Here is a 144,179-nt window from a genome sequence, read left to right on the forward strand (position 1 = left end):
TGGCAAAGCCTGTTTTAAATTTATTTTCCTACCCTGGAATTCCTACAGAGAGAGGAAACAGAATAGCAGAAGCATTTGTCCCTGATTTATGCTCTAAGCCGCGCTCCCTGGTGCAGCAGCTTCTAGATACATGTGGGTCCTTAGCGCTGGAAATCTGCTGGGCACCTGTGGTGTAAAGAACACTTGGGTGAACACTTGGTGTTGAAACAAAAAGAAATATAAAATAGCTAATTAAGAAGTTTACATAAATTATACCCTGAAATGCCAAAATTTTGGATCTATTGGGTTAAATCAAAAGTATTACTGCAATTCACTTTTCCTCCTGATTTTTTGTAAAGTGGCTCCTAAAATATTTAAAATACATGTGGAACCTCCCTGGTGGCCCAGTGGTTAAAACTCTATGCTTCCAAGGCAGGGGGCTCAGGTTTGATCCTTGGTTGGGGAACTAAAATCCCACATGCTGTGAGGTTCAGCCAATTAAAAAAAACAAACAAACACATGACTCACCTCACAGTTCAGCCAGACCATTCTGCCCTCCCCGCATTCCTCAGTAGTTCAAAATGCGTTCCTTTTCACATAATGGATTTGTAGGAAGCATGCTTTTCTTCCTACTTATATGAATAAAGTATAAACTTCATAAAGTCAGGGTGGGGGAGGAAGTCTTCAAAATACAAAACTAAATGTCTTCCTTTCTGAATGGTGTGTATATTATTTTACAAAGAAAAACATCAACACAGGGACTTCACTATGGTCCAGGGTTTATGGCTCCAAGCATCCACTGCAGAGGGCACAGGTTCCATCCCTTGTTGGGGAACTAAGATCCTACCGGCCATGTAGTGCAGCCAAAGAAAAAAAAAAAGAAGTAAAAATATTCACACACACACACACACACACACAAAGTAAAAGAAGACATCAGGGCAAATGACCAGAACATTCCAAAGTCCTGTGACCCATGTAGGCACGTGATGGCAGCTTACCCCACAAGAGATCGATGAATCTTTTTTCAGAACATTTATTTATTTACTTGACTGTGCCGGGTCTTAGTTGCAGCATGCAACTAACGAAACTCTCAGTTGCAGCACGTGGTTTCTAGTTCCCTGACCAGAGATCAAACCTGGGACCCATGCATTGGGAACTCAGTCCCTCCATGAGCCCAAGGTATGAAAACGTTTGCAGTCCCAAACATGACCTGCAGGTGGCAGTACTTCACTGGTGGTGGGGGAGTTAAAGGAGACTTGCCCAGCATGGGGGGAGCATTCTGATTTGGTTTTTAAGGAGTGACAGGTCAGATGAACAAAAGCTTAGGGGACAGGCCAGCACCTGTGTGTTCAGATCTCTGCCCTGTTGGCCTAAACGTCAATGGTATATTAGTGCCTGGATTCACTCTACCTGCCACACCAGACACACGCAGTGTGGGGAAGGCTGTCAGCTGCAGAGCTGTGAGCCTCTTTTCATCTGGACAAATCAAGCTTTCCCACGTGACACCCTTCCCCTGAATTGTCCACACACCTGGAAGCCATGCCTTTGGGAAAGGTGACTTTGGTTGTATTTGCATGTTCAGCAGACAGAATAGCATGGACATATTTGCAGCACGCAAGCCATATCACTGATACTGTCCAGAGAGACCCTTCTCAGCGTGACTACTCCTAGGGATAAAGGAAAGTTTGCAGGTCACCGTGTCTCCATCTCATACCTCATATAGATTCTATAGACCAGTGTGGTGTCCTTAACTTCTTTTTTAAAAATAATCTGAAGATAAAACTTGTGTTATCTTCTCCCCTGGACAGTGAGCAGGGCCTGTGTCTCTGATGAGATTACATTATAGGGCAAAGATGAAGGGATCTTGCAGGTGTAAAGAAGGTCCCTAATCATCTGGCTTTGAGTTAATCTCAAGGAAGATTATCCTAGGTGGGCCTGACCTAATAAGGTGAGTCCTTTAAAAATATGTCTGGAGATCAGAGACTGATGAAGTACCAACCAGAGATTCAAAGGGACCACAGAAGTTCCTCTGCTGATTTTGAAGAAGCCAACTACCCTGCTGGGAGAAGACCACAGCGCAGGGGATGGTAAGACACCTCCAGGAGCTAAGGATGACCTCAGTCCTGTAACTAAAGAGTAGAATTCTGCCAAGCAACCGCTGAGCTTGGAGGAATACCCTAGCTTTCAGATGAGACTGCAGCCCTGGCCAACAACTTGAGTTCAGCCTGGTAAAAGTCTGAGCAGAAGGTGAAGTTAACCATGCCCAGAAACTGTGTGATAACTAACGGGTATGGTTTTCAGCCTCTAACTTTGTGGTAATATGTCACACAGCCATTTAAAACTAATATGGGAAATACTGGACCTGTTGCAGAAATATCTGTTGCTAATAGGACCAACAGGGCTCTGTTTTCGGCTGTCCATGAAAATGCCAACCAAGCCACATCCAAATGTCAGAACAGACATTTTTTAAAATTTGATTCCCCGACAGTCGGGTACTCAAAACTTTACCTCCAGTTCTCCTGCTTAAAGCCTCTTAAGTGTCTGGGCTCCATATGCTGAGTGGGAGTGTGAATTGTGTGAGGAAAGATGTCAGCCCTCAGCTTGTGAGCTTCAGACAGCCCCCATTCATGTCCCCATGCCTGGAGAAGAGAAGTGACCATTCGCTGGAGAAGGAGTTAAATTCTGGTGGACGTGGAGAAGTCTGAAACAGCGGGAATAACCTATTGCAAAAGTGGAGACAATTTATATTAACAAAAGCTTCACACCATCTTTTTAGATATTTTATTATTATAAGCAGGGAAAAGACATAGAGCTATATGTTGTTGAGTCACTAAGTCATGTCCAACTCTTTGCGACCCCATGGACTGCAGAATACGAGGTTTCCCTGTCCTTCACTATCTCCCAAAGTTTGCTCAGAATCATGTCCACTGGGTCGAGAACCCCATGAACAGAGCTGTATGCTGGAATGCTATTAAGACACGATTGAAAATCCTAAGTCATAATTTTAGAAACCTATAGCATCTCACTTCAAAGCTAATACCTCTGAAATGACTAGACATTGTTTTCAAGGATGTTCAAAAAATACAAAGCCCCTCCTTTATTTTAGACACTTGGGGAATCAGACTTCTGCTGGCCTGGGTCACTGACTTTCTCTAGGGGATGTAGAACCCCATTTGACAGCACCTTCCCCTACCACATATGAAATGTGTTCTGCCTACAGGGCTCTTCTATGACCTCACTTGCTTCCTTTGTCTTCTAAAATGGTTGTGACTTGTGACTCAGAATAATGTCTTCTGCCACCTCTGTGCTTGCTGGTTGCTATAATCTTTCTCATCCCCATAAAACTTTTTTTAAGTCTTCTAACCTCTCTGAAGTTCCCTACACAAACCACAAAGAATTATGTCTTCCCACGGTGTTTCTTAATTTCTGGCCTTAGCAACCTAGATCCTGAAATCCCCACGGACTTGTATTTACCTCTTTCTCCAAGTAAACAGTATGACTCGGAGGCGAGCGTGGCAGACGTATTACTCATCCAGGAGAGGATGTGTTGCACTGGACTCAGAACGTTATTCTGGGCTGAGACTACCTCTGTAGTTTGTATCCACTGCTCACTGGTGGATGCTCTAACCTCACCCCCTCTGGAGCATCAGTACGGACTCCACTGCAGGAAACGGACTTATCAGAGGGTCCCTTCATGCAGGAAGGCTTGGCCCGGTGGAACCGGCTTTATACACTGAGATTTCAGGGATGTGGGAAAGTAGTGGACACTTTCCCGGTGAAGTAGGCGCCACATCCCACTTTGTGCCAACACCAGAGTTCCCGTTCTTCCTTCCCTCGGAAATCTGCTGCCCAGAGCCTTGACATCATTGCTGACTGAAAACCGGTGACCCCAGGGCCAAGAGTGGCTCCTGCTGTAATTAACAGATTCACAGACCACTCTTTTTTACAATGCTGAATTCTGTTGCTTATTTCAGGGTGTTCTTGGCAAAGATCAGTGACTGAACAACGTCTCTTGCAGTTGAGCAGAAAATCAGCATGTACTGTACTTCTCCAGTGTTTGTACGGCTTTTCTGGAAATGTGGATCCAGCACTGTGACTTGAAAGGGGGGAGGTACATGCATGCCTTGAGCGTGTGTGTTTGTGCATGTGTGTGCACACACGTGTGTGTGTGTGCACTTCGGGGATGAGGGAACAGGCCTCCGTTAATTAATGTGGGCAGAGAACCAGACCCCCATCCTGGGGAGCCCCACTGGAGGTTCCTGTCATTACAGAGGTCCCCTTCACAAAGTTCTGGACAACAAATCCCAGAGGATCCCTAAGAAATGGGTGGAAGGTCAGTGTTTCTTATAGTTTTGTGATTTCGAACAGGAGAACCACAGCCTTCTGAATGCAATGCTTTCTCTGGCTAATCACATCAATACTGTCTAACCCTGTCTCAGCTCTCATGGATAGAACCCCAGAAACCAAATCACTAAAGCCATTCTTTTCCTGATGTCTAAATCGAATTCAGCTGATCATCCAACCTAACCTCTGACTCTCGTCTTCTCAGTACCAGCTTCTGCCCAAAGTTGATCATTCCCTGGAGAATTCTGAGCTTTATAATCATTTCCTTCAGGGACTTTAAATAATGAACTCTTCAATTGGGATAATGATGTGGCAATTTGCTGGCAAATGTGGGCGTAGATATGTATGTCACTTGTGAGTATGTAGAAAAAGGGGGAAAAAAAGAGTTCATTTCCTTGAAATGTGATTGGGACTTCTGTCTGTCCTATCTCCCCCTTCTCATAAAGAAAAGAGAGACAGAGGTAGAATTTAAAATTAAAAATAAAAGGAAGTTATTTTAAACAGTAAAATTATTAAAAAAAAAACTCTTTCAAATCTCAATGGATAAATGGTACTTGAATCTCAGCCTGTTTGGTCCGTTCTTCCTGATGGTTGGACCTGTTAGATCTGCCCTTATGAAGACCACATTGCTTATATTTTCAGAGAAGTCCCACATCTTTTATTCTATTTCATGATGGCCCTAGGATCAGACTTTGATTTGGAATATTTGGTTGCTGTAGCTACAGCACATGGTAAACTTTGCTATGGATATGATTTCAATAAATATTTATATTATATTTTTATGAAATGCACACACACAGGTGAAACATACACGCACATAGTTCACAAACAATCTCCACCATCTGTTCATCAAGGTAAAGTGTCATTAGGAGCACAGACCAGCCAGCTGGAGAGCTTTTTCCAGAAGATTTCTAAGTAGTTAGAATAAATACCAATTAGACAGTAGAAAACTCCGAATGTATATTGGTCTGGGAACTTAGGAACTGAAAGAATTAACACAGAGAGAGCTATACAGCACATCCAGGGCCTCTAAATCCAAAGTAACTACAAAAATAATAATATACAATGCTGTAAGATCATTAAAATCTTTTCTAGCATGCACAGAAAAGTACCTGGTTAAAGCTGTTAAATATAATTCATGACAGTTGGGAGGGTCTGTTTTCAGTGCAATATATCACATTTGGAAATGAATGGATAGACAAATATATATATATTTTTGCTTACAAAAAGTGGAACAAACCAAAACCTAAGACTGTTCTGCTAAACTATTAATAATAAAAATGCAATCAGCAATTGGGATCTGGGATCTAATCATCTAATCATACTTCCTCTGTCCATTCACTCCTCTTAACTCCAACCATAACACACAGTAACACATATGTATGTGTTTAGCATCAGGAGAGTCATGTCTTCTGTGAAATTCTTGGAAATATCATCATTCACTTAAAAGCATCTTGATGATATAATTTCCTCCCTATTTTTTCATTGCCTTTTTTCTTTTTCTTTTTTGGTCTCTCTTAGCTAAGAAACACCAGAGAAATATTGAACTTTATCCATGGCTAATTTTCAGTTTTCATTTTGGAGTCATTTTTTAATTTTCAGTATTGGTGGTGAAATCTGAGTGGTGAAAGTATTGGGTCATTAACATAGGAATCTTAACATGTGGTCCTTATGTTAGTCTTCTCTATATTTTTTTCCTCATTTCCTCCATCCCTCTCTTCTTTCTTTCTTTCTCTCTTCCATCCTTCCTCCCTAGAATTCATTGAAGAGTTTCCTAAGTCCTGGCCTTTTACTTATTATTTTAATCAAAGCTTATCTCTGGGCCCAGGGTGTGAAAAGGAAAAATGTCCCTGAAATTCTATTTTACAATATAGACAGAGAAGTTGGCTTGAGTTTCACTTAAATACTATACACATTTGGTATCACACAAGAGACAGGGGTGGGGCAGCAACATAAATGCAACCATTTCCTTTGGTCTGTCTTTACAAAAGAAAGCCTCTTCCCTCATGAAAAAGTCTCTTCAGCATCTGCTCCCAGAGGCCTGCGGAAAAAACATGTTACCCATGGCTTGGAAAGGATCTCTTTTTCAGAGCACATCCACTGTTTCCCAAGAGGTCCCATGGGCTGGATTTTCCTGTCATTAGTTGAGCAATGAATAAGCACTGGATGTGTTTTCCAGGGATGAGCTGGTTGTTTCGGGGGTGGAAACATTGTATGTTCCTGAAAAACAGAACAGCAGCTTAGCTGAAGGTCACGTCTTCATGATCACTGGGGTGTGAATCTCTGCTGATCGCCCAGGGGGCGCTCTACTCCAGGGGCCAGGCAAGCCATGCCTGGAAATGAACCCAAGCCTGCCCTCCTCCCCAGACCCAGAAGTCCTGGAGAACAAACCAAGCTGTTCTCAAGCATGCATGGCAGCCGATAAGACAGGCACTAACTACTTCACATCACACCAGCAGCCAGATTGCTACAGAAGACAGGGAGATCTTGACCCGGGCGGCCCTCCGCATGCTGCCTCATGCAACAGCCTGGGGGCATCCATAGGAAGGAACATCCCTGGTCCCCTTGGGTTGCTGTGACCTGGGGAAGCTCTCAGGAGGGGTCTGAGCCGGGGAAAGGGAGGAAAGTAAAGAAAGGAGGAAATTGCGGGGGAAGAAGAGGCAAGACCAGGAAAGCAGCAGGAGTCAGGGGATGACAACAGAAGTGCTGAGGGTGAGGGTAGCAGGGAGAACGGCCCTGGGGCAACTGCATAGACTGATGCCAGCGTGGGGCGGGGACACAGCAGGGGGGCAGTGGGGGCTGCGTGTTGGGCAGGGGAAGTGACACAGTGCCCACCCTACCATCAGATGGGTGGACTGCCATGGCTAACGCTTCCGTCATTGCCTGGGGGAGCCCTTGGGGCTGCTGACAACATAAACCAAAGTTACGGTGATTATGGAGCCCTCAAGTAGGCCACCTTGGATCAGCATGAATGAGCCTGAAAGGCTGAGTGGCCACGGCCCGGATTCTCAGGCCCTAGGACCTTGGGGTCTGGGCCCCAGCTCTTGATCTGACTGGTTCAGAAACAGGGAACACACGTCACTGGCCTTACACAGTGTGTAACTCAGATTCTGTGGACTCATTTCATAGAGTTTTCACTGTTCTCACTTTAATGCAAATGCTACACACCATCCAGGGCTTCCCAGGTGGCACGAATGGCAAAGAACCTGCCTGCCAATGCAGGAGACATAAGAGACGCCAGTTTGATTCCTGGGTCAGGAAGATCCCTTGGGGAGGAAATGGCAACCCACTCCAGCATTCTTGCCTGGAGAATCCCATGGACGGAGGAGCCTGGTGGGCTGCAGTCCATGCCGTCCCAAAGAGTCGGACACAATTAAGCGACTTAGCACGCACAAACACGATCCAGGGATAGTGCTGGCCAAGAGGAAAAGTTCTGATATATCCTGGATCTCGGATGATTTCACAACAGCTCCAACCAAAAGGGAAGTTCCTGAAGTTTCATGAGTAATACATCAAGCTGAAGCCCCAAATGCCAAGTTCTCCTGAACTTTAATAACTAATAGGCATTCCCAAAATTCACCAGAGAGCCATAGCCTGGAAGGCTTTTGACACATTTCATACATTTCTTCATTTGTGAGATCTGTTCAGTTTGGAGGAGCTAGAAGGAATTCTAGTGCCTGTTTCCCTGGCAGGAGGTGAGGGGTTGGGGGAACAAGGGACAGGGGTTTCAGCTTGCCAGAACAGCTGAGACCCACTGCCCAAAGTCATTCACATCCTTCATCTGAGATCTAAAAGGAGAAAATGTTCATCGCACACGCCCCTAATAGAATAGCTAACTTGGGTGATCTCTCATACGTATGCAAGGTTTTAAAAATGCCCGTGTGTAAAACAAGAATACTCCAAAAATAGAAAAAGGAAAAAAAAAAAAGAAATGAAACTCACAGCACGGGATGCTAGGGTAGGATTCTCTAAATATATTCTTCCTGCACCATAACCCAGAGCTATGACCTACCTATTCTTATATAACATGAATAGAAGTTTGTGTTTGACCAGGACAGCAATTAACATTCAGTTCCCATTTTTATGGTGGGTATGGTTTTGATGGAGAGTTCTCTGCAGGCTGAAGGCAGCTGCCTTCTGTACCAACATCCTGGTAGTTTGGCAAAATATAAGCAGGTATTTAACCTCTGCCCCAAATAAGGCCATTGTGGGTCAGTGTTATGAAGTGGACAGTTGGACACTAGGGGTGAGATTTCCCCCCAGGGCAAATGCGTTTAGGTCAACCCAGGAAAGATCTAGAGGACACTACGTACCTGTTTTACCAAACAAATTGTTAAATCTTCTTGATATCGGAGAGCTCATAGAAAATACAGGTGTAGATGAACCTATGGATGTTGACTAGAGAAGAAAAGAATTAAAAGTAAACATGTTAGTCCAAGGTCCTGTTTGAATCTGCAGAATGATTTGTTTGCTGCCCTCTTGTGGTCACTGCCTGCATCTTTCATCTCACCTAAGGAGAGGGCCTGGATGAACCTGAACTTCTATTTCAGACAAATTAAGCAGGAAAGCCTATATTGGTGGCTCAGACCACCAGATTCACTAAGAATCTGCCTGCAATGCAGGAGACCTGGCTTCAATCCCTGGGTCAAGAAGATCCCCTGGATAAAGGAATGGCAACCCCCTCCAGTTGTCTTGCCTGAAGAATTCCATGGACAGAGGGGCCTGGTGGGCTTAAGTCCTTGGGTGGCAAAGAGTTGGACATGATTGAGTGAATAACACTTTCACTTTAAGCAGGAAAGCCACCTTTTGAAACACTGGAATCTTGTCATAGGTATTAGGCTTCCAAATACATATTTTACTGTTTGATAAGGTTTATTATCTTCTGACATGTGAAAACAAATATTTTCCAAGAAGAACTACACAGAATTCATCATTATTCTCAAATTGTGTTCTTAAGGCTCATAAATGGCCTTGAGTTTCCCCAGGAGATTGCTTCTCATTGAGATTTGGTCTTAACTTCCAGTTGATACTATCTGTGCTATTGGCCCCTATAATCCCTATTTTAAGATGTGGGGACAGCATCTTAATGCCAGTTCATTGCTGTGGTTTTGATTAAAAGGCAGAATCAGGTACAAAGCAAGTACGGTGGAATAATCTATAATTATTCCACTACACTACAATTGGTAGTGGAGAGAGAGGGGTTTTTCAAAGTCTCTACGAAGAAACTATTTACCTTTGAGTGTTGTGAAGACCATTTTGACCGTGAATACTTATTCAGCAAGGCTTCCTGCACCTGCAGAGTTTAAAAGAAGCCATTGTCAAATGCTGAAAAGGATATGGAGAGAAGGGAAGCCTTCTATACTGTTGGTGGGAATGTAAAGTGGTAATAGCCACTGTGGGGACCAGTGTGGAGGGCCCTTAAAAAACTAAACTAAGAACAGAGCCACCATGTGACCCTGCAACCCCAGTCCTGGGCATATACCCAGAGAGCAATATGGTCCAAAAGGGTACATGCACCCCAATGCTCATTGCAGCACTGTTTACAATAGCCAAGATGTGGAAGCAACCTAAATGTCCGTTGACAGAGGAATGGATAAAGAAGATGTGGTACATATATACAATGGAGTATTACTCAGCCGTTAAAAATAATAATGCCATTTCCAGCAACATGAATGGAACTAGAGATTGTTATACTGAGTGAAGTAAGTCAGAGAAGGAGAAGTATTGTGTGACATCTCTTGTATGTGGAATCTAAAGAGAAATGATGAAATGAACTGATTCACAAAATAGAAACAGACTCACAGATTTAAAAAATGAACTTATGGTTGTCAGGAGGGGAGAGTGGGGGGAAGGGATAGTTAGGAAGTTTGGGATCAACATGGATACACTGCTGTGTTTAAAATGGATAACTGAAAGGTCCTACTCTACAGCACAGGGAACTCTGCTCAATGTTACGTGGCAGCCTGGATGGGAGGGGAGTTTGAGGGAGAAGGGATACATGCATATGGATGGCTGAGTCCCTTCATTGTTCCCCTGAAACCATCACAACATTGTTAATCAGCTCTATTCCAATATAAAATGAAAAGGTTAAAAAAAAAGAGGCCATTGTCAGCCTAATATGTCATGGCTCTTTAGACTTTTCTAGGAGCATGACTATCATCGTTCTTACCTTCTGATCCCAGAGGCATCCAAAGAGTAAAATGAATAATCCCTGAAAAAAAATCAGAAAGAAGTGCATTTAAATCATATTATTTACTAATCATATTCTTGTCTAGCAAAATAGGAAGTATTGTTCACGTAGCATAGGATTTGCAAGCTACTTCATTCTACGGCTGCATTTATGGTCAAGTAGATGACAATCATGTAGCAGGTCCACACCAAGGGACCTTCAATGTTACAATGTTATGAGGATATTTTCAATTTTCCTATTTCCACCCAATTGTAAGCTGGAGGTCCTGCTGGCTATGTTATTAAACATGCCTCTTATGTCTACAGCAGTCCTCACAGTTGTAATGTGGACATAGGGCATGAGGTAGAAAAATCAGTCCCTCCTAGACAAGACATCATTAGACATGAACCTTAGAGTTTGGAGTAGCAGGATTTGCATGGTCTTGGCATGAGCATCTAGGATGATGTCTCAGCATCACCCCAAGACGCCCTGCCTTCTCACCAGCGCATGGGAGCCTAGGGTTACCATTCATCTATTGGATGAATCACAATCAAGCATCCCTTCCTTGTGCTCCAAAGGCTTGTTGTCTGTACCTCTGCTAAAGCCCTCCTAACAATGTGACTTGTATTATAATTCGTTTTGCACTACTGGAGAGCAAAGGGAACGTATTTTTCATTTTCATATAATGAAAGTGAAGTCACTCAGTCGTATCCCAACTCTTTGCGACCCCATAAACTGTAGCCTACCAGGCTCCTCTACCCATGGGATTGTTCCAGCAAGAATATTGGAGTGGGTTGCCATTTCCTTTGTGGGGGATCTTCCCGACCCAGGGATTGCACTGCAGGCAGACTCTTTACCATCTGAGCCACCAAGGAAGCCCATTCATATAATGAATGGAGCAGAATTCTTCCAGCCTTCAGCAAATGTTACCTGAGCACCTTCTATGTGGTACCGAGCATTTACTTCATTTGTCAAATGGTTACCTAGCTCCTAGCCTGTTCCAAGGTCTTTGCTGGAACTAGGGATATACTGATAAGAAAGACAGGTGCTTCCACCTCACCAAGGCAGAGCTCATTTAATGCTTGTGAAAATCAACTGGAGAGGCTGTTTGGTTTAACGGTGGTATTTGCATTTAGGATATAATAGACAGCATCAAGATAACATTGGATAAATATCAGAATCCAGTGTAGGGAAGGGACTTTCCTCCTATTTGCATCATCAAGGCATTTAGCAGGGAGGCACATAAGCAACTAAATTATAAAGCATGTGATAAGAGGTATGAGGTTCCATGGGAGCAGAGGAATGTGCCTTTTCTCTTTCATTGAGTTCTTGTCATTACTGTTCTTTAGGGCCAGGGCCTCCCCTGAACTCAAACCCTTCCCCATTCCTACCCTTATTTGTGTTTCTATCATTACAGATCCTCGCTGAGAGCGCTGCCCTGCAGAACATACCTGGAAGGCATTGAGGAGGGTAAACACAATGTGGAACACAGCATTGCTCCCCTGGAACACGGTGGCCAGACCGAAACCCCAGGTGAGCCCCAAGAGTGGCGTGAGGACCCCAATGCTCTTGGTGATCTGGATCAGGCTGCTCTTCTCCTGCTTGCTCGGCTTGTCCCCGATGGAGGGCCTCAGGATCTTGGTGACGACCACGACCGTGATGGTCATGTTCACCACCACGATGACCAGGGCCGGGATGACGAAGGCCAGCAGGGCCTTGGTGTCCTCCCAGTTGAGCCAGCACGCGTTCTTCCTGGTGTAGACCTCCCGGGGCTGGGTGGCCCCCACCGTGATGACAGAGATGAGCAGCGGGCAGCCGTACCCCAGGGAAAAGGCGATCGTCTTCTGAATGGACTTGCTCGTGTCGTGCAGGATGAAAACCAGGCGGTAGAAGAGCATGAGGCCCAGGGTCAGCATCCAGAAGAAGACGCTGAGGTAGAAGAAGTGGACGAAGAAGGTGGCGGCCACACAGGCCGTCTCGTTGAGTGGGAAGCGATGGTCGTGGATGGCAGCGGCCACGATGAACCAGACGTCGGCCACCAGGAGGGAAGCGGTGATGTTGACGATGCAGATGTGGCGCATGGAGGAGGTCCGGTTCTTGGTCACCGACTTCCACACCACGGCCTCCACGACGAGGCAGGCTGCTAAGCTCAAGATGGAAAAGCACAGCCCAATGTAGGAAATGATATCCAGCAGGATTTTCAGGAGAGAATCGGGGTCTGGGGAGTCGGGTGACATGAGGATGGAGAAGGAGGTGAGGTGCTCACAGCTGCAGGTCACGCTGTCCTCGGTGACTGCTTTCACATAGCACCCGCTGCTGTCCCACCCCCCGGTGTGGTTGGCGAGGTCGAAGTTCCAGAACACACACTGCGGTATCCCGCCCGAAGGGTGGTTGTTTTTGAAAGTCATCAGAATCCTGAATGGCGTGGTTATGCTGCGACTGACGGTGGTGGTCATCACCAAGCTGTTGGCAAAATTCTCTCCCGGAACATCCTGGTCGAGGATGGTTTTGAGAGTTGGGAAAGCCACGGTGACGACAAATGAATCTGGCTGCAGGTGTTCCAGCTGGCATCCATTGATGGTCACGTTGCCCCAGAGGTCAGAGTCTAAGAAGACAAAGCTCTGCCTGTAGGATTGGAGGTGGCCGGGTTTTATGACCATGCTCTTCATCTGCACATTAGGTTGGGAGATGGTGCTGTCTTCTGCCCGTAAAACTCGGGAAAATCTTTCCACTGAATCCAATAGCTGTGAGCTATAATTGGTTTTTTGTTGCTGTGACATCTTCCAGGTATTCAAGGCAGACTTGCCAAGGATGACGTTGACCGTGGAGAGGACGTGCTGTAATTGACAAGGCATGGGATCAAACCAACTGAATGTTTTCAATCATAAAAGAGAGAGAGAAAAGAACATCTCCTTGGAAACTGGGTAAGTGGGTACATGCTTGCGTGCATGCTCATTTGCTAAGTCATCTCAGACTCTTTTGCAACCTCATGCACTGCAGGCCACCAGGCTCCTCTGTCCATGGGATTTCCCAGACAAGAGTACTGGAGTGGGTTGCCATTTCCTCCTCCAGAGGGTCTTTCCGACCCAGGGATGGAATCCAAGTCTTCGGTGTCTCCTGCATTGGCAGGTGGATTCTTTACCACTGAGTCACCTGGGAAGCTCTAAGTGGGTACAGAGAAGAAGAAAAGAGAAGGGGGATGTGCAGCATCACAGGTTGTAGGGGACAATGATCCACCTTCTTATGGGGAGAAAGCAGAGGATGGACCCCACCCCAACTTCAAGATTTTGTGAAATGTTTAGAAGTCATGACAGAACCACCCCTACAACTCACTAAGGTCAACTCAGCAGGCTGGCAGAGATATTTATTAATTGTTTTATGTTTTATTTTATTTGAAATCTCAAGCCTGTAAAGGCTTTTGAGTGGGCGGTATTTCACCAGCAAGGGTGAAGGAGTCTCCGAAGACCCTCTCAAATGCTGAGCACCAAATAAGAGTGTTGTTAAAGGCACCTTTCTTCTTTGCTCAACAGTTTGATTCCCTCTCCCATAAACTTGGAATTTTCATTTGTGGCTTAACTCCATGGAGAGAAGTGGCTTCTCTCTGCCCTTCTTTGCCTTGTTCTGTTCTCTGAAATGATGAGCCTTGGAGTTAGTTGAACAGTGGCCTCCAAGATGACTTGTCCTAATTCCCAAACTCTGTGAATGTGACCTGATTTGGAGAAAGAGTCTTTGTAGATGCTATTAAGGATCTTGAGAGAAAAATCACCCTGGATTACCTGGTCAGGCCCTAAATCCAGTGACAAGTATCCTTAAAAGAGACAGATGAGGAGGAGATAAATGGAGAAAATGAGTCATATGAGGACAAAGTTGGAGGCTGGAATGAGGCAGCACAAGTCAGAGAATGCCTGGATCTACTAGAAACTGGAAAGTGAACATGTTAGTCATTCAGTCTTGCCTGACTCTGTACAGCCCCATGGACTGTCGCCTGCCAGGCTCCTCTGTCCATGGGATTCTCCAGACAAGAATACCAGAGTGGGTAGTCATTCCCTTCTCCAGGGATCTTCCTGACCCAGGGATTGGACCTGGGTCTCCTGCATTGACAGGCTGATTTTTTTTTTTCCATCTGAGCTACCAGGGAAGCCCCCTAGAAGCTAGAAGAGGTGATCAAAGATCCTTCCCTAGAGCCTTCAGAGGAAACGTGGTCCCCAGATACCTTGATTTCAGACTTCTAGCCTCAAGGAGTGTGAGAGAGGAAATTTCCTCATTGTAAGCCACCCAGTTTATGGCAACTTGTTAGAACAGCCCTCAGAGATCTGTATAAGCTCCTTGGACTCTTGTAACCCAAGCTGCTTGCCGGTTGCCTCTGGTTGGGTTTGTCGAGTAAGAAACACCAGCAGGAGGTGAGATGATGAGAGAAGAAAGAAGCCGAGATCTATTTTTCCTGCATCCTCATTTCTACTCTCAGCATATCTTTGGTATGGTTATGTCCTTCCAATGCTATAGCTCCTGCTCAGTGATCCCTCCTCCAAGGTTATGGGTGCACTATTTCCTCTCCTTTTCCTGTTAATCCTCAAGGCAGTAAAGGTTTCTAAATGCTTCTGGTTTCTGGTGGCCTCACACTTTTAAAAAAATTCCTAGTTTTACCTCTGTAAGTATCCCTTTGCTAAAGTATCTTCATTTGAACTTTGGTGAGCGAATTCTCTTTCCTCTTAGAACACTAATTGCTGGAGAAAAAGGAACCTTCTTACACTGTTGGTGGGAATGTAGATTGATATAGCAAGAACGGAAAATAGAATGGAGGTTCCTTCAAACACTAAAAATAGAACTATCATATGATCCAGCATTTCCACTCCTGGACATATACCCAGACAAAACCATCATTCAAAAAGATACATACACCTCAGTGTTAATTGCAACACTATTTACAATAGCCAAGACATGGAAGCAACTTAAATGTCCATCAACAGAGGAACTGATAAAGAACATGTGGTGCATATATACAATGGAATATTACTCAGCCATGAAAAGGAATGGAGTTGTGTCATTTGAAGAGATGTGGATGGATCTAGAGACTGTCACACAGTGAAGAAAATCAGAAAGAGAAACAAATATTGTACATTGATGCATATATGTGGAATCCAGAAAAATGGTGTAGATAATCTTATTTTCAAAGCAAAAATAGAGACACAGATATAGGGAATAAACATATGGCTACCAAGGGGTCAACGGGGAGTGGGATGGATTGGGAGATTGAGACTAATGTACACACACTATTACATAGAAAATAGATGGCTCGTTAGAACCTACGTACTGCCCAGGGAGCTCTACCAGCTCTCTGCGGTAACAGAAGGGGGAAGAGTGAAATCGAAAGTTGCTCAGTCCTGTCCGACTCTTTGTGACCCCACGGACTTCTCCAGGCCAGAATACTGGAGTGGGCAGCCTTTCCCTTCTCCAGGGGATCTTCCCAACCCCGGGATCGAACCAGGTCTCTCACAATGCAGGTGGATTCTTTCCCAGCTGAGCCATAAGGGAAGCCCCAACTGAAGTGGGAAGGAAATCCAAAAAAGAGGGGATATATATATATACATATGGCTGATTCAATCTGCTGTATAGCGGAAATGAACACAATGTTGTAAAGCAACTATACTTCAATAAAAAAAATAATAAAGAACACTGATTACTTCAACGGTTATGTTTAATGAGAAATTATTGAGAATCTCACGTCGTACATATTCTGTAAACCTTTCATTCCTAGTTTTCTTAGAAAGCAGATAAGAATTCATTCTCTTTTAATGAAGAAACTAATGAGATTCTTTAAAGAAATCATCTTAAGATCCCAAGATATACACGCACATGCTAAAAACCAGGGCTGGCAAGGCACTGCTTAGGAAAAGAGAGAAGAATTTGCAGTGGAGAGATTATGTTTCTTGACCACAGGGGCTGAAGGATGAAGAGATGAGACCCCAGACTCCTGTAAGATGAACAAACTCACCGTCATCATTTCTGAATTCACTTGGGTTGGAACTGTTGAGAACAGGTCCAGGATGTTAATAATAGCTCCCAGGGTCCCAGAAAATGAGCCGGCTTCAAGTTTCACCTGCTTTGTGCTAATGGAAAGATTCCCTAGGTAGGACGGGAGCTTCTCATCCTGGGTGGGGCTCTTAACCAAAGCCTAGGAACAAAAAAGCCAACACAATCAGACAAGACACACAAAAAAATGCAACTCATCTATTGTAACTCATGGAATTTTAAGACTCTTGAATTCTCAATGATGTAGGTGTGAGAGGTGAAAGTATTTATTTTGATGAAATGAAACATACTTCCTTACCACATGGCACTCACTTCTACTCTAGGTAAGAGAGGTCAGCTAGCCCCTTCTAGGGCTATAGATGACTTGTAAGGATAAAGGAACTCTCAGACCTGTAGAAGCATAAAGCCCAATATTTTTTTTCCTATTGATGAACCTTACTTTAAAAAAAATTAATTTATTTTTTTTTGGCTGTGCTGGATCTTTGTTGCAATGTGGGATCTTAGCTCCCCCGACCAGGGTTCGAACCCGTGTCCTCTGCATTGGAAGGAGAATTCTTAACCACTGAACCACCAGGAAGTCCATAAATCTTACTTTTTATTTTGGTTTCTTTGTTAAAAGATTATAACTTTTAGCTTGATGTAAAAATTCTTCAAAGGAGAGCAGTTAGAGGGGATGGCTTCACCAGCATGACTTTCATCATTGAGCTAACGGAAACCAAGGTGAAGGTTCACAACTGGTCCTAGGGCAGAACACTGTGTTGCCTCTCTATTGGTATTCAAGCAAAACGTTAAGCATTTCTAGGGTTGCATCTTCTTCGGAAATAAATAAGCGTAGCTTTGAGAGCAACACAATGCAGCTCAAAGTCCACTTTCCTAGGTGCTGAGAAATAGGTTCAGCTGAACACAGCTCCCCACCAAGAGTTCAGAGTCAAGGGTTTAAGGATCACCTTGGCCAGCTGGAGCAGAGCGTTTATTGGGGCAGAGATGCAGTCATTTCTCTTGATCTGCCACCGGGAGCCCACGCATCTGTAAGTTATGATCCCTCCAATAGGGCTCTCATGGCTTCTGGTAATGTTCGAGAACCGGCAAAGCTTCTGGATGACTTTCCCAGGCTCCCCAACACCTAGGATAGGATCCTGGCAAGTGATGCTCTCCCCTGCATTGGAAACATGGACATAAAAGGTACAGCTGAAAAGAGGAGAAAAGATAGCTGAAACAGGAACAGGCTTAGGCGGCATTTTGATATTTGAACTCATCTTCTTATTTACTTTCAGTGGCCTTTTCCAAGTTTCCACACAGATCTGATTCTAATTTGCACTGGCTTTTCTTTTAGGCCTCATTCCCACCTCTGATCTCTAGGAAATTTCTCTGCTGCCTGTAAAATCTAAGCCATGAAAATGACAAGAGTTTAATGTGTACTCATCCAGAGAAAGGATCTGCAGGTGACCGTAGGTGTTAGGGATGCATGGGATCTTCATGCATGGGATTCTCAACTCTGATGCCTAAGAATCACCACAGGAGCCTCGGAAATACCAATGTCTGGAAATACCAAGTAGATCAGAACCTCTCAGGCTGAAATTCAGGCTTTAACGATTTTTAAAGCATCCTTGTGATTCCTGGGTGCAGCCAAGGATAAGAGGCACCATCTTAATCTAAAGCTATAATTAGCAGTAGGAATTCTAGGCACCCATGACCTGAATATTCTAGACAATATTTATAAGCATTTATTCCTTCTGATTTCCCTTAAGATGACTTCCCTTTTCCTCTACCTAAGACCAGACTTCATTGGAAAATGGCATTTTTTGCAGAATCTCCATCTCCAGAGAACTTGGACTCTCTCAAGAGCAGAATCACCTCCCCCACTATCTTTTAGCATTTATTGAGTTCTCAGCCACTGTAGAAAAATCTTAAAATACCTAAGTAATTTTCTATTAGGAAAAGGCTGAGGAATCAGCAAGAAGAACAAAGAGGAACAAAGAAGAACAAAGAGGAGAACAAAGGTAAGTGAATAAAACATGATGGCACCTGGGCTAAGATGGGAGGACAGAGGAAAAGTGACCTTGGCTGCCCTCTGGAAAAGGTGTGCTTGGTGGGGGGGGGGGGGTGGTCAAGGGACGGTGACTCAGAGATACAGGGAGCTCTTAATTGCTTCCTACTTTGGTGTCTGGGTCTCAGATACCAAGACCTGTAAGAAGGACCAAAAATCCCTCAATAAACTCAAATAGGCTTGGTAACAGAGCCATAGATCCTTCAGACATCATGGGGTCTTGTACAGAGATGATTTCTGGGGCAAGGGGATTGCTTATGATGTAGGCCCAGGAGTATCTTTTTACCTTGAAAAATAGTATATGAGGTGGTATTGGCTGAGCGATGACAAAGGATGGGAAAGACAGTTTCTGATTCTTTTTATATATATTTGAATTTTTCATTATTTTTAAGATACTTTGACATGGGACATTTAAAAAAGTCTTCAATTTGTTACAGCGTTGACTCTGTCTTATATTTTGGATTTCTGACCCCAAGGCATGTGGGATCCTAGCTCCCCAGCCAGGGATGGAACCCACACCCCCTGCATTGGAAGGTGAAGTCTTAACCATTGGACTGCCAGAGAAGTCCCTCCGATTCTTTTTATGTAGCTCTGGGAAACAGTGCTTGTGGGGGCATATAGTAGACTAGATATTTGAACTTTGCTGAAAGTCTATAATTTTGCTGAAAGTTCAAAGTGGCCTCAGCCCCACACGAACACTGTCCACTCTTAACTGGTGAGGACAGGGCTTCAACTCCCAGAATCAATGGGTATATGGCTTTATCTACCAAGATGTCTTAATCAATTTCTTCCCACCTAATTGCTACCAGAGTTAATCAGGTAGCCTCTTCTAGCCACCCACAACCATCTCTAGTTCAGAACTTACCATATTATATGTGATGACATTTTAAAATCACATGTATCTCTCTCCTAGATGTGAGGCCAAGAAACATAGCTTATTTCTTTTTAATCCCCCATGCTTACCTCAAGGCTTGCCACATGAAAGTGATTAACACACATTTATTGATGGATGAATGAGGAAGTGAATCAATAAATGAATCTCTGCTCATGACCTTAACATTATTTTAAAAAGTTAAAAGTGCTCTCACCAGGAACCAGGTGAAGCTTCATAGACGGGCTCTGGACTGAATTATTAGCGGCGTTGGTAAAGTGACAAAACACATCCACATTTTCTGGACAGGAAACTGAGTCTGCCATGAAATGGTGTTTGTAGCACACTTGCTTTTCATTAACTTCTTTTACTAAAATAAAATCAAAGAACAAAGTCACAACATAAGTATTCAAAGCACAGATTTTGTTAAAATCATCCAACGTGGATAAACTTGTTCAAGCTCTTTCCAAGATCATGTGCCACATCCATCATTTATGTGGTTCTCAAAATGCCACTAGCCTAGAAGTAACCAAACCCACACTGGCATGCATACTGGCCAAAACCTTACCTCCACCATTCATGGCTCCAAGTCTATGCCCACCCAGTTTCGGACAATCAGAATGCTTTCTCAGCATCCTTCTATCTACTGAAATACCATCATGCTCTGTGCCTTTATCCTGTCATTGGTTCAGAGGTCACCAAAGGAGAAGACGGTGTCAGAGGAGGAGATGGTTGGCTGGACAGCATCACCTATGCAATATGAACTTGGGCAGATTTTAGGAGATGGTGAGGGACAGGGAGGCCTGGCATGCTGCAGCATATGGGGTCACAAAGAATCGGACATGACTGGGCGGCTGAACAACAACAACAACTCCTACCAGACCCCGAGGTTTTAGCGAGTAGATACCTGGTCACATTTATCTTTGCATCTCCTAGCACCTAGCTCAGTATTTGGAACATAGAAAATACTGAAGGCGTGCGTGTTTGCCACAGAATGTAGAAATGCTAAAATATTTCAGTACCCAGGTTGATTTCATATCCCCCTGCCATGCAGCCTTCTCTGCATTGTCTAGTCTTTATGGGATTCCCCACTTTTCTGAACTTCCATTGTCCTTTCGATCTGTTAATGCTCATTTTTGGGTATTTAATATTCTACATATTGCCTTTTATGACATATGCTTTTCTAGATATTAATCTACATGCCCCACTTCTTTGATCTACTTTTCATTGCCTCCTACGGTGTTCTGTATTAAGCAGGAAGTCCCCAAAAACCATTTTTGAAAGTATGAATGACCTCCTAAATCCATGATGGTGATGGTGATGGTGTCAGTGAGTTAAGATTTGGGGTTGTGAAGTCATATTTGGTTGACCTTTATTTGAATGAATCCTGAGGAATTTGGGTGGAAGGTACATTCTACCAGACAGGACTTGAATTTTTTTTTTTTTGGTCAGGTACCATTGAGTGCAACCAATGGACCCTCTTAAGTTAATTATTCCTCAGCTTGGAGTTCCCAAACCTGGGCAGGAGAGTCATAATTCTCAGGGGAAATTTTTGCCCTTTGTCAGCAATGAGGCCAAGTTCTTAACTCTGGCAGATGAATTTTGTTTTTTTCCTAGATTCTTCTTCTTTTACTAAGCACGTCATCATCTGAGGGCCCTGACGTTGTGCTGGTGGGTGGGGTGCCTTAGTTACTGCCTTGGGATCAAGGCCTTCTCTCTCATATACTTCAGAGCTTTCAAATTCAAATTCAAGATTCTGGGTTTCTGATTTTGGCAAATGCCTTCAGGGCATCCCAGCATTAGCAAAAACATTTCCTCTAATTCTTCTTGATTGTTTCTGTTACTCTTTTAGCTGCTCATTTGTGCATTTACAGGATTCTTGTGGTACTTTGATTACATGCTAACTCCTGGCATAGAGGGAAGGATGATCAGCATGTCTAGTCTACTATATGGAACATGTAGAAGGCTCATGACAGTAACTTAATATGATCTGCAACAGTCATCACTAAAATCAATGGGTTCCACTCTCACCGACTCTCAAGATTTTGTCACAAACCACTTGCTCAGATGGTAAAGAATCTGCCTAAAATGCAGGAGACCCAGGTTCGATCCCTGCATCAGGAAGATCTCCTGCAGAAGGGAAAGGGTACCCACTCCTGTATTCTTGCCTGGAGAATTATATGAACAGAGGAGCCTGGTGGGCTACTGTCCACGGAGTCTCAAAGAGTCAGACACAACTGATCTATTACCACTTTCACTTTTCAATGAGCCACTGGCCCCATGGCAAACTAGAAGGCAGTAAAGCCTCATGGAATTCCTCTGTTATATTCTGTCTGATGGAATCCTTATGTCTCTTTATTCTTATTTTAAGAGTAAATTTGTAGACTCCATATATATGGAATCGTATGTCCTAACAATTCAGCAGTGGGCATCTTACCAGCAGGAAAGGACGAGGAACCCACTTGAAAAATGACCTTGTAGTCTGCATCTTCCTCAATGCAGCATCTGATGTGATGGGAGCTTCGGCATGGTACTGCAGCTTCCACAGGATCAACCATGATGTTGGACTCTAGAGGCAGCGGGTACACGGTGACATCTTTGGCCACGACCCTGTACAAACTCTTGTATCGAAATACACAGTGATAGGTTCCTGAGTGGAAGGAAGCCAAGATGAGATGGAACAAATGTCATCACTCCAGAAAGGCATTAGCTGAACCTCAAAAACATCATGCTGAGTGACAGAAGCCAGGCACAAAAGGCCACATACTGTGTGATACCAGTTCTATGAAATGTCTACAGTAGACAAATATACAGGAACAGAAAATAGAGTAGTGGTTGCCTAGGGCTGGGGGTTTGGGAAAAATGAGGTGGCTTGTAAAGCATATGGAATTTTTCTTGGCGGGGGTGAGGGAGAGGGATGAAAATGTTCTCAAATGACTACGGTAAAGTTTGCACAACTCCAGTATACTAAAAGCCACTGAACTGTATCCTTTGAAAGAATCAATTCTGCGTGATCAATAGTGACCACGTGCGTGATCAATCCAGAATCAATAGTGCGTGAATTTTATCTAATAAAGCCATTGCAAAATAAAAAAAACAAAACAAAAACAGGAAGGCATTGGCTGAGAAAGTTAAGAAGAGAATTGGGTTTCCTTGTCAAGCTGGGACAAGCGCACAGCCACCCCTCCGAGGCCCTAGAAGAGAAAACGCTCCATCGAGTCCCCCCCTGGGCTCTCTATGCATTTGAACCCATCCTCATAGAAATATTCACTTACTTTTGAATACAATGTGGTGGCTTATCCAGAGTCAAATAGCCTGTTGGAGTGGGATCGAGTTTCAAATCAGGTTCCCAAGATCTCCTCCAAGGGCTCTTTCTTTAACTAGGAGGGAAAAACTGAGGATTCTGGTCTGTGCTGGGTTGGAGAGTTCTTGAAGAAAGTTGTCAGTGAGATGGAGCTGGAGCCCTGGGGTCTTGTGACACCCATCTCTAAGGGAGTAGATGCCTCCAGTTCTGGCACATCATGGAGCCACTAAGAAGTGCAGAGGGAAGGAGGAAGGAGGGAGAGGTGGATTGTGAACTCTTGGGAGAGCTTGACCTATGGACTCTGGGATTAGATGTCTGATGCGTATCTAGAAAAGTCTGAAGATGAGAATGGGCCGACTCAACTTTGCATGAGTGAAAAGAGAAGGCTTCAGCAGGAGTGGCCTGCACACCCAGTGCTTGGTGAAGCAGAGTGGACTGTGCACAGGGCTTGGGTTGGCCTTCATGAAAGCCAGCTTCTCCACTGGACTTCACACCAGAGCCCATCAGGGGATGAGCCGCCGCTGGGTCAGCTGCCGTGGGAACAGCCGGAAGTTTATAACAGCATCTACGGTTAAGTAGGACCTTTCAATGTTGGTGACATTCCTTCTCTTTGCCCTAACTTTGTGGGAGTCAGAGCAGCTGCTGGGCAGAGAAAAAACAAGTAGAAAAAGACCAGAGAGAAAATGCCTTCCGATTCCCATTGGGAGGGAGGGAAACTTTACATGGAATAGAAAAGTGTAGACAATGTTGATGAGAACAGATGATTTTTAGAACCTGAGTGGGACTGTTTAATAGTTCAATATAACTAGGATAGCTCTGGATCCTCCTAAGTTATTGTCTGATAGTCAGAAAGGGCTATTGGGCAGAGCAAGTATGAGCTCAGCTTAGGAGAAAAATTTTTCCATTCCTGATGATGTCCACCAAGTCCAGCCAGACAAGAAGCAGTTACTTCTACAGTGTTGCCTAGGCCTTCCTCATAGGAAAAAATCAAGATGACCTGGAATTCGTAGGATCTGGACTGATCAAGCCTATAATTCATGAAAAGCTTTAGAACAAAGTAGTTAATAATTGGCCTCTGGGGGTGGTTCAGTATTTAATTCTCCACGTTTAGTTCAATCCCTGGTCAGGGAACTAAGATCCCACAAGCATGGCCAAAAAAAAAAAATCCAAAACTGTTGGCCTGGAGCCAGACAGTCACCTTTTCACTTTGGCTCTGCCATTCACCAGCTGCAAAACCTCAGGCGTTTTCTTACCCTCACTGGGCCCCAGTGTCCTCATCTGTGAAATGGAGATGATAATGACACTCCCCTCTAGGTTTATTGTTTTAAATTAATTCATGTACTTAAGTACTTAGCACAGTGTCTACCACACAGCAGAAGCTCAAGAAATGTCAGTTATATTGAAGGGATCCTACCAAATTGCTTTTTCTTTCAAAAATTTGCATTTTCTCTCAACTTAAACAGTACCTAGGGATAAGTAGAAAACAAAAATGTTTTTCTTTCCTCTTTTGGAACCAGGCATATAAAACCTTTAGGAAGAATTTTTATACCTCAATTGGGTGAAACAAGAGTCTGGTAAAATTACTTTAAAAAACAATCCTCTTAGGAGTTTGGAATTATATGTATACCACTAATGCATAAAATAGATGAATAACAAGGACCTACTGTATAGCACAGGGAACTATACTCAATATCTTAATAATGGGAAAGAATCTAAAAAAGAACATATAGATGTATATATATATAACTGAATCACTTCATATAAAAAACTGAATCACATACATATATAAAAACTGAATTGCTTTATATATAAAATTGAATCACATATATAGATGATTATATGTGATTACATGGGAATTATATTTATCACATATACATGATATCTTCACAAATGTGTGTGTGTGTGTGTGTATATCTAAACATATAAAACTGAATCAGTTTGCCATACACTTGAAACTAAACACAACATTGTAAATTAACTATCATTAAATTAAAACAAAAAATCTTCTTAAGGGCAAAGCACGGGCTCTAGAATCAAAGAGACCAGTTTTAATTCTTGCTCTAAAACTTAAGTTGTAGAAACTTAGGCACATTTATTATCCTCTCTGAACCTCACTTTCCGCATCTGTAAAATGGGAATAGTGACATCTTCCCCCAAAGGGCTGTTGTATTGAGTGATGACATATGACATGTAGAGTGGCTGGCACAGGCATGGCTTGAGTCGGGCCCTGCATGGATGGTAATGATTCCAGTGTATTTCTAGGGGTCCTAGAACCAGGGTCCAGGGTATCTGGGCTTTCACTCACCATTCCACTCCCTGGTTGAGGTCTTGACTGTCAGCACCGACTCTGCTCTGTCCGGGTACCTCCTCGTGGTATAAAACCTTTTGTATATTTTAGTTCCAGCAGAAGTGTTCCAGTACATCTCATCATAGTTACTCATATCGCTGATGCACTTTATAAAAAAGCTTTGTCCCTCAGAAACAGAAATTAGGTCCGGGGTTATGTTTAGCTTGGCTAAAAGAATGCAAACAAAACAGACAAAAGAAAACCAACAACAAGTATAATGTTTAGTCTTTCTGGTGACATCCACATAGAGTGAAATTTCACATGGAGACAGAAAACATGAGCGGTCCTGACTCTACTGGGGTCAACGCGGCACTGGTACCTTGCTGCTCCGGGGCTTTACTTGTTTCTAGGCTGTTCTTGGTGGTGCTCTGAACTGTACTCATTTCCATCAGAAGCCTTTGGGATTCTTGCACGTCCCCTTTGTGGCTGGAATTATCTCCTAATGATCAGCAGGGCAGAAGGTTGCAAACTTAGAGTGTTGCCTTAACCCAAACTCCCCTCCAACCTCTTCCAGGCACCTCAAGGGAGACTCAATGGCTCAGTTCCTACGACCGTATCATTTTCTACTCTTTCAAAATAACTTTAAAAAAATATTATCGTGTATTTTAATTTCTCTCTTTTGTATCTCTTCTCCATAAAAATGTGAGCTCCTTAAGAGCAGGACCCTCTCATGGGTGTCTTTGTTCACATCCCCAGCATCAGCACCGGGTCCAGTACCCAGTCGGTGCTTACCAAGCAGATGAGTGTTTTCTGGAATGACTTGTGAAGCAAAGGGATCACAGCATTTACCCTGCCCAAATAATTATATCTGGGCTGAGAAGTAGAGGCACCCAAATTGTTCAGAAGTGGGGACTGATGATTTATCTAAATTGTTTTTGTATGATGGGTGCAAAAACATGTTTGCCTGCCCATTTTTTTTGCAGGGAATGCAGCAAAATTTTAAGTGTCTGATATGGGGTGAAGTTAGAATGCTTTAAGATATAAGCAGTAGAAATGATACTTTTAAGAGTCCTAGAATTAATTGAAACATTAAAAAAAAAAAAAAAACACTTGTTACAACTGTAAGATAACCATGAAATACCAGACTCCTAAAGCTTTCTGCTGCATTCTCTCTGAAAAAGATGAAAGAGGAGAGAAAAGGGGGGATGAAGGATGGTGGGGAGTGAGCCAAGCTATTGAAATTCAAGGGAGGGAGAATGGGATTATGGGAGAAAAAGTAGGAGATTGGGGCATTATTCTTGTGAAGCCAAAGTCACTCAGTCGACTCAGTCCATGGGATTCCTTCCTTATTCAGTGACTAACCTGAGTGTGAAACCTACTTCAGCTTTTTGCCTTCTCAGTAAAACGTAGGCAGTTCCTTCCCTGCAACCACCTCTTCCTACTCTTACCCTTCCTTGTAAGGAACTCATGTGAATTTAAACAGCAGAGATGAAAATCGCATTGTGTGATTTACCCCAACCACCCTCTCATTACCAGGGAAGGTCCAGCTTCACTGCTTGTGGATGTTCCCAGTTCATTGGCAGCCCCTGATTTGAGGGGGCAAGCCCCAAAATACCAGTGAAAGAGTCCTTACCCGCAGAGATGAAGGTCACTTCTATGTCCTTTCTGCCTCTGGCTCCGTGGGCACTGATGAACTCACACGTGTAGACCACTGTCGTTCCAGACGCCCTGCTTGGACACTGAGTCCCATTGGCCACGAGGGTGTATCTGCTGCAGCCACTGTCTGTGTCTGTTTCAGCGGTTCCTGCAACAACATAAGAGGTTCTTTACTGTCACAGTTATCTGACTCTCTGATTTGGTAGCAAAGAAGCCAAATCGGGGGCTTCCCTGGTGGCTCAGTGGTAAAGAGTCTGCCTGCCAATATAGGAGACATGGGTTTGATCCCTGATCTTGGAAGATCCCACATGAAGCTTTCGCACCGCAACTAGAGAGTAATCCCCACTTGCCGCAACTAGGGAAAAGCCTGAGCAGCAGTGAAGACCGCACACAGCCAAAAATAAATAAATAAAGTTATTAAAAAAAAAACAAAAACACAAGAAGCCAAATCAGCTAAAATGACTCCTTATTTACATCCAGTTTTCTCTTTGAATGGAGAGGCAGGATGGTATAATGGTTAGTCCTGCCACTTCAAGATCCAGGTGGCCTGGCTGCAGTTTCCAAACTGTATTATTATTATTTTTTTGTATTTTTTTTTTAATGTGGATTGTTTTTTTCCTTTTTTAAGACCACCAGGGAAGTCCCCAGCACTCTACTACCTACCAGCAGGGTGTTGTTGGCAAAGTCACTAAGCCACACTCTACCTCAGTTTCTCCAGATGTAAAATGGGGATATGTAACAGCTATGACCAAGGATTGTAGTCAGGTAAAAGGAGTTAATGTGTAAACACTTAGGACAGTGCCTGGCTGGGGCCAGCCCCTAACCAAAACCACGATGGTTGCCGGAGTGTGAAAAACTAAAAAAGAGAAGTCGCCCTTGAATATGATTTCAATTGGAAGGGGGAAACATGCTAGATTATTCTGACTATTTTTATTATTAAAAGGAGGAAGAAACAGGACTCGGGCCTCTGATACTCGTCTCACTTGAGACCTGTTTTCGTAACTGATTCCTTCCTATTAGTCATATGTTTTAGTGGAAGCTTTACCTTCCCGTTTTCTTTGGTTACCAGCAGTTCACCCTTCAGAAAGCTGCTCCTCCCTGTCTTCCTTTCCGTTCCCAAGACGCTTTCCCTCCCACGCCATCTCACTTCCTGCCTGTGTCTCTATGATGCCCTCTTGGCCACCTTTTTCTGCTTCTGTTCCTTCACGCTCTCCCTTCCATCCTTGCCTTTTGCCATGCACTCTGAAGACATTCCTCAAACACTGACAATCTTCCAAAAGTTAAAGAAAAGAAAAAGACCCTTCTGATGAACTCTAACATAAGTGCATCTTCTTTAGCCTTAGCTGGAGGATCAATGATACTAAAATATTCTGATTAAAAAAGAACCAGCTTTTCTCCCCAGTCCCCAAAATGGTGATTCAGAACACCAAACTGATCTCCCACCTTGGGTATATTATTAATACCTCCTGGTTCATAGGTACAAATGTCCTTTCATCTCCAAGGCTCATGCATCCCCTTATTTTTGAAAAACCTACTTCCTCCACTTCCTCCAGGACCTCTCACTCCATCCCTCTCCCTTGACTGCAGAACAATGGAAGGTACTGAATGCAGACTGTAAGTTGGCACTCTGTTTTCCAGGATAGAGGTGGTAGGCAGTTACAGGTTTGTTGCTCAAGATTAAATAATATCCAATGGAGAATTCCCAGGACATTGAGGATAAGGGAAGACATGGTGCTCAAAGCTATCAGCATTATCAGGAAGCAGTTATTGTGGCAGATTCAATATATTCAAGTCTGCTTTAAATGTTGACATTTATTATCTCTTTTCTCTCAAAAGTCTCACAAAATGGGTACCATTGTCTCTATTTAAAAGATGAAAATCTGGGAGCTCCTTAGCAATCTATTGGTTAGGATTTAGTACTTTCACTGTCCCTGCTGAGTTTAATCTCTAAGATTCCACAAGCACTGAAATACCCAAATACCCCAGAAAGCCCAACCTGTTTGAAAAAGACCACCCTCATCTTCTTAAAGTTGGAAATTCTGACACTATGGATTACTTCCTTTCCATCTTATCCCTTGCCAGAAGTGCTTTGAAAATCCAGTGCAACCATTTCTGAGATGAGGCGATGCGTTCAGGTCCAACACATTGGGGTGAATTATTTAGCTAGATTGCTTTCTCCTGATCTAGAAAAATGGCTGCTAAGAGAACTTGTGGAATTTGGAGAAAGATGGCCCCAGCGAAGGGAGGGCAAGGGAGAAGGAAAGAGGACAGGTGTTGAGAGAGCAGAGGTTAAATTCATCAGAGAACCCGCTGTGCGGGTCCCCAGGCGGCCAGCCGGTGGCAGGAAATCCATTGTTCTGTTGTTGGTTGAGCCTGCCCGGGGCATTAGGAATGTCTGTAGCTGGGATGGCCTCAGAGAGGTCCCTGAGCATCTGCACTGTAGACTTCCTGGTTCCTTTGCCAGAGGGCCAGGCTTTTCACCACTCACAGTTGAAAGCGTCTAAGTCAGAGCCACGGGAACTGTGCGAGGTCTTTCTCCCATCTGGCAGTTCCTTCAGGATGTCTACACCTCCTCTTCCTTACCAATCAGGAAAGTGGCTAAATGGACCATATGTCAACTTGTTCAACAGTTACCAGATGCCTTTCCCATTCTGCAGAGTACTTTAAGGTGGAAACAAATGTGCTTTGCAAACTAGATGTGCTCAGAAAACATTACATATCAATTGGTCCTTATTTTATTTATGATTTAATATTGTCTGACAGGAAACGGTTTATAAAAGTTCCACCACACTGATGGATTTCATGGCTAAAGCTACAGTTGCTTTAATGATTTTTTTTTACTTGAAAGATGAGCACATAATACTGTCATTTCTTAAGAAAAGAATTGCCTATGTGAGGTTTCTAGGCAGAGAACAGTCTTCTGTTTCACAGTACAATATCTGCCGGATCAGCTCATGCCAAGTCTGACTCACCAGGCATGTGTGATATAGTTTGGCCAAGACAAAGACTATGAAGCAAGGTGAATGATTTTCTTTTTCTATTGTGACATCCTCGGATAAGTCATTGAATTTGAACCTCAATTTCCTTATTTGAAAATGGAAGGCAAAAAAAAAAATGCCTGCTTTAAACTTGGGGTCAAATTTAAATGTGATTAAAGTGATAACAATATATGCATACTTAATACTGGTTCATATTGTACAGAAGAAATCAACACAACATTGTAAAGCAACTGTCCTCCAATTAAAATAAATAAAACATTTTTTCAAGTGATAACAAGTTTTTTAAAAATTGGTTAATCATAAATTATTACACAAAAAAGAGCACTATTGCTATTTTAATTTCTTCTAATATTATTATTCATCAGTATAACTTAAAAGGTGGGGAATTTCAAGCGTGATCTCAGATAACCAACAGGATCAGAAATTGACATTGGTTGAGAGACAAACAGGTTGATAGAGAAAGATATAGAACCAAAGGCAGAGAGTCAGATAATGAGTGGGAAGGACAGACACCAGGAGAGACTCAGGAATTCGACTCTCCACGTCAGACTTCAAAGCAAAACCCATGACCTCATCTTTGTCTCTTTGTTGAAGAGGGAAAGGAAAGGGAAGTGGGGACAAGATTTTCTGCAGGGAAGATGCCATAAACCTATGTCATCCCATCACTCCTTGAATCTTCTCTGCCAGAATCTTGTTTATAACCCAAGCGTGACACTTATGGACTTCCCCAATGGCTCAGCAGGTAAAGAATCCACTCGCTATCCAAGGAGCCACAGGAGACTCGGGTTCAATCCCTGGACTGGGAAGATCGTTAGAGGAGAAGATGGCAAAAGTAGTAATATTCCCAGCAGGAATACTACTCCAGTATTCCTGCTGGCTACAGTGCATGGGGTCACAAGGAGTTGGCCAAGACTGAGCACAGAACACACATGACACTTATGTGTACGTATTTTGGGCATTTTGTTCTAGCATGACTTAGCTGGAGCTGGCATCAAACCTAGTACTTTTTCCACAGTCTGAGGTCTAGAAAAAACGAGCTACCCACACTTGCTGTTTTACCCACCACATCTCCATTTTTACTTGGCCCAAAGGCAAGAAACCTATTTGCCAAAGGGTTTTTAACAGGCTCACCTGGGATGCTTATACTCCCTTCCTGCTTCCATTCAATTTGACTCCAATTCACGTTCACCTCGCTGCAGCAACTCAAAGATACAGGATTGTTGTCACACATCACCTCCGTGGCTTCGCTTGCCAGTATTTGGATGGGTATAACTTCCACTTTTCTTCTGGATGCATATTCAAAAATATCTAATGTCAGTTTGCAAATGTATTCACCTGTAGCGAATACACAAAAAGACATGGATGATTACTATACATATGTCTAGTTCCCTAGAAGAATGATGGCCTCATCTCATGTGTCATGGTGGTACTTCATGAGAAACCATTTTCAAAAGCATGTGAGACTTGGTGTAAGCAACCCCAAAGGAATATTCAGGAGGTATAGAAGGTTTAGGGAGACATTTCTGATGCCACAAGGTGAGGAGCAGAGAGAAGTTCTAAGGAAAAGCAGAAATCTGAGTCCTTGCTGGTAAGAAAAAAAAGTGTGGGGATGCTTCAGAGGTACAAAGGGAAGATGGGACAAACTTGGAGATTTAGAAAATCATGGATCATTTTGGCATCCTATTCAACTCTGTGGCAAAGTGAGAGTCAACAAATACTTGATAGAATCCATGTGTCTGCAGTCTAGTTTCTCATTCAGAGAAAATGGGATGCCTCTGTTGACATCTGGATTGCAGTGATGCTATTAAATTTTGGAATGTCAGGTGTAAGAGTTATGCTTCTGTGGTTTCTGGGGAGGAACAGGTGGGAGGGATTACAACAGAGAAGAAGAAAACTTGGGGAGAGCAGTGATGAACATGTTCACTATCTTGATTATGGTGATAGTTGCACACGTGTACACACATGCCAAAACTTATTAAACTATATGTACACAATTATACACATAAGTCATAATTTAAATGATAAATGTAAGCATATTAAGTTTACATATGCACAGTTTATTCTATGTCAATTCTACCTCAACAAAGCTCTTCTCACATTTTTAAAAAACGTTAAAAAAAAAGAAAAGAAACCTTCTTTTTGTCTTAGGTTCCAGCTCATAAGCTTCGGTAAATGTGGAAAATTATATTTGTCTCCCCAGGCTAAATTTGCTTGGCTCGTTCACCAAGGGATTAATTTTCAGTTGTGAAAATTTGAGCTTCTTTTTGAAGAGGAAAAGGCCATCTACAGACACTACCACGGTTTGATTCTTTCTTAGCCCTGCATTCCTTTCCTCGCCCCAGCTGCTGAATGGCAACCTACCCGTGTAAGCCTGAGTGATGTTGTGGATGATAAGGCGGGACACAGAGGTCATGTTGTTGAGCACGGAGGTGTAGATGGAGACTTCAGTGTTGTTCTGCATGTCGACGTCCATTTCCACGTGCGTCCAGGACACGTTGGTGGAAAAAACTTCATTCTCACACATCAGGGTTACTGTATCTCCTTCAAAGATGATTTCTGGTGTGATGGAGAATTTCGTTTCATCTGGAAACCCAAACAAAAGCCATTAGGATCCCAAAGCAAATGAATGGAATTAATGCTACTCCCCAATGCTACCACCACTGGTCTTCTCAAGATGTCTCTGTGGCGATGAATGATGCGATGGGTTCCCCGCACTCCTTCCCTGGATAGCTGGGACCTGAGGGCCCGGAGTGACCGAGCCAGCTATTAGGGACACAGTTTCTAGCTTGGGATCTTTGCACACTTGAGAGCTGTCAATGATGCTAATGGGGATACTGAATCTATTTTCAGTGTTTCAAATCGTCTGTCACAGATACAAAGAACAGACAACTTGGCAACTTGTGGTTGCCAAGTGGAAGGAGGATAGGGGAGGGATGGATTGGGAGGTTGGGATTAGCAGATACAAACTATTATGTATAGGTTGGATAAACAGCAAGGTTTTATCGTATAGCACAGGGAACTATGTTCAAAATCCTTAGACAAACCACAGAAAAGAAGGATATGACAAAGAAAGTACAAATATAAATATAGATAACTGAACCACTTTGCTGTACAGTGGAAATTAACACAACATTGTAAATCAACTATACTTCAATAAAATTTATAAAGTAAAAATGCAAAAAAAAAGTTCTAATAGTCTGGTAGAAAATTGCACATTTGCTTATGAAAAAGTCATACCAACTAACCTAAACATCAAGTTTCTTTGCCCCTGATTTGAGAAATATCAACTGTTTGTTACTGATAATTGATACCTCATGCTGACTGAAAGCTCTGTCTTGTGCCTTTGATAAATTAAAAGTGGGAAAACCAATTAATTTTTTACAATAACTCATGCTTGGGAAATAAGACATTTTTTTAAAGACCTAACACATATGGGCCTATAAAAGTGGCAGTTTATAGACACACAGATCTGAATTTGAATTCCGGTTCTGAGCCAGGCATAGCTGTGTGGTGCTGGGGAGCTTGCTGAGTATCTCTGAACCTTGGCTTCCTTGTCTGGAAGATAGGATGAGTGACAGCTAACTTGGGAGGTGACTTGGAGGGATAGTAGCTATTCTTACTGGTTTCACAGTAAACTTCTCAAGAGATGTGGCATTAAGTCATCCTCACAGACAGAAATAAAAACACAGTACTCGCTATTTTGGGGCTTTTATGGCTCTCCTTTGCTTATATAACATACAGGTTTTCCCTCTAAGCTGAGCTTTGTTATTCATGAATTCCATGTATTGAGAAAATCTAAGGAGCTGAGAAAGAAGGGTCTGGGAGGCATCTTTTGGATGGTTCTTTATGCTCAGGCCACACCCTGTTCTTACTGTAAAGTCAAAGTGAAAGTCAGTCAGTCGTGTCCGACTCTTTGCGACCCCATGGACTATACAGTCCATGGAATTCTCCAGGCCAGAATACTGGAGTGGGTAGCCTTTCCCTTCTCCAGGGGATCTTCCCAACCCAGAGATCGAACCCAGGTCTCCTGTATTGCAGGCAGATTCTTAACCAGCTGAGCCACAAGGGAAGCCAGTTCGTATTGTAAACATGGGCCTAAAATACCATAGAATTAACTTGGGGTGCTATGATGTTCAAAATATCCAGATATCTAAATATCTCTTGCCTAATTTTTCAGGCTCCTGAATAAAATAAGATTTCAGAAAATCACATTCAACTATTCATAAGCAAAGCCACCTGTGAATATTTCATGAGGTGACCTGAGGCATGCAAAATGATGTTACTTACCATGTGACCTTGAGCAAGTCATTTACCCTAAGGGTGATTTGCTCTCACAATCTGCCCCACCCTCTCCTTCCCAAATGATAGGATGTCTAAAAATATTAGCAGTGATTGTAAAGAGATAGAATATGGACCCATTGTAAGGATGGTCTAACTCCTGAGAAGAGGTGCTTTTAGCTGTGCCCCTTCAGAGCCCTCCCCATGGTGGACTGTGATGTTCCAAAGAGGAGTCCCCTAAAGGCATGAACCATGGGCCTGATTTACGCAGAACAGCTGCCAGTCATCGCTTGCTCACCACATCTCTGCTGAGTTGGCTCCCCTTGCTTTCCCCCAGGCCACAGTAGATGCACCCCCCTAATTACACAACAGAGCCCAACTCTATACCCCATTTGGAAAATGAGGGAGAGCATCTAAAATGCCAGGACTCTTACCACTGCTATATGTGATCCAAAGCAGTGGTTCAAATCACCTGGAGGGCTTGCCAAAATACAGATTGGCCCAGCTTGGTCTGGGGTAACCCCCAGAATTTGCTTTTCTAACAAGTTTCCAGATGGTGCGGATGCTGCTGGAGGGGCCACAATTTGAGAACTACGGCTCTAAAGTAACAATGCACCCCTGGTCAATATCAGGGCATCTCATGAATACCCCCCTCTCCACCATCACAATGTTAGTTCTACTTCTGGGGAGGTTTGGGGTCTGTCAACCCTGAATTTTCATTGGAGGACTGATGCTAAAGCTGAAGCTCCAATACTTTGGCCACCTGATGCGAAAAGTCAACTCATTGGAAAAGATCTTGATGCTGGGAAAGACTGAGGGCAGAAGGAGAAGTGGGAGACAGAGGATGTGATGGTTGGATGGTATCACTGACTCAATGGACATGAGTTTGCGCAAGCTCCGGGAGACAGTGAAGGATGGGAAAGCCTGGTGTGCTGTAGTCCATGGGGTCACAAAGAGTCAGACACGACTGAGTGATAGCAGCAACTATCATCACAATGTTAGTTCTCTTTTTTGAATGTTTTGAGTCTGTCAATTAAAAAAAAAAATCAGTAAACCCAGATGGCTCTGTGGCCCCTTCCTTGTAAAATCTCTCCCTCCTGGGACCCTCCACATCCACCGCCACCCAAAGGGGGTGCCAAAGTGGCCGAAGGTGGTGAGAAGGCACAAAACCTGTATGCCAGGAACTGGAGAGTTTCTCTCCACAGAGGAAGTCATCATGCGACTTCTCAGGTTTATGCATCATGATAAATACTGTTACCGTATCTAAGTAGATGGTACATATAGGAAGAATGCAGCAATAGTCTACTTACTGCTATAAGTAACCTGAAAGGAATTGCTCTCCATCTTGTAGGTCTGATTGAGGTTCTGTGTGACTTTCTCGTTCGCTTTATACATTAACGCAGGTGATGCTGTTGTTGTTGTTGCGATTTCATACGTCACAACCACACTTCCAGGCCTGGATGGAGACCATTCAGTTCAGTGAAAGCAGTAAGTGACCTGGAAGAGTCTAGATCCTTATGGTTTGTTTGCATAAAAAAGCAAAATGGCAGGAAGAGCCTGGGGACCTTTTACTTTGAGGGTTCACTTGAAATCCACTTATTTCTAAGCTCTAGTTGAAAGCCTGAGGCAGGGTTCAAACACTCAAATGTCTGCAGACAGGTAACAGAAATGGCCAGGATAGCCAGATGGGGTGGAGTGAATTGAATCCCACAAGTGGTCAAGGGTATTAACTACAAGGTGGAGACTGTTGCCACATAGCCAGACTGACCCAGGGTTACCAGCTATGCTGAATATCCAGTGAAGTCAAAATCCTCAATGTTTCTGGAAACATTCTTAATTTTGTAAACGGTAAGTGGCTTTTTGAAACACTGGGCAAACATACTCAGGGCTGTCAGGGCACCTAACTCCACAGTGAGGCATTACACGGTGTTGTACAACATTATAGCCATAGCTAACTGGCTAATTTTCTAAAGTAAAAGCTTATTTGGGACTTTCCTGGTGTTCAGTGGCTAAGACTCCTTGCTCCCAATGCAGGGGGCCTGGGTTTGATCCCTGGTCAGGGAACCAGATCCCACATGCTGCAACTAAAGTTTTCATGTGCCACAACAAAGACCTGGCACAGTCAAGTAAATAAATGCTAAAAAAATGATAAAATAAGGGTGCTATTGCATGACATTATTTCACTTTTGTATTTCTGACCCTCTAGATACCACATCTTTGTTTGCAAAATTCATGCATGCATAGAATGAATACAGATCTTTTTCTCACCTTCCCTCTAGATAGGTACATCTCTAAGGAGTGAACTACTATTCTCAGTATTTCCTTCCCCTTCAAGCCCTGGCAATCTGGCATTGTCTTCACCTCTATCAAACTGTTCCCGTTGGGCATCCCAGACAGTGCTCCTCTAACAGGCTTTTGCTTTTTCACTAACTTTTTGGTACCAGCCATTGGATGCGTGCGTGTGTGCTAAGTCGCTTCAGTCGTGTCCGACTCTTTGCGACCCTGTGGATGGTAACCTGCCAGGCTCCTTTGTCCATGGGATGCTCCAGGTGAGAATACTGGAGTGGGTTGCCAAGCTCTCCTCCAGAGGATTTTTGCACTGAGGGATCAAACCCATGTCCCCTGCGGCTCCTGCCTTGCAGGCGGATTCTTTACCACTGAGCCACCAGGGAAGCCCGCCATTGGAGAAAATTACCGAATTATAGCATTCTTACCTGAACCCTGTCACTGTCACCAACTTGAAGCCTGGTAAAATACTGTAACCCTTCCAGAACTGGAAAATAAAGCAAGATAAGTACCATTAATCAAGGTCCACTGACAGATATGTCAAATGATTTGAAACAGGGTAAAAAGTGTGTATTTCTTATCATGTGTGCATGCTCAGTCACTTCTGATGTGTCCAGGTAAGCATACTGGAGTGGGTTGCCATGCCCTCCTTCAGGAGAGCTTCCCAACCCAGGGATTGAACATGCGTCTCCTGTGTCTAATGCATTGAAGGTGGATTTTTTTACCCACTGAACCATCAGGGAAGCTCGTATTTCTTATCACCTTGGGTAAAATGCTCTCTGTATATTTTGTTAAGTGACCGAATAAGTGCTAGCTTTTCAGATCTTTGGAGAAGTAATTCCTATTTACCTGGGTCATTCTGGGTTCTCCAGGAAGCAAACATCAGAGTAAATGTGCAAAAAATTGACTTAGGGAGGCTTCCCTGGTGGCTCAGTAGTAATACACCTGCCAGTGCAGGAGACATGGATTCAATCCCTGGTCTGGGAAGATCCCACATGCCTCAGGGAAACCAAGCCCGAGACCCACAACTACTGAGCTCACATGCTGCAACTACTGAAGCCGTTTGCCCTAGAGTCTGTGCTCTGCAACAAGAGAAGTCACTGCAATTAGAAGCCCACGCATCACAGGGAAGAGCAGCCCCACTCACTGAATCGAGAGAAAGCTCATGCAGCAATGAAGATCTGGCACAGCCACAAACAAATTAAATTAAAATAAATGACTTAGGGAAATGCCTAGAGGAAAACAATGAGGAGGCATCAGGGAAGGTGGACAGAGCCATCAGACCCGAGTGAAACTGAACAGGAGGGGAGGTTAGATGAAATCATCTAGACTGAGCCTAGAAGTACGGTATAGCCTCCAAAGGAGTCCGGCGTGTGTCAGACAGACCTGCCCTGCTCACTCACTAGTAGTGGGCACCAGTTGGGATCCACAGTCAATTTACACTTCCTGCAGTTGGAAATATACGAGGTGTCTTCTTGTGACCAATACACTGCCTGATTCCTCACTAAACATATCACAGCTTTGGTTAAGCCAATGTGGTTTTTACTGATGTTTTTAACTCCACTGAATTCCAACTCCGCAGGAGATTCAATCTGAATCAAGTTACATTTACAGGGTAGATTGCACCTGCAAAGTGCTGTGTTAGGGAGCTGGAAGGGCAGGATCAAACAATTAATATGTTAGTGTCTTTTTTCCTCAAAAGTATACAATGTCGTGTGATATGTGTAGTGTGACTTGTGTGCACGAGGAGGATTCTCACGCTGTGCAGAACTATGACATGCCTGATATGCAAATCAGATATCCAAGAACTCTCCTGTATCAGCATTGCATGATGGCACCGATAAAAAATATTAACCCCTACTTGACTGGGGTAAGCGGGAGGTTGCTCCTGGTTTGAAGCAGGCGGTTGGCTGCCTGGAGAGTTAAGGGGAGTCATTACATCAGTCTACCTATAGCAATTTGACCACACCAGTTGAGAAGCTCTATTCCAAATGAATTGATTCAACCAGTTTTTAGGTTTAGATGAATTAATCCAATGTAAAGCACTTAGAATAGTGTCTGGCACACATATTACATTGAGGGAATACCCTATATCTTTACATGAGCAGATTTTCATATGCATACATAGTTTTACATATTCTTTTCTATTATGGTTGATCACAGGATACTGAATATAGTTCCCTATGCTACCCAGTGGGACCTTGTTTGTCATCCATTCTATGTATAATCGTTTACGTCTGCTGACCCCAAACTCCCAATCCTTTCCTCCACTCCCCCTTGATAGCCAGTCTGTGCTCTGGATCTGTGAGTCTGTTTCTGGTATGTGGAATCTGAAGTATGACACAGATGAACCTATCTACATGAGTAAATTTAAATCTGCCTTAAATGTGAATGCTTAAGGACCTCTAGTATCAAGTGGTGTAGAATCCTCTATGTCAGACTTAACAGGTCTGCACAAAAGATGTTAGGGATTTCATCAGTGTGGTGTGTAAAGATGAATAGAAATGCACCATCTGATATTTCTAGACAAAAGTTTTGGAACTTTGAACAGGTTTTAGTGAGTTAATGCCACCAAATTTTATCTGAATCAATTCTATTCTGGGAATAATTTCCACCTATATGTCAAGATGATGTCAAAGATGGTAGATCAAGATGATGTCAAGGTCAAGATGGTGTAAAAATGGTCAAGATGATACTAAAAGTCAAGATGAAGCCAAAGAGGTCAAGATGATGTCAAAGGTTAAGATAATGTCATGGGTCAAGATAATGTCATGGGTCAAGATGATATCAGGTGAAGATGTCAAAGCATCCTCTGAACACAGTATGATTTGAGCAGTTCTTAAATCATCATCCCAGAGGTATAGAAATAATTTCAACATAAGCTTCATGAATTCTGACAGATTCAAGCAAACAACCCACTGTAAACGCAATAGATTTAGCTCAGCTCAGAGTTTGTTGGTGAAGAGACTCCTGGGACCACAACCCACCGCTGTTTCCAGGTCAGTCTTGTAGGACTTATAGAGGGCAGAGGAAGAGTTCCTGAGGTCTTCTTGAAAGCCCACATTGAGTCTGACTGACACTCTCAGGATAATATCTGTGGAGAACACAGGGTCATATTTTTAAAATCCCATGTTAGCACTGAGTACACACAGGACAGAGAAACATTTTCTTGAGTTGATATCAAATGGGCACTAACAAACATTCAATGAGCAGTTACTTACCTCCCCGGAGCTGGCAAAAAGGTCCCTTGGGAGGCAGTCCCTTAAGGCAACTGCAGTGATGCCCTGCAGAGGAACCATCATGTCCCTGACAAGTGAGATTGTGGAGGCAACTTTCCTGAGGCCACTCATAGCCTGTCTCACAGGAGCACCAGATTTCATTTCCAGTAGGTCTGCAGACTGTCATCAACCAGAACAGTGAGGAGAGAAAGATGTAATTTATAGATTACAAGTACTTAGGCTTGTAGGAAATCCTAATTCCACTCCATATTGCCCTTCTGGGAAGTTCACTGACTCTGCATGAGGTTCTCGTAATTCCCATACATATCACCTTTTGTGAGGCATAGCCATCTAAAAGAGGGCGATGTCAACTATCCCAGCCACTGCCTACAATGATAAGATGGTAAACAGATTCTCAGACTTTGAGCATATGGCAGCCAACCTCTAAGATGGCCCCAGCCATCCCTGCTTCTGGGTACCCACACCCTTTTTATAGATTCCTGCTAGCTCAATGGTAAAGAATCCGCCTGCCAATGCAGGAGACACAGCTTCAACCCCTGAGTTGGGAAGATCCCCTGGAGAAGGAAATGGTTACCCACTCTAGTATTCTTGACTAAGAAATCTTATGGACAGAGGAACCTGGGGAGCTATAGTCCATGAGGTTGCAAAAGAGTTGGACATGACTTGGTGGTCAAATGGCAACAATAACTCATATTATGCTAGGATTGTTCTGGGTAACCAATAGAATACAGCAGAAGTGGTGCTATATCACTTCTGAGGTTGGGTTATAAAAGACAGTGTGGCTTCCCTCTTGGTTACAAGTGCTTTCTCTCTCTCTCTCCTTCTGATCACCTGGTCTGGGGGAAGTCAGCTGCACTGATGAGGACATGTCACAGAGAGACCCACATGATTAGGAATTGAGGTCTCCAGCCAATAGCTATGCAGAAGCTGAGGATTCACCAGCAACCACACACGTGAGCGTGGAAGCGGGTTTTCCAGCCCCAGTTGGGCCTTCAGATGACTGCAACTTGGGCTAATGGCTTGACTACAGCCTCACAAGAGACCCTGAGTCAGAGCCATCCAGCTAAGCTCTTTCTGGATTTCCGGCCTTCAGAAACTGTGTAGCATGATAAATGTTTGTTGCTTTTATTTGTTTGTTTGTTTTGGCTTCGCCATGTGGCTTATGGGATCTTAGGTTCCCAATCAGGGATCAAATCCAGGCTCTTGGCAGTGAAACTGCAGAGTCCCTAACCACTGGACTGCCAGGGAATCCTGAGTTTGTTGTTTTAAGATGCTAAGTTTCGGGGAAGCAATAGATAACAAATATAGAGTATACTTCTAAACTTGTGCCTTTTGTATTCAAGACAGATGTGAACAGCCCAAGCAAACTCTAATCCCATTGAAAACTGACATTGAAAAATGCCCTGAAGACTTTGAAGTTATATCTAAAACTGGACTAATGCCATATTCCTGGGAATTCTGCAGGCGGGCATCTAGGCAAAGGTCCACAGGATGACTTCCCAAAGCAAAGCCGTCAAAGAACTGTTGCTGAAATAGGAGGGACAGCCAAGTCCCTTGGAATCCTTGGACATTGTTGCCATCCTGTGCGCCAGCAGTAGGACAGGGTGAAGTGGAAACAGGGAAGTCGAGGCTGCTAGTGAGTATAGCGGATACTGGTAATTCGAAGGAAACCAACAAGACCTTCTTGGTCAAAAATCTCTCTCTTACTGACCTGAAATCCCACTGCTAAAGCCCTCTTGGTTGTTTTATTTTGTTGGTGCTGTTTTCATTTGCTTGTTTTTGAGACAGATGTGGGGGTGGGATTTGAATAACTTTGGACTCCCAGGGGAAAGATGAATATGCCTTAAGAGGATGGCAAAAGTGACCATCCCAGACCACCTACCACATTCCAGGTATTGTTTCGTGTTTGACACACATTGTCTAGCCTTAAAAATACTCAGTTTTGTGTACTAGGATTTAAAATGCCTTTCAGATAACTGATAAGAACCTACTGAATAGCACAAGGAACTCTATTCAATACTGTCATGATCTATATGGGAGAACAATCTAAAAATGAATAAATATATGTGAATATATCACTGATTCACTTTGCTATATGGTGGAAACTAACACAATATTGCAAATCAACCATACTTCAATAAAAAATTAATTAAAAATACCTTTCTTGGAAGGATCATAACATAAGCTGTTGGAAGAGTGGAAAGGGGAGACATAGAAGAGGGGGTTGGAGGAAATTTGGGGTGCTAAGATATGAATATCGTGGTCAGTAAGTCTCCTCACCCACCCATCCCATCACCTCCTCTCTGAGGTTCACTCTTCCCAGGCTGCTCCCCTCCACACCCCGCATTCCCCTCTAACAGTAAGCAGCCCAGAGTAGCTTCTTCTGATGAGCTCAGTCCTCCTCTTTCAAGCAATAGGCCTTTTACTCACCTGTTGACACCTTGATGCTCAAAATGTTAGTAGCTAGGTCAGTGTCATTCCCTTGAATTGGAAAACTGAGGTTGTTCAAGTAAGCTTTAATAGGCTCCAGGAAGGAGGCATTTTCAAAACTGATCTCAACATCGACGGTGAACTCTTGAGCTGCAGGACTGCTTATGGCAACTGGAATGAAAGCAAACAAAGGCTGTGAGCACTTACCATGTGGGGAGGAGAGAGGACGTGATGGACATTTTAGAACTTAAAGCCAGTGACACTTAGGAGTTTAAGACGAGCACATACACACTGCTATATATAAAGTAGATAACCAACAAGGACCCTACCATACAGCACGGGGAAATCTACTCAGTACTCTGTAATAACATAGGGGGAAAGAATCTGAGAAAGAATGGATATATGTGTATGTATAACTGAATCACTCTGTTGTACACCTGAAATTAACACAACACTGAAGATCAACTATACTCCAGTATAAAATAAAACGTTTTTAAAAAGCCAATGATGGAGACACATGGATGTCTGACACATCACCCTTTCAGAATTTCTAATAAACATTTTTATTTTATGTTTCTTTACTGAGAAAGAGAAGTTTGTTTACTGATCACCACCAAGCCCTCCCTTCGTGGGCTTCCTCTCTATGAATTTGCTATTTAGAGGAGAAAGGAAATACTATCTGGTATCAGCACCATGGTCTCCAGACATCTGAGAACTTCACAGACCAAGATGAGGACTTGTCCTCCTCTCCATTCTCATCCTCCCCCTTGATGTCCAAGGCTGTGTGAGAACAGATTCTAATGAGACAAGAATAGAAGCAGGGAGACCCAGCAGGGGGACTTGGCAACTGTCTAGACAATCAAAGCCAGGGTCCTGACTCACCAGAATGAGTCAGTACATTCCTGACTCCGTTCAATGGTCATGCACATGTTTTGAGAGCCCAAGGGTGCACGGTTTGAAGACCTATGGAAAAAGCCATCTAGTTAATCCCCTTTGTTCTTAGCCTGTGCACACAGTGTGGACTCTTGGTTCTCACTCTGTATCTCCCATGTCCAGAACATGATAGACACTCAAAAAGCAAAATTGGCAAATTGGAAAGTAAAATAAAAGAGACCTATAGCAATTCATTGTATTTCCAAATTGTCTCCAAATTGGTTGCTTGGATGGCATTCTGCATGTGTCTGCTTCCCACACCAGGCAAGCCAGACAATAGATTTATTGGAAGGTTCCTGCATAGTTTCCGCTATTACCTCACATCTGGACCAAAGTTTGTAAGCTTCTTAAGGGCAGAAACTTCTTCTTTCACTTCTCATGGCCTTACCCACTCCAGCTGGCATGGAGCCAGCATGAAATAAATTCATGTCCAGTAGATTCTTGTTAAACCTGTGATTTCTGAGTTGAGTCTCAGATTCACCTTTATATCATAGACAGAATCTTTGGCTCACTCTTGGATGAAGTACATAATTGAAGCCTTGGGCTTGGTTAGCAGCTAATGCAGAACCTTTAGAGAATAGGAGAATCTTTTTACACAGATGCCTTGAGAAGACAAGTTGTGGCTTATTTTATTTTGCTGGTCAAGTAAGGAAAAGATTAATGAATCTTTGTAAAATTTTTCCTTTTAAAATAAAAGTAAAATCTGCAAAAATGTAAAATCTGGAAGTATGATAATATCACATATATGACAATATATATACTTAAAATGATAATATATGATATATAAAATGATAATACATAAATATATATGAAGTTATATATAAATCTAAAAGTTTGACATTAAAATTCTGTATCTGTTTTCTAAAAGGGCAAAGAATTTCTCTCATAATAATGCAAGATTTGTTTTAAATATTCCAAGGATTATTTATGTGCAAACCTAAAATGAAATACATTTACTATGGGAAACTCCAACTGATAAACGATTATTGCAGACAATGGTAGTATTTGCCCACTTAGAGGTGTAAACTCTGTTTTTTTCTAGGAGTTTGGTTTTACTTATCAGCCTTGTTGAGAATTATTTCATTTTGGCATTCATCAACTTTCTGTAATTAACTTAAACCTTTAAAAATGTTTGTGTACATTTTCTTAAAACTACAAATGCCTCTTAAGCTATGTTCCCTCCATATAAACATGTATTTACAAGTAGAACACAGTGACTTTTAAAACCTAGAATGGAATCTCAGTCTGTCATGATTCTATGGCATATCTTGAAATTTCCTGTTTTCTTTCTGATTTGCAAATGATTCTGTGATGAAAAGCAAGCTTCCTGGAAGGACTGTTAGTCTTCTTCTGAGCGATCCTAATCTGTATGTTGTCTGCTAGGAACATTTGCAGTGGTGGCTGCATGATATTTTCAAAGTCTGTTTGAGAGCACATTCTTTTTCCTAAAAGGTAATTCGGCAATGTTTATACCTTTCAGAGGATTCAGAAGTTCCAGGATCCTCTTTGGTGTGGTCCGTCTACTCCCCTCCCATGAATGAATGTAAACAGGATTTCCTGGACACTAGCTGCTTTTGTGATAAGTGAGGTCAGTAACAATCCCACATCACCCACTTCATCATCTGCATCTTTGCCTCCCAGGGTCTGATCCCAGCGTGATTTCAGTGCCTGCCTGAAGGCAATTAGTATCATCCATCCCTGAGCCCACCTTTCTCTACATGCTTGGAGAAAAAGCATGTGCCTGAAAAGCACATGGTAATTCCTGAATGTCATCATACCCCACGGAAACCTAGGTAGTTTTTCTGCTGAAACCCTACAAGGAGCTGAGCCAAAAGCCTAAAATACTACTAAGAGGGGACTTTCCTGATGGTCAAGCGGTTAAGAATCCGCCTTGCAATGCAGGGGATGTGGGTTCGATTCCTGGTCTGGGAACTAAGATCCCACATGCCACAGAGTAACCAAGCCTGTGCCCCAGCTAGAGAGTCTGTGTGCCACCAGGAAAGATCCTACATGACTCAAGAAGATCCCATGTGCCACAACGAAGCTTCGATGCAGTCAAACAAATAAATATTTAAATACATAAATATAAAAATAAATGAATAATAAAATAGTTCTCTGAAAGTATATTCCAATGAGGACTGGTCCTGTGACTTTAGTGAGTTCTAGTTGATGGCATTTGTGCCAGTTTTCTTTTTTGCCTTGCTGAGCAGCGTGTAGGCTCTTAGTTCCCTGAGCAGGGATTGAACCCCTGCCCCCTGCAGTGGGAGCACGATGTTTTAACCACTGGGCTGCCAGGGATGGCCATGTGCAAGTAATCACTAAAGCACCAGCCTCTGTGACCCTCTTCTCCTCATCCATATTTTATGTTCTTGACAACTTCTAAGGGAGTACGTCAAGGCTGTATATTGTCACCCTTTTTATTTAAATTATATGCAGAGTACATCCTGAGAAATGCTGGGCTGGAAGAAGCACAAGTTGGAATCAAGATTGCCGGGATAAATATCAATAACCTCAGATAAGCAGATGACACCACCCTTATGGCAGAAAGTGAAGAGGAACTAAAAAGCCTCTTGATGAAAGTGAAAGAGGAGAGTGAAAAAGTTGGCTTAAAGCTCAACATTCAGATCATGGCATCTGGTCCCATCACTTCATGGGAAATAGATGGGGAAACAGTGGAAATAGTGCTGACTATTTTTTTGGGCTCCAAAATCACTGCAGATGGTGATTGCAGCCATGAAATTAAAAGACTCTTACTCCTTGGAAGGAAAGTTATGGCCAACCTAGACAGCATACTAAAAAGCAGAGACGTTACTTTGCCAACAAAGGTTCGTCTAGTCAAGGCTATGGTTTTTCCAGTGGTCATGTATGGATGTGAGAGTTGGACTGTGAAGAAAGCTGAGTGCCAAAGAATTGATGCTTTTGAACTGTGGTGTTGGAGAAGACTCTTGAGAATCCCTTGGACTGCAAGGAGATCCAGCCAGTCCATCCTAAAGGAGATCAGTCCTGGGTGTTCATTGGAAGGACTGATGCTGAAGCTGAAACTCCAATACTTTGGCCACCTCATGCGAAGAGTTGACTCATTGGAAAAGACCCTGATGCTGGGAGGGATTGGGGGCAGGAGGAGAAGGGGACGACAGAGGATGAGATGGCTGGATGGCACCACCGATTTGATGGACATAAGTTTGAGTAAACTCTGGGAGTTGGTGATGGACAGGGAGGCCTGGTATGCTGCGATTCGTGGGGTCGCAAAGAGTCGGACATGACTGAGCAACTGAACTGAACTGTACTGAACGGAGTTTCAGAATAACCCTCAGCCTGAGCAGCAATTCTCCAGAGACTGATAAGGATGGGGAACATTTAATAGAGAAATGTCTTCTTGAAAACGGTCAGTCCTTCAAAACAGGCTCAGGAACTCAGGTATAGTAACTCAGAAAGCTGTGTGCAGGCAGGTCCTTGAGAATCATCTATCCCAGTGGTCCCCACCCTCTGGCTGATGATCACCACAGATAGGGAATTCTACATACAAATACTTTGGGGCCTCAACCCAGATGAGTGAAGGTAGAATCTTTATCAGGTAGGTCCAGAAATCTGTAGTGTGGGCTGAAGAAGATGCCCTTGCTGATTTGGGTCTTTTCTCCCCATCCAGAGTATCATGGTGCTATAGGCAAAGAGAACACGGAAATACCACTGAGCCTCCAGTCCCTATAACACCCTGGGGAGAGTATCTGAATTTAAGGGACAAAGTCCAGATGCTCAGGATCAGTCAGGATGACCTGCAGAGGGTGGGATCAGGGGGGATGCTTTGGGGTTGAAAGACCACTCCCTGTCCTCTTTACCTCCTCTAAACCTAAGGACTTCCGAGCTTGGGACAGCGAAGCTGGTGGTCCTGCCGAGGCTACAAGGGACCCAGGAGGAACACGACCATGCCTCCACGCTGTAAGTGTATATTTTAGATGCCCTCTGTGCTCCTCGCCTGCCTCTGGGCCACCCGATTCCAGACAGTTCAGTGTGTTTTGTCTCAAGCTCCTTCATGCTGGTATTGCTTGTCTGAATTCTCACGGACTCACTGATGCCCCAGTGGAAGGCAGATCATCAGTGTCACAGATGCAGGCCTCTCATCGGCCCTGGGAGGCACAAACCAGCCTTTTCCCCTCTCCTTTCCCATAAATCACTGCCCGTCACACAGCACTTATCTTAAAGAGACATTTCTGGAAAGTTGGCCACAAACTGTGACACACAGCTCTGGGTCTTAATCACAGCTGTTTAAACCAACAATGCGATTTTTGCCTGACCACTTCAGTGGGAATTATGGCTCCTTCAGAAGGCAGAGAATAAGTCAATGCATAAATCAATCTCCCACCTGCAAGAGAACGAGCCTGCTGACTTCACCCAGGAAAAACGAAGTCACTCTGGTTTTCTCTTGACCAACAGGGACCATGCCTCTTTATTACAGAAGATTTGGCTCTCTGGTTTCTCCCCCTTAGGCCTGTAGCAGGTAAATATTAAAAGATACCTGTTCTGCTTGTTTCCTGACATGTTCTAGTAGGTAGCAGTCTGGCAGCGTCGTCTGGCTCTACTATACCATTGTCAGTGGAGAATCAAAGATCCTGGTTCTCCCTTTAGCTTTTAGAAAGGTTTGCTCAGGCAGTGGAAAACTGCCAGAACCCCAGGGGCAGATGCGGATGGGATGGGGTGGGGAGGGTGGGCAGCCCTTAAAACACTGGACTCTGAGGTCTAAAGAAAAGAGTCAATTCTAGTAGCTTGTTACACCCAAATAATCAAAGTCAGAACCACATAAAGTGGTGATAGTGCCCGTTACTCAATAAAGGTGCTCTGAGAATCACAGCTACATAACCTTCCTCTAAATCTGCTAGCGAGATCTCGGTTTCCTCCTGCAATATATGCACAAGAAAAAGCCCCAGACAACGTCAGTCTCCTGGAGTTCCCTCTGCCTGGAGCTCCCGCCTCCCTCCCTTCTTCTGTCCCGTATCTGCTCCTTCTTCCAGGCCTCAACCTGGTCACTCTTTGAGCCCACGGGTGCTCACTGACCCGAGGACTCACAGAATCAAGGCATTGTGAAGTTGTTTGAGTATTTTAAAGATCATCCTGGGTAACCACTCTTCAGATGCCGAGATGCCCTCTATAAACACTCCAGTCAAGTACTTATTAGATTGACTTGAATACTTCACATGACATCAAACTCGCCTCTATGTAAGTGGTCCAGCCCATCATTAGTCAGTTCTGTTAGTAACTTACATTTAGCTCAGACCTATTTCCCTGTAGCTGCTACTACTTCCTTGGCGGTAGCTTTGCCTTTTGCAGACTCCCATTGTGTGATGACTCTGCTTTCCACATTATAAACTTTGAATTTAACTTTGGTCAGTGTATACCCTATCCTCGAAACCAGATTAAAAGTTGACAGCAGGCAGTCATCGAGTTTTACGTTCTTGGTGCCCAATAGGCACTCAATAAATACATACTAAATACATGTTGGAGACAATCTTTTGCTAAAAAACAAAACAAACCATGACATGGAACCTCACAGGCAAGAGCCAGAGACACACATTGAAAACTATGATTTGTAACTATGAACTTGGACTTGGAGCCACACGGAGCTGAGGTAAATATCCTGTTACCTGGGAGGCTACTGAAATCTGTGAGCCAAGATTGGCTGTTTGTAAATTAGAAGCACTATTATCTCTGCAGGACTGTTGCTAAGGAGCTGAGGTATGAAGACCCCTAACAAACTGCCTGCATATAGTAGCCACTTTGAAACAACGTGTAGAAATAAGAATACTGTCATAATAAGGATTATCATTTATGCAGATGTATGCTGGCAGGTCAACAAAACCTCTCATTCTATTTTCATCAGGTCTCACTTTTGATAGGGAAGCAATCAGGCAGAGAATACCAGCCTTCTCTCCTTACTCTGCCACCATCACTGCCGGCTCAGAGCCTGAAATGCCTCAAGTTATCATAAGGAAGATGGACGCCAGGAAAACCTCCAAATCTCTTCCCCCGCCTGGAGAAGGCACAGCATCTCCTGAACCCAGATCAAATAGAGCCAGCACACCCAGACTGCAGGTCTGCAGAAAGTTCAGGATTCCCGGGCTGGCAGCTGGCAACCCACCCTGGGAGGAACCTCGCTCTCCCTGAACAGGCGCGAAGACAGAAGCACCTCCAGCTTGGGGTCAGGACATCCTGGGGCTCCCCTTCTCCCAATGTCTTCTCCCACCAGCCGTTTCTTCTGAAGCCAGAGAAGAACCAGTGTGGACTCTTCAGCCCAGGACCCGAGACACGTTCCCAGTTAACCTCAAAAATCTGGCTTGGGGAACTTGACAGCTGATGTTGAGGACACATTTGTGTTATTTCCAATCAACAAGAAACTTTTTTTTTTAAAGAAAATACTCTTAAATCAGTCCATCCAGGCACTTTAGTTATTTGTTTTTGACTGCATGTGCGATCTTAGTTCCCCAACCAGGGATGGAACCCACGCTCCCTGCAGTGGAAGCGTGAAGCCCTAACCACTAGTTCCCCAGGGAAGTTCCAAGAAACTTCTGATTTCAATCCCCTGTAAAGATTGCCATAAAGACTAAGTTTCCAGCTGACTGGCATATTTCCAAAATATGGAAATATTTATTCCAGCTCTGGCTTCTACTTATGGCCTCCACCTCCCCAGTTACCCAGGTCTGTGTATTCCCTGTTACCCCTCTGTCAAGCCTGTCCCCAGGTCCTTTAATTCATTTCTCAAAATGTCTTTCACAAGTGTTCCCTTTGTCCCTTTCCTAGGTCATTCCAGAGACCTGGCCCATGATGGTCAGCACGCTGAGCATCCTCTCTGGTCTCCCAGAGCTGACTTCATCTAATTCCTTCAGACATAACCATCTGGCAAATTTTCACTTCCAATGGCTTCCACCAGTTCTCTCTGTGAGCCTCTCAACTGGTATGGAATCCACGTCCTGCTGGAATTGAGGCAGAATTCTGAATACTCTGACCAGTGCTTTTTTCCCCCTGCTCCCCAATAACCACTCTGCTCTAACAGGAAGTATTGCACTATTCTTGTCTCTGACCTCTAGGTTTTTGTGCAGGCTTATCTTCCTTAATAGTTTTGAAAGAATTTTCCTAAAATGCTAATATCATGGCATCTATCCTTCTGCCTTCAGGAGTTATATGAAATCTTCTCTGCACCAAATATAGTTTGGGCTCTTTCAGACACAACATTTTTATTAAAAATCAATTAAATTTGTTTTAATTAAAGAAACATTAAACAAGTACCCCCTAGATAATGCTGTTAATATTGAACAATACATACTAAATGTTATTTAATTCTCTCAACAGCCTGTATAGTAATAATATATTTGGAGATTTGTATGTGGGCTTCTAAGGTGGTACAGTGGTAAAGAATCCGCCTGACAATGCTAGAGACACAACAAATGTAGTTTTGTTCCCTGGGTCGGGAAGATCCCCTGGAGTAGGAAAAGTAACCTGCTCCAGTATTCCTGCCTGAGAAATTCCATGGAGAGAGGAGCCTGGTGGGCTACAGTCCATGGGATTAGCAGAGTTGGACATGACTGAGCAACAAAGCATGCATATATTTGTATGTATGTGTCTATATGTGGATTTGGGTATGTGTGATAGATTTTTGATAGCTGATAGAGGAAGAAGTCCATAGCTCAGAAGAAATGTGAGTCTTGATTCTACCTTGAAAGGTGATTTCTATCTCAAACCTTAAAGCTCTAAATATTTGGTCCAGTGCCTCAAAAGAAAATTCTTTTTGAGAATTCTTTCTCTTGGAACCTCTGTTTGCCTCTTTTTGGTATTAAGGCTCCAGAACACAGACATTCCTGTGCGGCCTCTGTTGGATTTAACACTCCTGTTGCTTTCCTAGTTTTCCTGGGGTGTGATGCTCTTAATTGCAGCTTACATCCTGGGTATCTGTGACCTAGTGCCTGGGACTTTCCATGATCAGTTCTTGCTTCAGTGATTTGTAAAAGTACCAAAGCCAAACCATCTGTTGCAGGTGATGAGCTGAGCCATTAACACTTCCAAAATGACTCCAGAGATCCAAGAGGCACACAGGACCACATATTTGAAAAAACAGAAAACATGTTTTCATGGTGATTTATCATTGCCATGATGGTTTTTAATGAAAGCGTGTCTGGAAAAACTGTGGAATGTCAAATTCCTAGACGTAGAAGTGGTTTCCTCTCTGACAGCTGACCTCTCAGGCTGTCACCAAGGGTCACAAATAGTCGGGAAGTGCAGGAAGATGTTACTTTTCCAGCTGTGGGGTCACCAACCATCCCTGAGGAAGCTGGCAGGGCCTAGAGGTGGGACTTAATACAAGTGGTTTGATTTTAGGAAGAGAAGTCTTTCAAAATATTTGACTGGGGACCTTGTTGGCCCTGTTGCTGTCATGGGGATGGGGGAGTTCAAGGGGTTGTCGGGGATGGAGTAGAGGTGATGATACTTGTTTTAAGCACAGGAAGCACAGTCTGGGCTGTAGACCAGTGGTCCCTACCCTTTTTGGCATGAGGGATCGGTTTCTTGGAAGACAATTTTTCCATGGACTGGGGTGGTGGGGGATTGGTTTTGGAATGATTCAAGCACATTACATTTATTGTGCACTTGACTTCCCTGATGGCTCAGATGGTAAAGAATCTGTCTGCAAAGGGAGACCTGGGTTTGCTCCCTGGGTTGGGAAGATCCTCTGGAGAAGGGAATGGCACCCCACTCCAATCTTCTTGCCTGGAGAATCCCATGGACGAAGGAACCTGGGTGTTTACAGTCCATGGGGTTGCAAACAGTTGGACATAACTGAACAACTAACACTTTCACTTTTTTCTTTATTTCTACTATTGTTACATCAGCTCCACCTCAGATCATCAGGCGTTAGATCCTGGAGGTTGGGGGACCCCTGCTGTGGATCACTTCAGGGAATGCAAAGAGGAGGGTGAGTGAGAATGCCATAGGGATGTAAAACCAGACTAAAACAGAAAAGAAAGGGAAGGAAGGGAAGGGAAGGAAAGAAGAACAATGATATAAACTTTCGGTGAGCATTTTGATCGTTTATTAACAATGTGGTCGAATTCTCATTTCAGGCTCTGGGTAGCAGTCGGATCTGGTTATGGCCCAGTGAAGGGTCTACCAGATACCTCTATCCTGCGCTCTGGGCAAGCTTGCTCTCTCTGGCAGTCTAATGTCTCTTTCATACCACAAGACTGAACAGACCAAGTCACAACATGCCTGGAAAACCATTTCGTCCCAGTGCTACAGGTTAAGAAGTTTCTAGATGGTTGGTCTAGCCACAAAGCCAGCAGACTCCTGGCGAAAAGGGACACATTCTCTGAATTCACACAAGTGGCTATGACAGAGACACACCTTCTCTTTATTTGTTCACTGGTCTGTTGAGACACTGGGCTGCTGGCCAGGCTACAGAGAGGAAGAGGGTTCAAGGGAGCTCATGCCTCCTGGGAGTGGCAAACAGGAAGCGAAAGAATTGCAATGCATTGGGATAAGTGTTGGGCCGTGAGGATGTGTCATGGATAATGGGAACCCAGTAAAATAGCCCCTCCCTGTCTGGGGAAATTGATGGAAGACCTTCCAAGACATGAATCCATTTGAACTGATCTCCCAGACAAGCAAAGGGAGCGTGGTGGGTGGGATGTTGACTCTGTGACTCTCTGTGACTCTGGCAGATACAGAGATATGTGAGAGGATCATCAGATTTATGCAAGGAAATGACAGCATCCGGGTGATGCTATCACAAGATTGTTGTGGTGGAGGGAGGATCTGGGCCTTGGAATATGCAGCCTCCAGACATACCCACCTGCCCCAGGTCTCACACGGGGGAGGGGACTCTGAGGCTCATCATGCAGGTGTTCACAGCTCTCACCTGCCCCCAGCCCTCCAAAAGGCAGAGCCCTGTGTTTCCCAGACCCCCTTTTTGGAATTTAGTGAGGAAATTGGAATAGGAAGCAGAAGAGGACTTGGGTCTAGCGGTTAAATTGATCCATGAGACAAAGTGAAGAGTGAGAGGAGATAAGATTAAAAGAAAAAGGGAAAAGAAAGAGGCAAGGCTGCTGGGTTGAGAGGAGAGAAGCAGGCTTTTTGGTGTTGGTGCAGGGCTGCTGGGGGAAGGGCCATGGGTAACCTTCAAGATCGAGGAGTGGTGATGAAGGAGGACACTTGGATGGAGGGTGTTGATAAGATCCCTTTAATGTCATTTGACAGAGACTGTTCTAGAAATTGAACCCTGAGGCACTTGGAGACTGAATCATGTAGATCCCAGTGTTTCAAAAAGTTACAACACATGCTGTTTGATGGGACTTACTAGAAAAGATGGTCAAGGAAATGTTTACATACCGGCTCGTTTTTGTCTTACTGGATCCTCCTCCATTAGTTCATGTTCATGGAGAAGCTGAAAGAACATTTTAGAAAATAGTGAGTGTTAGCGATGTCTTTTCATGATGGTTTTCTGCTCACAGGCCCGGGAATGTTCAAGCTGGGCATAGGGCTGCCAACTCTGGGTCAACACCTTGTGCCCTGTGGATGGCGGGCTATCAGCTATGGGAGGGTAGAGAAGATGCAATGGATTGGCCTCTGAGATATGACCTTGGCATTGACTTTTTATAGACCAGTCACTAGATCCAGAAGCGGAAGAAATCAGCCTATCTGATTCTCTCAGAGTTCCTGCAGCTTGAGGCCTGTCAAGAAACATAAATTATGCTGTTCTCCATTGCACTGGGGCTTAAATCCTGAGTCATTCGGGCGGCACTTTAGACGAGTCTCACGACCTCTCCTTTGCACTCACTCAGCCTGTCCCCACCCCAGTATTTCTGCAGCCTTGGGACTGTTTAGGTTATGCATGTTTAGAAATTATTTTCTCCTTCTCTGGCCCTTTTCCTCCTAGGTGGTTTTATGGTTGCTTTCTGGGGCAAGGGCTTTGAGACAGAGCTCCAGAGCCAGACTGCTAGGGTACAGAGCTGTGCTCTTTACTCACCTGCGACCTTGAGGAAGTTACTTAGTCTCTTTGAACCTCAGCTTTCTTTTCTGTAAAATGGAATAATAGTGCCGACCTCATAGAATTGTTATGAGAATTAAGCCAACTGCAAGGTGGAATATACTCAGCTCTTAATAAATATTAGTTATATCATATAGTATGATGGTTAAGAGTTAAGTACTCGGCAGGCATTGATTCAAATCCTAGCTCTGCCATAAAATGGCTGTGTGACCTTGGGCAAGTTACTTAACCTTTCTATGCCTTAGTACTCACCTGTAGCATACAGATACAAATAGCTTACCTCATGAGGTTGTTGTGAGGAGCAAATGATTAATCAATGTAGAACACCAGAATAGCTTTAGTGACGTAGTAAGTGCTATTCTGGGGCATGGCATCACACTGTTCTGGGGGCACCGTTCACACAGAACACCCCCTGCCCCCAACTGCATAAACCACTTGCTTCATCTCCATAAAGTTCATCTACTGTCACCGTGTGGCTTCTTTAAGAACTGACATTGATTGCCTTTGCTGCTGGGCTCACTGCCAGCTCTGTAGCTTATAACCTCACCTTGACCTGATATGGCATTCCTAGCTCATCCCTGCCTTCCAAGTGAGTTTTCCTATGATGAGTTTCCCAACTCAACTTCCTTTAAGTCTCAGTAGAGGAACCAGATAAGCCCTGCCCTTCGGGGTGTTACCTTGAACCCCACCCCCGCCCCCACACCAGGGAGCACCACCTGAGACAGCTTGTTTTGCCCGCCGTGGTCTATACCATTTTTCTCTAGGTATCTCCCATCGTAACGATATCCAGAGGAATAATTCCTAAGACGTCTCCAACACCCGGTGCCAGGCACTGTTAAGTGCTTGGTCTGTGCTTATTTATTTAATCCTCATGACAATCTAAGGTGTAGATACTGTTATCATCTGCATTTCACAGATGAGAAAACACAGGCGCAGAGGGGTCAAATAACTCGCCTAAGGTCACACAGCGTTGAAATGGCAGAATCAGGACTCAAACCCAGCTATCCTTCCTCCTAAGTCTGCACTTATCCACACAGGCACAGCATCACCTTACCAGGCGATATCCTGGGACAGCGTGGGGAAACCGGGTTCCTCTCGGTGACCCTGTCTCTTCTAACCAGTACTTTGTCGCTTTCTCTATTGCCTCTTCCACCCCTGCCTTCTTTTCAGCGACTAGTATTAATGTCCATCGGAAATGTGAAGGGATCTGAGAGTCCACAGTTGTTCTTGAAGAAGTGAACAGAGGGATGATGACTGATGATTGGAATGTGCAAGCCCAGGGGCTGCTTCCTTTGCCGTGAGGTTATCTCAGCTCCTCTGAGATGTGAAGGGACCAAGAAATAACAAAGTCAATGTATAGGGCTGGTTCCTGCCCGACTTCCCCAGGAGCCTGCTCTGGCGCTGAGCCTGGACAGAAGGAAAGGCTCTTCTGCTGTCTTCCTGCCTCCATCCTCCCTGGGATTCGGGGGAGTTAGGGGGAGCCACCAGGAAGCTTTCTCTGTTCACTCTTTGTGGGCTTGCTGCTGGGGCCCCAGCCCAGGAGAAGGTGACTACGGAGGTCACCTTTGGGAAGCAGGCCAAGATTTCATTTCCTCCATTTTCCAGGGGTCGCTAGAGAATTAATGACTTGCCACTGGCAACTGTGGGTTAAAATCAAGGTACATTTCAGTCCTCTCTTTTACAGCATTTCTAATCTTCATGAGCATGAGACTCCTCTCCCTTCCCTCCCCCAATCAGATTTAGCAGGTCTCAAATAAGGTAAAGAAAACTGCTTTTTTAACCGGCATATCCATGGACAGGAGGCCAGTTTTTGAGAACCTCTGCTCTCTAACTACTTCTTGAATCTTCATGGTGATTATCTGAAACTTTCACGGAACACCTATATTACACGCTGCTTCCACATAACTGTCGCCTACTAGCTCCATTGTTTAGTGAGGATTCACAGCTTTGCTGAGAATAACTGACTTTTTATTTTACACCCTGTAATCATTGGGTTGCTAGCTTTTTGGAAGGAAAGCTATGACAAACCTAGACAGGGTATTAAAAAGCAAAAATATCACTTTGCTGACAAAGTTCCATATAGTCAAAGCTATGGTCTTTCTAGTAGTTGTGTAAAGATGTGAGAGTTGAACCATAAAGGAGGCTGAGTGCCAAAGAATTGATGCTTTCGAACTGTGGTACTGGAGAAGACTCCTGAGAGTCCCTTGGACAGCAATGAGATCAAACCAGTCAATCCTAAAGAAAATCAATCCTGACTACTCATTGAAAGGACTGATGCTGAAGGTAAAGCTCCAATACTTTGGCCACTTGCTGGCCAAAGAGCTGACTCATTGGAAAAGACCCTGAAGCTGGGAAATAATGAAGGCTAAAGGAGAAGAGGGCAGCAGTGGATGAGATGATTGGATAGCATCATCGATTCAATGGACAAACTCCAGGAGACAGTGGGGGACAGGCAGGCCTGATGTGCTGCAGTCCATGGGGTTGTAAAAAGTCAGACACGACTTAGTGACTAAACAATAATCATTGGGAAAAGACGGAGGGAAAACATACTAAAAGCACTGAAGCCTCTGAGTTGTTCACTGGTGATGCTGGTGGGGGCAAAGACCCTTGGCCACCCGGATTTGACTGCCAGGTCATGGGGCCTGGATTTCAAGAAGACCGGTGTTGGAGTCACACCAAGAACTGATCCCTCTGCCTTTTCTTCTCTCTAATTGGAAAAGTAATTCATTCATTCCAAGCCTCGGTTTCTCCCATTGTGAAAAACAAGGAACATGATAAATGCAGTGCATCTCTGGCAGTGCTGACAGCCCATGTGCCCATCTGGCCTGGGCTCACCGGGGACAGTCTTGCCTTCCAGAGTCTCATGTCACCCTAGTTCGGGGGACGATGAGGCTGCACACAGATCCTTCCAGGGTCTCCCAATGCTGAGTACGATTTCAGACAAAAACCAGAGCCTCTGCCTGTCCACGGAAAGGTACCCAGATGGGTGTTGGAGGACAATGACCAGCTCTGTCCAGAAGGGATTTCCTGTTTGCCAAGCTTCAGTCAGAAGATACAAGGTCACTGATTCCAGGAAATGCCCCACTTGTTGAACTTTACAAGTAATGGGAGGGTGGGGAGTGGCCTGAAGGGGGAGCAGACAGACAGTCAGGAATGAGAGATGGCATTTTTAGAAGTGGAAAAAAAAAAAAAAAAAAACACAAAAACAGGGAGCCAGATGACAAAAAAGTAAATAGTTACAGATCTCACTCAGTTTTGCATCTTTGCCTCAATTGTCTCAGCAAGGATCCCTTTAAAATATCTTCTTCCTGGGCGTGTGAACCCAGGTTTATTTGTATCAGAATAGTAAAAATAACCACCAAATCTTATGTATTTGCTGTGTGCCATTCATGATGCTAAGCCATGTATATCTGAGAACATGTAATCCTGAAGAAGCTGAAGAATGAGACACTATATATTTCTCATATTATGTGAGAAAACAGGCTCAGGGAGACGAAAAAATGAGATGAGATTTCTGAAGTTAGGGAGCGTTAGAGCCGAGCTTTGGACTCAGGGTTGATTCCAGCGTTGAGAAGCTGCAGCCTTTTTGCTTCCAGTGTGATCACTGGGAGGGAAACAAGAATAACTAGTCAGAAGGCAACGCCCAGAGTCCCACCCTCAGACTTCCTGAGCTGAAATCTGCACTTGAAGGTTCCCAGCTGGATCCACGCACACATTGAAGTGTGAGAAACTACATCATCAATCACACTTCAGGAGGCTGTCATGCGGTATTAGTACCCCCTTGTTCAGAGCAGCATTGTTCACAGCAGCTAGGAGGTGAGAGGAACCCAAATGTGCATTAACGGATAAACAGATTAGCAAAACGTAGGATATACATACAATGGATCCTTGTTCAGACTTAAGAAAGGAAGGAAATTCTGATGCATACTATTAATACAACAGATACATTTTTAGGACTTTACGCTAAATGAATAAGCCAGTCACAAAAAGACAAATACTGCATGATTCCGCTTGTATGAGGTACTCAAGAGTCATCAAAATCATGGAGTTGGAAAGTAGAACAGTGAGTTCTAGGAGCTGGGGTCCTGTAGGGGGCTGAGGGGGTTTTGTTTAATGGATACAGACTTTCAGTTTTGCAAGATGGTTTTGCAGATTGATTGTGCGACAATGTGAATATATTTAATGCTACTGAAATGCACTCTTAAAAATGGTGACAATGGTCAATTTTTTGTAACAGATCATCACTGTATGTTACTGTTACATTAGTAGAAGTGGGAGCTGAGTGGCAGCCTAGGGCCGTATAAGCTGATAAGGCAGTTTCAAGGGCATCTCTCCAATGGAGAGTTGCCAGTTCAGCCTCTGAACTGGATGAAAATATTATATCTTGAAGGTCGATCTAAAGGGGGAAAGTGGGGCCCTTTAGGATGGTGGTGGGAATATCCAGGAAGATATCCTGGTCCACCAGGCTGATGGAGGAGCTTTGTTATGGATGATCACCAGGGTAGAGTTGGCACAGTGGAAGGGCATTGCTGCAGCCAGGAATGCTGGGAATCTCTGGAACAGAGGTAAGGCTGATCCCCTTGCTAAGATCAGGTCAGTCTCTAACTTTCTCCCCATATGTTTGGGGTAAGTAGACCTCTGTGCTGACCATGCACATCCCCAGGAAAAGTAATGTTTCCATCCTCTGTTTACAAGAGAAAGCTGCTGCATAGAATTGCAAGGGTTGTATCCTGCATATTGCAAGTTGGAAGAAGACACACAAAGTATACTTCCCAAATCATGAGAGAAATAAATAAAAAGACAAGACCTAAGTCAAACAAAGAAAGATACAAAAGCTAAAAAGAAGAAGGAAATGCATAAACCCATAAAAAAAAAATCCTGAAATTAAGAGCAAGAATTTTAAATGACATCAAATGTGAATAAATTATACTCTCCAATCACAGTCAGATTAAAAGAAAGAAAGAAAATGAAGTCGCTCAGTCGTGTCCAACTCTTTACGACCTCATGGACTGTAGCCTACCAGGTTCCTCCGTCCATGGTATTTTCCAAGCAAGAGTACTGGAGTGGGTTGCCATTTCCTTCTCCACAGATTAAAAGAAAAGAATCTCAAACATTCATTGTTTATAAAAGAACCGGTAAAGCAAAGGAATGTACTAAAAGCTACACAAAAAATAAAGAGTAAAGATCAAGCAAACACAAACACAAAAACAGAACGGACACCTGGCATAGAGGACAGAGAATTAAAACTGAAAATCTCCAAACAGGAAAAGAGGAGACATTTTCTGATGCTAAAATCTATCAGTGAAAAACTCTAACAGTCGTGACAGAATGAACGAAGTAGCACTGAAATATCTTTCTAAAATGTCAGTAGAAAAAAATACAAGAAGAAAAATGATAATAGCAAACAGATAAGGCCTTTTTACATGTGTCAGGCACTAGTCTAAAGCATTTTGTTAGTATTAACTAATTTAATTCTCACAGCAATCAGTAAATCAATACTATTATTTTCATTATTTATAGATGAAAAAGCTGAGACACAGAGAGAATCACATCTGTCCCATGAGATTTCATAACCAGTAATAAGCCCCGCTCTGGTGCATGGAGTAGCCTAAGGAAATCCCAATGATTCCCACAAGGAACAAGGGGGTGAGCTAAGCTCCCATTGACTTCCCAAGGACAAAACAATCTGCCTAATTCGTTTTACAAAAGCTTGGGTGATAACCCATGGCCTTTTCAACTATATCAACCTGTGATTATAATGTGACACAAATTAACACCTTTTGAAATGTGTTTTAGTCTGAAGTTACTGGTTAAAAAAAACATATTCCTTTGAGGACACATGTCCTGCTCAGTCCTCAAAATCTGTTTTATTAATGGTGTTGTCAGTTTCATAGAGTGAAGCTCCAACCCTAAAAGTGGAAAATTCATTAAGGAGGGAAGCCAGGGGAATGTTCCCACTGATTCCAGAGTATGACGTGTTGTACCCAGAGTGTATTGTCGAATGAATACCATTTATGGTCCACCACTCCCTCCCACCATTTGTGACATGTTCTCAAAGGCCCTGAACATTTGTGTAAAGCAGTTTCTGTCGATTTTCCCAGGAAATCAGAAAAAAATGTGACAGGGAAATATAGCAGACATGGATTTACTCACCGAATGATAAACAATAGACTCTAAACTCAAACTCAGTGTAGCTTGGGAAGAATAAATCACGATAATCACGAAGCACAAAGTGGTTCTCCTTGGGGACTTCATGTCTTCAAGTTTGAGTTGCCTTGCCTGAAATGGAAATAAGATGGTTTAGAGATAGAGTGGTGTGTTTATCAAACTTGGAAAAGGACTAGGAAATGCTGTCTCAAAAGTCACCCTGCAAATGGGCATTTTCAGTGGAGGGGAGAAAGGAAAGAGCTTAAAGGCATCAACTGTAGAAAACAGTGTCCATTCCAGACCCTGGGGTGATGAAAGGATAATGTCAGGAAAGATGGTGGCTGGGGATGACCGGGAATGGTACCTGCAAACGGGACAAAAGTAGCAGATCTTTAGGTAACTTTCCTAGAGACAGAGAGAAGGAGAGAGAAGAGGAAAGAGAAAGGAGAAAGAGGAAAGACTACTCAGTATGAAATACTTTTAACCTTATGGTTCAGTACATATGAACAAAAGGATTCAGAGAACAGTACTTTCCTTAGCTACATGCAACATACTATGATGTTTTCAATTCTGTTTCTATTCTCTTACCCTATGTCTTCTTTTAAGCCTGGCAACAATCTATTAAACTGACTTGTGTGTGTGTGTTTCATCGATAAGTCCTGTCTGATTCTTCTGCAACTCCATGGTCTAAAGCCCGCCACGCTTCTCTGTCCATGGGATTTCCCAGGCAAGAATACTGGAATGGGTTGCCATTCTCTTCTCCAGGGGATATTCTTGACCCAGGAATCGAACTCACATCTCCTGTATTGCAGGTGGATTCTTTACTACTGAGTCACGAGGGAGGCCCCTAAATTGACTTTAAGACCCATGTTAATGGGCTACGGCCTATTAATATGAAAAATCCTGGGACTGGTCACAAAAATACAAGGTATATTTTGGAGATTTTTAAGGTATATAACATAGAATATTAATAGATAATACATCATACATTGACTCTTGATTGTAATCTCTTTACAACGCCGGTAATAAAAACAAAGGTTTTTCTGATGATCAGATTAATCACGGTTGCATTTGAAAAGTAGAGAATCACATGAAATAATCCCAGATCCTATGGGTCTATGGACCAGGACAAACTAATTTTCTTTCCTTAGTGACTTTTTAAAATCCATATTTTTGTGAAAAGACTACTTGACAAAGGGGCAGGAGATAGGAACCAAACTAATTGCATCTGGGGCTTCCCTGGTTGCTCAGGGGTAAAGAATCCACCTGCCAAGTGCAGGAGACACGGGTTTGATCCCTGGTCCAGGGAGATCGCACATGGCACAGAGCAACTAAGCCTGGGGGCCACAACTATTGAGCTGGTGCTCTAGAGCCTGGAAGTCACAACTACTGAGCCCACGAGCTGCAACTACCGAAGCCCATGCTCTGCAACAAGAGAAGCCACACAATGAGAAGTCAGTACGCTGCAACTAAAGAGCAGCCCCACTCACCACAATTGGAGAAAAGCCCGTGCAGCAGTGAAGCCCAGCAGAGCCATAAATAAATAAACAAAATTATAGAAAAAAAAAAGAAAATTAATCTAGTTGTATCCTTGAATAAGTCATTTGTCTTCTCTGAATCCAGCTTGTCTGTCTATGAAATGGGGATACTTAGACCTCCTCTAATTCCCTCACGGACTTTTCTGAGGCTCAAATGTGATTAAAAGCCACGCAGAGCTTCAGGGATGCCAGCTGCGATGGAACCACCCTGACAGCGGAATCCAGAGGGCAGCGGTCAGGGAGGGCAGGCACTGGTCCAGGCATTGCCAGAAGCATCAGAGGACTTGGCCAGGATGGCACATGGAGAGACAGCCCAGACTCCCATGCCAGCTCGTGTTTCAAGCACCAGTTTTTGGCTGCCTCCTTTTCCTCTTCCCCAGTGGGAAAGAAGGAAGCATGAGGCCCTGGAAAACTGACCCAATTTGCAGATCTGGCAATGAGATACATTTTTTAAATTCTGCAACTCAACGGCTTTTGGAAAATGCTTCGCAATTTAGGTTACAGGAATAGATATTTAAAACCAGATGCATCTACCATAGGGAAAACAGAGCAACTCTTTCTTTGTTGAAAAGCAGTAGGCTTTGGTGGGTAGGGAGCAGGCTGATTTAGCCTGCGGGTAACAACTGTCTGGGGGATGAATCAGGTATTTCAGAAGCAATTTAATCTTTTTAGGCATCCACTTTCTGCCTGTACTAACTGGCTCCATTTTGAAGCAGTTAATCAAAGAGAGAAAAGTTAGTAGTTGAATAGTTAATGAGTCTCCCTTTATACTTGAGAGCCAGGAAGGGACTCAGGTATTAAAGGGGTTTGAGTTGACTGCACATCTTTTCATCACTTTGTAATATTGGCCTTTGTCAGCTAGCAAGGATTACCTTGGTCATGATAATGACCAAATGGTCACACCCCGCCTCAAATGGTCATGTCTGATCCTTTTGTATAATAACCACTGGCCAATGCTTTCTGTTGTCCCCAACTTCCCCCACCCTCCTTGGACACAGATTAAATTGACATCTTTTTCTCTGTTGACCTATTTTGTAGCCACAGAATCACAATTCAACAGAAATACAGTTATAGAAAGGACCACACTGCGGGGAAGGGGGTATTCTCTGGATGCAGAAAAAAAAAGATAACAGCTACATAGAGTCATCAGTTACATAATAAGGGTAAAGGTAAGGTCCTCCACTTAAAGGAAGAAGGCCATTGTTTTGAGAGAGAGGTAATATTAAAAATATTTGACAACCGGTAAGGCATGAGCCTGACTCATATGAACAAGCATACCAGCTGAAACTCAGTCCCACTTTCAGGGTTGCTGCTGTGTTTGGGAGGAGTTCTGAGGATGAACTTTTCTCACCTACATCAATAATGTCTCAGTAACCCTGCAGCTGTTTTTATCAGTGAGGAAGCTAGTGGAGGCTGTTTAACTTGGCTAACGGGGGAGAAAATTCCCAATCCATACAACAAAAAGCCCAGAGTAGAATTCCACTATCAAGGTGACATATCTTGAGTAGGGTTCCCTCTTTTTTGTAAATCCCCAAGACGTTCCTATTTATTCCAAATTCCTAGAATAAATGTGCTCAGTCACTCAGTCACATCCGACTCTTCGAGACACCATGGACTAAAGCCCACCAGGCTCCTCTGTCCATGGGATTTTTCAGGCAAGAATACTGGAGTGGGTTAGTATTTCCTTCTCCAGCGTAAAGGGCAGACAACAACTAAAATACTCGGGGACAAGCAGAGACAGAAAAAGAGAATTATCTTATGTCATTCCCAATTTCTTTATCCTTTGAAATTATAAGTGCTGGACACTGTCTACTAAAACTCATCAACCTATTTGAGCCTGCTGTGCCTTAGAAAAAGCTGAGAGATATGACCTCATGCTCAGCAGTAACCTTGTGATGGATGAGCAACTTCCTGGTTCCTCCGACTCTATTTTCCTGTCTGTGAAGTTAGAAGATAGGGGGAGGGAAAACAAGCACCCTGACATCACATGCCAGGAAGAAGTGGCGGTGATTCTCAGCATTACTCTTGGAGGACAAAGGTCTAGATTACTTGAAGCAGTTTTAAACCACATTCTCTCTCAGAGGGATTATGCACCAGGAACATTCATTGTGAAACTGACCTGAAACACATCAGGGAACTGTTATTCCAAATCTTCTAAACAACCAGGGCTTCAAATGAACTGGTCTCAATCCCTTCATCAGCCCTGAGCAGCCCAATCTTGATTGAAGGGGAGAAGTCAAGGGGGTTATACACCTTGCAAATTAAGAAGATTGTTCATGAAATGGCCACATCTGTGGGGTCTGATGACCCAATGTCATCATTAAGTTGTGATTCCAAGCTTGGTGTATAGAGGGTAATAGTGAGGCTTGCTCTGGAAATGATTTCCTAAGCTCTACACAGCTCTGCCCTCCTGTGCTCTCAGGTGTCCTCAGCCCCTCTTCCCTGGGGACCCCAGCCTTAATCCCCTCCTTGGCTCCTCCTGGGGAGAAAGAAGTCAGGAGGTAAAAGAAAGCCCACATTTGATGACCCTCTGCCCAGGTGCCTCCTCCTTCCTCCAGTTCAGGTCTCTGCTCCTGGCTCGGGCCCAAGCACAACTCCTCCCCTTAACATCACCCTGGGTAGCACCACCCTGGAAGGAAGCTCCCTGGAGTATTTGAGCATCATCTGCTTAAATGGCTCTTATCCCTGGCTGCACATGAGAATAAGCACCTGAGGAATTTCTTTGTTTCCTCTCTTCATTTGTTTGTTGTTTTAACATCATTTAACATCAAATGAATTAGCATTTCTCGTGGAGGCAGGAGTGAGGGGGTGGCTGTATCCACCCCAGCTGTTTCTGATGCAGAGGGAGGTTTGAGGTCTGCAGGTTCATGCTTTCAGCATCCCATTGCCCTAGCCACACTCCTGGCACTTTCTACCATAAGCCTATCGTCCTGTCTCCACTAAAGAAGCTACATCGAAATAGAATCTTAGGGGGAATGCATTTAGGAGGCAATCAATCAATGATGGATGAACGAATGGATTCATATAGACTCAGAGGTGATCTACCCAACAGTTTTTGATGCAATTCAGCAGCCAAGGCTGTTATCTGAGGTTATGTCATATATCTCCCATAGTATCAAATGTGGTGCACAGTTACAACAGAGAACATTCCATAGGCCTAAAATCATGCTAAGCATGCACGAAGTGAAATAAGTCATGATTCTTGTCTCAAAAAAGCTCTCAATTTTAACAGGAAGGCATGAAACAGAGACTGAAAGAAAAATGTGAGCTTAAAAGATGCTATTTACTAAATGTCTGCTAGGTACCAAACACTGCCCTAAGTGTAATTATTCATATGTTCATTCGCTTAATTTGCTTCACAATAAGGCTAGGAGGTAAGTGTTTCCTCCTAACTCATGGTGAGAAAATGAAGGCTTTCAGAGAGGTTACCATACTTGTTCAGGTTGCCCAGCTAGTAAATAACTGTAAGAATCGCCCCCATTTTGGCCTGTCTCCGGGGACTTCACTGGTGGCTCAGTCAGTAAAGAAACTGCCTGCAATGCAGGAGACCTGGCTTTAATCCCTGGATCAGGAAGATCCCCTGGGAGAGGGAATGGCAACCCACTCTAGTGTCCTTGCCTGGAGAATTCCATGGATAGATGAGCCTGATGGGGAGAGTGAGCTGCAGTGGGAAGTAATAAGATGACTAGAAAAAGTTGGCCTGGGGGAGTTGGGTGGATTTTGGAGTGACCAGGGTCACTGACCAGACCCTGAAGGATTGGCAATGCTTAAACATGTGATGGGGGAAAGAAAAGAGAATTTCAGGCAAAGGAGAAGACCATAGTGGAGAGCCTTGTCTCTGTTTAAAGGGAGCAAACCATCCCAAAGGGTGATGTTTAGCTGTCCCCTGAGGCCTTAGTGGACGTTGCCAAGGGTAGCTGGTCCAACCACTGTGATGGAGGCTCAGTCATCATCCCCGAGAGCACATTGTTCTCCTGGGCAGTCACCATCAACAAGGGAAGGCAGAGCTATTTTCTGCTCTGCCTTGGAAAAAAAATGAATGTAATGGCTTTAGGGCCCCAGTGATTCCCTCTTTCCTGTAATAGACTATAGTGGAAAGAACACCAGCTTTGATGCAAAACAGGCCTGTGTTCTGATTCCAGGTTCACCACTTATTAATTGTGGGTGAGACACTTAACCCCATAGAAGCTCTGTTTCCTGGTGTGAGTAATGGGGATCGCAGTACTGGCCTTGCAGCATTGTTGTGGAGATTAGAGATTTGTGCCCGTGAAAGTCGAAAAAGCCTGGTCATGGTTGAATTTGCTAAGGTCTGAGTTGTGCCCTCCGAAATTAATATGTTGAATTCCAGCCCCCAGCAGCTCGGAATGTGACCTTATTTGGAGGCCAGGCCTTTAACGAGGTCATTAAGTTAAAATGAGGTCATATGGGTGGGGCCCTGATCCAATATGACCAGTGACCTTATAAGAACAGACACTATACTTGATCTTAGTATAAGATCAAAGATCTTAGTATAAGATCAAGATCAAAGGTGGAGAAGTGATGAACAGTGATCTTATAAAAGGAGGAGATTAAGACACAGACCCACACAGAGGGAGAACCACGTGAAGACACCAGAGGAAGGCAGCATCTCCAAGCCAAGGAGAGAGGCCTCTGAAAACACCAACACCTTGATTTCTGACCTCCGAGCTCCAGAATTGTGAGAAAATAAATTTCTGTTGTCTGCCGGTCTTTATTATGGCACCCTGAGAAAACTAATACAGAATTCAATAAAAATGATACCTCTTTTTGTTTTTTATCACCCCAAAAGTGTGAGTCTGGCCCTCTGGCCTACTACCCAATATTTATTATTTATTCTGTGAATGTTTTTATGAAAATAAAAAAATGAATTATTGGTGTTCCTGGATACAGCATAAAACATACACAGTTAAAACTGAAAGACAAATTAGAATTTATCTACGCAGAGGTAGAGAATAGACTTGTGGACACAGTGGGGGAAGGAAGGGGTGGGATGAAGTGAGAGTAGCATTGACATATACACTACCATGTGTGAAATCGATAGCTAGCAGGACGTGCTATCTAACACGGGGAGCTCAGGCTGGTGCTCCGTGATGACCTAGAGGCGTGGGATGGGGTGTTGGTAGAGGGGGGCTCAAGAAGGAGGGGATATATGTATACATATAGCTGAGTCACATTGTTGTATGGCAGAAACCAACTCAACATTGAAAAGTAATTATCCTCCAATTAAAAATAAATTTAAAGAAAATGATTTGCTAAGAAAAAAAGAAAAAGAATTTGCCTTTAGTTCAAACACTAGCGCCTGCCCTCTACACACACACACACACACACACACACACACACACACACACACACACACACGTCTAATTTTTTTAGATGACAAAATGAAGACCTGGCAAGGGCTGTGTGTCTCACAGACAGCTGGGAGCTGAGTTAGGATGGAAGAGACTAATTAAGGATTTAAAAAATTCTAGATAATAATATTGTCCTATAGTGGACAATATAGGACAACTATATTGTCCTATAGTCAGACAAGTCACTTGTCGTATAATGGTGGAGAATAATTATCAGCAAAGATGATGATGGTAATGGTGATGATGGTGATGATGGTGGTTACAGATCACTGATACTAGAGCTGTTTCAGGCCTAGAGTTATTTCAGTATTCATAGGGCTATTACATCTGTTTCAGGCCTAATGCTATAAGTGGCATAGAAGCTCTCTTCAAGAATTATGTCATTTAACCCTCTCAATTAATCCTATAATATCACTAAATTATCCTTAAATTATTCCATATTCAAATATGGAAATGGAAGGTGAGAAGGATGAGTAACTCACCAAGGTCAAAGAGCTGATACGTAGTAGTGACAAAATTATAAACTTGGCCATCTATTCCTTTGGGGAAAAGGTACCATTTGGGTTAGAGATCTTCTTGGGGGGTTATCAACAAGAATAAATGAAAAGTTTTCTCTGTGTGAACCCTAGTCCAGGCAACTGAGTTCCAGCCTCACCTTGCTACTGATTTGTTCATGATCTGGGGCAAATCACCTCACTTCTCCGCATCTCAATTTTCTTTTTGGCAAAGCCAGAAAGTTGATGACCCTTGGTGATTTCAAAATTGAGGTGAAAGATGTAGACTCTGATGGTCCCATTGCTGTTCAAAGAGTCTAAAATTTCTCACAGTTATTTCAAATCCATTGTAGCCTCACTTAGGTTTCTAAGCCTAATCATAGCTATCTCTTGCATTTGTCTACTCCACCTCTGGTTGACTATGCTAGCTAAGCCTTCACTGCCCCACACAGGCATCTCTGTGATGGCTTCCCTTCTCTTCCTCTCTACCCTACCATCTTCAAAGATACAAGATTGACCTTCTGCAAGCACGCTTCACATCTGTTACCTCTGTTCAGCTCCCCACTGCTTCCAGAACAAAGGCAATGGTGTCTGCTGATGCTGGAGGCCCTCCACGACCTGGTTCTTATTTTTCAGATCTGGCATATGTAATAGTCATCTATCACGTTTTCACGACTGAAGCTGGTAACTTTTTCATCATTTAAAATAGTGCAAGACAAAGCTTGAGCTAGGAGTAGTTTTGCTTTTTAAAATTAAGACTATGGTCTGGGACTTCCCTGGCAGTCCAGTGGTTAAGACTCTGAGCTCCCAAAGCAGGGGACAGGGGTTCGATAATTGGTTGGGAAACTAAGATTTCACATGCCACATAGCATGTCCTAAAGATAAATAAATAAATAAAAATAAAACAACAGCAACAAAAAGACTATGAAAAAATAGAGGGGGGGCAGAAAATGCAAGCAGATACTTAAATAAACATTAAAAGAAAAACACTATGGTCAAACCTTCACAGTTGATGTTTTATTCACCGACTCACCAGCCCCACAGGCAATAGTGAATAGAGAAGCAGGGACTTTGCCTTCAGATATGAACCTGAATTGAAAGTTTCTTTTTTAGCCTTACTGAAACTTGGCTTACTCGTTTGCAAAATGGATTGTTGATAATTGAATAATAAGTAAAATAAATAATAAAATAGTGCAAGAGATTTTCCATTGTTCATGCAGAGGTAAAAATACGAAAATTAATCTTTGAGACATAAGAGTAATTATTTGGTCAAACCACTTTTTACTGTTTGGCAAAACCAAAAGTAATCCTGTGATTTACTTGATTTCTTAATCTCCATTTTTTTTCTGCCCCTTCGCCTCAACGTGATCACTGCATATTCAGTTCTAACCACCCTTCAGTGCTCAGGAAGATGACTACATCCTGGTTGGAGATTCTCTGCTTTGTTCAGCTATAAATGGGAGGTCAGGTACTAGAACACAAGAATTCTCATTAAAAAGTAGAAGAGAAAGAGCGGTAATTCTTCCCACAGCTCTACTTCCTGGTTTCAGATCATGCACAGAAGGTGATGCTATATACATGGCTTTCTTTTTAATAAAAGAAGAATTGAATTGTATGCTAAGACACTAACAAGGCAAGCCGTGCATCTTGACCTGCATCTGACTAACTGAACAGGTTATTGTATTTATTGAAAGAAGCCAAAGATATATCTTCCTATGTTTTGTTCCCTATATATATATACACACACATATATATATGCCTGAGTCATGTACTTCTGATCAAAATAGAGACTAGATGAGAGACTAAAAAATATACATATATATTATTCTACTATTAGAGAATAATTCAAAGCAGAATTCCTCTTAATACAGATGATGGGTGGTAGGAGCAAATTTCAGGACTTTCATTGAAAATTTGACTGAGATTATTATTCTTTATGGGCTTCCCAGGTGGTGCTAGTGATTAAAGAAACTTGCCTGCCAATGCAGGATACACAAGACACTTGGGTTTAATCCCTGGGTTGGAAAGATACCCTGGAGGAGGGCATGGCAATCCATTCCAGTATTCTTGCCTATAGAATCCCAGGGACATAGGAGCCTGGTAGGCTGCAGTCCATGGGGTCGCAGAGTCAGACATGACTGAAGCAACTTAGCACGCACACATGGGCTTCCCAGGTGGCTCAGTTGGTAAAGAATCCACTTGCAGATGTAGGAGATGCAGGAGACACGAGTTTGATCCCTGGGTCAGGAAGATCCCCTGGAGAAGAAAATGGCAACCCACTCCAATGTTCGTGCCTGGAAAATCCCACAGACAGAGGAGTGTGGTGGGTTACAGTCCATGGGGTCGCAAAGAGTCGGACACGATTAGTGACTGAGCAAAGAGCATATAATTCTTTGCTCAGGACAGCAATAAAGACAGGATGGCATCAAAACCTCCCTCCTGGAGTGCAGAAGTGCAGATTAAAAACCCTCAAGGACTCTCTAACAGCCCACCTTCACAAATCTGTGTTTTCAACAGCAAGAGGTGATGACTTGCCTTTGCTGACCTTATCTAATGAGATGAATCTCCCTTGCACATGCAGAACTATAAACCAAATATTTATTTAACACAAACACGAAACACAATACCAATAAAAGAACTGCCTTGAAAAAATTTTTTTTCCTGTTTCGTTTTCCTTTGCCTTAAAATAAGGTTCAGGAGAAGCATTGTGTCAGGGTAACTCAGTCCTATCAGATTACAGAGGAACATTTGTTTGTACACAATGGGGTCAAGTTTTCCAAAACACACTGCACATGTGTGCGGCATTGATAACCTTTCATCCTTCTTGTTGTAAATCACTGGAGGATTTTACAACAGGAGATTGCCATCTCCAAGAAACCTTTGAGCAGGAGATTGCCATCTCCATGAAACCAGTAAGCTCCTAACTCTGTTCTTGTCTCAACCATCTTGGTACTTCCATTTACCACGTGGAGGGGTTTTCCTAAGCCCTGGCAAGACAACGCCTGAGGTGGTTTTCAGCTGCCGTGGAGGGTGGCCCTGGGATTGGCTGTGAGACTCGGAGGGCTTGGGCGTGGGTCCAAGCCTTACAGTTCTGTGGTCTTACTCTTTATGAGGTAAGATCTGAAATAATACTGAGTCTTCCAATAGCAACAATAGTGGGCCAATCAGAGCAGTCTCTGGCCACTGCAAGAACAGAGGCCCTGGGCCCAAGGGCCCAAGGCAAGCGACTGAGTGATGGAGGCAGAGGCTGGAGGCGACACTCCAGACCCTCCAGCGGCCCCAGGGGAGCACTTATTTCTCTACCGGGTGGTTTAAACTATTCCAACATTTTAGTAATTGGCCAGACCCTCTTAGATCTTTGTATCCCTCCCTTCCCACCTCCCAGTTCCTCCATCTCCCTGACATCAGGCATGGGGTCCTTGGCCATTGACTTCACTTCTCCTAAACTTCTATTTTCTTTCCTAGGCATTTTGTTAGAATTTAAGAATAGTGGATGACAGGGAACTATATTCAATAACTTGTAATAACTTATAATAAAAAAGAATATGAAAAATATATAACAATAATTTTGTTCTACAACAAAAACTAACACAGCATTGTAAGTCAACTATACTTCAATAAAAATAATTATTTGCCTCTTCTGAAGAAAAGATGTGTGTATGCTACTTAAAATGAAAAAAAATTACAGATTAAAATTTGCGGATTAAATATTACAGATTAATTAAATATTACAGATTAAAATCCCCTCCCCCCAAATATAGCACACTGGGAAGTCATGACCATTCCAAGATTTTCTTCATCTGGATAGTCTGATTTTTGTCCTCATCATGAAAAGCATTTTCCACAGTGTGATATTCTTCACTAATCCTCGTCCTTCCTTGTTGGTTTCTGAATACACTTAGCTGCTCTTCCTCCGTGCCTTTTTCTCCTTCACTTCACTTTGGGGGTTTCTCTTCACTTCAGCCTTTTCTCCTTTCCCTCCTCCTATGTTTCCGTCCTCCTCATCCTACACCATCTGAGTGTGGGCTTGCAAACCTCCCCTGGGTCCTTGGTTGATCTCTCTTGACACTCTTAGGGAGCTTGTCCATGTCTATAGCTTTAATTATCCATTTATATGAGAATTCCCCAAACTTTATTTCCATCTCAGTCACTTTTCTAAGTATTAGGAACATCTTCCCAAATGCACTATTTCCACCTGGGTCTAAATTCAGCTCATCCAGAACTAATGTGTCTCTTCTCTCCTAACCCATCTCTTTTCAGGTTTACAAACTGCTGGCTTCTTTCTCCAGGTTCCCAAGCTCACAACTCCACGGGTATTCTGGGTCACAAGCCTTGAGGGCAGGAGTGGGAGGAGCAATTCAGCCATTTGCTCAGTCTTGTGAATTTCTCCAACGCCTGTGTTTTCTTTCCCTCGGCCGCCATATTGGTGTGGATATTATCATCTCCTCAGAATCATTAGCACCAGAATGACTGCAGCAATCTCCTGAACCTTCTTCTTTCCCTCCCTGTCCAATATCCAATACCATTTGCCGATTCATTTGCCTAGGACACTATTTGTCATATATTGCTACTATACCATAGTCAGATACTCTAAACATTCTCAAATGCTCAGAGGAAATCTGGGCTAATTCACCTGGCAAGCATGGTTACCACAACTGAATGTGCACCCAGCTCTGATACAGTTTTCTTCTGTAACACTTGGAGACAGAACTGGCTGGCTGACCTACTCACAAGCATTTATTGAACCTTCTTTCGCAAAATGTGTCATAAATATTAACAGTAAGTATTGGTTGAAGAGATTGCTACCTCTTAACTTCTTCTCACACTATTCTTGGCAACCTGAAATGCCCCATTTCTCCCTTCTGAGATTTACTATTTCAGGTCTTTTGTACTCCCTTAGTAGCAACAGTAATTGCTATCATTTATCAAGCTTTAGCTATATGTTGGGCTTCCCTCATAGCTCAGTTGGTAAAGAATCTGCCTGCAATGCAGGAGATCTGGGTTCAATTCCTGGGTCGGGTAGATCCCCTGGAGAAGGAAATGGCAATCCACTCCAGTATTCTTGCCTGGAAAATCCCACGGACAGAGGAGCCTGGTGGGCTACAGCCCATGGGGTCGCAAGAGTCAGACACGACTTAGTGACTACACCACCACCACCAGCTATATGCCGGGCATTAGACTAAGCGGTGTATCTGCATGTGCCAGGCTCATTTTAATCCCAAAGCCCTGCATTATTAGAACATCAGTATCTCCATTTTACCGACGAAGAAACTGAAACTTGGGTAAATTAAATCACAGACCCCAAGTCACACAGTAATAGCCAACTCTGTTGCTAAATCTGAACTCTTACCCTTTCTTTGGATACACTGCACTTCCCTTCCTGGCCACTTCACTGGCCCTGGCATGTGTATTTTTCTGTAGCTCTACTGTGGTTTGTGTAGCACAGCATAGTTATTAGACATATGGACTGGTCAGACTGCCTACTTGCCAGCTTTCTGTTCCTCGGGCAACTTAGTTAAAATTGTGGTCCTTTTGTCTATAAATTAGGTATTATAATAGAACCTGAGGCATGGGATTATTGAAAGAACTACATGACTTAACCACCTCTGTAAAGTACTGAACACAGTGCCTAGCACAAAATAAGTACTCAGTAAATATTACCTGTTATTATTAAAATCCCCAGGGCCAGTGCTTTGCCTCCTGTTATGAGTACAAACTGATTAAAGGAAAAGATTCTCTGTCTTTGTAATTCCACAGCTCTTTGCACGTCTCTCAGTATAGATGCTTCTACTAAGCTGTGACTTTAAAGGTTTCACTTTTGTGATTATCTTCTAGGAAACAGGCAAGATTCCAGTTATTTTAACCATCATCCCCAGAATCAGGCAATGTGAGTTGAAATGCTGAGTCGTGTGAATTTTTAGCGTCCCCATAGTGAGCACAGATACTTAACTCAACAAGCCTTCCTAAAGCACCTACTCTGGGTTGAAACTCCCTGACATGAGGGAAACTGAGCCTGAAAGGCAACCCCCCCCCCTCCCCCCGAGACAGAGATTACAGCGATGAGCGATACTAATTTGGACTCTATGAGGAATGTGGGCAGGGAAGTTTTCTAGGGGCACATATTCTGACTTTATTTATTTATTTTTTTATATTCTGACTTTAAAAAAAGCTCTGAAAAACAACAACAACAAAAACCCAACTCTGACTTATTTTCTATCCATCTGTATAGATCAGTCCAGAAAGTGGCAGATCAGGCAAAAGATAACCAGTATTTCTTTTTCTGGGAATTGAGACACATGTTAAAGTGACATTGAATAAAAGGATGACCCCCTCCCACCCATAGTCATTTGGCAGCAGAAGAACACATCCTGTTTACCTAGAACATTTCATCAGATTCTGTAAACTCTGCAAGTAACAGGGAGCCGGTGACTGCATGGAAGCCAGTGGGGTTGTTTCAGTTGAAACTCGGAAGGTAGGGCCATGTCTGGGGACCTGGAGTTGTCTCCTCATTCCCACCTGCAGATGTTGCAGGGTGGGGGTGGGTGGGTGAGTATTCCACTCATAAACAGCCTCAGCCAGGATCCTAAAACAGGATGCTCACCCCTTCTGGCCCCAACTTCTGGGCAACCTGAAGCAGTATTTACTTCTGCTTCACTATTTAGACTTTGTCTCTTATAGTTTGGACTCAGTGGTTCTCAACCCTCACTGCATAAAAGAATCACTTTGGAGATTTACAAACAAAACCAACCAAGCAAAACAGCATGAGATTTCCCTAGAGATTCTCACTCAGTTGTTCCAGGGAAGTGTCTGGGCACCGTTTTCTTTTGCTAAGTTGCTGAAGGTGATGCCAATAAACGGCAGATGTTAGAATGTGCGCAAATCAGGACCATGCAATAGCTGAATCTACCTACAGACTTCCAGAACAACTGGGAACCCATGTTGCTCCAAAAGTGATAGAATCTAGCCAATCACATTCATTCTCTACTCTATATGATTTTCACCCTCATGTCGTCAACCTCTTGGTTAGAAAGGCAGAGATCGGGGTTTCTTCTCATTCTAATGCCCCTCAAAGATTCATTGAGGGATGCTGAGCAAACAACAAAACCTCTGAGCCTCTCAGTTTTGTATTTCATAAAATGGGAACAAGCTACCTGCTTTACCTGTGGTGAGTGAGTTGAAGGAGAAGAGGTCTCTGTCAGGGGCTAGCACTATGCAATAGGGTGAAATGATTCATCAGAATACCCAGAGAAAGAATCTACGTGAGCAAATTTAACAAGGTGGTCAAGAAAGCACCAGGGAATGTCCAAAATCAGGGCCAACTGGCCCTCTAGTTTGGAGTAGAGAAACCTTGGGAAGGGCAAGAAAATGCCTCATTGAAAAGTTGAAAAGTATTTTGTGATTATTCTTAGACTTGACATTGTTCATGTAACTTCATTGCGAATTCTCTTTCCATGACCCATACTCATTTGTTCATAGTATTTTATTTCTTATTCACTTGTCTCGTAATAATGAACAGAAGGAAAAAATTAAAGGCCACCTTTTTGCAGAAAGCTAAAAGAAATCTCTCCCACTGTCCCTCTCATTTCCCTAGAGCCAACTACTTAATCTAGTTGGCTAGCTGATCATTTATATATCTATAAATCCATCCATCTATTCAGTTAATCTTCTTTTATTTTCCAGAACAGAATACCTTTGATGGACTTCAAGAGAGAAGTCCAAACTACTAGTTGAAAAATCTAGAATTTCATCCCTGGGAGGTTGGTACAAGTATTATGCATTGTCCAAGCCAAAACCAACACATAAATAAAAATGGTAAAAATGAAAAAAACTATTTCAAGCTTTTCTAAATATTAAAATAACTGCTCACATTCCCCATGTATTATTTTTTCTTTACAGTGAGGGGAAGGCATTGTTAAAGACCAATACATGGATCTAAAAAAAAAGGACCAATACATGGATCTGACAATGAGAAGTTCTTGTACTCCTAAGTGCCCTGACTTGCCTTAAGAGCTGGGAAGACAAAAAATCAGTCACTTAACTGGTAAGATATGTGGCAAACAATTGATTGGATAACATGGGGGCGGGAAGGAAACTAATGCATATGGGGCGTGAGGGGTTTGAAAAATTGTGAGAGTTATTCTGTTACAGTAAGAATATAACCATGCATTACGTTCATCATTCAAAAATGAAAGTCCAGAAACATTAGCTCTTTACGAAGGGAAAAGCTGAGCTGCGGTGAAGTGGTATGACCCGGCTTTCTACAAAGTACGAGAAAACAGTTGAAGCAAACCACACACCATAGGGCAACTCCTCCTTTTTAGAACACTTGAGGCAAGCCTGCCTGCTCTTGATGCCAGTGCTTTATCTGCCCTCGTTCCCAGAGCTGACTTGCAAACCCCGTTTCATTCAGTAGTTGGGAGAGGAAGGCGGTAGCTTACATTTTACGTTTCCAGACTGCCTAGGACCAGAGGATACCTGCACACCTCCTGCTACACACAGGGTAGCCTCCCCGGGTGCCTGGCATGGAAATTCACAGCAAGCAATTCACGAACGCTTCGGTCTCTATGATATTTTCTGACTCAGGGATGGGAAAACTCATTAAAAAGAAAGAAAACGGAAAGCTCTTTTTATTATAGAGGAAATCCTAAAAGTGCCCCAGCTCACTGCCTGACACTCCATCTTCCTAAACACAGTCTCATCAACTTGACCAACAGCCGCACGCCCAATGCCCCTGGCCAGCCATGATTTGTGCTCGCAACATACAAGTTACAGCCACAGAAAAGAGAATTGTAACTGAAAAGTGCCTTAAAAGGAGCCTCAGAGTGACCTAGTGCTCCTGAGGTCTTGCGACCAAGAGAGACAAACCCCAGTAGGAGAGATGCCTGTTACCTGCCCAGAACCGTCGTCCCCAGGCTGGCTCCGGCTCTGATCAGACGTCTAACAAGCTTCCAGCTCTCTGCTACGAGGCCACTCGCCCCGCAGCCTCATGCTCGATGAAGGGAGAGCCAAGCTGGGCTCATGAGGAGGGCTCAGGCAGGACTGGGAGCTCCGAGCCAAGCTCAGCCTCCTCTCTGGCTGGTGCCTCCCTGCCGTGAGCCTCCCAGCCTCACACAGCCATCCCCGACGGCTCGCCGCTGTTTGAAAACAAGAAGTGATTTCCTGGTCCTCTTCCCCAGATGGTGTGTGCTATTTCCCTCACGCCCATGGGAAGTCCTTCAGATCCTTCTTATCTGGAAACCTATTCACTGAGTAGCTAGACTTGTTTGGCCAAAGCCCCTAATCCTTGCTTTCCTTTCTTCAGAGAAAAAACTTCAAAAAACGAAACCAGAGAGTCCGCAGATGGGGTTGAGCTTATGGCCAGTGTAGGATGCCTGGTTTAAACCTTTGAAAGATGCCCACTAATGAGATTGTGTTTTCAGAGTGAAAAGAAAATTATAATGATCAATGAGCATCATTTCTAGCAGCACCAAGAAATCAGAGATTTTTAAAGTCCTGAACATGGGAAGACCTAGTGAAATCATTTGGTCCTAGCCCTGGGTTTTAGGGAGGGCTGCCCTTCAAATACACCACATTCAGAGGTATGTAGTTCTTCCAGATTTTCCAGGGAAACTGTGAATATTTGTGCATCAAATTACAAATTCTGTAACATTTAACCTATTGTCTCAGTTAACACTAATGTCTAAAGATAAAGAGATACATGGAAAAAGCAGGCTGCAGTTGATTTGTTTGGTTTAAAGATGAATTAGATGAAGTAATTATACTGTAGTAAAAAATAAAGATGAATTAGAGTTAGAGTTCTTGAGATGAAAGTGACCTATCTGTCCTCATTTTGCAAGCAAGGAAACCGAGATCCAGGGAGAAACAGTGACTTGCCCAAGGTCAGAACACAGATGGGAAGTGACAAACGGTCACCTCATTGTTCTTAAATGTCTCTGTGTGTGGAATACTCTTCAACTTCCTACTCTGAAGCCCTGCCCACAGAAAGCCTGGTGAATTCCTAGGGCCCAGGAATCTGCACTGTAACTACCCCCGTAAAAAGGGCATCCCCAGACTGCACTGAGATACCCTCCTAATGTCAGGAGACTGTCAGTACAAGGACCCCAGAGTCAGACTGCAAGGATTCAAACCATAGGGTCACTGATTCCTATTTCTGTGGTCTTGGAGATGCTATGAGACCTCACTGAGACTCAGTTCTATTATGTGTGAAAGTGGAATAATAATACTGCTGAGGCTTTGAAGGCTCTGATAAAAGCCTGGCAAGGAGGAGGAACTCCAGAACTGGAGACCTGGACTCTAATCCTCCAAGCTCACAGATCTTCCCTATCCCACATCGTCTCCTTTCCTCCTGGCCAGCCTTCCCTTCCAGTCAGAGCTCTCATCCTATAGGCATGTCAGCAACTAATTGTCATATCCAGTCTGGGGACAAAGGGTGAAGTGTTTGGCAAAATGAGGATGAACCTTCAAAATATTGGGTTGGCAAACATTTTGTTGGAGTTTTTCTGCAGCCTCTTATGGAAGAACCCAGATGAATTTTTTGCCAAGTCAACATTATTAGTCTACTTCTTGGTATTGATTCTCAATTGTATTCTCCAACCCATTCCACACCAGCATGGGAGATGGTGGTAGTTGCCGCCAATAGCTGACCCTTCACCTCCTCTCTGCTGCCAGCCTGGGCCTGACTATGTGCTCAGGGGTGCACTGTGATAGGTTTAAAGTGCAGTGACGTCATTCTCCTTGCTGGACCCCGGGATATGCTTAGACGTGTGGCCAGATGTGGATGTATATCACTCTGGATTTACTATCACTGGCACAATGTCTGTGCATGCTCATGTCCAACTCTTTCGTGACCCTATGGACTGTGGCTCGCCAGGCTCCTCTACCCACGGAATTTCACAGGCAAGAATATTAGAGTAGGTTTCCATTTTCTCCTCCAGGGGATCTTCCCAACCCAGGGATCATTGACAGGAGGATTCTTTACCCCTGAGTCACCTGGCACAATAAAGGGCCTTATTATTTAATCCAGTACTAATTGCCTTACCTATAGTAAAGTGGTGAATCACTATGAAAACTAAATCTTTTCTTTCTATAGAAAACACTCATGACACAGTAAGTCAAATATACTTCAACTAAAAAATAATTCTATAAAAAAATAAAATACTACCCTTGGCCAATAAATAAATAAAATAGTGAGACACACACACACAGAGTCAAAGAGCTTAAATCATATTTTAGAATACAGTTGGTCCTTGAACAATGTGCATGGGTCTACTCGCATGCTGATTTTTTTCACTAAATGCATACAACTGTATGACATGATCCACAGTTGCTTGGATGACTCCTTGTATGTGGAACCAGATACAGAGTGATGATTGTAAAGTTATGTGCAGATTTTCAGCTGTCCAGGGATGGGTACCCTTAAACCCTATGTTGTTCAAGGGTCTACTGTATTCCAAATTTCTTGTGCTAAACATCTGCGGTATTGACTTTTTCTATATAAAATAGACAAAGATATTCCAGATTCATTTTTACAGTAAAAACCTATAATATTAAATATAAGTCGTAGAAAACACCTGGGTCTTGAAAACCCAGAGTAACCTGGGGTTAATCATGTGGACACCAGATCTGCCCACTCATAGCTCCTCAGAAACTTATTTGGTTATTTCATCTTTCTGTGCCTCGGTTTTGTCATCTGCAAAATCAGAGTAATAATAAGAATGACTTCAGGGTGCTAGGGAAGATTGAATGAGTTCCACACCTGTAAAAATGCTTATGAAAGGGCCTGGCACTTAATAAGCATGTGTTAAGTGTTGGCTATCGTTATTGTTATTATCACCAATTCCATGGACATGGATTTGAGGAAACTCTGGAAGATAGTGGAGGACAGAGGAGCCTACAGTCGATGGGGTCACAAATAGTCAAACATGACTTAGTGACTGAACAACCACAAAAATATTATTTCTGCAGGGAAGAGATTTTTGTTGTAATAACATGGAGGGAATTGGCACTGCCTCTGCCTTTGCTTTCTGCTGGCTTTGCCTCTGGTTCCATACAGGCTGGCACTTTGAATATGCCTCCAAAATATATCTTCTTGTCTCTGTCATGAGATGTGGTTCCTTTGGGGGTAACATGAGTGGGTTAGTATAAGTGTAGATGAATGACACCAGCTGTGTTGGAAGGAATGAAGAAAACATAGGAGGAAAACCAGGTGTATAGCATAGGGAGCTCAGCTCAGTGCTCTGTAATGACCTAGATGGATTGGGGTGGTGGTAAAAGAGAGGTTCGAGAAAAAGGGGATGTATGTATACATATAGCTGATCCACTTAGTTGTTCAGCAGAAACTAACACAACATTGTAAAGCAATTATACTCCAAAGACAAAGGTGGGGGGTGTCACTAAAAGAATGTTGCAGGTTGAGAGCTTTGGAAAGGCGGATTGAATGTCTGGTAGCGGAGTTTACCCAGTCTGGGAGAGGAAAGACCTTGAGAAAAGAGGGTCAGTCGTAGAGATGTGGAGGGACCTAGAGTCTGTCATACAGCGTGAAGTTAATCAGAAAGAGAGAAGTACTTTATATTAACACATGTATGTGGAATCTAAAAAAAAAATGATAGAGACAAGCTTATTTGTAGGGCAGGAATAGAGACACAGAGTAACGGACATGTGGACACAGGGTGGGAAGGGGAGAGTGTGATGAACCGGGAGATTAGGAGTGACATATATACATCGCTGCCTAGTCGCTTCAGTCGTGTCGGACTCGGTGCAACTGTATGAACTTCAGCACACCGGGCTGCTCTGTCCATGGGGATTCTCCAGGCAACATTATTGGAGTGGGTTGCCCTGCCCTTCTCCAGGGATCAAACAAACCCAGGTCTCCTGCTCTGCAGGCAGATTCTTTACCATTTGAACCACCAGGGAAGCCCAAGGATACTGGAATGGGTAGCCTGTCCATTCTCTAGGGGATCTTCCCGAGCCAGGAATCGAACTGGGGTCTCCTGCATTGCAGGGGGATTCTTTACCAGCGGAGCTACCAGGGAAGCCCCATGTATACACTAGCAAGTGTAAAATAGATGGCTAGTGGGAAGCTGCTAGACAACACAGGGAGCCCAGCTCAGTGCTCTGGGATGACCTAGAGGGGTGATGGGGAGGTGGGGGAAGGTGGGAGGGAGGTCCAAGATGGAGGGGATATATGGATATAAATAACTGATTCTTTTTGTTGTGCAGCAGATACTAACACAACATGTAAAGCAATGGTCCTTCAATAAAGTAAGAGTAACAATGTGGTGGACCTTGACTTGGATGCCTCTTGCCTTAAAAAACACCCTGCTGTCAGAGTCAGATCCTGGGTTCACACTTGAAAAATGCTGTCTCCTTCCTGTTTGCCTCGGGCTGTGGGGCGCCGCCGACTCTGACGTCGGCCTGGGCGTTGTCAAGGTGGCTGACCGCATGCCTCCCTAAGGAGCAAGTCCTCTCTCACCCACTGTGCTGTGCGTTGCTAGGAACACGCTGTGCTCGTGGCACTCTCTCCACGACGAAAACAAAGACCAATAAAAAAATGGAACCACCAGATGGTCTCGGCTGCAACCCAGAGGCCAGTGCTGATGGGAAGACTTTGCCCTGTCGCAGCGACAGCTGCTGTTCGCTGGGAAAGACTCCTTGTCTGAGTTCTAAGATGTTGGAGTTGGTGGCAAGTCGAAACCAGACTTCCGCCTGACTGCGATGGTGCAGCCTGAGTAACTAATTCAACTAGTCCTGTTCTCGACATTTGTATTAGCATGAGGCATCACTTAGGACTGCAGGGGTTAGCCCCGCTGGAGACAGAGCTATTTGCTCAGGCAGAAATGTAAGTACCAGGTAAACGTGTCTTTCCTGGAACATTCCAGGCTGTGTCACGCTTTTGCCCTTCCCCCTTCTTCATCTGGCTAACTTTTCATCTTCAGTTAAGTAGCAGATGTTATTTCTTCCAAAGACCTTCCCACTTCTCCCAGGTTGAGTCAGGTATTTTTTTCTCTCTGACCGCCAACTAGCAGGTATGTGTCTTTCTGCAGGTCCACACTACATTCAAATGATCATTTTAATGCATTGACTGTAAAAGCCTTGAGGGCTGGGCCTTGTTTTATGTATTGTATGCCCAGATCCTCGATCAGTGTTGGCATGTCCTAGGTGATCCAGAAAAGCAATCAAAAGGACTACCCTATGACCCAGCAATCCCACTTCAGGATATATATCCAAAGAAAACCATAATTTGAAAAGATACATGCTCCCCACTGCTCATAGCAGCACTGTTTACAATAACCAAGACAGGGAAGCAGCCTAAATGTCCATCAACAGATGAGTGGATACAGAAGATATAGTACATATATACAACAGAATACTACTCAGCCATAAAAAGCAGTGAAATAATGCCATCTGCAGCGACATGGATGGACCTATAGATTATCATAGTAAGTGAAGTAAGCCAGGGAAAAACAAATACATGATATCACTCATGAGTGGAATCTAATTTTAAGAATGATATAAATTAACTTATTTACAAAACAGAAACAAACTCATATTTCGAAAACCAAAAATTTGGTTGCCAAAGGGGAAATGTTGGGGGGAGGGATAAATTAGGAGTCATTAATATACATACAATACTATATGTAAAATAGATAACCACCAAGCTCTTACTGTATAGCACAGGGACTTCTACTCAATATTCTATAATATCCTATTTGAGAAAAGAGTCTGAAAAAGAATGACTGTGTATGCATGTGCATGCTCAGTCGCTCAGTTGTGTCTGACTCTATGTGACCCTTTGGACTGTATCCCACCAGGCTCCGCAGTCCATGGGATTCTCCAGGCAAGAATACTGGAGTGGGTTGCCATGTCCCTCCTCTAGGGGATCTTTTGATCCAGGAATTGAACCCACATCTCCTGTGTCTCCTGCATCGCAGGTGAATTCTTCACCTGCTGAGCCATCAGGGAAGCCCCGAATATGTGTATGCTGCCTCTGCTGCTGCTGCTAAGTCGCTTCAGTCGTGTCTGACTCTGTGCGACCCCATAGACGGCAGCCCACCAGGCTCCCCCGTCCCTGGGATTCTCCAGGTAAGAACACTGGAGTGGGTTGCCATTCCCTTCTCCAATGCATGAAAGTGAAAAGTGAAAGGGAAGTCGCTCAGTCGTGTCCAACTCTTAGCAACCCCATGGACTGCAGCCTACCAGGCCCCTCCATCCATGGAATTTTCCAGGCAAGAGTACTGGAGTGGGGTGCCATTGCTTTCTCCGAATATGTGTATGTCTATAACCAAATCACTTTGCCATACACCTGAAACTAACGCAACCTTGTAAATCAACTATACTCCAATAAAATTTCTTCAAAAGGCAAACAAAAGGAAAGCTCTCCCCCTGGTTCCATTGCTGGCTTTTCGTCTTAATGCTGCCGTGTCCTGTGGCTCAGTCTTTGGAACTCCTCTCTGTGGACCCTTATTCCCCAGGTGATCTCCACCAGTTTCACGGTTTAAATTTTTGTGCTGATGACTTCCAAATAACTACCTTGATCACAGACCTCGCTCCTGCACTCCTGACCCATATATCCAACTGCCTACTTGTTATCTTATCTTCACTTGGATCTTCAATAAGATCTCCAACTGAGCAGGTCCAAAACAAAACTCTTGATTTTCCCTACCAGACCACCTTTTCCAACAGTCTCTCTCATTTCAGTAAAAAGCATCTCCATCCTTCCAGGTTACCCAGACCGAAACTGTGACTCATCCTGGAGTCCTCCCTTGCACACTTTGTATTTAATTTGCCATCAAATCCTGTGCGTTCTACCTTCAAAACACATTCAAGTTTGGGCATTTCTTACCTCTTTCACTGTTATCACTCTCATCAAGCCATCATTATCCCTTTTTAAAATAAATTTTTTATTGGCACATAGTTGCTTTATAATGTTGTGTTAGTTTCTAGACAGCAAAAAGAACCAGCCATACATATAACCCTGCCCTTTTGGACTTCCTGCCCATTCGGGTCACCACAATGCATTAAGTAGAGTTCTCTGGGCTGTGTGGTGTGTTCTCATTAGTTGCCTATTTTATATACAGTATCAATAGTGTATATGTGTCAATCCCAACTCCCAGTTCACCACTCCCTTCCCCTCTGGGCATCACTATGTTTGTTTTCTACATCTGTGTCTCTATTTCTGCTTCAGTTCAGTTCAGTTCGGTCGCTCAGTAGTGTCTGACTCTTTGCGACCCCATGAATCGCAGCACGCCAGGCCTCCCTGTCCATCACCAACTCCCAGAGTTTACTCAAACTCATGTCCATTGAGTCGGTGATGCCTTCCAGCCATCTCATCCTCTGTCGTCCCCTTCTCCTCCTGCCCCCAGTCCCTCTCAGCAGCAGGGTCTTTTCCAATGAGTCAACTCTTCACATGAGGTGGCCAAAGTATTGGAGTTTCAGCTTCAGCATCAGTACTTCCAATGACACCCAGGACTGATCTCCTTTAGGATGGACTGGTTGGATCTCCTTGCAGCCCAAGGGACTCTCAAGAATTTTCTCCAACACCATAGTTCAAAAGCATCAATTCTTCGGTGCTCAGCTTTCTTTATAGTCCCACTCTCACATCCATACATGACTACTGGAAAAACCATAGCCTTGACTAGATGGATCTTTGTTGGCAAAGTAATGTCTCTGCTTTTTAATATGCTGTCTAGGTTGGCCATAACTTTCCTTTCAAGGAGTAAGCGTCTTTTAATTTCATGGCTGCAATCACCATCTGCAGTGATTTTGGAGCCCCCCAAAAATAAAGTCAGCCACTGTTTCCACTGTTTCCCCGTCCATTTCCCATGAAGTGATGGGACTAGATGCCATGTTCTGCTTAGCCATCATCATTATTTCTTGACTGGATGCTTATCATTGCCTCTGATTGGCCTCTGTAAGACTGCAGTTAGAACAGTCTTCGTAAAACATAAACTATGTAATGTCCACCTGTGTTCAGTTGTCTGGTGCTCTCATCTCACACTGTCAAGGGCAAAGTCATTTCAGTAGCCTGTAAGGTCTACACCACTGGCACCCCCTGCTCCTCCCAACGATAGTCTCACTTAATTCCTCTTCTTTTTTCCATGTTGCTCCAGCTCCGCTGGCCTCCCTGTGAGTCACCATGTTCCATCCCAGAGTCTTGGCACTGGCTGTTCCCTCTGCCTGGATGCTCTTAGCTCGGATATCCTCCTGTCTCACTCCCTCACCTCATTCCTACCTTGCTCCAAACACTGTTTCCTTAGTGAGGGCTTCCCTGACCACATGTCATATTTCAGCCCTCCCAACCCCCTCTCCTGATGAATTTTTTCCATATCACATATCACTTCTAATACACTGTGCGTGTGTGCCAAGTCACATCAGTCATGTCCCACTCTTTTTGACACCATGGACTATATCCCACCAGGCTGCTCTGTCCACGGGGATCCTCCACGTAAGAATACTAGAGTGGGTTTCTGTGCCCTCCTCCAAGGAATCTTCCCAACCCAGGGATTGAACCCATGTCTCTCATGTTTTCTGCATTGGCAGGTGGGTTCTTTACCACTAGCACCACCTGGGAAGCCCTCTAGTACACTATAATGTACTTATTTATTAATATTTTACTGGTTGCCTCCACCTTCCAATCCTCCACTACTGTGCAAGCTTCCTGAGGGCAGAGATGCATGCTTGGTTCATTAAAGAAGTGTATTTGAAAGTTTAACATGCAAACAAAGTTAAGAAAGCCACAATATTAGTATATACCCAGCAGAAGGGTATACAAAAGTCCACGAAGCCTCCACTTGCAAAATATACTTCCACTTTTTGACAGAGTAGCTTTTTTCCCCCCTTTTAATTCATAACCAGATGTTGGCAACCCTTTTGACCCAGTGTGGCCCAGGGTCCGCTCTCTTTTGGTATTTGCTCTAGTGAGGCCAGGAAAATTCCCTTCTGGCACTGACTTGTCCTTATACAAGGAAGGAACCGACAAATAATTGGGCAGTTTTATAGTATACAAATGGGCTAATTCTTATCTTTTGTGTGTATATCTTGGCAGAGTCTCTGCTAATTGGACTTGGTCATATTTGTGCTCAGCTGTGGCCTCTTAGGTTTTATTTGCACTTGCTGTTACTGGACCCATTCCACCCATGGACAGATTTATTACGCATTCTTGGTGTGCATATCTTTCAGAGACTTATTTTGCTGTAGTAGCTTTCCTGTAGAAGCTTTGCTGTAAAGTTTTGCTATAAAGTTTTCCATCTTTTGGCCCAATTGGATACAGTTGACAGCCATATTCTACCCACCTTACGTCTCCAGTGATGGCACCAGCTTTGGCCAGAAATCCAAAGCACCCTCAAAGGGAAGCCCTGTTTTGGATCACTGCAAAGACTACCTTTCCTGCCTTTTCTTGAAAGAAGGAGAGACAGGATAGAGGGGGAATGGAGGCAGATTCAGGACACAGCTCCATAGAGGTGCCCTCAACAGCCTTCTCTTGAACTTTGTTGACCTGTCTCAACCTTTTCTTATGGAGGGTTTACCAGCGATGGCCTGAGACCATGTTTAGCCCTCAGATTCCACCTTTAGCTCTTAGAGGCGACATACCACGTGGCAAAAAGTGCTCACTGATGCCCATGAAATGACATATGTCACCCACATGCTGCAGTCGTGATGCCTATGATGTCAGTGTGGACTGACCACACTTGTCACTGACTCCTCCTCCCCCTGCCATGTGAGGATCATGGAGACAAGCTGAGTGTCTGGGGACATGGGTATGCCCTTTGGTCTTGGTCTGGGAAGGAAGCTGTTTTGAAGGAAGTTGCATTTGGTCTCAAGTGTGCAAGTTCCTTTGCTCACAAACACTGGGCGGTCACTCCTCTCATGACTTCTGCTTTTCTGTCGTGGGTCCTGGGTGCAGAAACCTGTGTCAGCAGGTTTCACACACCTCATGCAGCAGTGAGGGAACCTGCTCACATCTGGCAGACCACAGTTTGGGGCTGCAAGTCTCCGTTCCCCTAAGGTGCCTCCCATGCAGACAACAGGGCTCTTTACTGTTTTCAGGGCCTTGGCGCTTCCTCTGACACCAAAACAGAGGTTCCCCCGGTTTTGCCTTTGATTGGAGAAATAACTATCTCCAAATTTATAAAGTCAATGAGTGAACAGCCATGTTGCCAAGGCCACCAGACAAATATGAACTGAAGAGTCATCCATGTTAGGAGAGAAATCAGAATCAAAGGATTTTAGAGCCAAGGTGGCCTAGTGATCATTCTTCCCAGGGACCATGCTAGAGGGAATTGAGAGGCTTCACCAAGTTCATAGAACCCATTAATATCAGAGACAGATTTAGAATCAAGGACTTCCATCTTCCCAGGCAGGACTCTTAACATTGTGCCCTGGAGTCTGCCCTGATCCTCTCCAGATACTCAGATACCTTTTCTTCTCACCTAAATCGGGACAATTCTCCAGGTACAGGTAAGGGATTGATCCCTATGCCTAATGCCTAAAATAGAGTGATGATTTCTAAGTAGACAGAGACAGTGTTAAGCTTGTGTTAATCTTTTTGTCTTTTCTTTATGATGCTTGGTCCACAATTTAACTAGTACCAGAAATAAAGCTCTAAATAAATTATCTCAATTTTTCCAGTGCCTATATTCTTTCAAGAAAGAATGTTAAATGGTTCTTTCTATCATATTGGATATAGCTGAATCAGAAGTGTAGTGAAGGGCACGATGGTGGTCTGAAAAAATATGGTGCCAGGTGACATTAGCAGTATAGACTATTACCTCTGTGGGAGGATTTGAGAGGCAACAGAAAAAACCTATGTTCTTCTGCCCCTAATTCCTAAACTTATATTTTCAGAGACAAATTGCTTTAAGCAAAGGAACAACCTTTGCTCTGACTCAAATGCCTTTGAATGGTGGACATGTTGTCCATTTCCAGTGAGCTGCACATAAGCTTGAATTAGTTTAAGTCATCAATGAAGCTTTAATGTGGAAATGACCTGGTGGCTCAGATGGTAAAGAATTTACCTGCAATGTGGGAGACCTGGGTTTGATCCCTGGGTTGGGAAGATCCCCTGGAGAAGGGAAAGGCTACCCACTCCAGTTTTCTGGCCTGGAGAATTCCATGGACTGTATGTATAGTCCATGGGGTCACCAAGAGTTGGACTCAACTGAGCAACTTTCACTCACAGAGATAGCAAGAGGGCAATGGGATAAGGGAGGAGGGATAAACTAGGAGACTGGGATTGACATGTGTATACTACTATATATTAAATAGATAACTAATAGGAACCTACTGCACAGTACAGGGAACTTTACTCAATACTCTGTAATAACCTACATGGAAAAAGAGTCTTAAAAAGAGTGGACATGCATACAACTGATTCCCTTTGTTATATACCTGAAACAAGCCCAACACTGTAAATCAACTATATCTCAATAAATTTTTTTTTAAAGAGGGTGGTGGAGTTAGAGAGAAGTGGAGAACCGTGGAAAGAGGGGAATATTTCAGAGAGCAGTTCTTAACTGTGCCTGAGGACTGACAAACAGCTTATTCATTAAAATCATCCCTTTGTCTGGTGTAAGAGGATGACTTAGACCTGCTCTTCCCAAAGACCCGCCTCTTTCTTCTCTTGGCTCTGAGGCCCATTTCCTCTTTCATCCTCAGCACCGATCAGTCCCAGAAGCACAGAAACATGCTCTAGAATCTCTCTTAAAAAGTCTTGCGTTGACATCTCTTTCCTCACTGACTGCAATATTTTTCTGCTCCTTTCACAGCAACTCTTGACCAAAGAGCTGAATACATCAACGCTTCTCTCCACTTCCCCACGTCTCTTCTCTGACCTCTGCGTCAGTCAAAGCCATCTTCCTCCCCTAGTGCTGCGCTGGTGGTTCTCATGACAGTCACCATCATTTCCACGTCGCCACGGTCAGTGGTGCCTCTGCTGTTTTTATCATCCTTGACCCAGCATGTGACAGAGTTGGCTGTTCCCTCCTCCCATTTTTTTCAGACTTCTGTGGCATTCAGACTTCGGATCTTCCTCCTCCCTAAGGGTCTCTTGTCCTTCCTCTCCATCCCCTTGGAGGCCTTTCTTCCTCTATTTACCCTCTAAATTTAGCCTGGTCCCTGGTCCCAGCATTCTTTTCCACCTATGTTTTCTTACAGGGTAGCCTCACCTGGCTCTGCACTTGAAAAAACATTTATGGGTGAGGGCAAAATAAAGATATTTCTAGGTGATCCAGTGGTTAGGACTTGCCCTTCCAATGCAGGGGGTGCAGGTTCGATCCCTGCTCGGGGAGCTTAGGTCCCACATGTCTCATGGCAAGAAAACACCAAAATATAAAACAGAAGCAGTATTGTAACAAGTTCACTAAATACTTTTTAAATGGTCCATGCCAAAAAAAAAAAAAAAAAATTTAAGAAAAAGATATCTCTAGACATAGACTAAAAGAGCTTGGATTTCCCTGGCCCTGGCTGAAAGGACTATTACAATAAGATTCAAAATCAGAATTTGTGCCCCAGACCCTTTTGGCTATCTGGTGAAGTCTATGATTCCTTCTCAGAATAGTGCATTTAAATGCATAAAACAAATACATAGTATTACAAGGCAAAATAATAGTACTGAAATATAGTTATCAAAATATTAAAATAATGTGATTCAGTAATATATTTGCTTCTTTCTTAATCTATTCAATTAAAAGTTTTAATGAGACAGGTTTAGTAACTATCACACACTTTATGAAGAGATGGGAATAAACTAGATTTTTGAGGGTCTGCAACATAGTAATGATATCTCTTGGTGACAAAGTCATATGTACTGTTAATACGGCTGTGGCTTGTCACTTAGGTTCCTAATTAAAGGAAATCCTAAATAGTAATTAGATGTCAATAAAAAATAAAGATTTTTTTCTCTTTCAAGTTTGTGGACACCACCCCTGAATTTTATTCAAGTGGTGTTCATGAAACTTAAAGTATTTAAGAAAGAAAATTGAATTCTTGAGAACTGATCCTTTAAAAACTAGTTTTTAACTATTAGTTTTTAAAATAAGTTATTAGTTAAAAATGAAGGTGGGCTAATCTGAAGGTGGGCTTAAAAAAGAAAATTTGTACCAAAATAATAAGTAACTGTGACAAGGAAGATAGTATGTATTCAGTGAATACTTTTCTGATCACTAAATGATTCAAGGGGAGATTTTATTTTATGGGTTCATCCCTTTCCAAGTACTAGGATTATACACTGTCAGGAGAATCCAGTATTTTCAAGGGCATAGACACGGAGTGGTTTTGACTGCTAACACACTGTACCCACCAAGATCCCACACTCATTTATAAAGCTACAGGAGTCCCCCTATGTGGACCAGCTCGGGGACGGGGTTGGGCAGGAGATACTCCACCATCTTAACCAAAGAGAGAAAATAACTTTTACGGTAGAGTTAGAAATTCTCAGCACATAGGAGACACTCAATAAATTTCCCAAGACCCACAACACAAAGATAACATTACTAGGTCAGCATCACCTTCTGGTCAACCAGCGAAGGCCAGCCCTGGGGTAAGATGGCCGCCCCCCAGGGACGCCTCTTGCCTTCCAACTGTGTCCCTGCTCCAAGGCTGCTTCACATCCAACAGTCGGGTCTCTCCGCCTCCCCTTCCCTCCGTTCTTCGGAGCCATGATGTATTCTTTCTAAAATGCTCTTTCAAGAATACATATTATGTCAGGCACAATGACAGCATTTGTTTCTGAAAGAAATCGGAAAAGGCTGGGCTGATGCCTGTGTCTGTGAACAACAATGCCTCTCAAATCCAGCCCCGAGAAGGGGCCTAAAATAAGCATAAAATGGGGGGAAGAGTGATGGAGATGGAAAATGAAGCACAAATGGTAATCCATCAACATCTCTGAAGCTCAGCTCCTTGGGGAGCAGGAAGAATGTGCTTTTAAAAGCCAGAGATGTGGAGTGCAGATGGCTTATAACTGAGCCTTGGGGAAACAAGCTAGCCCATCATTAACGCGATTAGTCCATCATCAGACAGCGAACACCACTGGCTATTTTACCGGAAGTGAACCGCTTTTGAAGAAAATGGAAGGGCACATACCAGATATTACGCATATTACTCAATAAACTAGCTCCTGTTCAAAGCAACTCACTTGCTTTAATATTGGGAAAAGCATTAGCTTTTTGAGTGCCCTACCCAGAAGTTGAGGGAATTCTCTGTCTCCTGAAATCGAAGTCATGCCTAAGCCATCTCTTTGGAAATTCCTCTGCTCCATTTCACGCCATGATGGCAAACTCTGAGAGTCTGTCCGACCTACCAGTGTGCTTGATGATCAGGTTGGCAGACCCAAAGTTTAGTTGTCCTGGATTCTAGCCTGTACTTTTTGAGTGTTTCTGGGGCAGATGGAGTTAAGAGATGAAGGAAAGGGGTTCATGGTGGCTGCTATGGCCCTTGGCAATGATCCAGCACGAGCAAGCAGTTGCTGCGCTGCATGGAGGTTGCCCAGCCCCCTCCAACTCCATGACCTAGGCCAGAACAATGAGTCCAAGTTTCCAAGTTCAAGACCTTTCCTAACTACATCACCCTCTATAATTCAAAACCAGCCTCTTGGGACCACTGAACTATTTTTAGAGTTGATGCATAGTACACAAAACACAGCTACCTTTTAACAATTATATGATTATTCCAGGACCCATCCCTTCCGTTTGCCTTGTCTGACCTGGAACCTTAACAGGGGGAAAATCACATATATTTTTAGTATTTTCTTGAATTCCTCAAATGTTTTTCCCTTTTCCATCTTATTTATGGCCAGAGGATCTGGTCTTTGTGCTTTATCCTTTGGGATGTTCACATACATACCTTCTCCTGGGGCTCTTTATTTGAACCTGCTAGACCCTCACTAAGGGTTTCCCTGGTAGCTCAGCTGGTAAAGAATCTGCCTGCAATGCAGGAGATCCCGGTTTGATTACTGAGTCAGGAAGATCCCCTGGAGAAGGGATAGGCTACCCACTCCAATATTCTTGCCTGGAGAATCCCCATGGAGAGAAGCCTGTCAGGCTACATACAGTCCATGAGATTGCAAAGAGTTGGACAGGACTGAGTGACTAAACTCACAGACCCTTACTAAGTAAGGGCACTCTTATCAGTGACCTCTGGCCCTTGGGTTGGTGACCTCATCAGTAATTCTCCCATACTGTCCTTTCCTAAGTGCCAGAATCTCCTTATACATCAAATGCCTGTCCAGGGATATTTATGTATACTAAGAGCAATATTTAAGTATCCTTTTATGATTGACATCATAGAATTTCCCAAGAATTATGTAATGACAAAGAGAGAGAATACATGTGTATGTTCCTTAAACCCCCCTAAACCAATGAATACACACATACACACAGGTACAGACATGCACATATACACGTTTATCACACACACTCCTCTGCACTGTAAATTCAGATTGGAGAAGGCAGCAACGGGCACTCATAATTTTAGACCATGGAAGCCTCTAGTATATTTGACATCTGGACCAGATCTTTTATTAACTTTCCCCTCTTTTATATGGGAACACTATTTTCAGTAATAATCCTTATTTTCTTGATTAATTCTGTAGATTTAGAACAACTAAAAAAGAAAAAAAAATTTTCACAGAAGCATTAATTTTCAGTAAAACATTTTGGTGAGAGCTAACATCTGTATTTGTCAAACAAAATGAGTACACTGTGCAAGTCGTACTCTCCTTCCCTGTTTTAAATTTCAAACACAAATAAAAATTTTGTAAAGTCCCATAAAATGACAGAATTGAAGCAACTGTTGTACAGTTTATTTGTGTATACAATTATCATGCTACTTTGGCTTATTTTTAGTCTGCTGTTCAAATGTAGGAGCAGATCAGTATACAGGGCAGCATACTGTTCAAATGCAGGGGGATAGAGACACTTGGGGGACTTCCCTGGTGGCTCAGATGATAAAGAACCTGCCTGCAATGCAGGAGATGCAAAGATCCTCTGGAGAAGGAAATTGCAACCCACTCCAGTATTCTTGCCTGGGAAATCCCATGGACAGGGGAACCTGGTGGTCTACCATTCATGAGGTCGCAAGGAGTTGGACGTGACTGAGTGAATAATACACACACAGACACAGCTGGAGTGACCTCAGACAGTTCCAAACCATCAGGAACTTATTCTTGCAACCAGCATGTGTAGCGAAGTCCCTGTGTGCCAGGAGCCAGTATGTGACAGAGTTTTCTGAATTAACTTCTACGCAGAACACAATCTTCATCAAAAGATAAGTAATACAAATATGGTAACTAGGAGCTTAGATTCTATTACTGAAACTTGCCTGTGATCACAGTAATTATATAAAACTTAGACCAACAAAAGAATTTTTTAGGAAGAGCATTTTGTCACTGACATTGTTTGGAATTGCCACTTCACAGTGATCATTTTAGTTTGTTTCATTATTGATCTTAAATTCTCCCCAGACATGTACCACCTTATTGCCTGCACCTGGCGGAACCTCTCCCCACCACCCACCTTTGTGCCCTGGATTCCAGAGTGTCTTGTAAACTTGTCTCACAAGTACAGGAGACTTTGGGGTTAGATGGTCACCTATCCTGCCTCTTCTGTTTTAGCTTGGAGTGGTGCTATTAGAAATACAGATCCAAAGGGCTGGAGAAAGGCCTTGACACTAGCAAACAGAAGTGGAGGAGACTCTCCAGCAAAGGAAGACCACTTGAGTCCCCAGACTCTAAGGCAATGCCCATCTTCTCCAAGGGAAGCTCATCTTCCAGGAGTCCCCTACCTGCTTCTCATCTTGGCTCCATCTGGAAACATCTCCCTGACCCTGAGGAAGGAAGAATGACACAGTTTCTTTCTCAGTACTCTTCTAAGCATCCCCAGGCCACCTGGAGAAAAAAAAGTGTGTGTGTGGCACTGACCTGGAAGTCAGAAGGGAAACCAGCTTCACTCCACTTAACCCTGGAGGAAGGAAGCAGGAAGCTCTGTGTGGGGATGGGCGGTGCCTCCTCTGGGACGGGCTGTCCTGTCCTTCTCCATGACCCTCTCCGCCTTTCTGTCCTGTCTGGGAGTAGTTAGCTGGGAATGAGCCCCTCCTGTGCCCCTCGCATCTGTAGACCCTGCAGCGTGAACCCTGAGACTCCTGCGATTGTGCTGTTGGATGTATAGCATTGGGACCCATGGGGGTACTGTGAATCACGTCTGTCTGCTCACAGAGCAAGATTTAGAAGTGGGCAAAGTGGACTTCTGGATAACTTACTAGTATCATATGTGTATAATCAGATGCCAGGCCTCTTCTTCCAAGCCACGCATCATTCATTTCTTCACCAGATGTTGTTAAAAATCTGCACACCAGACACAACTGCAGACCCTGGAGATAAGTGGTTACAAACGCAGCTGTCCCCGAGGAGCTTCATTCCAGCTGAAAGAGAATGCCTGGCTTTGTGCCCCAAGGGATCCACCCCACACCCTGTAGCGCCTTGTCATCTGGGCGAGCAGGAGATCCCAGCAGGAGATGGTAGGATGGGAGGAAAATGGAACTGGGGATCTACTGCCCTCCCTCCTCACTGGGCTACAGTTTGACAGTGGCTGTATTGCTTCATCCTCAGCCACAGATTCTGGGGAACCCCCTCTTCCACATCCACAGGTCTTGCCAGGCTTCTCTGACACCCCACCCCAACCTCTGACCCTTTCCTGCCCTACAGGAGGTGATCAAGGGCTTCCTGGTGCTGCAAGTCCCCTGTTGACTAAAAGCCTACACCTTTCCAATGAACCTTTGAGAGTGTGGTTTCTTTCCTGGTGTGGCCTTGACTGATACAGTAATACTGACGATAAATAAATAAATAAGTTATCCATCAGATGGGCAAACATGCTATGTAGAAATATAAAAGTAATAAAGAATGTGTGTGTATATGTGTCCATGTGTGTTGATGAGGTGGCATCACACTACTCTTTCTAACATGTTTTCTCAAATCCCCTTTCTGACCCTCGTGCCATCCCTCCCCAGCCTCACTGGCTCAAATCTCATATTACTGGATTTTCCACTGGATCCTCAATTTTTCTTATCTGTATTAACCAAAGCAGATCAGCCTATCACACCTCTGCCCTTCAAATGTGTATCCCAACTTCCCAAGCCAAATGACTTCCTCTAGTCACCATCCTAGTTCCAAGGTGATCCTCCATTATCAACAACCAGGCAAGTCATGAAGTTTATGAGTCAACATGATTTATAATTTAATTTTGTGTGTTTGGGAAGCACAGGCACTTTGTTCCCTGCAGAACTAATTCCAATGCTTGTTCTTGAAACTTCTTGCTGGAAAAACAATACTCAGGGCGTCTTCAAAGAATCTTCCTCTCTTGCCCTGCTTTCTGCAGGCCTTAGACCCTACTACCTGTTGACTGGTGCTTATATATTTCTGTAATTTCTGTTCTATCAGGCATCTAGGTGACCAGTGATAATGAGCCACTTTGGAGGCTGCCATCAAAAAGAGAAGTGGTAGGATGGGGCCATAGGAGGTGCGTTGCTCTCTGATGGAGTTCAGGACACTCTCCCCCCAAATATAGCATCCTGGGGTTTGGAGTTTGAGAGTTTGAGGAAATGGCAGAAGCAGGAAAGTCTCTCTGATCTTCCCCTGCCCTTCCACTCTGAAGCAGATCATAAGACCTTCATGGGAGAGGTGCCCTCTCTCTACCCCAGGGATGCTGAGAAGAATCTGAGCAAAGAGGACTTGCTAAGCTTTCACTATACTTCCTCACTCTCTGTCCTTCTTTAGCCTCCCCCCACTCACCACTCTTTACCAGCCCTACCACAGAAGAAGCACTCAGGTTTAACTGTCTCTTTAGGTCTTCATTTCTTCATAAAGGAGGCATTGTCATGGGAAACGTATTAAATAAATGTGTATACTTTCCTCCTGCTCACCTGCCTTTGTCAGTCCAAGTTTCAGACAGAGCCAGTGACTCTAAGAGGTCGAGGAAAGCTCTCTCCTCTCCTTCACCTCAAAGCCAGGGGTGAGAGCTTGGATGATCCTCATGGGGAGAAAGTTTAATAAGCCCACGAGGTTCAATAATGGGGACTCTCAGGCCTTCTCATCAGAATCTCAGGGTAGAGTCCAGAATCATCAACAAACTCTCTAGGTGACTGTTGTGCAAATTACACTCTAAGAAGTACCGTCCTAGAGACCACCTGCCATGTTCCACCACAAAGGACTTCACAGGGGCCCTTATCTACCCCCCTGGCAAGTCACCTTATTTTTCCTTCCCCTCCCCCCATTTTTTTCAGACATCATCAAAGCAAGAGACTCACCGCTCCCTCCTTTAACTAGTGATTCTTTCCTATGGGTAGGAATCACACGTAAACAGGGTCAGCCGAATGGCCAAGCTCAAGGCATCTGGTTTGAACAGAAGCAGGGCTGAATTAAACAAGAAGATGCTTACTCTTGGAAGAAAAGTTATGACCAATCTAGACATATCATAAAGCAGAGACATTACTTTATCAACAAAGGTCTGTCTAGCCAAAGCTCTGGTTTTTCCAGTAGTCATGTATGGATGTGAGAGTTGGACTGTAAAGAAAGCTGAGCACAGAAGAATTGATGCTTTCGAACTGTGGTGTTGGAGAAGACTCTTGAGAGTCCCTTGGACTGCAAGGAGATCCAACCAGTCCATCCTAAAGGAGATCAGTCCTGGGTGTTCATTGGAAGGACTGATGTTGAAGCTGAAACTCCAATACTTTGGCCACCTGATACGAAGAATTAACTCACTGGAAAAGATCCTGATGCTGGGAAAGATTGAAGGCAGGAGAAGAAGGGGATGACAGAGGATGAGAAGGTTGGATGGCATCACCAAATCAGTGGACATGAGTTTGAGTAAACTCTGGGAGTTGGTGATGGACAGGGAGGCCTGGCGTGCTGCAGTCCATGGGGTCGCAAAGAGTCGGACACGACTGAGCGACTGAACTGAACTGAACTGACTGAACCGAGGGCTGAGCTGGGGCTTGAACCCAGGTGGGTTCAAAAGTGTTGGAGGGGAACTTCAGGAAATGTGAAGGCACCCCACTGCCTGTGAGCTGGCAGTGGCACAAAGTAACTAGGCAACCAAACTGGTGTACCTGGGGGTTTCCACTAAAATCCCTGTGTGCAAATTAAACAAATGAGGGGAAAGAGTGAATCAATAAAAGTTCATTGTTTCTCAGACTCAATGAAAGTAGTTTTCTGTTTATTTCCTTTTCATACAATCATAGTTCACTTCAGTTATTTTTAGTAGCTTCCCTTTGAACTCATTGTTTTAAAACTCATAAGAAACTTGCATCAGAGGTTGAATATATTGTGAGGATAAGAAATGGGTGCTGTGCTTAGTAGCTCCGTTGCGTCCGACTCTTTGTGACCCCATGGACTGTAGCCCGCCATGCTCCTCCATCCATGGGGATTCTCCATGCAAGAATACTGGAGTGGGTTGCCATGCCCTCCTCCAGAGGATCTTCCTAACCTGGGGCTCAAACCCAGGTCTCATGCATTGCAGGCAGACTCTTTACCATCTGAGCCACCAGAGAAGCCCAAAAATACTAGAGTGGGTAGCCTATCCCTTCTCCAGGGGATCTTCTGGACCCAGGAATCAAACCAGGGTCTCCTGCATTGCAGGCAGATTCTTTACCAGCTGAGCTACAAGAGAACCACGCAAGGAATGGGGGAACTCCATTAATTCATTTTCTTGGTAAACAAAGGTCAAAAATTGGAAAATTGCAGTATTGGGAAATCATAAAGCATGCAGTTAGTCCACTTGTTCTTTAAGAAATAGGGATAGATAATGGAACTGAATCCTCTTTGGACGAATGAAGATTTCCAGATACTTCCAGATATTCAGAAGGGTGTTTGCAATTCAATACTCCAGAGAGAAGAATTTAACACACCAGATTGGTAATAAAACCCTCACCGTAACTTGCTGTTTTATGATTTGTAATTATTTCTGCTCCTGTGAGCCTCATTTTGATTCATTACTCACTGTATTAAAGATTTTTAATTTGGCCACTTACTATTTTGCACATGAATATTTTTCTTCAAATCTTTGGTGTGAGAAATTTAGTTTGTGACCATGACATTTAAAAAAGATAGTTTGGGTAGGGTTTGTTTTTTAAAAGTAAAGTGTTAGTCGCTCAGTCATGTCTGACTCTTTGTGACTCCATAGACAGTAGCCTGCCAGGCTCCTCTGTCCATGGAATTCTCCAGACAAGAATACTGGAGTAGATTGCCATTCCCTTCTCCAGGGGATCTTCCTGAGCCAGGGATCAAACCCAAGTCTCCTGCATTAGCCGGCAGATTCTTTACCATCTGAGTCACCAGGGAAGCCCTCACCTTTATTGTTCTCTTTGCCTTTGGGTTTCCCAGCCTCTTCCTGCCTTAGCTGGTTGACCACACACAAAGACACCAATCTCACATTTCCACGTTCACAGCCCTTTCCATGGAGACTCAGATTCAAGTTGTTCTAAAAATGGAGAGCAACTTGCTCAAAAGTCGCACATCTAAAGCCTCCGAGGGGGCATGCCCTCCACCTGAGTGTTTGCTCTGCACAGCAAGTGACTTCCTACTTTGCAAACAAACTTCCTGCTTTGCAAACAAATGTTTCAAATTTTGGATTTTTAAAATTCCAAAGAACTCTCCAAGTCACCATATTTTGACCACTTACAGAGCATAAACGGGGGCTTCTTAGGTGGCTCAGTAGTAAAGAATCTGCCTGCAATGCAGGAGACACAGGTTTGATCCCTGGAGAGAGAAGATTCCCTGAAGAAGGAAATGGCAATCTGCTCCAGTATTCTTGCCTGGAGAATTCAATGGCCAGAGGAGCCTTGTGGCCTACGGTCCATGGAATTTCAGAGTCAGGCACAACTGGGCAGGCACAGCAGCATAGGGCAACATCACCCAGAACACCAGGAATGCTTGGCTTTGATTTTCTTACACTATGGAAATATTTAAAAGTTAAAGAAGCAGTATAGCAAAGAAGACAAGAGATTTCAATCATTCCTCCTCCCAAGAATTTTCAAATCAGCAGCTTAAGATCCACCTAAGTACTGTTGCCTAAGTTCCTGGCTTCACACCGCGAGATTCTCCTCTGTAAAGTGCTGAAGATTGGCAGCTTTAACACACCCTAGGTACTTGCTTGAAATGCAAACTCTTTTCTGTGCAGAGTCCTAACCACTGGACTGCCAGGGAATTCCCTAAAAATGCAACATTTTGAGCCCACTCCAGACCTGCAGAATCGAAAACTCTGGGGGTAGACCCAGACATCAGTGTTTAAACAAATGTTCAGGGGGTGATTCTGAGGCACAAGGAAGCTTAACAACCACTGAGATATAAAATCAGTATTTTACCACAGTGCTTCTCAGTTTGCGAAAGTCCTGGTGTCTGGTCTCCAGGCCCAGGCCAATAGAATCAGAAGCTGTGACTAAATTTAGAGAAACACTGGCAGGTAGATAGCTGCTGGGTTAGTGAACAGAAAGTCTCTCCTCACTCTAAAGTGACATACAATTTGCTGTTTAGTTGTTTTAGTCGTGTTTGACTCTTTTGTGACCCCACAGACAGTAGCCCATCAAGGCCCTCTGTCCATGAGATCTCCCAGGCGAGAATACTGGAGTGCGTTGTCATTTCCTTCTCTGGGGATCTTCCCAACCCAGAGATGACACTCATCTCCTGCATTGGCAGGCAGATTGTTTACCACTGAGCCACCTGGGAAGCCTGACATACAATTGTCTTCAGCTAAAACCCTGAATCATTAGGGCTTCTGCCCACCCTCCCACTTCACCTCTCTCCATCTCTTTCTTCTCTTCTCCCTCTCCCCTCTCTGACCCTGCTCGGTGCTCTGCCAGCACTGTGTTCCCCAGCCTCTGCCTAGAACTGTCTTCTTCCACTATTTTCACTGGTCTAATGCCCATTGTCTTTCAAGGCCCAAGTCAAGGTCATTCCAGGCAAGAATCTGCTTTATTTTAACTCCTTCTAGTTGTTTGTACACCTCTGCCTCTCACTTGCCTCCATCAAGGCATTTCCTGAACTGCATTAAAAAGATTTGTGAGCTCTTCTTCTATCCTTTGATTCTCCTAGTCCCCACCCTCATGGAAAGGAAGGGCCTTGTTTGTCTCCTGCTGTGTGCTGCGCACATAACTCACTGTAGGCTGATGCTCAATTCCTGTTTGTTAATAATGACTCCCCAGGTGGCACATTATTAGAATCGCTATAAAATGTTGAGAACATGGGCTGTGGTACCTGACGACCTTGGTTTACATCCTTGTTCTACCACTTACTGGCTAAGTTTGGACAAATTACTTAATCTCTTTTCCTCAGAGGTTGGTGTTGATGAAACTTTTGTTGTTATTTTTTTACTGAAATATAGTTGATATATAACGTTATGCTACTTTCTGTTGTATAGCAAAGAGTTTCAGTTATACATATATTTACACACATATATATATATACATTCTTTTTTAAAATATGCTTTTCCATTATAGCTTATCATAGGATATTGAATATAGTCTTCTGTGCTATGCAGTGGGAGCTTGTTTATTTGTTGCTATTTTTAATTGCTCTCTCTTGCTGAGAATCCACTCTGTCACAGGGTCTAGGCTGAGTGCCTTTTAAAAAACTGTGTGCATGACGTTTAATTTTCACAATAAGCTAGGAGCTGGTTAGCTACTCCCACTCGAGAAAGGGAGGCTTGGAAAGGTTAATCAACTTGCCAAGTCTCATTTAAAAATGACATGGATTGGTGGTCAAAGACATTGAAGAATCTGGAGCAGATCCAAATCTTAAACCCAGCTCTTGCTTCTATAATATATCATGCTGAGACAAGCTGCCAAGACATAAACACACAAATTGTTAAAAATGACAGTGTGAAGGATGCTACGAAATGGTACAGGATTCTCTTCCAAACCTGGAGCCCACGAAAGGGCTACAAATTCAGCAGGAAGGATATTGCATCAAAGATGAGCCCAGATGACAAAATCATTAAACTCCCCACTGGGGTGCACAGAATGTAGGGGTGCCCAGTGTAGCATGCATGCATGTGTGCTCTCAGATGTGTCTGACTCTTTGCGACCCCGTGGACTGTAGCCCACCAGACTTCTCTGTCCGTGGGATTCTCCAGGCAAGAATACTGGAGTGGGTTGCCATGCCCTCCTCCAGGGGATCTTCCTGACTCAAGGATGGAAAGCATCTCTTGCATCTCCCGAACTGGCAGGCAGATTCTTAACCACCGCACCACTTACCCAGTGTAGACACTTTTCTAAACACAGGTTGCCAGATGTTTCATATATCTTGTTATTGATGCATAACAAAATGTTCATCAGACTTCGGAGGAACCATCTAAAGTGCTGGTTAAAAACTGTGGATTCCCAGTTCAGCTCTACTTCCTGCCTCCAGCCCCAGAATCCTACTTGACGTCATAGATCTAGGTAGAGCCTGGCAATCTGCATATTGACCAACACTCCAGCCATCCCTCAACCATACTTGGACAAACCATACTATCTATGGCTCATATTTTACATGCCATTTCCTGCTCTTTTGTACTAATATTTTACATGCATTATTACAAAAACCTAATGTAGAGATTTAAAGGAATGACATTTTTCAACATAAATAGCATTTCCTATGTTTTCTCTTCATAGCCCCAGGGAGGAGATAGAATATTGTCACCACCCAGAATTGCGTGAGATTCTGGCTCCACCTTCTGAGACTCATCCCTGCTGTTTGAGCTCCTGGGAGACAAGACCTTGAGTGGATTTGGTACTGACTCAGTGATAAGGCTGATTCTTCTGGGCTGCCCCTGGTTCTCCTTCAAACAACTCAGCAAATCCATCTCTGTGACTTCAAAAGACCTGCAGGTGCAGCTGGGGAAATTTTACGTAATGCCAGCTGCATAGTGAAGTGGCAAAACCTTAGCAAAATATTAGCCCTGCTCCACCATGGCAACGCCACATCAGGTGCATGAAAATTCAGCGTCATTCATGACACATTCAGACATTCTCCCTGCGGGAAAACTTAAATTTGACATGAAATCCAAGTTGTCATTCCTTTCTGCTTTTAAACAGAGACTGAACACTCAAATAGGAAGTGCTCAGGATTCTAATTTCCATCTTGAAGAAAAGTGAAATTTTGTTAGCAGTCTAAATGTGAGTTGTTTCACTTTAAAAATGATATTCAAATATAATTTTTGCATTTTAAAAATTTAAATACATATCTAAATAAAAATCTACTAATACCATTTATCCCCAAACAGTAAAGTCATTTACTGTTTACTGTTACTTAAGCTCAGGTAAAAGTTCACTAAAGTGTCTGCTAAATGACTCTTTGACATTCCCAACTCTTTATAATTTAGTGAAAAACCCAATGTGCCAGGAACTGGGCTGGGGGTGAGGAACACAAAGATGAATGAGCAAGTATCTCTATGTTCTAGGAAAGAAGTATATGGGAACAATTACTGAGAATACAAATACGAAAGGCACCATAAGGGAGGGTTGCAAAGATGCCTGGAAGACAAGTCATCTCATGGATGGAGAGACATGTAAAAAGGAAGTAATCTGGTGGCATTTCAGAGAGACTTTAGATGATCAGTGGGGGCTTCCCAGGTGGCGCTAGTGGTACAGAATCTGCCTGTCAAGGCAGGAAACACAAGAGACGCAGGTTCGATTCCTGGGTTGGGAAGATCACCTCGAGTAGGAAATGGAAACCCACTCCAGTATTCTTGCCTAGAGTATTCCGTGGACTGAGAAGCCTGGCAGGCTACAGTCCATGGGGTCACAAAGAGTCGAACATGACTGAGTGAGCACTTGGATGATCAATAGTTTACTTAACAGAGAAGGGAGAAAAAAGAACTCTGGACAGAGAGATGAATTTCAGCAGGGAGGTGATGGAGATGGAGAAGGGAAGGTGGTCCAGATCGTGGCCATTGCGAAGTGGCAGGAACAGTAGGTGAAAGGAACCTGCAAAGAAAACCGAGTAGTTAGAAAGCTAGGAGACTATGGACCCCAGAAGGCAGGATGAGAGCACAGAGGGTGGTGGTCCACAAGGTCACGTGCTGTAGACAAGGGAGTGAGATGGGCTTGGGGTCGTGGAGGTCACAGAGAGTCTTGGCAAGACATTTGCTAAGGTGTCCTGGGGGTCAGGGAGATGAGGCGACAGAACAGAGTAATTTCCTGGGTGAGTAGTTGATGATGACACAGGATGTGAACATCAACAATCCTTTCTTGCATTTCACGGTGAGGAGGAAAGGAAGAGGAAGAGTAGCTGCGTGGTCAGCAAAGGTTGTTTTGCCATGAGATGGTCCTACACAGATTTAAATGACAGTGGGGAGAGCCAATCAGAGGAGAGTGTAGTGAAGTAGTGATGCCATTGGGAGGATGAGTGTGTGTGTGCGTTCAGTCCTGTCTGACTCTTTGTGACCCCATGGACTGTAGCTCACCAGGCTCCTCTGTCTATGGGATTCTTCAGGCAAGAATACTGGAGTGGGTTGCCATTTCCTTCTCCAGGGGATCGTCCCGATCCAGGGATCAAACCCTCATCTCCTGCGTTTCCTGCCTTAGCAGGCAAGTTCTTTACCACTGTGCCATCTGAGAAGCCTATTAGGAAATGAGATGGAGTTAAAGCTGAGCTCTGGATGCAACAAAGGGCTGTCTCTTCCTTGGAGGCAGGAAAAGAATGAGAAGAGATGGGTGTGGAAGGAGGAACTTTTGTGGAGCTGGGGTTGGGAGGCAATTTCCTCTGAGACGGCAGAGTTGTCTCCTGAGAGTGAGTTGTATGTCCCCATTTGTGTGTGTGTGTGTGTGTGTGTGTGTGTACTTGGCCGTGTTGGTGCTTGGAGACCTGAGGACACTGGAGTCACCAGAAAAATGTGTCTGGGTATCATAATAGCATCTCTGGCAGCACAAGGGCTCAGGTTCCTCTTTTGATCTTTCTGGATTTGGATCACCCAGTTCCCTGACGGCTTTGTACTCTCACTAAAAGGCATGAGTGTATGTGTCGGCATACAGGTATGAATACACCAGACGGGCTTGAACTTCCTCACAGGCAGAACTTCTGCTTTCTCTTGGTTCCTAGTGGAGTTCACGCAGGTGGCCTATGCTCCATATATGCTCCATAAAGAACTTGGTTCATGTAAAATCTTTCCACTCATTTCACTGACTCCAAAGGGGTATGACAACTGTCATCCTAGGAGGACCCTGCTCTGGGAACAGGGAATGGGGACAGGGAACTAAAATTGGGTGAGCATTTTTATTATGAAAGTATGTTTTGGTAAATAAAGTAGAAATTTTGCCTGGTCTGAACAATGACTGGGTGTATGTAGTGATACTGAAAGAGAACTTTAAAAAAGAAGCAAGTTTTATTATGGTTGGAGGGGGGAGATTGGGGGAAGAGGTAACTAGGGAGTTTGGGATGGACAAGTACACAGTGCTATATTTTAAATGGATAACCAAAAAAAATAAAATAAAATGAATAACCAACAAGGACCCACTGTACAGCACAGGGAACACTGCTCCGTGTTATGTGGCAGCCTGGATGGGAGGGAGGTTTGGGGGAGAATGGATACATGTATATGATGGCTGAGTCCCTTTGTTCTCCACCTGAAACCATCACAACACTGTTAATCGGCTATACTCCAATATAAAAGAGAAAGTTTTTAAAAAAGAAGTAAGTTTTATGCTTTATTACCTATCTCCTCTCCACTAACACACACACACACATATATACACATACATACACATACACATACATGCACACACACATATACACACATATATACAAACACATACACACATACACAAACATATACACGCATATATACATATACAAGTACATACACATACACATATATACACACACACATATACACATATACACACTCATATATACAAGCCTATCTGCATATGCAGCTGTGTGTGCCCCCACACAACCCAAGTCTGCAATCCTTCTGCTTCTTCAAAGGCTGACAGAGGGACTATTCTGCGATGGGGCAGGCGGACAGAAGAAAGGGTTAAGTAAGGCTCTCGAGCAATGCTTCCACTTGTCCTTTGAGGAGTAACAAAGAGAGGAAGCACAGCCTCTGTGGAAGGAAATTCCCAGGCCCTACTTCGGACATTCGCGACCTGCCCTGTGAACCCCTGAGGAGTGTCTGATAATAAACACTTGCAAACAAAACAATCCATAAAGACGTTTTTTACTAACATTTGCACATTTTTCACCAAAGGACTAGAACACCTTTTCCTGGATCTGTGGGCCCAGAGGTGGCCTGGCCATCCACCTGCTGACAAAGCCCAGCCCTCTCATCCAGGCTCAGGGCTGGCGTTTCTCTGTGCAGGTCCCCCGGGATGTCCGATCATGCTGGACCCCATCCTGACAGGCTGCTGCTGAGATGCAGACAGTCGACCCCACAGGGCAGGTATGAACCCCTGCTTGCAAATCTGAGACCCACTCTTCCTCTTCCGTGGCAATTCCAGATGCAGCCCTGAGTGTGGCAGCCTTGACCTTCCCCGGGGTGGGGAGAGATTGACAAAGGCCTGAAAACTCTGCTGGCATAGTGTGTCCATTTAGTAACAAACGCGGATTCTTCCTCTGCAAGGGCAAAATAGCCAAACCAAAACAAAACAAAAGCAAAAACACAAACCCTCCAACAACAAAAACTCCTGGAGACTTGATGGCAAATATTCTTACAAGGGGGCTACTCAGGTGGCATGATGGTAAAGAATCTGCTTGCTAATGCCCGAGACGTGGCTTCCACCCCTGGGTGGGGAAGATCCCCTGGAGGAGGAAATGGGAACCGGCCTCAGTATTCTTTGCCTGGAGAATTCCATGCACAGAGGAGCCTGGTGGGCTACAGCTCATGGGGTGGCAAAAGGGTTGGACATGACTCAGCAACTAAACAACAACAAATTGTATGTCACGTTAGAGAGAGGAAAGACTTTCCACTTTACAATAGTTTCTTGGAGAGAGCTTAAAGCACATTAGGACCAAAATGCAAAACTTTAAGTGGAAGTCTAGTTTGGGTCAGTTTATTTGTAATACTGCATGTTAGTTCCCCTCAAACTAATAAGATGTAAGGTTTGTTGCATCCATTTCGGAGATAAATCAAGAATCAGAAACTAATCTAGAATAATAGGAAAGATCTAGGTGACTCAGGTGTCAGATTCCTTTTCGTGTGTGTGTGTGTGTGTGTGTGTGTGTGTGTGTTGGGTTGTGTGTATAGGCACCTATGCTTTAATATATATATATAAAACACGCTTTAAAACCACTTCATTAATTGCAATCTAACCCAGAGTTAGCCCCATTTCTGGGCTAGACCAGAGTCCACTTCACGACAAGGATGAGGATTGAGGAGATCCACAGTCACAGATAGAAAGCTTAACCTTTGTTTCTGAAATGCCATCAGTGGTCTCTGAGATATTTTTAGATCAAATAATCATACACTTCTCCTCATTTGAATGTGCCCAGAGCTGCCGGGGCGACCCGCACGGTGACCCCGGCCTGGAGGACCACATAGACTTAAGGAATGAGAGGTTCCAGATTTCACGGGGGGTGGGTCACCCGGAGCCCTGCACTCAGGCCCTTCACTGCCCTTTGTACTGTAACAATGCGCGGAAGCGCAGGCTTGTTAGAGGAAATTCCCAGGGCCTTAGTTTGGACATTAGACAGTTGCTTTGCTACGCTGGGCTGTTGATGTGCATCTAAAAATAAACATGCTGCTCTGCATGGATTTCTCTGATTTTTGTCCTGCATAGTTGATTATATTTCAAAAGGATCTTTTTTTAAAATTGTTTTCAAGAAACCTAGGTAAACCTGGAGAAAAAAATATACTGTAGTTTTGTTTTGATTTGACAAAACACATCATCCGTTGATGTTCGCTTCTGTTGAAAGAACGACAGTTTCTTTTCCCTGAGATTTCAAAGCAAAGACTGCGAGAACAAAAAGCATGCAAAGCTGCTGCCTAAGTGACTGCAGAAAGACGTGAGGGATAAAAATGACAAGACCAGAAAGTTCTTCTGAGTCCTGGAAGGGTGAAGTTTGAGCAAAACATCCCAAGAGCAGTGGATGCTGTGTACAGGTCCCTCTCCGCCTAAGCTAAATTCTCCTTTTTATGAAAGCCCCCAGGTCCTGAGCTGGCAGAGAGGCTGTTATCATGGGGCTCACTTAGCAGAAAAGGAAAGGTGGGTGGAAAACAATGGTTGATGAACTCCGAGCAGGCAGCCAGCTGCAGCCAGCTCTCCTCTTCCCCCCAAAGGGAAATGCTTCACTCACAATCCCTGCAATTTAGAAGATGGCATTACTTTATTTTGCATTTCTTTAAATTAGGTTTCTGGCATAGAGAGTGGACTTGTGGACACACAGTAATGGGAAAGAGGGTGGGATGAATTGAGAATAGCGTTACCATGTGTAGAATAGATAGCTCGTGGGAGCTCAGCTGGGGCTGTGTGATGACTTAGGGGGGCGGGAGGGAGGCTCAAATGGGACGGGATACATTAATATTCATACTGTCAGCTGATTCGCCTTGTTGTATGGCAGAAACCAACACAATGTTGTAAAGCAATTATCCTCCAATTAAAAATGAAAAAATTTTTAAAAATTAGATTTGTGGATGATAAAGAATACATAGTCATGTTGTGCTTTTGTTTTATAGATAGAGCAGAAATCAAAGACAAAGATTTGAGTCTTGCTATTACTTGCCTGATCCCAGTGCAGCTGAAAATATCCCTAAATGTGGCAATCTATAACACAAGGAGTAACCCACAAACTTGAAGAGTAACTCAAGAAGAGTGGTTTGGAGTGAACTTTTCCCATCTCATTGTTCTCGTTTCTTTTTTTCTTTTTTCCTGGAAGTCCAACCTTTTGATTGCTCCTGCAAAGACCCTATTTAAAAAGCATCACAGGTGGGTAGGGCTAGCTAGTCAAAAGGCAGCCTCAGGCACTCGGTAGCCTGATAATTTTTTTTTTTAATACCTTTATTTGGTGGCTTGGACTTGAACCCTGACATCACAAGGCTCTCAGTCGATTTGAGCGGGAACGACCTTGAGCTCATCACCCACACTCCACCCAGCGCGGGCATCCCTTTGGGAACATCCCGGCCATGCTTCCAGGGTCCTGGAATACTGCCCAGAACAGGGTGTTCACCCTGCCACGAGGCAGCTCACCCAGCTTAGACAATACTGATGGTGGGTAAATCATTCTGTACATTGAGCTAAGATTTTTTGCCTTATAATTTCCACTCACGTTGACCTCTTTTTCCACACACAACCATCTTTAAATATTTGAAGGCAGCCTTCATGAGCTACGGGGCTTCCCCGGTGACTCAGATGGTAAAGAATCTGCCTGCAGTGCAGGAGACCTGGGTTCGATCCCTGGGTCTAGAAGATCCCTTGGAGAAGGGAATGGCAACCCACTCCAGTGTTCTTCCCTGGAGAATTCCATGGACAGAGGAGCCTGGAGGGCTACACTCAGTGGGGTTGCAAAGAGATGGATGAAACTAAGTAGCTTCACTTTAACTTTCGTGGACTACAGGGGTCACTTCTTACTTCAGCTATCCCCTGGTTCCTTCAACTATTCTGCACATGACATTTTTATCATTTTCACCATCTTGGTTAGCTTCCTCTTTTCAGATCTGATGTATTTTTTGAGGCAACATATTCGGTACTTTATAAATAACTAATCTTCTTTACAACCTTGCTTGGTAAATATTATCTGCACTTTCAGAAACAAATCTAAGACTAGAGATATAACTACTTATTAAAGGAAGTGACAGATGGAGGATTCAGAAGTGGGTCTGCCTCTTTCTAAACCCACTCTATGCCTCTGATGAAAAAAAAAATGTTGATCAGGTACAGGCAAGCTTGATCTCAGACACATCCTGAGACCCATGACAGATCATTAGAAACCTTTCATGCAGGCGAACCTCTTTTTTCTGTTGCTCCAAGGTGTGCTTACTGATAGAAATTAATGCTAACTTAAGAGGCTATAGGAAATGACTGACAGAAAACACTTTGCCTGCTAGGAGGCAATTATTGGCAAGGTGATTGTGTAGGAAATGTTGAGGCAAAGAGATGTTCAAGGAATAGGAATCGAGAAGGAACTCAGGATGTCTGGAAGGCATTTCATTTGGAAGCTTCACACAATGATGGAGAAGGAAGAGAAGGCTCAGATAGGGGAAGGGTGGTCCCTTGCAAAAGCCTAAGGAGTCTGCTGCAGCCTAAGCCTAGTGGTTGTGTCTGGAGAACAAATAGAAAGTATTGTGTATGCGCTCCATGCAGGTACAAAGCTTGGGGACAAAGGATACCGTGGCTGGCTCCCAACCTCTGATTCGAGGTGAAATGAACACAAATTAGAAAAAAAACCCAATGTAATCAGGAAGGGAGTCCTTGCAGCCGTGCCGCACACAGTCGGGGTCAGGGATGTCTTCTTTGTTCTGTGTCTTGTAGGTTCCTGGATTTTTCACGCACTACTTGGTGGAGCTACTTCCTTCCCTTCTCCTGGCTGCTTTCCAAAAGCAGAGATTGCCTGAGGATGCCACTGCCTCCCTCCTCAACTGCCCTCCTTCAAACCAGCTCTCCACCCAACAGCGAATGCCAAGCGGACTCCTCAAAGCTGCAGGGCGCTGCTCCCTGGAAGCCACTGCCTCACTGGGTCCCAAGGAAGGTGCCAAGGACAGTGTAATGGCTAAGCCCTGCGCATATGAAATGACTCCCTTAAGATCTCCTCTTTGCCAGTCTGACCCAGAGAACAACCGAGCCCTGCCTTTCAAGTCCTCTGTGACATGACAGACCTGAGTGCACTGGGTCCCTGGATAGTATCTTCTCTGTTCGCTCATGAAGACAGGGGCCTCTTTTCCCTATTGCTCTCTGTCTTGTTCACCAGTTGAGAAAATCCAGGTCCACAAGATGGATGTGGCCCCACTCAAGGTCACTTGGCAAGGGAGTTGCAGGTATTGGACTGAATCAGATGCTGAAACACAGCCCAACTTTCTTTCTACTAAATCACTCTGCCTTCGAACTCCTGCCGTTTTTACTTGGATGTGCCAGCTTTGGTTAGAGATGAGGTTTTCAGTTTTCCTTTGGGCTTTTTAAGAAGCAGCAAGATCAAGGAGAATAAAAAACCACATCCTCTCTATGGGCAAGTCCTGCATAGAGGCAGGACTCACATCTCTGTCTTCGGCCATCATATTCCTTGAGTATTACACTGGAACTGGTGTGGAAAAGGTGTTCGATACATATTTGCTGAAAAATGAGTGAGTCTCTGTCTAGGAGTGGTGGAGAATGGGGGACATTGATAGAGAAACACCTCCTGGGAGAAGGTGTGAATGTGAAATTAAAAAAAAGATTCAAAAAGGTATGGCACATGAGAGGTACTCAAAATATGTGGTGAAGAAAAGAATCCAGCAAGTTTCATAAAGGAGAGTGTGGGAAAATGTTATAGAGATTGGCAATCTCCTTGGAAAACTACAAACTCAAGATCTCAGTCTGAAGATATGGGGTTCTTGGGACAATGTATCCATTCATGGGTCCATCCATTCATTCATTCATGAATTCAAAAACACTGAGGACAAGCTATGTACTTGGCATTGGTTCAAGGATTATGCATTCAGAAATCAATGACCAGTAACTCCTCAAGGATGAAACTAAACCTAGCAACCATCATTTAATGTACTAAGGGTTATGGCAGAAGCATTTTGCTAAGTGCCATAAATCGCAGACTTGAGGCGCACTTAGTATAAGGTGGACTGGATGAGGCAGGTGGAGAAACAATCAGCCTGCAGTGGTTAGTTGGGTGGAAAAGATGAATGAAGTTCTTGGGGACAGAGAGAACAGCACACCTAGACACTGGCAGGCAGCAGAGCTCTCACGCATTTGGAAAGTACTGGATACAGCTGGAAAGTCAGGAGTGAGGGGTGAGGCTGGCAGGATGATAGCAATCAGACTTTAAGCGGGGGCTTCACAAACTTTAGTGCATGTGAACTACACAGCGAACTGGTTAGAATGCAGATTCAGTCAATCTGGGAGGGGATGGAAAACTGGACTCTCTAACAAGCTGCCCTTGGAGCTTGTCCTGAGGCAGCCGGTCCCTGGACAACCTCATAGGAGGCAAGGCTATAAGCAGTGGGGCGCAATAGAACTATTTCACTGAAAAGTGACATTCTCAGAATTGCATTTTCCTAAGAACCCTGTAGCAGAGTATGGAGAACAGAATGGAGGGAGGCTGTGGCTGGGGTGAAACACAGAAGTGGCAAGAAATTTTCAGCATCTGAAAGAAATAAAGTTCAGGAAAGAAAAAAGCAGTAAAGGAAAGAACTGTCAATGTTCAAACAAACAGGTGTAAATTGACTGATATTTTATGGACTCACTATAAAACATTTCTCCTAGAGAAAGAGTTGCTTATGAGGACAAAAATGAAACAATAAAAACATAAGAGGCAAAAAAATAAATCATAGAAACATGCTGTGTGTAGTGTTATTTGAATAAGACTTGACTGACTGGCCCCCGCCAACCCAGACCCCCCACTTTGGGTCTCAGTGGACGCATCATCTCAAGTTCCAGTAAGAACTGAAAAAGCAACCAGCTAAAGGGAGCAAGGCTTCCCAGGTGGCTCAGTGGTAAAGAATCAGTCTGCTGATGCAGGAGACAAGAGTTCGATCCCGGGGTTGGGAAGATCCTCTAGAGAGGGAAATGGCAACCCACTCCAGTATTCTTGCCTGGGAAATCCCATGGATAGAGGAGCCCGGCAGGCTACCGTCCATGGGGTGGCAAAGAGTTGGACATGATTTAGTAACTAAACAACAACAAGGGAAACAAGATCCTGTAGACGGTAATCACAAGAGAGCAAATAAAATTAGCCTTCTCAGCCATCACTTGAGAGGCACTTGCATCTAGCTTCAGGAAGCTTCAGGAAGAACAATTGATTCACAGCAAGTTCTGGAAAATAACATGGCAGTCCACCAGATCCTGAACACAGTGCTTGTTCATTTCTCATAACTCAAAGGCACTCCAAATTAGAAACACCTATTTATATTTCTGTCAGAAAATCCCCTAGGACATCTTTAACTGAAAGGAACAAAACTCAGAAAGAACTTTTAAAAAAAAAAGAAAAATCTAAGGAGGGGCCTGTCTTACTGAAAAGGAAAGGCAGGTGGTAAACATTTTTACTTTATACTGAAGCCTCCAAATGCAACTTCTCATGAGATTTCCCTCCAAAGGGAAGAAGACCCAGCTTCGTGTTCTAGGTATTCTGCTGGGTGGCATTCTTTATCCAAAGATGCACAAATTCCAAATCCCCAAAGGTCTTCTCCCCTCTCACTCTTTCCCCCCCACATTCCTGTAAATGAATCAGCCTCAACCAGATACACAGGTTGAAAACACAGAGCCTACGAGAAAAGCCATGTGAACACACAATTCAGAACAGCCTGGTTCACAGTCAACAAGACAAAAGAAAACTCCTTACAGGAACCCACCTTTCTCTTCTGTGCTTTGCAGGCTTCTGAAATTTAATCCTGTATTGGGAGGCCCCAAAGAACCACTTTGGGAAGGTGGAAGTGAAGGGCCTCTGGTTCAGTAGCAGCCGTGGGAGGGTGGGGTTTTCCCAGGACCAGACTCCAGCTCCTCGGGCTCACGGGGACCTCAGGGAGCAGAGGTGAACTGCCGTCTAGTGTCCGCTGCAGGAAGAAGCCGGCGGACTCAGCGTGGCTGGAGGTGGGGGCGGAGGCTGGGGGAAGGGAAGTTATACAGGAGCCCGTGTTAAATCTCTTCACGATTTCCTGTATTGGGTGCTGCTTGCTTCTCTCCAGGCTCCCTGGAGGAAATAAGGCATTTAAACGTGTCCTTTGGCCACTGGCAAGAAGAGAATAAACATGCTAAGAATCGTGGCAATGAGAATTTGCAGGACTGGTGGGCCAGCTAGCTTAACCTTGCACCAAGTGCTTTCTTCCTGAAGTTTCTCCAAGTGTTTAACTCTGCAAAAGTCAAGAACGTCCTCATCCTCTTGTAGGGAGCTGAAGAATTTTCTGGCTGTACTCCAGATGCCTGGTGTGGGGCCATTGGTCAGAGGCAGGCGGGAACAGGCCTGGGAAGGGTTGGTTTGCCAGTGAGGGACAGACCCTCTTAGCTCTGACCCTGGAAAGGCTGATGACAGTCTGTGTCTAATTCTGGAACACTTCCTCAAACTCTCTGGTCATGTTCCCCTAGGGTTTAAAGAATTCTCTGAGGGCTAATATCTACAGATTGCTAGAAACAGGACTCCTTTCTACATAGCTGGTGGAGTTCAGAGCAAAATGAAAATGTGAGGCCACTCCTTCAAAAATTAAGGATTTTGAAATGTGGAAACTTCCCTGGTGGTCCAGTGGTTAAGACTCTGCTTTCACTGCAGGGGGTACAGGTTCAATCTGGTTGGGGAACTAAAATGTTATGTGGCAGGTCCAAAATAATAAAAAATTGAGGAAATTAAAAAAAAAGAATTTTGAGAAGGTAACAGCAGACTTTAAACCAAGTGTGAGACCCGAGTAGGGAGTTGTTTGCGGCTTGTGTAGGTAGTATCTCCATGAAGCCCATCTACCTTAGAGTCACTGATCGCAAGTTCATGTACTCTATACACAATGAAGCCAAACAAACTGAAACACTGACTTCAGAGCAGAGAAAGGTTTATTGCAGGGCCATGCGAGGAAAACGAGGGGTGTACACCCCCCAAATCCCACATTCCCCTAAGGGTTTCAGCAAAGCATTTCTAAAGGCTGGGTGAGGATTGAAGGAAGTGTGATGACTGGAGAATAGTCCTCTGGCTGGTGATGAGGAAGCAGGACGGGGTCACAGGAGTTAACATTATCCTTAGGTGCCGGAAGGTCCCAGGGCTAGTGCTCACGATCAACAAGTAGTTAATTTCCTCTATTTGGTGGTGGTTTTTAACATCTGAAAAACTCAGGATATATGTATGAAATACAATTATCTGGGTAGTCTGGAGAGGAACTAAAGCAGAGGATGTAGGGGAGGGGTTCTCCTCGGAAAGATCCCATAGTGTCCAGCTGGAAGGTTGGAACCGTGGGCGTGTTGGGTCTAATAAGCTCTGTCATCAGGAGTTTGGACTCTGGCTATTTCATTCTGAGGAGTGACAGCCAGACTTTGAAGGGCAGGGCACTCAGAAGCTGGTGCAAAGCGGCAGAGGCTGGGTTGTGGGTATAAGCAGGCACAGACCACTGGGCTGTAATCTTGATAAAATCATGAAGGTGTCTGTTTCAGCATCTACCCTAGGCCTAGCACCCAGAAAGGCATGATTTGTGTAAGACGAGATTTAGCAGGAGCATTATTCATTACAGATCTCCACTTTTTGAAAAGGGGAAAACATATGACTCAGAGGAAAACATAAGATTGTTGTTATGGTTTTACTGTTTAAATTCGGGCAGACAGCGTGGAACGGTTTCACGGGCAATAGGGCAGGGCTGTTGCTGATCAGTTATTGAAACGCCACAGTTTATCACGTGCTGTCCATCCCCATTCCCAAAGGAACTGTGTTAGGAGTAGAAAATGACCTCTATTCAGAAAATGAAGCTTTGGACATGCCAAGAGGAGGGGAACTGAAGTTAGTAAGAAAGAGTGAAGGAAAACAGGAGAGGTTGGAGGTGAGAAGGCATGCGGTGATGCCAAATGGGAGACAGGAAAGGAAAGAGGGAAAAAGCAGGAGGATGGTGGAAGGAAGGGAGGGAAGACAGGTGGAGATGGAGAGACAGGAAGAAACAGGAGAGTCCAATGAAGGCTGGAAAACAATGGGGGTGGAGGGATGGGGGAGGGGTGACTCTCCAGGTCATCGTCTGGTCTAGAAGTGTTTAGAAACTCCTTGTTCCCTACATGACTCCCCAGTGCCTTTCCTATGCTTGAAAACAAGTCAAACCCATGTTTGCTAAAACCCAAAGGGCAGAAGAAAGTCTGGGATGTGCCACAGAGTAGCTGTCAGGACCCAGAAATTAGCTTCTGTCTTTTGCTTGGGTCTGAGAACTTTTTGAAAGTTGCAGAATTATTTTTCTTTTCACGATTGTGAATACTTCGTGACAATGTTCCTGCTAGAATTTCTGAGCCTGTATTTGTGTATTCTGGTTACTTCTCACGGTTTCTCTCTAAAGGTCACATCGTGTATAAGGGCCGTGTTTAACTGAGAAGCCTCAGCTGAGGCTGTTGGATTGGAGAACAAAGCTGCTGTAGCAGAGATGTATAACATAATACTTAAAGATAGGGTAAAAGTGTGTTATTCTGAATATCTAGTTTTGTGCGGTTAGTTGTAATTTAGGATATGTAGAGACCTATAAGGGTCTTCCCAGGTGGCTCAGGGTTAAGAACCCACCTGCCAATGCAGGAAACACATGAATCGCGGTTTTGATCCCTGGTCTGGGAAGATCCTCTGGAGGAAGAAACAGCAACCCATTCCAGTATTCTTGCCTGAAAAATCCCATGGAAAGAGGAGTCTGGCATGCTGCAGTCCATGGGGTCACAAAATATTCAGACGTGACTTGGTGACTAAACAACAACAACAGAGATCTATAATAAAGCAAAGATATTCCTTAAACCAACAGTTTGAATTTTCTTCATGGGTTCTCAATTTTGTTCCTACTTAATGGGTGCTACTGTCACTGAAAGTGGAATAGTTGCGAAACATTGTGAAAGATGTGAAAGGGTAAAAGATGACTGAGTGTCCTGTCAACAGAACACTAAGTATTGTTGCAGACCCGATGTGAGGTGTTGAATCTATAGGGACTCTATACCTTTGATTATTTTAGCTGTTTTGTAATTCTGAAAGATGCAGAAACTGATAGAAACACAGATGATTCTTGTCCACAGAGATACAAATGTTCTGTAGGATATGAGTCAGTGTTTCATCTATGAGCCAATTCAGTTTAGTGTTCCTGATTCGCCTGCACTAATAGGCCTACTCTTGAGATTGGTCTTTGAAAGAACTTTAAGGTCTTACCATCCCTTCATTATTAGATGAGCTAAACAAAACCTTTGTCGTGTGCTTTATATTTGTATGAGACTGATGATTTCACCTTTTGAAATTGATCTTTTAACAGATGTCAGGTGATAATCAGTGAAGTAAGTCACGTTAGGAATTTACAGGGGCAGAACTCTGTTTTCTTCAATATTTTGCTTCATTTTATATGTTACCTGAGTACGCAAAATAAAAGCAGAGAAAGAATGAAGCATGTTGATTTTAATAGTAAATGATGGAACTGCCTCAGCTGAACCATTAGGAGGGTACAGATTTCCAGGAAGGGCAGAGTTTTGGGAAGCTCAAAGTGAGATACTACAAAATGTCATTGGACGTGGGTTTTCTGGGCAAGGGAAAAGCCCTGATGCCTGGATCTAATGAAACCAGTTACTTGGAGGCAAGATGACCTTGATGAGCAAAGGGCATATATTTCAGGTATTTGACAATTTTTAACACACTATTTTCAGAGAGCGTAATCACATATACAACCATCCAGAAACATCTTGCTATCAGTATACTTGTGTGGTTTGCTTTTTCTTTAATTTTGATGCCTGTTTTGTTTCTAGTTTAGGTGACTTGCAATATATTTTTTTAATGTTAAAGACGTAACATGATTTATCTTTAAGGAATGTTCTAGGCAATCAATCTAGTCTGCTCCTTAAAGCTCTTGGTGCCAGATAAGCAGGTCTACATAAAGGCTTTTATGTTTTATTTTGTTTTTCACTTTTGAATTAATTTGTCATTGATTCCATTTTTTGAAGGAAAAGAATAACACACATAAGAGCTCAATGTGGAAGTTTGGATGTTTTCCTGGGAAGAATGGTTCCTGATTTGGGAGACACAAACAATCATGGCAAGTAACAGGTGTGATCTGCTGGATACTCAGAGATCACTTCCTGGAAACACAGGGCTCCTTCTGCATGAGCTCAAAAAGTCTCCTGAATAGAAAGTCAGTCCTACCAGCTTTGGCTCCACCTACACTGGAGGTGGGATTAGTCGTGTTCCATTAGCCTTTTTTAAGTCATTGTCAACTACTAATATCAGATTTGTCATTGAAGATGGAACGCCGAGAGGGGGCTATGAGGAGTTCTTTGACTTTCATTGTGTCACTGAGGGGTACAGAGGAAATGTGTGTTCCATAATACCAACACGGCCAAGGAGAGAACACATACAAGAAAGATCAGTAGGGTTGTTCTTGGAAAATGAATGTTTACCTTAAATAAGACGGTCATATGCGCCCATGGAAAATAAAGGTGTTAGGAAAAATTAAGACAGAAAGAAAAAGAGATAGGGAGGGACAGAAGAAGGAAGGAGGGAGGGAGGAGAAAGAGAGGGGAGAGAAAGAAAGAAAGAGATGGAGGGAGGGTGGAAGGGAGAGAGAGAGAGAAAGGAAGAAAGAAAGAGAAAAGAGAAAGAGGAAGAGGAAGGAAGAGAGAAAGAAAAAACAAAAGAAAGAGGTGGAGAGGGAGGGAGGAAGGGAAGAAGGAAGACATAAATCCAGGTGTTTTGGAAAACTAGGAATTCTCATACACTTCTGAGCATTTTGAGGGGAATTAGAAACTCACAGCAGTAAGTGTTAAATTCCTTGTGAGAGCAATCTGGTGTATCTAGGAGAGTTCAGAATTCCACTGACTACTGTGGATCTGAGAGAAATGCTTGCCTGTATATATAAGGAGAAAATACAGGTGTTCCATTTCATTACTATTATTAATAGTTAAAATCTGAAGAAATATATATGTTCACCAATAGAGAAATGAATAAAAATATTTTAATCTTATTACAGGAATAGTAAACTAGATCTGTAAGTGTCAACATGGATGGATAATTTTTTTAACTGAAAAAAAAGGCCAGGTGAAAAAAGCCAGTTTCAAAAATTATACACAATGATATATAATGAAAAAATGCACAACACAATCCAGGAAAAGGAAAATATGGAACAGGACTAAGCAGACAATATAAGATTTTACATTTTATTCTGTGTTTGGTGTAAAAAAGAAAAATGGCAAAATACTATTACTTTAAATTTGTCTGGCATGTAATAAAGATGCTGGCTTTTCTCTATAGTTTATCTTTTTAAAAAGAAAAGATCAAAGCCACTAAAATATTATTTAAAAAAATAGAGATATGTTGAGTCATAGATTAGACACATTCTTTTCATATCCTTCACCTGCCACTGTGGTAGAAAAAAAAAATACCAGGAAAAGAACTCTGGGAAAATGATCATTGTCTTCAGTTCTTGATGGAATGGCATTACTATCTTTGGCTGGATCTCAGATTCACTCACTTCTTCCATGTGAAATGAAGCCTTGCAGCTTCAGGGGCCCTTCAGATACACAGCGACCTGCGTGTTTCCTGATGGCTCAGCATCATCTACTCCACCTACTCTTTGATACAGTTCACCAGAAAACCAGCAAAACCTCCATGAAAACATCTAAGAACTTCCCAAAGACTAAAAATATATGTACCTTAGGAAGTTTAAGAAGAAATAATTTTATATGAATGATGTAAGGAGAAACTTGTTTTTAAAAACTAAACCTAGGTTTTCTGCCTCTGAGCATAAATCCTGTTTTGTTGGGTTGGTTTGATTGATGGAGTTTTAGCAACAAACTAGTGTGGGCTGAAGAATTTTTCTTGTTATAGTGATAGAGGAAGAAACTGTGGCTTTGTAAGATGTGTCCTAAATTTCTCTAAACTCTGACTGTCCTAGTGGATAACAGATGAGAGGTAGGTGAATCTCAGACTCACATCCAGCCTTGTGAGTCAACATCTCAGATGTAAAAGTAAATAAATGAAGACCATATCTCTTTAATTATGTGAGCGGGAAGCCACTCATTGTCCAGGAGAAGGTACTGTGATGATGTTACAGCCCCTGGTGATGCAGGGCTTTCTGGGTCTCTGCATCCTAGATTGTTACCCTGAGGCGTCTCTGTACTCCACCAACGCACACAGTGTGGCTCTGGGTTTAAAGCTTTCCTTCCCTTCTCAGGAGTAGATGGGCGTCCCTTCTGGTCCCCACACCTGCCCCACCCCATACCTTCAGGCACAAGTCCTTCCCTTCCCTCTCCCCCTCCGTCTTCCTCGTACTTAGCCATCACCCCTTGCTCTTCCACTGTTCCTTCATCACTGGCATCTGGCTCATGCCTTTACTCTTTCCTCTGCAACATTCTCTAGGATTTCTGCATCCCTACACTCAAGACCCTGATCTCTCACCTCCTGGAGCTTTTCCCTGCCAATGGAGCTTCAGGTGGGCCATCCTTCAGTCTCACAAAAGTCCACATACACGCAGCAGGAAATTTAGCTCTTCTATAAGCCTTTCTCTGATAAATGATGCCAGAGGTAAGCTTTCCCATGACTAAAATTCTAGAATACACATTGTTTGTACTCTTATGGTTTGCAACTCTTTTTGTTCTTGTATATTATCTATTTATGATTTCATAACCAAGATATTCAAATAACAATAAAAATAATGACACCCAAAACCCACTGAGCGTTTACTATATGCCAAGTCCTTGACATATTAGCCTATTTGCTTCTTCCAATCCACAATCTTCTGGGATGATTTCAACATTTCCTATACGATAACCAAAGGAATGGCAGGAGTTTCCGTCCAATGTATTGTGGGAAATCCTCCACCAGGCTTCCCACCCTCTGTTCCTCTGGGATCCTCAAAGAAGGAGGTGGGGGAAGGAGTTGAGTTCCTGTGAGCTGTCTTCACTGGAGGCTACACTGGAACCAGCCCCAAATGGCTTGTTGCCAGGATATAGTGTTGGGTTCCTGCCTTTGAACCCCAAAGGCTTCATTTCCCCAAAGCCTCATTAGCTTTGAGGCTACTGGGGAATAGATTTCTTTGCTGACAGTCTGCAAAAAGGAAGAGGGTAATTACTTCAAAATCCAGAAAACAGCTTGCACTGATCATTGGAATTACTGTCCTAAACTCCCTCTGTGCCACCCCACAGGGAATTTTCCTGGATGGTGTTCTCCTAGTCTTTACCTCATATACCTGGACTCTTCTTCCTTTCCATAGCCTCTGACATCTGCCTCCTCCCATGCTCTCACTGCTGTGTCAATTTCTAATTCTTCTCACCTGCATGATGCAAAGCTACTCATCTCTCTTCTTGTTTTGCACTCCCACATCCAAATGCCTAGCAAATTTCAGCTTTCACCTCCAAAATGAGCCAAATGAAGTACCTTCTGAAATAAGCTTCCCTGTCTATGCTACTCCCGTAGAAGGCTCCTGTACTTTTCTCTATTTAAACAATCACATTTTCTTTTTCTTTCTCACCAGTATATATGGTAGCTTCCTGGCATATGCCTGGCTTATCGTTTATTCTATATTGTAAGCATCTTGGCTGCATCTTTCAAACAGCTTTGTATCCTCCTGTATGTCACATACTTGTTTGAATAAATAAATGAATAAGAGAAAGAAAAAGCATGAGGACAGATGGCTTTTAGGATGGATAACGAGAAGGGACAGTGGTTTCTATCAATGACTAAGAAAACTTAGAAAACCTCATTTTCACAGTTGCTAATAATCCAATGCTGTGAGATAGAAAGTACACAAAAAAATTCACTAGGTCTTGAGAGTTCTGTACAATTTCCACAATATACTGCCTCTTACGAGGGTCAAGATTGCAAGGAAAAAGTGTATTCTTTAAAGACAGAATACTGAGCATTTCAGTACCCTCATATCCTTTGTGTTCTGGAATGAGAAATGGAGGAAAGCTAAGTTGCCATCAAGGATTCCCTGCACTGAACCCTCACACCAGGGCGTGGGCAGCCCTGAATTGAAACCACTTCCTCTGGTTTATCATTGTTGAAATGGCCCCAAAGGTAATGATTCAGTGCATTCCCAGGGGATAACTTTCATCTCTCTGCCTCAATAAGCTGTCACTTCTTCTCACAGAAATAACAATGTTCTCAGCTCTTAATTCTTTGCATCAACTGCAGTCTATAGAAACATGTTCTTGATTCCTCACTGAGAATCACAAAGAGTCTTCTTCATTTAACATGCTTTGTCCTTCATCATCCCCAGCTAGCTTAGGGAGAAAAATCTGCCAACACCACCCAAGATGTGACAATTCCAGCCAAGGGTCCCTCAAAGTCAGGTTTTGTTCCCAAGACTAGAGAACCAAGAAGCTCAAGGTATGAGCAATTAAGTAATTTCACAACTATTTAAGTTTAGAAACACTTTAGCCTCAGAATGTTAACCTCACTGAGTTTGAATACAACTTTAACGTCATTTGGAAAAAAATTATTTACTATTATTTCAAATGTTCCCCTCATATTTCCGTATCTGATGGAAACAGGGTAGAAATGAGGGTAAGGTAGTTTAGAAGTCACCAAAAATGTTCTACTCCAAAACATAGTCAATTATTTGGGAAGGCAGAATGTAAATTTAACAAAGACAAAATTTCTAAAATTAGCAACAATAAAAGTTGTTACCATTTACTGAATACTTGGGCTTCCCAGGTGGTTCTAGCAGTAAAGAATCCACCTGCCAATGCAGGAGACTTTAGAGATGTTGGTTCAAACCCTGGATCGGGAAGATCCCCTGGAAGAGGACAACACAACCCACTCCAGTATTCTTCCCTGGAGAATCCCATGGACAGAGGGGCGGATGAGCTACAGTCCATAGGGTCACAAAGAGTCAGACATGGCTTTTTAAGTGACTTAGCATACATGGACTGAGTACTTATAATGTACTAGATACTATACTAGTTGGAAAGATATTTCATTCAATTCTAATAATAATTCTGAAAGGTGGATATGAGGCCTTTCATCTTTGCTAGAAAATTAAAGCTCAGAGAGATTGCATAACTTACTCATGGACACTTAGCTGTACTTTATAAATGCAGAGTTACTTTTTGACTCTCATAGTAAATACTGCATAAATAAATTAAGAAAAGAAATAAATGAACCAGTGGCTTCCTGAAACCAACTGTGCAAACTATGTAATTGTCCATATGCCAAGAAAAATAAGCACAAAAACTAAGTACAATCTTGGTAAGATTATGCAGAAACTTAAACATTTTGATTAAAAAAGATTTAAATATTGAACTCTGAAGTTTGAAAGAAACTGATTTAAGTAGAGGAGGGAAATGAACATTTGGGGGAGATAATTCTAGTCATCATGATAATATTAAAAATATATACTAAGCAGTGGTTTTTAAATGAGTGATAAACCATCAAAGTATCAAAGATGGTTCAAAGTTATTATCCACTTCTGAGTGTTCTCTTGACGAGTCAGTAAAGTTTGGATGCTTCATAAGATAAAGGTATATGCAGCTTTCCAATTATGTATTTATTTCATAAAAATCCAATTTTCTTGTCTAACTGCCACAAAATCGCAAGTTTTGTTGTTATCAAGATTTTATGTTAATAATAATTCAACTCAGACAATCTTTCTTGAGTCATTATCGTTTCTAGATAGTTTTATTTTTCTAATTTGTTTATTTATTTTAATTGGAAGATAATGACTTTACAAAATTGTTATGGATTTTGCCATACATCAACATGAATCAGTCACAGACATACATGTGTCCCACTATCCTGAATCCCCCTCCTACCTTCCTTCCCATCTCATCCCTCTGGGTTGTCCCAGAGCCCTGGCTTTGAGTGCCCTGCTTCATGCGTCAAACTTGCACTTGTTATCTATTTCACATATGGTAATACACATGTTTCAATGCTGTTCTGTCAAATCATCCCATCCTTGCCTTCTCCCACAGAGTCCAAAAGTCTGTTCTTTACATCTGTGTCTCTTTTGCTGTGTTGCATATAGGGTCGTCGTTACCATCTCTCTAATTTCCATATATTTATGTATATGTGTTAATATACAGTATTTGTCTCTCTTTCTGACTTACTTCCCTCTGTATAATAAGCTGCAGTTTCATCCACCTCATTAGGACTGACTCAAATGCATTCTTTTTTATAGCTGAGTAATATTTCATTGTGTATATGCACCAAAACTTCCTTATCCATTTATCTGCCGATGGACATCTAGGTTGCTTCCAAGTCCCAGCTGTTGTAAACAGTGCTGCAATGAACACTGGGGTACGTGTGTCTCTTTCAGTTCTGGTTTCCTCAGGGTGTATGCCCAGGAGTGGGACTGCTGAGTCATATGGCAGTTCTATGCCCAGTTTTTTAAGGAATCTCCACACTGTTCTCCATAGTGGCTATACCAGTTTGCATTCCCATCTAAGTAGCTTTATATGTTGATTTAAATTTGGAAATTTTATCAGGAGGGGACAACTAGAATTCCCAATAAATGTCTTAAATATTTAGGTTGAGAAATAACCAAGAATTTATACGTTTTGTTCAAATGATAGAATCACATATGATAAATTAACATTATCGTAGAAAATTCTGTGAGACGTTTTATCATATAAATTGCTGTCACATGTTGTGATTTTAACCATTTCTTAAAGCAAAGTTTAGATATGTATGATGTTTTAAATTTTCCTATTTTTTTCAAGTTTTTAAAGCAGCATTAGTAACAAGAAAATTGAAAATAGCACTATGTTGTTGCATTTGCCCAAATCTCTAATAGAGAATGCACCGATCCATAAAAAAACAAAAATCATCCTTATGAATTATGTTTGGGAAATATTTGTACATGAATCTTCTTTACATTCATGTACACATTTTCGTTTACTTGTTTTAATACTTTATTGGAATGTCACTTTACTGTGCAGGTTATATGCAGTTTCTTTTGATTCATAAAATCATATTTTCCTTAAAAAAAATCCTTAACCCTTTTAAAATGAAATGGTTAAACTCTAATCTTTTCTTTTTACAAGGTTTTGCTTAAGTGTTCATACCAAATAAGGTTCATTCCAACTATCGAAATAACATGGGAAACTCACGTTCAAAATGAATTTTAATTTTCTGCCGAAGACCATAGTTGGTGTATACTTGAACCTCTTTTGTTGTTTGATTAAAATCTGCTATACATTGACATCTTGTCTACATTAAATTTTACTGCTTTACTAGTGTTCAGTTAGCATTGCCATGACACATTTAATAATGGTTGCAAGCTTGAATTTTACAGTGGTTTCGTCAATGTTTCAGACAGAGACCATAGCATATATAATCTTTAAATTTGTCCATAGAATGCCATTACTATCCTCAAGTTGAAATCTTGCCTCTTGATAACAAATTTAAACTATGTTGAGTTCACTTCTGGTTATTGTGTTTTTTTCTTCATCTGAGCAAAATTCTTAGCAAACTTTAAATCAATGCCTAAAATTTGAAGTTTTGTTTTTGCAGGCTTTTCATATAAACCAAAACGCTTAGCTTTACAAAGAATATAAAAGCCTACAAAACATTTGTAAATGTTCACTTCTTTATTTATTCATGTAGTAGTTTTTAAAAATTTGTATAATAAATGTAGACATACAAGTAGACTTTTATTACTAATATAATTCAGTTGACTTGAGATATGCATACTTAAAGCTTTTATGTATTAAGTATTCTTATCTTAGGACTCTTGATTTAAAATCTTTTAAAAAATTTTCCATTCTAGATACCGATCATTTGTTTCATTATTTTTTAATCTGTGATTTTATCTGTGTTTGGCCACTTTAGCATCAAATTTTGAAATCATTCCTGCTTAGCCTAGAAATTTTCCATTGTTTTCTGTAAATACTATTCTGTTATTGCCACAAAAACATCATTATGCTTGGATAAACATTGAACATAATATCATTCCTTTAATAATATCACCCAATGCCCAATGGTCTATTTTAGTGACTAAATACTGTGAATTGTTTTCCATTTATTTAGCCTTTTTTTTCCAGTTCTAATAAAATCTATTTTTCTGTGTATATCATTTTGGTTCCTTTACTGAGAGTCTAGGAGTTTACAGTCACAAATAATTTCATTGGCCAAAGCTTATCTTGAAGGTGGATTATGAAACTTGCACCAATAGTGTCAAAATACCCTGAACTTAAAATAAAAATCAGTTGCATAGTTAGAAGGCATAGGTTCTGTTTTTATTAAAATGCCCAGAACCTTCATACAAAGATGTCCATGAATTTAAAAAGAAAAACAATTTAAAGAACATCTCTAATCAGGTGCTTTTAGGACTCAGTCTACTATTTATACCTGTAAATAAATGTTTGGAAGACAAGGCCATTTTATTATACCATTCAAATTATTAAGAAGGACTAAGGCAAAAGTTATAAGCTTTTCAGTGGTAGTTTTATTCATTCACAAAGACAAAATGCTCTCCTTTAAAACTATTCTGCCTGCCATATTGGAGTTTCAGCTTATTTCAAATGTGTTAATGAAGCCACTTTCTCCACATTTAGCTTTCTAATAATAGCTTAGTCATTCCTTCAGTCCCTTGGGCTGACACTCATTCCTCTCCTTCACCCCATGATTAATGTCATCTGTCATTCCCAGCGGTCTTATCTCAGCAATGTCTCTTCTATCGGTCCTCCATTTTTGGGCTCTACAAACACTTCCTTCTCCTAGAGTTGGTGATGGACAGGGAAGCCTGGCATGCTGTGATTCATGGGGTGGCAAAGAGTCGGACACAACTGAGCGACTGAACTGAACTGAACTGAACACTTCCTTAGTTTGGACCATCATTAGCATGTCCAGACTTTTAAATAGGCTTCTAAGTCGTATGTCCTTCTCCCAGGCTCTCTCATGCTCAAGTCAAGCCTCTCACTGTACACATTCATTCTCCTGGATTTTCCTTTGCAGATATCTTATGCATCCTTCAAAATCAATATCAGTATTTTTCCTCTTTCATGAAGCTTTAGCTGGTCCTCCCAACCAAAGGATACCTCCCTCTCAGAATATCCTGGTCTCCTCCGGGAAGAACGTTCTTCTTGTTTTGCTGTTGGTTGTTTCCTTGTCTCATTCCCCTTATAAACTATGAGCTTCTTGTAGTCAAAGTCTTGATCTCTCTGTTCTTATCTCCTCCATATTCCTAATATGATCCCCTATATACAGGCAACATCACTAAAAGTTTGCTGAATACACTTAAACAGGGATTGATGGAAGCCTTCTCTTCTAAATGAGCCAATTTTAACATCTCTTCAGGCTGAATTTTTCATTAAATATTTTTTATTTGTCTTGAACATTGAGAAATGTATGGCTCTAATAGAACTTCCTCTGGGGAGTTAAGGATAATTTTTCTTAACAACTGCCCAGTGTCTGAGTAATGATTCAGATTTCAGATGTGTAGACAAACTCATTTTAGTCTATTGTATTAGGGTCACTGAAAGGGTTAGAAAACATCAGAAAGCAGAAATAATTGACGTGGAGTTGCCTTTCCTTTGGCATTAATTAAAAGGGGGGAAAGAAACCAATAACATATTACTGATTACTCTAACAGGATTCCTTGGTTCTTCAGATCTGTATAGATATTGGGAGAGCATGTATCTTTTCAAATTAGAGTTTTCTCTGGATATATGCCCAGGAGTGTAATTGCGGGATCATATGGCAACTCTTATTTTTACTTTTTTAAGGAGCTTTCACACTATTTCCATAGTGGCAGACCAATTTACATTCCCACCAACAGTGTACAAGGGTTCCATTTTCTCCACACCTTCTCCAACATTTGTTATTTGTATACATTTTTTAATTTTTCTGGTAGACTTTTTTAAAATTAATTTTTTTGGAGTTGATGTTGTGTTAGTTTCTGCTATACAACAAAGTGAATCGGTTATACATACATCCACTGTTTTAGATTCTATTCTATTCTAAATTCTGTGAGATTCTATTCTCACATTGGCCATTATAGAATATTAAGTTGAGTTCAAAACAGTAGGTTCTTGTTTGTTATCTATTTTATGTATAGTACTGAGTTTATGTCAATTTCAATCTCCCTATTCATCCTGCCCCTCCCCTTCCCCCCTGATAACCAGAAACTTGTTTTCTACATCTATTATTTGTAGACTTTTAAATAATGGCCACTTTGACCCATGTGAGCTGGTTCCTCACTGTAGTTTTAATACAAGGGTAACCAATCTAATTGCTGATTCAGAAAAAGATCTCAGTTTTTATGGGAATAAAAACACCTGTACAGAAAGGAATAAATAACTGCTTCTTAGAAGTGGGAGACTGTGGAACACATTTGTTTTCAAAACTTCTGGTTTGAAAAATCTCAGCCGGAACCATAACATCAAACAAGAGAAACTCTCTCCAAGCATGTTTGTTCCTGTTTGTTTCAACCAGAATCTGCTAAGATATTTTGGCTACCTGGGCTGCTTGCTTCCATCCTGAGGGACATTCTGTCCTCTGGAAGGAGAAAGGAAAGAACAAAACTTGAGCCTGGGAAAAGTGGAAGTAATCTCTTTCCCTGAAGCTAATCGTTTTGCGAGGCCATAAATATGACATGTTATTAATGGAGGGTAATTAATTCATTCCTCATAAATATCATTCTTGTTTCATCAATGTGGCTATTTTCTCCAGTGCTCTTATTTGACCCAAAAGTACAGACAAATCCTGATAAGATGTGGATCGCCTGACGAAAGTGACAAGTCCCTCCCTCAAGAAAGCAACATTTTGAGATTTACTAGGGCAATTCACATTGAAGACAAATGATACCTTTATTTCAACACTTTGCTCCTATCTTTCTGAAACTTTAAGGCAAATATTTACTCAAGCCATCAGGAAATATGGCTGCAATCAACACAAAATTAATTTTTCACGTACACGTCAGTCTCAGAAAGGTAAATTATAAAAGAATAGATTCACAGGTCTACTGGGGACTTTGTAAAAATTTGGAAAGAAAAGCTATTTTTTCTTTACATAAGCATTCCTAGTTTGAGGGGAGGGGGATTTCAAACAACATGGTATATAATTTTAAATATAAAGTGAAAAATCTTAAGTGCCTACAGTCAATTATTAGCTTGTATGATTTATACATGACTTCATCACACAGTCCTGGTATAATACAAAATATTTGCAGAAACAACAGTATAACACTCCTGAAAAGGGCAATGAAGCAAAGTGAGAACATTACAACCTTGAACGCTTCTTCAGTCCTTGACCACTTCAGGGACCTTCAGTGATCCCCAGACTTGGCCTTGAAAGCCGGGGCTTAAACTATGCCAGGCTTTGTTCTTTTGTTTCCAGGGTTCTTCTCTGAATTAGTGGGTGCAGTGAGGAGAAAGATGAGGCAGAAAGGATTTTCTAGTAGACTGGTTGATAGAGGGCACAGTGAGAAGTTGAACGAGCCGAGACAATGGCCAGGGTGGTGAAAGACCGAGGAGATCAGTGATGGGGACATTTTCTGAGACAGGGAATACAAGAGGAGGATCCTGTTTGGTGTTGAAGATCAGAAAAAGTCATGACTTGCTTGAATTCACTACCGAAGTCTTCCTCCCTAGGTTAAGGCATTAGCATAGTTTCTGGAAATAAGAAGAATCTGGAAATCTCTCGGTTAGATTATAGAAGGCTCCCTATGCCTCACATTCCACCTGCATCTCTTCTTGTGCTCTTAGCCTAGCCAGATGGGTGTTCATAGAACATTTAACACATAAACTGATTCAGCTATGTGCCATTGGCATAGTTGGTGTGAATGGGTACATTTTAATTGAGGCTTGAAGAAGTTAAGTACTTGGCCAAAGTCAGCCACAGAGTAAGTGATGGAGCCAGTATTTGAATCAAGCTGTCACTCTGCAAATGGGAACAACAGGGCTATGTCACCTTCTTACACAATGCCCTTGCAGTCTGCACACAGCTGTCATACAGGTATCACTTCTCAAACCCTTTGAAATACAGCAAAAAAAGCAAGTGAGAGCTGAGCATGAAAATTGGAGACGAGACAGCCTTCTGATGAGACTTGGTTAAGCAACTCAAATGCTTAAGAAGAGAATGAATTTCTCCCTGGATACTCACAGCACAAAGTAGGCACACTTTAAACCTGACCTTGGTTCCAAATCTAATTCCTACTGTCTCTTTTTGGAACTTGGGGTTGCAACTTCCAAGAAGAATACAGTCTGTTGATGGCATTTTTATTCTCTTCCCATTAAGTAAGGAAATATAAGTCAGTCCAATGGAAAATTCAGTTGAATAAGTTTTTTCTCCTTCATAATGTTAGTGGAAAAAAAAAAAAAAGGTCTAGAAATCCAAATGAAAGAATGTGATGAAATACATTTTCTCCCAGCCTTCTTGCCTCCATTCATTGGCCTCCTCTCATTGACCCACCTGGAAGGCTTTTCCCCTCCTTCCCCATCTTGTGCTACACATTCAAAGCTCCACATCCTTCAAGCTTGATGTCCAGGTCTTTCAACACATTACTTCTACTTCTACAAACCTAATATGAGGAAATGATCAAAGATCCGTATCCATTGGCATTTTATATATTACTATTTTATTATATATTACAAAAAACCTAAACATCTTACTTTATTTTCTTAGTTCGAAGAGCCATACCTTAACACATTTATCCTTTCTAACGCATATAACAAATGATGCATACTTCAGGTAATCTTGTTTAGTCTACAAAATGTTAAACTCATGTTTCATTTAAAAATCTCTGACAACTTAGTACAAAGGGAAATAGTTAAGTTCCGGTGAAGTTAAGGAGTTGTGGCTGTTGTTCAGTCACTAAGACGTGTTCGATTCTTTGCAACTCCAAGAACCGCAGCACATCCGGCTCCCCTGTCCTCCACTGTCAGCTGGAGGAAGTGCAATTAGGAAGGATGGTCCACAAAACCACCCTCACATCTGATGCCAACTGCAGAGTTGAGGGTAGTTGTCAAGGCCACCCTCTGACTTGATTATCCAGCAGAAGTGTTCACAGAACTCACTGTAAGCAGTTATACTCATAGTTATGGTTTATTACAATGAATGACTACAGGCTAAAATCAGACAAGGACAGATGTGATAGGGTAGAGTCCCAAGAGAATTCTAGAGGCAGAGCTTCCGTTTGGCCTCTCCCAGTAGAGACATGGACAGTGTGAAGTCCCCTCGAAATAGTGTGTGACATTATACCTAGAGTATTGCCTCCCAAAGAAGGTCGCCTGGTTCTTGACTGCCCCAGGTGTTTACTGGGTTCAGTCTTGTAGCCTTGAGTGGCTCCCTGGGTCACCGTGTTGTGTATCCTGCTTAGTCTCCAGGTCCTCTGCAGATGAAACAGGTGCTGTGTGGCCAGAAGACCCCATCATAAATTACACTGTTAGACTGTCCGGCTTGGCACAAGACCCCAAGGTAAACAAAGACTCCCTTATCAGGCAGGACATTCCAATGGCCAAAAGAATAATTCCCCGCAGCCAAGGTCAGAGACCAGAACTCTCTTTGGGTGAGATTAATTCTTTACTACAGAGCCCCCCAAGTGGGGGGTGCTGGTTAAATTAAATCTAGTCCAACATGATGGAGGAATGTGCAGCTCACTAAAAATGTTTTGGAAACTTACTTAGGACATGTGGAAATTTGTAGAGCGTTGTCCTTGTATAGAAGAAAGGATAGTGCTAGTGGTAAAGAACAGGCCTGCCAATGCAGGAGACATAAGAAAGGCAGGTTCAAACCTTGGGTTTGGAAGATCCCTGGAGGAGGGCATGGCAACCCACTTCAGTATTCTTGCCCATGGACAGAATCCCATGGACAGAGGAGCCTGGTGGGCTACATCCATAGGGTCGCAAAGAGTCAGATATAACTGAAGTGACTTAGCGCACACACGTACACACACAGTACTTGTACTTAAACTCTATGGGTATGTGTGTGTGTGTTTGTGTGTGTGAGAGAGAAAGATCTTTCAGCTAACCAGTGATATATTTACATTTTTATGCTTTAATGATTTTTTCCAATTGTCCACAAATTTAGTTTCTATGAAATGTATTTTTTATTCCCCAATTTAAGTTCTGTGTTTTCTTATAGAATAATAGAAGTTTCCTTATTTTTCTGATCACCTTTAGCCCCAGCCCAGGTCTTGGGGCCATATTTACAAAGTCAAAGAATGGAAAGTCACTTCACAAAGTCAGTTGTAGAGAGAAGAGAATTTCTCAATAAGAAGTTTCTCTGCCTGTTAAATCTATTCTTCATTCCTTCTTTCATTGAACAAAGCTCATAGAATATGTGCAAGGCTGGGGCTATAGAGATGCATAAGCCCTGTGTTCTTACACTCAAAGCACTATGAATCTGGTGACAGAAGGAGATATATAAACACTAAACTACCATGTATGACAATGGTGTCCTCTGATCTCCTGAAAACTCAAAGTGCCCTGCATGTTCCAGTCTAGAAACTTACAAAATAAATGGGAGTTTACTCTAGTTGGAGCCATAGAAATAGGGCAACCACAAGGAATTCATCTCTTTCCATAGATCCTGTACCTTTCAGGCCATAAAAAGATCCCAGAATGCAGTATTAAGATGGAGACAGAGGCATCTGCCACCTTATGGACCCAGAATCACAATTATCTTTCTTGTCTTCTATTTACTTTGTAGCTTGACCACTTGCTTCCCATCCAACTCTCGTACTCAAAAGGCACATTACATTGCTATTCAAGTCATTAGAATAGCAGGATCAATACATAAGGAGGCACCTCCAGTGACATCAAGGTTCCCACACCTAGTTTTCATTGATTTTATTAGGTAGTTAGGATAGGAAAAAGGAGTCCAGAATGGCAGTGGCTAAAAGATAAGGAAGGGAAGAGCCCATGAAAATAGAACAAAGGAAGGTCTGAGGACCAGAGTGAGGACCTCAGGTAAAACAAACAGCACTCCTGGATAGCCCAATTTACATAGGGCAGGCCCAAGGGGAGGAGAAAAAACATACAAAAAGAGAGGCCAAAATTGGGCTGCCCACATGGAAGGGCCCCTACCCTATAATACTTTCTACCCCCTCAGCAGTCACAATACCAGGACATGACCCCTGGATTCATTACTCACGAGTCAAGCCATGGAAGAGAGCAGAAGAGAGCACTCAATACACCTGTGAGCCCCTGGGAGATCTCAGATACCTATTCAAAACTACAAATGAGTGCCATTCTAATGAACACTCCCAAAATTAAATTTTTGGGGATAAGATTTCTCAAGACAGCTCTAAAGAGCCAGCATAGCTTGGCAGGGGTTATACTCTAAAACAGACAGGAGATAGACCTCCTGATCCCTGAACAAGGAGGGACTTGAGCCATCTTGAATGAGACATGTTGTTTCTGTGTAAATACCTCCAGCTAAGTTAAATAAAGTCTCACAGTCCTCAAGAAAAACATTCAGACCCTACAGAATCTCAAAGAATGAGCTGGGGAGTCCTTGGGGTGGCTACAATCTCTCTTTGGGGGAATCTCCTGGTGATGGGGAATTTGGAGTTGGCTAATGCCCCTTCTAGTCCTTGTTATCACCATGTTGAGGTTGCTTATGATTGCCCCATGTATTATCAATTGTCTAATCCATTTTGTCTCTGCCCAGGTCAACAAGCTACAACATGTAGTGCCAGTTCAACAAGGATATACAAAACTAAAGCTGACCACAGAAAATATCACTCACCCTTAGATGTACACTGCTGTAAGAACCCTGAGGCTTGAGACTAGCAACAGGGGGAGGCCCAATGCCCCTCACCATCCCATTTCAGCAGGAAGTAGCCAGAAAGACCTCGAAGCCCCCATTATCAAAGAACTGGGCCTCCCATCTCTTGAGGGGAGAATATTAGGTAGTTAGAATAGGAAAAAGGAGTCCAGAATGGCGGTGGCTAAAAGACAAGGAAGGGAAGAGCCCATGAAAATAGAACAAAGCAAGGTCCGAGGACCAGAGTGAGGACCTCAGGTAAAACAAACAGCGCTCCTGGCTAGCCCAATTTACAGAGGGCAGGCCCAGGAGGAGGAGAAAAAAACACATAAAAAGAGGAGCCAAAATTGGGCCTCTGGCCTCTCTTCTCTCCGCATCCTTCAGGTTAGCATGCCCTCACGCCTCGAGGATGTATTTTCTTTTACTTTCTGAATAAAATGGAGCTATAACACGGAGCTGTAACACTGCTCCGTCTGTCGCTCCAAATTTTTCTTGCAATGAGACACTCCCCCGACAATTTCATGGTCATTCACCTGGCACTATTTCTGGTTTTGCCATTTGTTGCAGAGGAAAGCAAATAGATAAAATGAAACAAAATAAAACACAAGTTTATTTTCCATCAAAATAAATGATTGATTGAAATGCTAAGTTACAGCTTTTTAAAATAAATATGGATATACATATATGTACACCAAGTGAAAAATATCATAGCCTCTGAAAAAAAGACTGTAAAAATACAGAAGTAGACCTGGGATATCCTACTTGGGGAAATAAGACATCACTTCCCACTTTCCCTCATACACAAAATCTGCCTCATGATCTTTGGTCTGAGGACCTAAAAGAATTGTCTTTGGCCTTGTCTTTAATGACAGTCACAGCTGCCATGTGTCACATCTAAGTCAATTGTTTTTGATGTTGCCTTAGGTATTGTCTCAATTATTTTCATAACATCATTGTTATTGCTAAGTTAAAAAACAATCTCCACCTTTCTGTTCTATTCAAAGCCCAAGGGTGTGGGGGAAATCTGTCTACCTACCAGCCGGGCAGTGCACACACAAGCGTGCGCATGCACACACACACACACACAGGTCTACAGACCAAATAATCACCAAGAAGGAAATACATTTCGTTTTGCCTAGTCCAGAAGGGCTTGGCAAACAATGGAGAGAACTGAGATGGGAAAATACCAAAATGCAGCTTGAAGTTCTGATTTGTGTGCTTAAAGAAAAAAAAAAAACAACAGGGAGATGTGAGTGGCTCTGGATCCTGGTGGGTTGTGGTGAATAGACAGTCACATTCAATGAATGAGCTTTGCTTTCCTCATCTCCTCCAGCCACATTTTCTTTCCCACATTCAGAGTTACTTTTTCTTACTCCAGATTTACACATCAATAACACAGGAGACAAGATTGTTTTGGCCAGTGACTTCTTTGGTGGTCCAGTGATTGAGACTTCACCTGCCAAGGCAGGGGACACAGGATCAATCCCCGGTCCAGGAAGACTCCACGTGCTGTGGGGCAACTAAGCCCATGAGCCACAGCTACTGAAGCCCGTGTGCCTAGAGTCTGGGCTCCGCAGCAAGAGAAGCCACCGCAACAAGCAGTTTGCTCGCCCGAACTAAAGAAAGCCCGTGCGCAGAAACGAAGACCCAGCACAGCCATAAATAAATAAATAAAATTTGAAAAACAAGCAAACAAACAACTGCTTGGGCCAGAGTGAGGCCCATTATTCAAATTGCATGAAGAATGAGATGTCTGTGTACAATGACTTAAGGCTAGTTTATGAATTAGTTGGTTAGTACCAAGAAAATGCTCAGATGGTAAAGAATCTGCGTGCAACACAGGAGACTTGGGTTCCATCCCTGGGTCGGAACATCCCTGAGCAGGCTATCCCCATTCCCTGCAGAAGGAAATGGCAAGTCACACCAGTATTCTTGCCTGGAGAATTCCATGGACAGAAGAGTCTGGCGGTCTACCGTCCATGAGGTCCCAAAGAGTCAGGCACAACTGAGCAATCAATACACACACACGCTGACAAAATGCAGGTCGGTCTTCTGCTGGTTTCTTCTCTGTGTTTTTGATATCTGCATAATCAATTAAATCTTTTTTTAGCTTTTATCTGATCACCTGGTTTTCCTGTAGGAAATTTTAACATAGCATAAAAGTTCTCTAATAAAAAAAAGGCAAAGCTGCCCTTTCCTCTTATCAGCCAAATGTAATACACACCACGCACACTCATGAATGCACACTCACACACATACATGCACACAACCAATTTCAGGAATTGAAGCATGGGTTTATTTTTAATTTTACAATTGTTTAATCTTTTCTTAACATTTCTTGGCTCATTTAGGAAAATGTAAACCCTTAAGGGTATATATTGTGTGTTCAACTTCCTTTCCATCCTCCTTAGCACAACTTTGCTAGGGCATGATAGGAATTCAGAATATGTTAAATAAATTTATAAATGTATGGGTAACTCAGAACGTAACTCAATAATTAAATGTTTTAAAGCAATGTATTTTATTTAGCAGAGTTGATTTACAAAGTTGTGAAAAGCTTTTAAACTAGCAAATAAAGAGGTAAATTTGCTGGCAGTAAGATGGGAAAGGAAAGGTGTGTGTGTACGCAGAATTATCATTCCAGCCCCCTTCAGGGCCACCAGCACAATGTTCTGAATATTTGCTGTGATGACAATATCAGCAGCTTTGAGAAGGGTATGAATTTTTTGAGAAAATAACATTCATACAGACCCTTTTTTGTGGATATAAGCAGCCATGTAGAACAAGGCAATTTTTTATTTTGAAAATTAGACATAACTCCAAGGCTGTAAAGTTTTGCAATCTATGCACTCTGCATTTCATGCCCGGTTCAGTCTCATAGAAATTTTCCAAATTTCTTCTGTGACTTCTTGAAATAAACATAAGCTGACAAGGGAGAATACGTACATATATCAAGTGGATCCCTTTGGGGTGGAAGACTAAAGCTTGAAAGACATGTTCCAAAAACAATGGTAATGAATTACAGGTGAGGGGCCAGAGGGGTGCTAGGGCCCAGGGTACTGGGGAGTCAAAAATAAAATATGGAAAGGAATTTTTATATTCTATCTTATGAACGTTTATATTCGTATTAAATAAAAGCTAAAGGCAATTGCCATTGTTGATGTTTAGTTGCTAACTAAAAGAGTTGTGTTTGACTCTTTTGGACCCCATTGGCTGTAGCCCTCCAGTTTCCTCTATGCGATTTCTCAGGCAAAAACACTGGAGTGGGTTGCCATTTCCTTCTCCAGGAGATTTTCTTGACCTAAGGATCAAACCTGCCTCTCCTGCTTGGCAGGCAGATTCTTTCGCTGAGCCACATGGGTGGTTCAGTGGTAGAATTCCCACCTGCCACGCAGGAGGCTGGAGTTCAATTCCAGACCCATGTGGCCACAGCCTCCCCTTTGGGCTTTCTGGGTCATTCAGCTGGTAAAGAATCCACCTGCAATTCAGGAGACCCTGGTTCAATTCCTGGATCGGGAAGATCCCCTGGGAAAGGGATAGGCTACCCATTCCGGTGTTCTTGGGCTCCCCTGGTTGCTCAATCTGGGTTCATTCCCTGGGTTGGGAAGATCCCCCAGGAGGGGGGTATGGGAACCCACTCCAGTATCCATGGAGAATCCCCATGGACAGAGGAGCCTGGCAGATTACAGTCCGTGAGGTCACAAAGAGTCGGACACGACTGAGAAAGTAAGCAAAGCTGGGAAGCCCTAAAAGTAATCATAGCTAACATTTATGGAGTACATACTATGGTCCAGGAATTTTGCTTCATGTGTTATTTCATTTAATTCCCATAACAACCTTGTAGGCAGATACTATCACTGCTTCAAATTTTATCATAGAGCACGCCGAGGCCTTGAAGGAATGAAATTCACTTGCCAGAGGACACAGGGCTAAGTGCAAGGGCTATAGTGCTGGGACTTCCCTGGTGGTCCAGTGGTTAAGATCCTGTGCTTCTGATGCAGGGGGCCCAGGTTCAGTCCCTGGTCAGGGAACTAGATTCCACATGCCTTGACTAAGACCTCGTGCAACCAAATAAGTTTTGTTTTGTTTTTTAAAAAAAGAAGCCTAGTGTAAACTCAGAGACCAGATTCCATACTTCTAGTCATCATACTCAACTTCCTCAAATAAATAAAAGATAAGATGTAAGTTTTGGAATCAAAGACTCAATCTTACTATCTTATAGTCACACCTCCTATATGTCTTATGCTTTGTACTGGGAACGTACACTTTGGTTCAGTTAGACACTCAACCAAATATCTAGGACTGTATTACATAATTGCTCCCAGCATCTGCAACAACAGGATGAGGAAAATGTATACACATTGGAGCAGAGTGGAAGCAGAAAGGAAGAGAGGCCAGGAAAAGACATCTGAGCCCGGTGGCCAGTCTTCTTAAAGTGAAAAACACAAGGGCAAGGAAGACGCCCTGGCAAGGGATTGTAATTTAGGAATCTGAGCATCCTGTTCATTTGGAGATGCCCTAAGCAGAAGCTGTGGTAATGCTTTTTATATGCTTAAAGTCTATTTTTTTTCATTATTATTAACAAGGGAAACATAATTCGATATTTCTTTTGGTTAGTGAGTCTTCTGTAGTCTTCCTTGTAAAAGCCTTCTTTGGCCTGGGCTATTTTTCTTCTGACCTGTCAGGATCCTTAAACTTTTCTACAAGATAGTGAACAAGAAAGAGAAATATACATCCAGGGTCCATTTCTCCTTCATAACTGGCCATAGCCTTCCATCTCAGCTTTAAACAGGTATTTTCAAAGCTACCTTGACTGAATACTCCAATATGAATGCTCTACTTGATTAATCTGGCACATTGACCTTCATACCCTTGAAAACTGGGCTTATTTTTCCAATGAAAAGGAAGAAGACAGAAGAAAATGTATTGACCTCTTTCCTATAGCATTCAGGAATTAAATAAGCTGCTTTAATTTACTTACAACAGGTGATTGTCATCTTCCCCATTTTAAACAATAATTAGAGAAAAGATATTGATACTAACTGCCTATCCAGTGTGGTGAGTACCAGGACTGAGATACGAACCCTTGTCTCTGGTCCCTAAAGACTGTAGCTATCCTCTACGTGCACTGCTTTGGGGAAGTGACAATATCATATAGAATTCATGCTGCTTTATCAGCGTCAGCATTATAAATGTTAGTAATAACCAATATGTGTTGAGCGTTTGCCAAACAGCAGACAGTATGCTGAGAGTTTTCGTGCTTCCCTCGTGAACGCCTAACAACTCTGCAAAGAGTTGCCATCCTTTGCTTGCAGATGAGGTAAGTGGCCTTTTGTAATGGAACCAAGTTAACACAGTCAGTGTTGGAACCAGGCCTCAACCCCCTTTCCCTTTCTCAACAGTTATGGATTGTTGTGCGGAATATGGCCAGCCAGCATTAACACCTATTCATACCAGTACTAGTACTGTCTTGATTCCTGAGGCTCATGGACGTGTCGACAGAAAATGAAATGAACAAACAAAAAACTCCCATGGTAACCTCCTGAACAGGGCAAGGTTTACCCAGATCCTAATCTCCTGCCCTCAGCCTGGAACATTCCCTCTCAGAGTTCTCTAAGTCAGTGGTTCCCAAATTTGAGTGTGCATCAGAGTCCCCGAATTTGTTGTTCAGTCATTAAATTGTGTCCAACTCTTTGTGACCTCATGGACAGGAGCACACCAGACTTCCTTGTCCTTCACTTTCTTCCAGAGTTTGCTCAAACTCATGTCCATTGAGTCAGTGATGCCATCCAACCATCTCATCCTCTGTAACCTCCTTCTCCTCCTGCCCTCAATCTCTCCCAGAATCAGGTTCTTTTCCCCAGGAAGCCTTTTTAAAACAGAGGTCTCTGGGGTCCACTCTAAAGTTTCTGATTTAGGAGGTGTGGAGTGGGGCCTACAAATTGTCATTTCTGACAATCTCCAGACATGCTGACGTTGCTGGTTAGGACTGTAGTTTGGGCATCATTACTCCACCCTAAATGAAACTGGGAAGGTGCACAGCATGCTTGCAGAATTTAATACGTGAACTGTTGTTAACATAAATTCTGGAAGTGGTTTCATGAATACAGCTTCTTATTTTTAAATAAAGCTTGATGAGGAAGGGCTGTATAACATTCCCATCATCAGGTGATGCAGAGGACAGGCAGGGCTGCCCGCCCCCACCCGGTCTACTTCAGGAAAACAAAGTCACGTTATCACCAGCAGCAGGCAAAGCTTTCATGCCACAGAGAGTTGTCCTTGGCAGTACCCGGCCGTGTATTGTCACGGAATCCACAGCCACCTTGCCATGTGCTGTTGGGGGACATGGCTGAGATCTAAGAACCAGGAAACCTTATCCACAAAAGCAATGTGTCCCTTGGCAACACATCACACTGGGGCTCTCCTCTGCTCTGGTTTCAAGTATCAGGTCAGAATTCCAGAGGGGTGTTGCCTCCCATCTGGTTGGCATAAATGTAGCTGTTGGCAATGCTTTATCTATAATTCCTAGCCAGTAAGATAAAGTCATGCCAAACCCACACGGTATTCTTTGGTGATAAATTTCTTTTCTCCCAAGGTGTTACCTATGCAGAGGCACAGAATCAGAGAATGTCAGGACTGGATGGGATCTCTGAGCTTATCTCATGAATGCAGAACTGTGGCTTTACCCATGGGAAATTGACCTGCAGGGAAATGATGGAGGCAAACTAGTGTGCATTCATGCATGCTCAGTTGTGTCTGACTCTTCGCAACCCCATGGACTGTAGCCTGCCAGGCTCCTCTGTCCATGGGATTCTCCAGGCAAGAACACTAGAGTGGGTTGCTATTTCCTACTCTAGGAGCTCTTCCCCACCCAGGGACTGAACTCGAGTCTCCTGTATCTCCTGCATTGGCAGGCAAGTTCTTTACCACTGCACCACCTAAGGTTGAGCCAAAGGATTCCATCCAAAAGAGAATTCTCTACATTAGCCCAATGGAACCCATTAAGGATATGTACCTGGGCACATTTTTTTAGGATCAAGCCAGGTGAAATGGAGACCAATTACAAAAGAATTTGTGGTCATCAGTGAGGCTCTTCCCCATCGTTTGTCCTTTTCTCAAGTTCTAACCCTTTGCTGACCTTACCTGGGTTATCAAGAGAATCTGGAGTCAAGTCTGGAAAAATTACTTCATGGTACAGCCTCAGAGTCCAGTATTTATCCCAAAGCAATAAATCTTTATTCTCAGAATATTAGGAGTGGTTGTTGCTTGCATGGAGTGAAGCTGGAAGGCTTTCTGAATATGGAAATGGAAACCCCCTCCAGTATTCCTGCCTGGAGAATCCCATGGACAGAGGAGCCTGGTGGGCCCCTGGGGTTGCAAAGAGTGGAGTGCTCTGGACTCCTCCTTAGGCATGCAACTTACCTAACTCTCTGAGTCCCAGCTTCCTTATCTGTAGAAGGGGGAAAATAATACGCAACTTACTGTGTTTTTTTTTAGGATCACAGGGTGTGATCTATGCTGAGTCTAGCATAGAAACTGGAATCCCGAAGGCCTTGGTCCCTTCTATTCCCTCTCTTATCCTTCCTTTCAAAACCCATTGTGTGCTAGTGTAATTAGGAAGAATAAATGTGACTCCATATTGAATCTGCCTCTTTTACTTTAAATTTTGTATTCTATTGCTTTTTTCTTCTTTCCCCAGAGGAGGTGCAACATTCCTGGAGGTAATGCCATATCAGGTTGATACATGGAGTGGACAGAGAAAGCTATTGCTTTTGCTACAGGCTAATCACTAATGTGGACAGCAAGGAGATCCAACCAGTCCATCCTAAAGGAGATCAGTCCTGGGTATTCATTGGAAGGACGGATGCTGCTGAAACTCCAACACTTTGGCCACCTCATGTGAAGAGTTGACTCATTGGAAAAGACCCTGATGCTGGGAGGGATTGGGGGGCAGGAGGAGAAGGGGACGGCAGAGGATGAGATGGCTGGATGGCATCACCGACTCGATGGGCATGAGATTGAGTAAACTCTGGGAGTTTGTGATGGACAGGGAGGCCTGGCGTGCTGTGATTCATGAGTTTGCAAAGAGTTGGACACGACTGAACTGAATTGAACTGAATCACTAATGGGCTTTTGCCTAAGACTTAAAGTATACATGACGGCCCGTCTCGGGGAACCCTGCTTCCCCTGCCTGAGCATTAAGCTAAAATGCCTTTGTTTAGCTAATAAGAAACGTCCTGACCAGTGAAAGAAAGTGTTAATTGCTCAGTCCTGTTCAACTCTTTGAGACCCCACGGACTGTAGCCTGCCAGCTCCTCTGTCATGGGATTTCCTAGGCAAGAATACTGGAGCAGGTTGCCATTTCCTTCTCAAGGGGATCTTCCAACCCAGGGATTGAGCGCAGGTCTCAGGCACTGCAGGCAGATTCTTTACTATCTGAGCCACCAGGGAAGCCCTTAACCTTAACAAATAGTTGCAGAAAAAAAGAAATGAACACATCTCCTGAAGTCTGATTGGAACCAGGAAATATTTACAACTTACCACCTTTTTTAGGGTTTCTCTAGTACCTCAGACAGTAAGGCATCAGACTGCAATGGTTTCCTGGTTTCAGCTCAGACTGCAGTGCAGGAGACCTGGGTTCAATCCCTGGGTTGGAAGATCCCCTGGAGAAGGAAATGGCAACCCACTCCAGTATTCTTGCCTAGAGAATCCCATGGACAGAGGAATCTGGTGGGCTACAGTCCATGGGGTCACAAAGAGTCGGACATGACTGAGCAACTAACACACACACACACACACACACACACACCTTTTTCACTTGACATCCTCATGTTCTTGTTTTGGCTCCTTAAAAGAAACTAGCATCCAAATCTGGGCAAGATGGTGTTTTGGAACACTAGTCCACCATATTCATCTTCCGGCTTTCCAAATAAAGTCTGTTGCTCACTCCAACACGTCATCTCTCGATTTATTGGCCTGTCATGAGGCCAGCAGCAGGAGCTTGGACTGGGTGACCCAAAGGCAAGCCCTGGCAGCCCGTGCAGGGCTGAAGAGCGAATAGTAAGCAGCCTTGATCTTTCCTGATAAATCTTGGAGGACTTAGTAAATCTTTGCTCTAATTGAAGTCACTATTTTATGTTTGTTTTGTTTTGTTTCCTCCGCTCCTATGACCTTGGGTACAAAATGGAATCTGTGAGGAGTTGGGGTAATTTGTCCATGGAAGTTCACGTGTGACAAGACTGCAGAAAATTTGCCAAACCATTTTCTCCCAAAGTACACAATGAATGTGAAAGTCTAGGAATATTCGCAATCAATTTGGCACTGCGTATTTGAATTAAGTCTGCATTTTCCTAAGTTAGGGCTTCGCCAGTGGCTCAGTGGTAAAGAATCCGCCTGCTAATGCAGGAGACACAGGAGATGTGGGTTTGATCCCTGGGTTGGGACAATCCCCTGCAGGAGGAAATGGCAACCCCCTCCCATATTCTGCTGGGAAAATCCCATGGACAGAGGAGCCTGGTGGGCTATAGTCCATGGTGTTGGGAAGAGTCAACTGACTGAGCACAAGGACCTCTCCTTTTCCTAAGTTACCCAATGTATATCCTTTGAGACAACTCACATTTAAATAAAACACTGGTTTCCTAGCAAGTGAAAATCACCTGCCAACCACGGCTAATTTCTCCTTTGCTTAAAAGCACCCTCTAACTCTTCGCCAGCACCCTTGGGCATAAATCCAGAAAAAAGAGGTTTTGTTTCCCAGTCCCAAACAGAGCTATGAAGCTCTTAGTTCCCTAATCTCTTTTACTAGACAAAGCACAGCGGCAACACTGTAAATTGTCCCTAATTAGAGCAGTTGGATTAAAATGCCTTTCATCTCCCCAGATTCGAGGCTGGCTCTCAGGTGTATTTAAGCACTGAGCAATTTGTCCAGAGCTTATTTCTTGGTCAGAGCCCGCCCCCTGAAGTTTAATAAAGGTAAGTACAGCACAGCTCTGCTGCCTTCTTAACAAATGGCAAATTGTCTTTCCCCATAAGAATCATTTAGAAAGAAATAGATTTGGGGCTATTGAGGCTTTTACTAAAATCTACATCTGGCTGGGATCTAGAAAGATGTGACAAAATAACCATCCCTCAGCCCCTTCATTTGTTTGGAAGCATAAGAAAAACGGGGGTGGGGGGGGAATTCAACTTTCTACAATAACTAGTTGCAGATCTGGGAAGAGCTGATCCAACATGAGGCATGACAACATCTAAACACAATTCCATTCTCTGTATTCAATGTGAAACTTCCCACTAGTGACATTTCTTACTCTAAGTGCTCATTATATTCATGTATTAGTAATCTTCATATTCAAACTGGAATAGGCAAGTCAGGCTCTTTATCTTTCTTGACTCTGAGCAGTAGTTAACCCAGTTGCTTCCTCGAAATCTTTCTTGAGATGCTTTTCTTTGCTTCTGGATCTCATTTTCTTGGTTTCCCTCCTACTTCACAGGGTACCCTTCTCCTTCCTCTTTACTGAACCCTCTCTGTCTTCCTACTTCTAAATGACAGGGTACCTTCAAAGCTCAATGCCTAGACCTCGTCACTTCTTTCCTCATACCAGCTAGTTGACCTCCTCTTGTCCCATGGCTTCAACCTTCATCTTTAGGCTGCGGACTCTAAGAGTGCTTCTCTAGCCCAGACCCTCCCTTGAACCATAGGCTGGTATACCAAGTGACCTACTGGACAAATTGAAGCTCTCATAGGCATCTCCAAGACCTGAAGCAGCTGACCAAGGCTACATAAGTTTGTGGCCAAGCAAGTCAATCAAGGTGACTTCTAACTTCAGAAGTCCCCATGCTATCTCTAATCACACACACACACACATACACACACACATTCTTGAATTTAACCAAAGTCACATGATATGGTTTCAAGAGTCAAATAACTCTATAATTTCCTGATTCTCAGAGATCAGCTCTTTTTTAAATTAATTATTTCTTTTTGGCTGTGCTGGGTCTCTGTTGCTGTGCTGGGGCTTTCTCCAGCTGTGGCAAGTGGGGAATGCTCTCTCATTGTGTTACCCAAGCTTCTATCGTGGTGGCTTCTCTTGTCACAGAGCACAGGCTCAAGAGTATGTGGGCTTCAGCAGTTCAGTAGTTGGGGCACATGGGTCTAGTTGCCCCACAGCAAGTGGAATCTTCCCGGACCCAGGATTGAACCCATGCCCCCTGAATTGGCAGGCAGATTCTTAATCACTGGATCCCCAGAGAAGTCCCTGAGATCAACTCTTTTAACTCATTTACTTGATTCTTTTGGTATTTATTTCTGTGTTTCTAAGTAACATGCTTGCATTGTTACTCCTTGGTTTCTCAGTTTGATTGATTTCCAGAAACAAAGAATTAAAATTTAGATCTCTTTCCCCATCCTCCCAAATATACCTCCTATTCTCCACCTTCCCAGGATACTGTTTTCATTTTGGTTACAGCAAAATCATTTCACTTTATGGGCACTCTGTGCGCTCCATTTATAGCTGAGGCAGGTAGCAAGTTTAATTGCTTTTCTCTTTTATGCGCAGTATTTTATCTCTTAGATGTAACTTTTTTTGGTTGCTTGGATTTCTGTGTTCTTAGGAAAAATCCACCCCCAACCCATCTCACGATATGTAAGTCTCTTCTAAATAACCACTCAAGTGCATCAGGTATCCTATCATTGTCAGCTTGTTGAGCAATTTCCCCTGAAAGTCCAGCCTGGACCTGTCCCCACCCCAGCTGTTGCCTGTCTAGCAACTCTCTTTACCCCAACTCTCTCTCTCTCTTCTACTGAATCTTGTATTCTAAGCCTTCCTCTTTCTGGGTTTATTGCTTCTTTCTGAATTTATCTGGTCTATTTTCATTTATCATGCTGGGCATTCATTCAGCCACTCCAGCAGAGAAACTCATGTCCCTAAGTGACAAAAACCTGTTTTCTATTAGCTTCTCTAATGATACCCTTCCTTTTGTTCCTCTACGATTTCTTTCTGAAAATCCAGTTATTCAAATGGTGAAACTCTGGGTCTAGTCCTCTGATTTTTTTCTCTTTCATTTTGCATCTTTTTCTTTTATTTCTATTTTCCAAGTCATTGCCTCAACTTTATCTTCCCTCACCTCAATTGAAACATGTCAGTAGTTATATTATTCTATCTTTAGTTCCAAAGATTCTTTTTGTGGCCCCAATATTCCTTCTATGGCATCCTACTTGTAAAGGCAGTGTTCTGTTGGAGGGTATTATTGATCCCTGCCCTTCCTCTCTTCCTAGTTGTGTTTTTCCCCCCAAGTTGCCTTTCTTAGTTTTCTCCTTCATCTTCTGGTGAAGTCCGTAAA

At 43.1% G+C, this 144,179-nt stretch overlaps 1 protein-coding gene across 4 annotated transcripts; it reads right to left on the reverse strand.

Moving 5' to 3' along the window:
- Nucleotides 1–2,745: 2,745 nt before the first annotated feature.
- ADGRF5 (adhesion G protein-coupled receptor F5) lies at nucleotides 2,746–112,338 on the reverse strand. Of its 4 annotated transcripts, XM_065912114.1 has the most exons (23): nucleotides 76,313–76,578; nucleotides 60,029–60,154; nucleotides 53,218–53,272; nucleotides 41,920–42,090; nucleotides 39,472–39,648; nucleotides 39,238–39,344; nucleotides 36,679–36,737; nucleotides 35,275–35,420; nucleotides 32,048–32,269; nucleotides 30,818–31,021; nucleotides 26,665–26,835; nucleotides 25,411–25,530; nucleotides 25,050–25,259; nucleotides 21,878–22,090; nucleotides 19,658–19,810; nucleotides 17,470–17,678; nucleotides 16,485–16,664; nucleotides 11,944–13,329; nucleotides 10,493–10,534; nucleotides 9,557–9,616; nucleotides 8,637–8,721; nucleotides 7,164–7,227; nucleotides 2,746–6,543 (listed from the first exon to the last, which is right to left on the reverse strand). In XM_065912114.1, the coding sequence occupies exons 2-22, from the start codon at nucleotides 60,128–60,130 to the stop codon at nucleotides 7,166–7,168; spliced, it is 4,134 nt and encodes a 1,377-aa protein (XP_065768186.1). In that variant the 5' UTR covers nucleotides 60,131–60,154; nucleotides 76,313–76,578; the 3' UTR covers nucleotides 2,746–6,543; nucleotides 7,164–7,165. The 4 variants fall into 4 exon arrangements, with proteins under 4 accessions (XP_065768186.1, XP_065768185.1, XP_065768183.1 ...); XM_065912113.1 differs by lacking the exons at nucleotides 7,164–7,227; nucleotides 76,313–76,578 and adding an exon at nucleotides 111,868–112,338; XM_065912111.1 differs by lacking the exon at nucleotides 7,164–7,227.
- Nucleotides 112,339–144,179: the final 31,841 nt, after the last annotated feature.

The sequence above is a fragment of the Muntiacus reevesi genome, chromosome 20 (assembly GCF_963930625.1).
Source record: "Muntiacus reevesi chromosome 20, mMunRee1.1, whole genome shotgun sequence".
Lineage (NCBI taxonomy): Eukaryota > Metazoa > Chordata > Mammalia > Artiodactyla > Cervidae > Muntiacus > Muntiacus reevesi.

Bases quoted from the DNA above. Each gene is read 5' to 3' on its own strand.
- ADGRF5 (XM_065912113.1), bottom strand. From the start codon at position 60,130: ATGAAGTCCCCAAGGAGAACCACTTTGTGCTTCGTGATTATCGTGATT. The intron at 13,330-16,484 runs GTGAGTTTGTTC...TGTCAATTACAG, and splicing joins TGAATTCAGAAATGATGACG to CACGTCCTCTCCACGGTCAA. The intron at 6,544-8,636 runs GTACGTAGTGTC...TCTGTTTTTCAG, and splicing joins CAATTTGTTTGGTAAAACAG to GAACATACAATGTTTCCACC.